This window comes from Microcebus murinus, chromosome 14 (genome assembly GCF_040939455.1).
Source record: "Microcebus murinus isolate Inina chromosome 14, M.murinus_Inina_mat1.0, whole genome shotgun sequence".
NCBI lineage: Eukaryota > Metazoa > Chordata > Mammalia > Primates > Cheirogaleidae > Microcebus > Microcebus murinus.
The window spans coordinates 80,459,608-80,572,316 of record NC_134117.1 but is presented as its reverse complement, the minus strand read 5'-3'; the positions used below and the strand labels follow the sequence as shown (position 1 = coordinate 80,572,316).

General features: G+C 62.7%; 29 pseudogenes; all 29 read right to left on the bottom strand.

Moving 5' to 3' along the window:
• Positions 1 to 1,692: 1,692 nt before the first annotated feature.
• LOC142875920 (uncharacterized) lies at positions 1,693 to 1,811 on the bottom strand (annotated as a pseudogene).
• Positions 1,812 to 5,544: 3,733 nt separating this feature from the next.
• Positions 5,545 to 5,663, bottom strand: LOC142876212 (uncharacterized; annotated as a pseudogene).
• Positions 5,664 to 9,423: 3,760 nt separating this feature from the next.
• Positions 9,424 to 9,542, bottom strand: LOC142875918 (uncharacterized; annotated as a pseudogene).
• A 3,739-nt stretch (positions 9,543 to 13,281) lies between these two features.
• Positions 13,282 to 13,400, bottom strand: LOC142875917 (uncharacterized; annotated as a pseudogene).
• A 3,761-nt stretch (positions 13,401 to 17,161) lies between these two features.
• On the bottom strand, positions 17,162 to 17,280 carry LOC142875916 (uncharacterized; annotated as a pseudogene).
• A 3,767-nt stretch (positions 17,281 to 21,047) lies between these two features.
• On the bottom strand, positions 21,048 to 21,166 carry LOC142875915 (uncharacterized; annotated as a pseudogene).
• Positions 21,167 to 24,933: 3,767 nt separating this feature from the next.
• LOC142876283 (uncharacterized) lies at positions 24,934 to 25,052 on the bottom strand (annotated as a pseudogene).
• A 3,757-nt stretch (positions 25,053 to 28,809) lies between these two features.
• Positions 28,810 to 28,928, bottom strand: LOC142875914 (uncharacterized; annotated as a pseudogene).
• A 3,766-nt stretch (positions 28,929 to 32,694) lies between these two features.
• LOC142876282 (uncharacterized) lies at positions 32,695 to 32,813 on the bottom strand (annotated as a pseudogene).
• Positions 32,814 to 36,571: 3,758 nt separating this feature from the next.
• On the bottom strand, positions 36,572 to 36,690 carry LOC142875912 (uncharacterized; annotated as a pseudogene).
• Positions 36,691 to 40,462: 3,772 nt separating this feature from the next.
• Positions 40,463 to 40,581, bottom strand: LOC142876281 (uncharacterized; annotated as a pseudogene).
• Positions 40,582 to 44,333: 3,752 nt separating this feature from the next.
• LOC142875911 (uncharacterized) lies at positions 44,334 to 44,452 on the bottom strand (annotated as a pseudogene).
• Positions 44,453 to 48,212: 3,760 nt separating this feature from the next.
• LOC142875910 (uncharacterized) lies at positions 48,213 to 48,331 on the bottom strand (annotated as a pseudogene).
• Positions 48,332 to 52,091: 3,760 nt separating this feature from the next.
• LOC142875909 (uncharacterized) lies at positions 52,092 to 52,210 on the bottom strand (annotated as a pseudogene).
• Positions 52,211 to 55,971: 3,761 nt separating this feature from the next.
• LOC142875908 (uncharacterized) lies at positions 55,972 to 56,090 on the bottom strand (annotated as a pseudogene).
• A 3,759-nt stretch (positions 56,091 to 59,849) lies between these two features.
• Positions 59,850 to 59,968, bottom strand: LOC142875907 (uncharacterized; annotated as a pseudogene).
• A 3,759-nt stretch (positions 59,969 to 63,727) lies between these two features.
• Positions 63,728 to 63,846, bottom strand: LOC142875906 (uncharacterized; annotated as a pseudogene).
• Positions 63,847 to 67,605: 3,759 nt separating this feature from the next.
• Positions 67,606 to 67,724, bottom strand: LOC142875905 (uncharacterized; annotated as a pseudogene).
• A 3,759-nt stretch (positions 67,725 to 71,483) lies between these two features.
• Positions 71,484 to 71,602, bottom strand: LOC142875904 (uncharacterized; annotated as a pseudogene).
• A 3,764-nt stretch (positions 71,603 to 75,366) lies between these two features.
• On the bottom strand, positions 75,367 to 75,485 carry LOC142875903 (uncharacterized; annotated as a pseudogene).
• Positions 75,486 to 79,221: 3,736 nt separating this feature from the next.
• Positions 79,222 to 79,340, bottom strand: LOC142875901 (uncharacterized; annotated as a pseudogene).
• A 3,762-nt stretch (positions 79,341 to 83,102) lies between these two features.
• Positions 83,103 to 83,221, bottom strand: LOC142875900 (uncharacterized; annotated as a pseudogene).
• A 3,764-nt stretch (positions 83,222 to 86,985) lies between these two features.
• Positions 86,986 to 87,104, bottom strand: LOC142875899 (uncharacterized; annotated as a pseudogene).
• A 3,737-nt stretch (positions 87,105 to 90,841) lies between these two features.
• LOC142875898 (uncharacterized) lies at positions 90,842 to 90,960 on the bottom strand (annotated as a pseudogene).
• Positions 90,961 to 94,724: 3,764 nt separating this feature from the next.
• LOC142875897 (uncharacterized) lies at positions 94,725 to 94,843 on the bottom strand (annotated as a pseudogene).
• A 3,764-nt stretch (positions 94,844 to 98,607) lies between these two features.
• LOC142875895 (uncharacterized) lies at positions 98,608 to 98,726 on the bottom strand (annotated as a pseudogene).
• Positions 98,727 to 102,458: 3,732 nt separating this feature from the next.
• On the bottom strand, positions 102,459 to 102,577 carry LOC142875894 (uncharacterized; annotated as a pseudogene).
• Positions 102,578 to 106,341: 3,764 nt separating this feature from the next.
• On the bottom strand, positions 106,342 to 106,460 carry LOC142876280 (uncharacterized; annotated as a pseudogene).
• Positions 106,461 to 110,220: 3,760 nt separating this feature from the next.
• Positions 110,221 to 110,339, bottom strand: LOC142876279 (uncharacterized; annotated as a pseudogene).
• Positions 110,340 to 112,709: the final 2,370 nt, after the last annotated feature.

Below are 112,709 nucleotides of genomic sequence, written 5' to 3'. Positions count from 1 at the left end.
ACTCTTGCTACCCAAAGTGCAAAGGGCATCAGTTGCTCCTCCAAACCCCCCCGCCCAGCAGACCACGTTGTCCAGCCAGCCCCCGGGCCTCCCTGGGGTGCCCAGCACAAAAGTGCAGACACCCACCGGACCCTCAGTCTCAGTTTTCGGAGGTTTTTGCCACTCTAAGGACCCGCAGGCCAGCTGGGCCTTCGGGCAGGACAGAGAGCCCCGGGATCCCATCAGGAGGCGGTCCCCACCTCCGCGGCTCTCCCCTTGCGGGGGGGCGGCAGCCGGCAGCCGCAGGGCCTCAGGGAAGACACCAGGCTGGGCCCCCCACACGCGACTTAGGGACCGCTGCTGGAGACTGCTGCGGCCACCCTGCTGCCGGGTTTCTGGAGGGCTTCCTGGAAGCAGCGTCCACACCAAGCCCTTGGAAGGCCCAGGCGACGGAGGAGCCAGTCAGGCAGGGGCCGAGGACGGTGAGAGGCCCGGCGGGAAGGAGCATGTCAGGCAGGGGCAGAGGACGGTGACAGGCCGGGCGGGAAGGAGCCGGTCAGGCGGGGGCCCAGGACAGTGACGGGCCTGGCCGGGGAGGAGTGCGTCAGGCAGGGGCAGAGGAGACGGGCTGGGTAAGGGTTAGGGTTACAGTTAGGGCACAATTCACAATCGCAAAGATGTGGAAGCGACCCGAGTGCCCATCCATCCAGGAGTGCATTAATAAAATGTGGCGCGTGGACACCACGGAGTGCCATTCGGCTGTGAGGAGCAGCGGTGAGAGGGCGCCTCTCGTGTTCTCCTGGCCAGAGCTGGAACCCGTTCCAGTAGGCCAGGTATCCCAAGAATGGACACACGAGCACCACGTGAGCGCGCTCACCGGCAAATTGGTACGAACGGATGGACACCTAAGTGGACGGAGAGGAATCACCTTCATCGGGTGGGTGTCGGGCGGGTGGGGGGAGGGGATGGGCATACACATCCATTGGGAATGGGGTGGGTGCGCACCGACTGGGGGATGGGCGCACGTGAAGCTCTGACCCGAGGGGGGAGGCTTGGAGAGGGCAACGTACCCGACCTTAACATTGGTACCCCCACGATACGCTGGAGCAACATGAGAGGTATATGAATAAGAACACAGCGGGGAGGGGGGCACGGGCAACACATGTCACCTGAATACTTGGACTCCCATCATCTGCTTGAAAAGAGAGAGAAAAGAAAATGCAATAATAGAGGTAAGGGACACTTTTTAAAAATAATGAATCCGAAGAGAAAAGTAAAAGGAAGCCTGTGGAGCAGGTCTGGGTGTGACTCCGGATCCCCCAACATCAGGTGCCACCACCAAAGATTCCTACATGTAGCCCATAGAACCCCAAAAGCAACGGGACGAGTTCTGGTCACACACTCCCTCAAAATGACATCCTGGCCTTCTTCTGGAACTCCCTCCCCTCTCAGACTCTCAAGGTTTCCTCCAGCGTGTCGGTTCCCACAGAGCAGACCTTTGGTCTGAGACCTGACAGTCCAGATGCCACGCGTGCTGCCGCGTGGCGGCGGTGTCGCGGCTCGGGACAAGAGGAGGCCCCACGGTGCGGGCTGGGGCGCCAGGCACCGCGGCGGGCGCTGAGGGTGGGGGTCACCCCCACCCCGGGCCGCCGCCGCGCTCCCAGAAAGGGGACAGAACAAGAGGCCAAAAAAAAACAAAAACAAAAAAGAAGCAGCCTGTGGCACCCGGTATTCCCAGGCGGTCTCCCATCCAAGTACTAACGAGGCCCGACCCTGCTTAGCTTCCGAGACCAGACGAGATCGGGCGCGTTCAGGGTGGTGTGGCCGTGGACGGCGGAGGGCGCCCCTGCCCCGCTCAAGAAGCCGAGCCTCTCTGCGCTAACCCCGCCGCCTCCTCCCGCCCCACGCACGCCCCGCGCCGGGCCGGGCCTGTTGAGTTCGCCGCCGGGTCCAGCGGGCTCCGAGGGACGGGGGTGATGGGCGGGGCGGGGCGGGGGGCTGTCTCTCTACACACACACACACACACACACACTCACACTCACTCACACTCACACAAGATGCGCCTCCACGGCTGGACTCGTCAAGGTGGAGCCCTTCCAGCCCCCCTCGTCTCCTCCCCCGGCCTCGGCCTCCTTCACCTACCCGCTGCCCACCCCCAGCGCGTCGCCACCGCTGACTGCGCACGCGCGCGCGGGGCGCTCGCCCTTTGACCCCAGCCAGGGGCCGCCCTCCCCCACAACCCCTTTCAGCTGCGCCCCCCCTCGCCCTGTTGTTGGGCGGCCGCCTATTCCCCCGGGCCAGGGCTGGGGCACAGCGCAAGGGGGAGGGGAGCCAGTGTATGGGGCGTCTCTCTCTGGGGATGTGTCCCATGGGTGGGGTGGGGTGGCGTGGTTTGTGGGGCGCTGAAGAAATCAGTCCCCTCCATCTCCTACCTCTGGAAAACGCCCAAGCCCGTGGAGAACTGCCGGCACCGCTTCGTGGGGGCCGGGACCCTCCTCTGTGTCCTCCTGTGGCCCGGTCCAAGGGGCCTGGGCCTGGCCGGGGCTGCATTGGACCCCGACCACCCTGGCGTGTGGACTCGCTAAAAGTCGGCGATTAGATATTGGATTCCAGCTTCCTTGAGGTCATTTCACTAATGAGTGCACCGGGAAGGGTTTCCTAATCCATCTGTGAGGGTGGCAACTGAAAGAGAATTTTTTTTTTTTTTTTTATGAGACACAGTCTCGCTTTGTTGCCTAGGCTAGAGTGAGTGCAGTGGCGTTAGCCTAGCTCACAGCAACCTCAAACTCCTGGGCTCAAGCAATCCTTCTGCCTCAGCCTCCCAAGTAGCTGGGACTACAGGCATGCGCCACCATGCCTGGCTCATTTTCCTATATATATTAGTTGGCCAATTAATTTCTTTCTATTTACAGTAGAGACCGGGTCTGGCTCTTGCTCAGGCTGGTTTCGAACTCCTGACCTCGAGCAATCCGCCCGCCTCGGCCTCCCAGAGAGCTAGGATTACAGGCTTGAGCCACCGCGCCCGGCCTGAAAGAGAATTTGAAAGCTGACAGAATAGGCGAGGAAAGGCATAGGAGATTTCCACACCCAGTAAGGAAGCCTTTCCCGAAATGGAAGAAAGAAAGGAGCAAACAGAGACACCGGTAGCCCGCCCGGATGAGAGTCTGCCCCTGAGAGAAAGCACCCTGACCAGGCTCACCCGTGGGTGGGTGGCGAGCTAGCGGCATTCAGAAGAGCGAGGCCCGCAGTCTGTGCAGAAGACACCTGCACTCGGGTGTGTGTGGCGGCACGATTCCCAAGCAGCGCCAGATGTTAAACCAAGGAGAAGCCAGGGAGTTCCCAACGCCCCAGGTGTCCTCAGCCCACGACTGGCTGCTGTGGGAATGCGAAGCCCGGCTCCTTGTCTCAGAGCGGGGTTCCCAGGAGGATCAGGCTGAAGCTGGGACTTGGCCTCAAAGTGTCCCCTCGCATGGCCACCCCCTTCCCCTTCCTGCTCCTCTACTCCTGGTGCCCCTCCATCCAGGGGCCAGACCTTAAAGAGTCACCGCAAGAGAATCCTGGTCCCAAGGGAGCCTTCTGGGGGACCGGTGCTGAGAGAGGTTGTGGGCATGGCCCGCTGGGGCTCTGCCCGACCCAGGGCTGAGAGATGCAACCTCCCAGCTCTGGGTCCCTGCAGGAAGTGTTGGCAAACACAGGGCCGGTCCTCCAAAGGCCCAGGTGCAGGGAGCCCAGGCCAAGCAGCCTGTGGAAGAAGCCACTTGCCGTGCCACCCCGGGAACACGACTGCAGGCCCCGGCCCTTCCCACCTCCTCCTCCTCCTCCTCCCACCCGCACCCCCCCCCCGACATGGCACAGGGCTCGGAGACACCTCAGACTCTTGCTACCCAAAGTGCAAAGGGCATCAGTTGCTCCTCCAAACCCCCCCGCCCAGCAGACCACGTTGTCCAGCCAGCCCCCGGGCCTCCCTGGGGTGCCCAGCACAAAAGTGCAGACACCCACCGGACCCTCAGTCTCAGTTTTCGGAGGTTTTTGCCACTCTAAGGACCCGCAGGCCAGCTGGGCCTTCGGGCAGGACAGAGAGCCCCGGGATCCCATCAGGAGGCGGTCCCCACCTCCGCGGCTCTCCCCTTGCGGGGGGGCGGCAGCCGGCAGCCGCAGGGCCTCAGGGAAGACACCAGGTTGGGCCCCCCACACGCGACTTAGGGACCGCTGCTGGAGACTGCTGCAGCCACCCTGCTGCCGGGTTTCTGGAGGGCTTCCTGGAAGCAGCGTCCACACCAAGCCCTTGGAAGGCCCAGGCGACGGAGGAGCCAGTCAGGCAGGGGCCGAGGACGGTGAGAGGCCCGGCGGGAAGGAGCATGTCAGGCAGGGGCAGAGGACGGTGACAGGCCGGGCGGGAAGGAGCCGGTCAGGCGGGGGCCCAGGACAGTGACGGGCCTGGCCGGGGAGGAGTGCGTCAGGCAGGGGCAGAGGAGACGGGCTGGGTAAGGGTTAGGGTTACAGTTAGGGCACAATTCACAATCGCAAAGATGTGGAAGCGACCCGAGTGCCCATCCATCCAGGAGTGCATTAATAAAATGTGGCGCGTGGACACCACGGAGTGCCATTCGGCTGTGAGGAGCAGCGGTGAGAGGGCGCCTCTCGTGTTCTCCTGGCCAGAGCTGGAACCCGTTCCAGTAGGCCAGGTATCCCAAGAATGGACACACGAGCACCACGTGAGCGCGCTCACCGGCAAATTGGTACGAACGGATGGACACCTAAGTGGACGGAGAGGAATCACCTTCATCGGGTGGGTGTCGGGCGGGTGGGGGGAGGGGATGGGCATACACATCCATTGGGAATGGGGTGGGTGCGCACCGACTGGGGGATGGGCGCACGTGAAGCTCTGACCCGAGGGGGGAGGCTTGGAGAGGGCAACGTACCCGACCTTAACATTGGTACCCCCACGATACGCTGGAGCAACATGAGAGGTATATGAATAAGAACACAGCGGGGAGGGGGGCACGGGCAACACATGTCACCTGAATACTTGGACTCCCATCATCTGCTTGAAAAGAGAGAGAAAAGAAAATGCAATAATAGAGGTAAGGGACACTTTTTAAAAATAATGAATCCGAAGAGAAAAGTAAAAGGAAGCCTGTGGAGCAGGTCTGGGTGTGACTCCGGATCCCCCAACATCAGGTGCCACCACCAAAGATTCCTACGTGTAGCCCATAGAACCCCAAAAGCAACGGGACGAGTTCTGGTCACACACTCCCTCAAAATGACATCCTGGCCTTCTTCTGGAACTCCCTCCCCTCTCAGACTCTCAAGGTTTCCTCCAGCGTGTCGGTTCCCACAGAGCAGACCTTTGGTCTGAGACCTGACAGTCCAGATGCCACGCGTGCTGCCGCGTGGCGGCGGTGTCGCGGCTCGGGACAAGAGGAGGCCCCACGGTGCGGGCTGGGGCGCCAGGCACCGCGGCGGGCGCTGAGGGTGGGGGTCACCCCCACCCCGGGCCGCCGCCGCGCTCCCAGAAAGGGGACAGAACAAGAGGCCAAAAAAAAACAAAAACAAAAAAGAAGCAGCCTGTGGCACCCGGTATTCCCAGGCGGTCTCCCATCCAAGTACTAACGAGGCCCGACCCTGCTTAGCTTCCGAGACCAGACGAGATCGGGCACGTTCAGGGTGGTGTGGCCGTGGACGGCGGAGGGCGCCCCTGCCCCGCTCAAGAAGCCGAGCCTCTCTGCGCTAACCCCGCCGCCTCCTCCCGCCCCACGCACGCCCCGCGCCGGGCCGGGCCTGTTGAGTTCGCCGCCGGGTCCAGCGGGCTCCGAGGGACGGGGGTGATGGGCGGGGCGGGGCGGGGGGCTGTCTCTCTACACACACACACACACACACACACTCACACTCACTCACACTCACACAAGATGCGCCTCCACGGCTGGACTCGTCAAGGTGGAGCCCTTCCAGCCCCCCTCGTCTCCTCCCCCGGCCTCGGCCTCCTTCACCTACCCGCTGCCCACCCCCAGCGCGTCGCCACCGCTGACTGCGCACGCGCGCGCGCGGGGCGCTCGCCCTTTGACCCCAGCCAGGGGCCGCCCTCCCCCACAACCCCTTTCAGCTGCGCCCCCCCTCGCCCTGTTGTTGGGCGGCCGCCTATTCCCCCGGGCCAGGGCTGGGGCACAGCGCAAGGGGGAGGGGAGCCAGTGTATGGGGCGTCTCTCTCTGGGGATGTGTCCCATGGGTGGGGTGGGGTGGCGTGGTTTGTGGGGCGCTGAAGAAATCAGTCCCCTCCATCTCCTACCTCTGGAAAACGCCCAAGCCCGTGGAGAACTGCCGGCACCGCTTCGTGGGGGCCGGGACCCTCCTCTGTGTCCTCCTGTGGCCCGGTCCAAGGGGCCTGGGCCTGGCCGGGGCTGCATTGGACCCCGACCACCCTGGCGTGTGGACTCGCTAAAAGTCGGCGATTAGATATTGGATTCCAGCTTCCTTGAGGTCATTTCACTAATGAGTGCACCGGGAAGGGTTTCCTAATCCATCTGTGAGGGTGGCAACTGAAAGAGAATTTTTTTTTTTTTTTTTATGAGACACAGTCTCGCTTTGTTGCCTAGGCTAGAGTGAGTGCAGTGGCGTTAGCCTAGCTCACAGCAACCTCAAACTCCTGGGCTCAAGCAATCCTTCTGCCTCAGCCTCCCAAGTAGCTGGGACTACAGGCATGCGCCACCATGCCTGGCTCATTTTCCTATATATATTAGTTGGCCAATTAATTTCTTTCTATTTACAGTAGAGACCGGGTCTGGCTCTTGCTCAGGCTGGTTTCGAACTCCTGACCTCGAGCAATCCGCCCGCCTCGGCCTCCCAGAGAGCTAGGATTACAGGCTTGAGCCACCGCGCCCGGCCTGAAAGAGAATTTGAAAGCTGACAGAATAGGCGAGGAAAGGCATAGGAGATTTCCACACCCAGTAAGGAAGCCTTTCCCGAAATGGAAGAAAGAAAGGAGCAAACAGAGACACCGGTAGCCCGCCCGGATGAGAGTCTGCCCCTGAGAGAAAGCACCCTGACCAGGCTCACCCGTGGGTGGGTGGCGAGCTAGCGGCATTCAGAAGAGCGAGGCCCGCAGTCTGTGCAGAAGACACCTGCACTCGGGTGTGTGTGGCGGCACGATTCCCAAGCAGCGCCAGATGTTAAACCAAGGAGAAGCCAGGGAGTTCCCAACGCCCCAGGTGTCCTCAGCCCACGACTGGCTGCTGTGGGAATGCGAAGCCCGGCTCCTTGTCTCAGAGCGGGGTTCCCAGGAGGATCAGGCTGAAGCTGGGACTTGGCCTCAAAGTGTCCCCTCGCATGGCCACCCCCTTCCCCTTCCTGCTCCTCTACTCCTGGTGCCCCTCCATCCAGGGGCCAGACCTTAAAGAGTCACCGCAAGAGAATCCTGGTCCCAAGGGAGCCTTCTGGGGGACCGGTGCTGAGAGAGGTTGTGGGCATGGCCCGCTGGGGCTCTGCCCGACCCAGGGCTGAGAGATGCAACCTCCCAGCTCTGGGTCCCTGCAGGAAGTGTTGGCAAACACAGGGCCGGTCCTCCAAAGGCCCAGGTGCAGGGAGCCCAGGCCAAGCAGCCTGTGGAAGAAGCCACTTGCCGTGCCACCCCGGGAACACGACTGCAGGCCCCGGCCCTTCCCACCTCCTCCTCCTCCTCCTCCCACCCGCACCCCCCCCCGACATGGCACAGGGCTCGGAGACACCTCAGACTCTTGCTACCCAAAGTGCAAAGGGCATCAGTTGCTCCTCCAAACCCCCCCGCCCAGCAGACCACGTTGTCCAGCCAGCCCCCGGGCCTCCCTGGGGTGCCCAGCACAAAAGTGCAGACACCCACCGGACCCTCAGTCTCAGTTTTCGGAGGTTTTTGCCACTCTAAGGACCCGCAGGCCAGCTGGGCCTTCGGGCAGGACAGAGAGCCCCGGGATCCCATCAGGAGGCGGTCCCCACCTCCGCGGCTCTCCCCTTGCGGGGGGGCGGCAGCCGGCGGCCGCAGGGCCTCAGGGAAGACACCAGGCTGGGCCCCCCCGCGGCACAGCCGGGGCACGTCCCCCGCACGCGACTTAGGGACCGCTGCTGGAGACTGCTGCGGCCACCCTGCTGCCGGGTTTCTGGAGGGCTTCCTGGAAGCAGCGTCCACACCAAGCCCTTGGAAGGCCCAGGCGACGGAGGAGCCGGTCAGGCAGGGGCCGAGGACGGTGAGAGGCCCGGCGGGAAGGAGCATGTCAGGCAGGGGCAGAGGACGGTGACAGGCCGGGCGGGAAGGAGCCGGTCAGGCGGGGGCCCAGGACAGTGACGGGCCTGGCCGGGGAGGAGTGCGTCAGGCAGGGGCAGAGGAGACGGGCTGGGTAAGGGTTAGGGTTACAGTTAGGGCACAATTCACAATCGCAAAGATGTGGAAGCGACCCGAGTGCCCATCCATCCAGGAGTGCATTAATAAAATGTGGCGCGTGGACACCACGGAGTGCCATTCGGCTGTGAGGAGCAGCGGTGAGAGGGCGCCTCTCGTGTTCTCCTGGCCAGAGCTGGAACCCGTTCCAGTAGGCCAGGTATCCCAAGAACGGACACACGAGCACCACGTGAGCGCGCTCACCGGCAAATTGGTACGAACGGATGGACACCTAAGTGGACGGAGAGGAATCACCTTCATCGGGTGGGTGTCGGGCGGGTGGGGGGAGGGGATGGGCATACACATCCATTGGGAATGGGGTGGGTGCGCACCGACTGGGGGATGGGCGCACGTGAAGCTCTGACCCGAGGGGGGAGGCTTGGAGAGGGCAACGTACCCGACCTTAACATTGGTACCCCCACGATACGCTGGAGCAACATGAGAGGTATATGAATAAGAACACAGCGGGGAGGGGGGCACGGGCAACACATGTCACCTGAATACTTGGACTCCCATCATCTGCTTGAAAAGAGAGAGAAAAGAAAATGCAATAATAGAGGTAAGGGACACTTTTTAAAAATAATGAATCCGAAGAGAAAAGTAAAAGGAAGCCTGTGGAGCAGGTCTGGGTGTGACTCCGGATCCCCCAACATCAGGTGCCACCACCAAAGATTCCTACGTGTAGCCCATAGAACCCCAAAAGCAACGGGACGAGTTCTGGTCACACACTCCCTCAAAATGACATCCTGGCCTTCTTCTGGAACTCCCTCCCCTCTCAGACTCTCAAGGTTTCCTCCAGCGTGTCGGTTCCCACAGAGCAGACCTTTGGTCTGAGACCTGACAGTCCAGATGCCACGCGTGCTGCCGCGTGGCGGCGGTGTCGCGGCTCGGGACAAGAGGAGGCCCCACGGTGCGGGCTGGGGCGCCAGGCACCGCGGCGGGCGCTGAGGGTGGGGGTCACCCCCACCCCGGGCCGCCGCCGCGCTCCCAGAAAGGGGACAGAACAAGAGGCCAAAAAAAAACAAAAACAAAAAAGAAGCAGCCTGTGGCACCCGGTATTCCCAGGCGGTCTCCCATCCAAGTACTAACGAGGCCCGACCCTGCTTAGCTTCCGAGACCAGACGAGATCGGGCGCGTTCAGGGTGGTGTGGCCGTGGACGGCGGAGGGCGCCCCTGCCCCGCTCAAGAAGCCGAGCCTCTCTGCGCTAACCCCGCCGCCTCCTCCCGCCCCACGCACGCCCCGCGCCGGGCCGGGCCTGTTGAGTTCGCCGCCGGGTCCAGCGGGCTCCGAGGGACGGGGGTGATGGGCGGGGCGGGGCGGGGGGCTGTCTCTCTACACACACACACACACACACACACTCACACTCACTCACACTCACACAAGATGCGCCTCCACGGCTGGACTCGTCAAGGTGGAGCCCTTCCAGCCCCCCTCGTCTCCTCCCCCGGCCTCGGCCTCCTTCACCTACCCGCTGCCCACCCCCAGCGCGTCGCCACCGCTGACTGCGCACGCGCGCGCGCGCGCGGGGCGCTCGCCCTTTGACCCCAGCCAGGGGCCGCCCTCCCCCACAACCCCTTTCAGCTGCGCCCCCCCTCGCCCTGTTGTTGGGCGGCCGCCTATTCCCCCGGGCCAGGGCTGGGGCACAGCGCAAGGGGGAGGGGAGCCAGTGTATGGGGCGTCTCTCTCTGGGGATGTGTCCCATGGGTGGGGTGGGGTGGCGTGGTTTGTGGGGCGCTGAAGAAATCAGTCCCCTCCATCTCCTACCTCTGGAAAACGCCCAAGCCCGTGGAGAACTGCCGGCACCGCTTCGTGGGGGCCGGGACCCTCCTCTGTGTCCTCCTGTGGCCCGGTCCAAGGGGCCTGGGCCTGGCCGGGGCTGCATTGGACCCCGACCACCCTGGCGTGTGGACTCGCTAAAAGTCGGCGATTAGATATTGGATTCCAGCTTCCTTGAGGTCATTTCACTAATGAGTGCACCGGGAAGGGTTTCCTAATCCATCTGTGAGGGTGGCAACTGAAAGAGAATTTTTTTTTTTTTTTTTATGAGACACAGTCTCGCTTTGTTGCCTAGGCTAGAGTGAGTGCAGTGGCGTTAGCCTAGCTCACAGCAACCTCAAACTCCTGGGCTCAAGCAATCCTTCTGCCTCAGCCTCCCAAGTAGCTGGGACTACAGGCATGCGCCACCATGCCTGGCTCATTTTCCTATATATATTAGTTGGCCAATTAATTTCTTTCTATTTACAGTAGAGACCGGGTCTGGCTCTTGCTCAGGCTGGTTTCGAACTCCTGACCTCGAGCAATCCGCCCGCCTCGGCCTCCCAGAGAGCTAGGATTACAGGCTTGAGCCACCGCGCCCGGCCTGAAAGAGAATTTGAAAGCTGACAGAATAGGCGAGGAAAGGCATAGGAGATTTCCACACCCAGTAAGGAAGCCTTTCCCGAAATGGAAGAAAGAAAGGAGCAAACAGAGACACCGGTAGCCCGCCCGGATGAGAGTCTGCCCCTGAGAGAAAGCACCCTGACCAGGCTCACCCGTGGGTGGGTGGCGAGCTAGCGGCATTCAGAAGAGCGAGGCCCGCAGTCTGTGCAGAAGACACCTGCACTCGGGTGTGTGTGGCGGCACGATTCCCAAGCAGCTCCAGATGTTAAACCAAGGAGAAGCCAGGGAGTTCCCAACGCCCCAGGTGTCCTCAGCCCACGACTGGCTGCTGTGGGAATGCGAAGCCCGGCTCCTTGTCTCAGAGCGGGGTTCCCAGGAGGATCAGGCTGAAGCTGGGACTTGGCCTCAAAGTGTCCCCTCGCATGGCCACCCCCTTCCCCTTCCTGCTCCTCTACTCCTGGTGCCCCTCCATCCAGGGGCCAGACCTTAAAGAGTCACCGCAAGAGAATCCTGGTCCCAAGGGAGCCTTCTGGGGGACCGGTGCTGAGAGAGGTTGTGGGCATGGCCCGCTGGGGCTCTGCCCGACCCAGGGCTGAGAGATGCAACCTCCCAGCTCTGGGTCCCTGCAGGAAGTGTTGGCAAACACAGGGCCGGTCCTCCAAAGGCCCAGGTGCAGGGAGCCCAGGCCAAGCAGCCTGTGGAAGAAGCCACTTGCCGTGCCACCCCGGGAACACGACTGCAGGCCCCGGCCCTTCCCACCTCCTCCTCCTCCTCCTCCCACCCGCACCCCCCCCCCGACATGGCACAGGGCTCGGAGACACCTCAGACTCTTGCTACCCAAAGTGCAAAGGGCATCAGTTGCTCCTCCAAACCCCCCCGCCCAGCAGACCACGTTGTCCAGCCAGCCCCCGGGCCTCCCTGGGGTGCCCAGCACAAAAGTGCAGACACCCACCGGACCCTCAGTCTCAGTTTTCGGAGGTTTTTGCCACTCTAAGGACCCGCAGGCCAGCTGGGCCTTTGGGCAGGACAGAGAGCCCCGGGATCCCATCAGGAGGCGGTCCCCACCTCCGCGGCTCTCCCCTTGCGGGGGGGCGGCAGCCGGCAGCCGCAGGGCCTCAGGGAAGACACCAGGCTGGGCCCCCCACACGCGACTTAGGGACCGCTGCTGGAGACTGCTGCGGCCACCCTGCTGCCGGGTTTCTGGAGGGCTTCCTGGAAGCAGCGTCCACACCAAGCCCTTGGAAGGCCCAGGCGACGGAGGAGCCAGTCAGGCAGGGGCCGAGGACGGTGAGAGGCCCGGCGGGAAGGAGCATGTCAGGCAGGGGCAGAGGACGGTGACAGGCCGGGCGGGAAGGAGCCGGTCAGGCGGGGGCCCAGGACAGTGACGGGCCTGGCCGGGGAGGAGTGCGTCAGGCAGGGGCAGAGGAGACGGGCTGGGTAAGGGTTAGGGTTACAGTTAGGGCACAATTCACAATCGCAAAGATGTGGAAGCGACCCGAGTGCCCATCCATCCAGGAGTGCATTAATAAAATGTGGCGCGTGGACACCACGGAGTGCCATTCGGCTGTGAGGAGCAGCGGTGAGAGGGCGCCTCTCGTGTTCTCCTGGCCAGAGCTGGAACCCGTTCCAGTAGGCCAGGTATCCCAAGAACGGACACACGAGCACCACGTGAGCGCGCTCACCGGCAAATTGGTACGAACGGATGGACACCTAAGTGGACGGAGAGGAATCACCTTCATCGGGTGGGTGTCGGGCGGGTGGGGGGAGGGGATGGGCATACACATCCATTGGGAATGGGGTGGGTGCGCACCGACTGGGGGATGGGCGCACGTGAAGCTCTGACCCGAGGGGGGAGGCTTGGAGAGGGCAACGTACCCGACCTTAACATTGGTACCCCCACGATACGCTGGAGCAACATGAGAGGTATATGAATAAGAACACAGCGGGGAGGGGGGCACGGGCAACACATGTCACCTGAATACTTGGACTCCCATCATCTGCTTGAAAAGAGAGAGAAAAGAAAATGCAATAATAGAGGTAAGGGACACTTTTTAAAAATAATGAATCCGAAGAGAAAAGTAAAAGGAAGCCTGTGGAGCAGGTCTGGGTGTGACTCCGGATCCCCCAACATCAGGTGCCACCACCAAAGATTCCTACGTGTAGCCCATAGAACCCCAAAAGCAACGGGATGAGTTCTGGTCACACACTCCCTCAAAATGACATCCTGGCCTTCTTCTGGAACTCCCTCCCCTCTCAGACTCTCAAGGTTTCCTCCAGCGTGTCGGTTCCCACAGAGCAGACCTTTGGTCTGAGACCTGACAGTCCAGATGCCACGCGTGCTGCCGCGTGGCGGCGGTGTCGCGGCTCGGGACAAGAGGAGGCCCCACGGTGCGGGCTGGGGCGCCAGGCACCGCGGCGGGCGCTGAGGGTGGGGGTCACCCCCACCCCGGGCCGCCGCCGCGCTCCCAGAAAGGGGACAGAACAAGAGGCCAAAAAAAAACAAAAACAAAAAAGAAGCAGCCTGTGGCACCCGGTATTCCCAGGCGGTCTCCCATCCAAGTACTAACGAGGCCCGACCCTGCTTAGCTTCCGAGACCAGACGAGATCGGGCGCGTTCAGGGTGGTGTGGCCGTGGACGGCGGAGGGCGCCCCTGCCCCGCTCAAGAAGCCGAGCCTCTCTGCGCTAACCCCGCCGCCTCCTCCCGCCCCACGCACGCCCCGCGCCGGGCCGGGCCTGTTGAGTTCGCCGCCGGGTCCAGCGGGCTCCGAGGGACGGGGGTGATGGGCGGGGCGGGGCGGGGGGCTGTCTCTCTACACACACACACACACACACACACACTCACACTCACTCACACTCACACAAGATGCGCCTCCACGGCTGGACTCGTCAAGGTGGAGCCCTTCCAGCCCCCCTCGTCTCCTCCCCCGGCCTCGGCCTCCTTCACCTACCCGCTGCCCACCCCCAGCGCGTCGCCACCGCTGACTGCGCACGCGCGCGCGGGGCGCTCGCCCTTTGACCCCAGCCAGGGGCCGCCCTCCCCCACAACCCCTTTCAGCTGCGCCCCCCCTCGCCCTGTTGTTGGGCGGCCGCCTATTCCCCCGGGCCAGGGCTGGGGCACAGCGCAAGGGGGAGGGGAGCCAGTGTATGGGGCGTCTCTCTCTGGGGATGTGTCCCATGGGTGGGGTGGGGTGGCGTGGTTTGTGGGGCGCTGAAGAAATCAGTCCCCTCCATCTCCTACCTCTGGAAAACGCCCAAGCCCGTGGAGAACTGCCGGCACCGCTTCGTGGGGGCCGGGACCCTCCTCTGTGTCCTCCTGTGGCCCGGTCCAAGGGGCCTGGGCCTGGCCGGGGCTGCATTGGACCCCGACCACCCTGGCGTGTGGACTCGCTAAAAGTCGGCGATTAGATATTGGATTCCAGCTTCCTTGAGGTCATTTCACTAATGAGTGCACCGGGAAGGGTTTCCTAATCCATCTGTGAGGGTGGCAACTGAAAGAGAATTTTTTTTTTTTTTTTTATGAGACACAGTCTCGCTTTGTTGCCTAGGCTAGAGTGAGTGCAGTGGCGTTAGCCTAGCTCACAGCAACCTCAAACTCCTGGGCTCAAGCAATCCTTCTGCCTCAGCCTCCCAAGTAGCTGGGACTACAGGCATGCGCCACCATGCCTGGCTCATTTTCCTATATATATTAGTTGGCCAATTAATTTCTTTCTATTTACAGTAGAGACCGGGTCTGGCTCTTGCTCAGGCTGGTTTCGAACTCCTGACCTCGAGCAATCCGCCCGCCTCGGCCTCCCAGAGAGCTAGGATTACAGGCTTGAGCCACCGCGCCCGGCCTGAAAGAGAATTTGAAAGCTGACAGAATAGGCGAGGAAAGGCATAGGAGATTTCCACACCCAGTAAGGAAGCCTTTCCCGAAATGGAAGAAAGAAAGGAGCAAACAGAGACACCGGTAGCCCGCCCGGATGAGAGTCTGCCCCTGAGAGAAAGCACCCTGACCAGGCTCACCCGTGGGTGGGTGGCGAGCTAGCGGCATTCAGAAGAGCGAGGCCCGCAGTCTGTGCAGAAGACACCTGCACTCGGGTGTGTGTGGCGGCACGATTCCCAAGCAGCGCCAGATGTTAAACCAAGGAGAAGCCAGGGAGTTCCCAACGCCCCAGGTGTCCTCAGCCCACGACTGGCTGCTGTGGGAATGCGAAGCCCGGCTCCTTGTCTCAGAGCGGGGTTCCCAGGAGGATCAGGCTGAAGCTGGGACTTGGCCTCAAAGTGTCCCCTCGCATGGCCACCCCCTTCCCCTTCCTGCTCCTCTACTCCTGGTGCCCCTCCATCCAGGGGCCAGACCTTAAAGAGTCACCGCAAGAGAATCCTGGTCCCAAGGGAGCCTTCTGGGGGACCGGTGCTGAGAGAGGTTGTGGGCATGGCCCGCTGGGGCTCTGCCCGACCCAGGGCTGAGAGATGCAACCTCCCAGCTCTGGGTCCCTGCAGGAAGTGTTGGCAAACACAGGGCCGGTCCTCCAAAGGCCCAGGTGCAGGGAGCCCAGGCCAAGCAGCCTGTGGAAGAAGCCACTTGCCGTGCCACCCCGGGAACACGACTGCAGGCCCCGGCCCTTCCCACCTCCTCCTCCTCCTCCTCCCACCCGCACCCCCCCCCCGACATGGCACAGGGCTCGGAGACACCTCAGACTCTTGCTACCCAAAGTGCAAAGGGCATCAGTTGCTCCTCCAAACCCCCCCGCCCAGCAGACCACGTTGTCCAGCCAGCCCCCGGGCCTCCCTGGGGTGCCCAGCACAAAAGTGCAGACACCCACCGGACCCTCAGTCTCAGTTTTCGGAGGTTTTTGCCACTCTAAGGACCCGCAGGCCAGCTGGGCCTTCGGGCAGGACAGAGAGCCCCGGGATCCCATCAGGAGGCGGTCCCCACCTCCGCGGCTCTCCCCTTGCGGGGGGGCGGCAGCCGGCGGCCGCAGGGCCTCAGGGAAGACACCAGGCTGGGCCCCCCCGCGGCACAGCCGGGGCACGTCCCCCGCACGCGACTTAGGGACCGCTGCTGGAGACTGCTGCGGCCACCCTGCTGCCGGGTTTCTGGAGGGCTTCCTGGAAGCAGCGTCCACACCAAGCCCTTGGAAGGCCCAGGCGACGGAGGAGCCGGTCAGGCAGGGGCCGAGGACGGTGAGAGGCCCGGCGGGAAGGAGCATGTCAGGCAGGGGCAGAGGACGGTGACAGGCCGGGCGGGAAGGAGCCGGTCAGGCGGGGGCCCAGGACAGTGACGGGCCTGGCCGGGGAGGAGTGCGTCAGGCAGGGGCAGAGGAGACGGGCTGGGTAAGGGTTAGGGTTACAGTTAGGGCACAATTCACAATCGCAAAGATGTGGAAGCGACCCGAGTGCCCATCCATCCAGGAGTGCATTAATAAAATGTGGCGCGTGGACACCACGGAGTGCCATTCGGCTGTGAGGAGCAGCGGTGAGAGGGCGCCTCTCGTGTTCTCCTGGCCAGAGCTGGAACCCGTTCCAGTAGGCCAGGTATCCCAAGAACGGACACACGAGCACCACGTGAGCGCGCTCACCGGCAAATTGGTACGAACGGATGGACACCTAAGTGGACGGAGAGGAATCACCTTCATCGGGTGGGTGTCGGGCGGGTGGGGGGAGGGGATGGGCATACACATCCATTGGGAATGGGGTGGGTGCGCACCGACTGGGGGATGGGCGCACGTGAAGCTCTGACCCGAGGGGGGAGGCTTGGAGAGGGCAACGTACCCGACCTTAACATTGGTACCCCCACGATACGCTGGAGCAACATGAGAGGTATATGAATAAGAACACAGCGGGGAGGGGGGCACGGGCAACACATGTCACCTGAATACTTGGACTCCCATCATCTGCTTGAAAAGAGAGAGAAAAGAAAATGCAATAATAGAGGTAAGGGACACTTTTTAAAAATAATGAATCCGAAGAGAAAAGTAAAAGGAAGCCTGTGGAGCAGGTCTGGGTGTGACTCCGGATCCCCCAACATCAGGTGCCACCACCAAAGATTCCTACGTGTAGCCCATAGAACCCCAAAAGCAACGGGACGAGTTCTGGTCACACACTCCCTCAAAATGACATCCTGGCCTTCTTCTGGAACTCCCTCCCCTCTCAGACTCTCAAGGTTTCCTCCAGCGTGTCGGTTCCCACAGAGCAGACCTTTGGTCTGAGACCTGACAGTCCAGATGCCACGCGTGCTGCCGCGTGGCGGCGGTGTCGCGGCTCGGGACAAGAGGAGGCCCCACGGTGCGGGCTGGGGCGCCAGGCACCGCGGCGGGCGCTGAGGGTGGGGGTCACCCCCACCCCGGGCCGCCGCCGCGCTCCCAGAAAGGGGACAGAACAAGAGGCCAAAAAAAAACAAAAACAAAAAAGAAGCAGCCTGTGGCACCCGGTATTCCCAGGCGGTCTCCCATCCAAGTACTAACGAGGCCCGACCCTGCTTAGCTTCCGAGACCAGACGAGATCGGGCGCGTTCAGGGTGGTGTGGCCGTGGACGGCGGAGGGCGCCCCTGCCCCGCTCAAGAAGCCGAGCCTCTCTGCGCTAACCCCGCCGCCTCCTCCCGCCCCACGCACGCCCCGCGCCGGGCCGGGCCTGTTGAGTTCGCCGCCGGGTCCAGCGGGCTCCGAGGGACGGGGGTGATGGGCGGGGCGGGGCGGGGGGCTGTCTCTCTACACACACACACACACACACACACTCACACTCACTCACACTCACACAAGATGCGCCTCCACGGCTGGACTCGTCAAGGTGGAGCCCTTCCAGCCCCCCTCGTCTCCTCCCCCGGCCTCGGCCTCCTTCACCTACCCGCTGCCCACCCCCAGCGCGTCGCCACCGCTGACTGTGCACGCGCGCGCGCGCGCGCGCGGGGCGCTCGCCCTTTGACCCCAGCCAGGGGCCGCCCTCCCCCACAACCCCTTTCAGCTGCGCCCCCCCTCGCCCTGTTGTTGGGCGGCCGCCTATTCCCCCGGGCCAGGGCTGGGGCACAGCGCAAGGGGGAGGGGAGCCAGTGTATGGGGCGTCTCTCTCTGGGGATGTGTCCCATGGGTGGGGTGGGGTGGCGTGGTTTGTGGGGCGCTGAAGAAATCAGTCCCCTCCATCTCCTACCTCTGGAAAACGCCCAAGCCCGTGGAGAACTGCCGGCACCGCTTCGTGGGGGCCGGGACCCTCCTCTGTGTCCTCCTGTGGCCCGGTCCAAGGGGCCTGGGCCTGGCCGGGGCTGCATTGGACCCCGACCACCCTGGCATGTGGACTCGCTAAAAGTCGGCGATTAGATATTGGATTCCAGCTTCCTTGAGGTCATTTCACTAATGAGTGCACCGGGAAGGGTTTCCTAATCCATCTGTGAGGGTGGCAACTGAAAGAGAATTTTTTTTTTTTTTTTATGAGACACAGTCTCGCTTTGTTGCCTAGGCTAGAGTGAGTGCAGTGGCGTTAGCCTAGCTCACAGCAACCTCAAACTCCTGGGCTCAAGCAATCCTTCTGCCTCAGCCTCCCAAGTAGCTGGGACTACAGGCATGCGCCACCATGCCTGGCTCATTTTCCTATATATATTAGTTGGCCAATTAATTTCTTTCTATTTACAGTAGAGACCGGGTCTGGCTCTTGCTCAGGCTGGTTTCGAACTCCTGACCTCGAGCAATCCGCCCGCCTCGGCCTCCCAGAGAGCTAGGATTACAGGCTTGAGCCACCGCGCCCGGCCTGAAAGAGAATTTGAAAGCTGACAGAATAGGCGAGGAAAGGCATAGGAGATTTCCACACCCAGTAAGGAAGCCTTTCCCGAAATGGAAGAAAGAAAGGAGCAAACAGAGACACCGGTAGCCCGCCCGGATGAGAGTCTGCCCCTGAGAGAAAGCACCCTGACCAGGCTCACCCGTGGGTGGGTGGCGAGCTAGCGGCATTCAGAAGAGCGAGGCCCGCAGTCTGTGCAGAAGACACCTGCACTCGGGTGTGTGTGGCGGCACGATTCCCAAGCAGCTCCAGATGTTAAACCAAGGAGAAGCCAGGGAGTTCCCAACGCCCCAGGTGTCCTCAGCCCACGACTGGCTGCTGTGGGAATGCGAAGCCCGGCTCCTTGTCTCAGAGCGGGGTTCCCAGGAGGATCAGGCTGAAGCTGGGACTTGGCCTCAAAGTGTCCCCTCGCATGGCCACCCCCTTCCCCTTCCTGCTCCTCTACTCCTGGTGCCCCTCCATCCAGGGGCCAGACCTTAAAGAGTCACCGCAAGAGAATCCTGGTCCCAAGGGAGCCTTCTGGGGGACCGGTGCTGAGAGAGGTTGTGGGCATGGCCCGCTGGGGCTCTGCCCGACCCAGGGCTGAGAGATGCAACCTCCCAGCTCTGGGTCCCTGCAGGAAGTGTTGGCAAACACAGGGCCGGTCCTCCAAAGGCCCAGGTGCAGGGAGCCCAGGCCAAGCAGCCTGTGGAAGAAGCCACTTGCCGTGCCACCCCGGGAACACGACTGCAGGCCCCGGCCCTTCCCACCTCCTCCTCCTCCTCCTCCCACCCGCACCTCCCCCCGACATGGCACAGGGCTCGGAGACACCTCAGACTCTTGCTACCCAAAGTGCAAAGGGCATCAGTTGCTCCTCCAAACCCCCCGCCCAGCAGACCACGTTGTCCAGCCAGCCCCCGGGCCTCCCTGGGGTGCCCAGCACAAAAGTGCAGACACCCACCGGACCCTCAGTCTCAGTTTTCGGAGGTTTTTGCCACTCTAAGGACCCGCAGGCCAGCTGGGCCTTCGGGCAGGACAGAGAGCCCCGGGATCCCATCAGGAGGCGGTCCCCACCTCCGCGGCTCTCCCCTTGCGGGGGGGGCGGCAGCCGGCGGCCGCAGGGCCTCAGGGAAGACACCAGGCTGGGCCCCCCCGCGGCACAGCCGGGGCACGTCCCCCGCACGCGACTTAGGGACCGCTGCTGGAGACTGCTGCGGCCACCCTGCTGCCGGGTTTCTGGAGGGCTTCCTGGAAGCAGCGTCCACACCAAGCCCTTGGAAGGCCCAGGCGACGGAGGAGCCGGTCAGGCAGGGGCCGAGGACGGTGAGAGGCCCGGCGGGAAGGAGCATGTCAGGCAGGGGCAGAGGACGGTGACAGGCCGGGCGGGAAGGAGCCGGTCAGGCGGGGGCCCAGGACAGTGACGGGCCTGGCCGGGGAGGAGTGCGTCAGGCAGGGGCAGAGGAGACGGGCTGGGTAAGGGTTAGGGTTACAGTTAGGGCACAATTCACAATCGCAAAGATGTGGAAGCGACCCGAGTGCCCATCCATCCAGGAGTGCATTAATAAAATGTGGCGCGTGGACACCACGGAGTGCCATTCGGCTGTGAGGAGCAGCGGTGAGAGGGCGCCTCTCGTGTTCTCCTGGCCAGAGCTGGAACCCGTTCCAGTAGGCCAGGTATCCCAAGAACGGACACACGAGCACCACGTGAGCGCGCTCACCGGCAAATTGGTACGAACGGATGGACACCTAAGTGGACGGAGAGGAATCACCTTCATCGGGTGGGTGTCGGGCGGGTGGGGGGAGGGGATGGGCATACACATCCATTGGGAATGGGGTGGGTGCGCACCGACTGGGGGATGGGCGCACGTGAAGCTCTGACCCGAGGGGGGAGGCTTGGAGAGGGCAACGTACCCGACCTTAACATTGGTACCCCCACGATACGCTGGAGCAACATGAGAGGTATATGAATAAGAACACAGCGGGGAGGGGGGCACGGGCAACACATGTCACCTGAATACTTGGACTCCCATCATCTGCTTGAAAAGAGAGAGAAAAGAAAATGCAATAATAGAGGTAAGGGACACTTTTTAAAAATAATGAATCCGAAGAGAAAAGTAAAAGGAAGCCTGTGGAGCAGGTCTGGGTGTGACTCCGGATCCCCCAACATCAGGTGCCACCACCAAAGATTCCTACGTGTAGCCCATAGAACCCCAAAAGCAACGGGACGAGTTCTGGTCACACACTCCCTCAAAATGACATCCTGGCCTTCTTCTGGAACTCCCTCCCCTCTCAGACTCTCAAGGTTTCCTCCAGCGTGTCGGTTCCCACAGAGCAGACCTTTGGTCTGAGACCTGACAGTCCAGATGCCACGCGTGCTGCCGCGTGGCGGCGGTGTCGCGGCTCGGGACAAGAGGAGGCCCCACGGTGCGGGCTGGGGCGCCAGGCACCGCGGCGGGCGCTGAGGGTGGGGGTCACCCCCACCCCGGGCCGCCGCCGCGCTCCCAGAAAGGGGACAGAACAAGAGGCCAAAAAAAAACAAAAACAAAAAAGAAGCAGCCTGTGGCACCCGGTATTCCCAGGCGGTCTCCCATCCAAGTACTAACGAGGCCCGACCCTGCTTAGCTTCCGAGACCAGACGAGATCGGGCGCGTTCAGGGTGGTGTGGCCGTGGACGGCGGAGGGCGCCCCTGCCCCGCTCAAGAAGCCGAGCCTCTCTGCGCTAACCCCGCCGCCTCCTCCCGCCCCACGCACGCCCCGCGCCGGGCCGGGCCTGTTGAGTTCGCCGCCGGGTCCAGCGGGCTCCGAGGGACGGGGGTGATGGGCGGGGCGGGGCGGGGGGCTGTCTCTCTACACACACACACACACACACACACTCACACTCACTCACACTCACACAAGATGCGCCTCCACGGCTGGACTCGTCAAGGTGGAGCCCTTCCAGCCCCCCTCGTCTCCTCCCCCGGCCTCGGCCTCCTTCACCTACCCGCTGCCCACCCCCAGCGCGTCGCCACCGCTGACTGTGCACGCGCGCGCGCGCGCGCGCGGGGCGCTCGCCCTTTGACCCCAGCCAGGGGCCGCCCTCCCCCACAACCCCTTTCAGCTGCGCCCCCCCTCGCCCTGTTGTTGGGCGGCCGCCTATTCCCCCGGGCCAGGGCTGGGGCACAGCGCAAGGGGGAGGGGAGCCAGTGTATGGGGCGTCTCTCTCTGGGGATGTGTCCCATGGGTGGGGTGGGGTGGCGTGGTTTGTGGGGCGCTGAAGAAATCAGTCCCCTCCATCTCCTACCTCTGGAAAACGCCCAAGCCCGTGGAGAACTGCCGGCACCGCTTCGTGGGGGCCGGGACCCTCCTCTGTGTCCTCCTGTGGCCCGGTCCAAGGGGCCTGGGCCTGGCCGGGGCTGCATTGGACCCCGACCACCCTGGCATGTGGACTCGCTAAAAGTCGGCGATTAGATATTGGATTCCAGCTTCCTTGAGGTCATTTCACTAATGAGTGCACCGGGAAGGGTTTCCTAATCCATCTGTGAGGGTGGCAACTGAAAGAGAATTTTTTTTTTTTTTTTATGAGACACAGTCTCGCTTTGTTGCCTAGGCTAGAGTGAGTGCAGTGGCGTTAGCCTAGCTCACAGCAACCTCAAACTCCTGGGCTCAAGCAATCCTTCTGCCTCAGCCTCCCAAGTAGCTGGGACTACAGGCATGCGCCACCATGCCTGGCTCATTTTCCTATATATATTAGTTGGCCAATTAATTTCTTTCTATTTACAGTAGAGACCGGGTCTGGCTCTTGCTCAGGCTGGTTTCGAACTCCTGACCTCGAGCAATCCGCCCGCCTCGGCCTCCCAGAGAGCTAGGATTACAGGCTTGAGCCACCGCGCCCGGCCTGAAAGAGAATTTGAAAGCTGACAGAATAGGCGAGGAAAGGCATAGGAGATTTCCACACCCAGTAAGGAAGCCTTTCCCGAAATGGAAGAAAGAAAGGAGCAAACAGAGACACCGGTAGCCCGCCCGGATGAGAGTCTGCCCCTGAGAGAAAGCACCCTGACCAGGCTCACCCGTGGGTGGGTGGCGAGCTAGCGGCATTCAGAAGAGCGAGGCCCGCAGTCTGTGCAGAAGACACCTGCACTCGGGTGTGTGTGGCGGCACGATTCCCAAGCAGCTCCAGATGTTAAACCAAGGAGAAGCCAGGGAGTTCCCAACGCCCCAGGTGTCCTCAGCCCACGACTGGCTGCTGTGGGAATGCGAAGCCCGGCTCCTTGTCTCAGAGCGGGGTTCCCAGGAGGATCAGGCTGAAGCTGGGACTTGGCCTCAAAGTGTCCCCTCGCATGGCCACCCCCTTCCCCTTCCTGCTCCTCTACTCCTGGTGCCCCTCCATCCAGGGGCCAGACCTTAAAGAGTCACCGCAAGAGAATCCTGGTCCCAAGGGAGCCTTCTGGGGGACCGGTGCTGAGAGAGGTTGTGGGCATGGCCCGCTGGGGCTCTGCCCGACCCAGGGCTGAGAGATGCAACCTCCCAGCTCTGGGTCCCTGCAGGAAGTGTTGGCAAACACAGGGCCGGTCCTCCAAAGGCCCAGGTGCAGGGAGCCCAGGCCAAGCAGCCTGTGGAAGAAGCCACTTGCCGTGCCACCCCGGGAACACGACTGCAGGCCCCGGCCCTTCCCACCTCCTCCTCCTCCTCCTCCCACCCGCACCTCCCCCCGACATGGCACAGGGCTCGGAGACACCTCAGACTCTTGCTACCCAAAGTGCAAAGGGCATCAGTTGCTCCTCCAAACCCCCCGCCCAGCAGACCACGTTGTCCAGCCAGCCCCCGGGCCTCCCTGGGGTGCCCAGCACAAAAGTGCAGACACCCACCGGACCCTCAGTCTCAGTTTTCGGAGGTTTTTGCCACTCTAAGGACCCGCAGGCCAGCTGGGCCTTCGGGCAGGACAGAGAGCCCCGGGATCCCATCAGGAGGCGGTCCCCACCTCCGCGGCTCTCCCCTTGCGGGGGGGGCGGCAGCCGGCGGCCGCAGGGCCTCAGGGAAGACACCAGGCTGGGCCCCCCCGCGGCACAGCCGGGGCACGTCCCCCGCACGCGACTTAGGGACCGCTGCTGGAGACTGCTGCGGCCACCCTGCTGCCGGGTTTCTGGAGGGCTTCCTGGAAGCAGCGTCCACACCAAGCCCTTGGAAGGCCCAGGCGACGGAGGAGCCGGTCAGGCAGGGGCCGAGGACGGTGAGAGGCCCGGCGGGAAGGAGCATGTCAGGCAGGGGCAGAGGACGGTGACAGGCCGGGCGGGAAGGAGCCGGTCAGGCGGGGGCCCAGGACAGTGACGGGCCTGGCCGGGGAGGAGTGCGTCAGGCAGGGGCAGAGGAGACGGGCTGGGTAAGGGTTAGGGTTACAGTTAGGGCACAATTCACAATCGCAAAGATGTGGAAGCGACCCGAGTGCCCATCCATCCAGGAGTGCATTAATAAAATGTGGCGCGTGGACACCACGGAGTGCCATTCGGCTGTGAGGAGCAGCGGTGAGAGGGCGCCTCTCGTGTTCTCCTGGCCAGAGCTGGAACCCGTTCCAGTAGGCCAGGTATCCCAAGAACGGACACACGAGCACCACGTGAGCGCGCTCACCGGCAAATTGGTACGAACGGATGGACACCTAAGTGGACGGAGAGGAATCACCTTCATCGGGTGGGTGTCGGGCGGGTGGGGGGAGGGGATGGGCATACACATCCATTGGGAATGGGGTGGGTGCGCACCGACTGGGGGATGGGCGCACGTGAAGCTCTGACCCGAGGGGGGAGGCTTGGAGAGGGCAACGTACCCGACCTTAACATTGGTACCCCCACGATACGCTGGAGCAACATGAGAGGTATATGAATAAGAACACAGCGGGGAGGGGGGCACGGGCAACACATGTCACCTGAATACTTGGACTCCCATCATCTGCTTGAAAAGAGAGAGAAAAGAAAATGCAATAATAGAGGTAAGGGACACTTTTTAAAAATAATGAATCCGAAGAGAAAAGTAAAAGGAAGCCTGTGGAGCAGGTCTGGGTGTGACTCCGGATCCCCCAACATCAGGTGCCACCACCAAAGATTCCTACGTGTAGCCCATAGAACCCCAAAAGCAACGGGACGAGTTCTGGTCACACACTCCCTCAAAATGACATCCTGGCCTTCTTCTGGAACTCCCTCCCCTCTCAGACTCTCAAGGTTTCCTCCAGCGTGTCGGTTCCCACAGAGCAGACCTTTGGTCTGAGACCTGACAGTCCAGATGCCACGCGTGCTGCCGCGTGGCGGCGGTGTCGCGGCTCGGGACAAGAGGAGGCCCCACGGTGCGGGCTGGGGCGCCAGGCACCGCGGCGGGCGCTGAGGGTGGGGGTCACCCCCACCCCGGGCCGCCGCCGCGCTCCCAGAAAGGGGACAGAACAAGAGGCCAAAAAAAAACAAAAACAAAAAAGAAGCAGCCTGTGGCACCCGGTATTCCCAGGCGGTCTCCCATCCACGTACTAACGAGGCCCGACCCTGCTTAGCTTCCGAGACCAGACGAGATCGGGCGCGTTCAGGGTGGTGTGGCCGTGGACGGCGGAGGGCGCCCCTGCCCCGCTCAAGAAGCCGAGCCTCTCTGCGCTAACCCCGCCGCCTCCTCCCGCCCCACGCACGCCCCGCGCCGGGCCGGGCCTGTTGAGTTCGCCGCCGGGTCCAGCGGGCTCCGAGGGACGGGGGTGATGGGCGGGGCGGGGCGGGGGGCTGTCTCTCTACACACACACACACACACACACACTCACACTCACTCACACTCACACAAGATGCGCCTCCACGGCTGGACTCGTCAAGGTGGAGCCCTTCCAGCCCCCCTCGTCTCCTCCCCCGGCCTCGGCCTCCTTCACCTACCCGCTGCCCACCCCCAGCGCGTCGCCACCGCTGACTGCGCACGCGCGCGCGGGGCGCTCGCCCTTTGACCCCAGCCAGGGGCCGCCCTCCCCCACAACCCCTTTCAGCTGCGCCCCCCCTCGCCCTGTTGTTGGGCGGCCGCCTATTCCCCCGGGCCAGGGCTGGGGCACAGCGCAAGGGGGAGGGGAGCCAGTGTATGGGGCGTCTCTCTCTGGGGATGTGTCCCATGGGTGGGGTGGGGTGGCGTGGTTTGTGGGGCGCTGAAGAAATCAGTCCCCTCCATCTCCTACCTCTGGAAAACGCCCAAGCCCGTGGAGAACTGCCGGCACCGCTTCGTGGGGGCCGGGACCCTCCTCTGTGTCCTCCTGTGGCCCGGTCCAAGGGGCCTGGGCCTGGCCGGGGCTGCATTGGACCCCGACCACCCTGGCGTGTGGACTCGCTAAAAGTCGGCGATTAGATATTGGATTCCAGCTTCCTTGAGGTCATTTCACTAATGAGTGCACCGGGAAGGGTTTCCTAATCCATCTGTGAGGGTGGCAACTGAAAGAGAATTTTTTTTTTTTTTTATGAGACACAGTCTCGCTTTGTTGCCTAGGCTAGAGTGAGTGCAGTGGCGTTAGCCTAGCTCACAGCAACCTCAAACTCCTGGGCTCAAGCAATCCTTCTGCCTCAGCCTCCCAAGTAGCTGGGACTACAGGCATGCGCCACCATGCCTGGCTCATTTTCCTATATATATTAGTTGGCCAATTAATTTCTTTCTATTTACAGTAGAGACCGGGTCTGGCTCTTGCTCAGGCTGGTTTCGAACTCCTGACCTCGAGCAATCCGCCCGCCTCGGCCTCCCAGAGAGCTAGGATTACAGGCTTGAGCCACCGCGCCCGGCCTGAAAGAGAATTTGAAAGCTGACAGAATAGGCGAGGAAAGGCATAGGAGATTTCCACACCCAGTAAGGAAGCCTTTCCCGAAATGGAAGAAAGAAAGGAGCAAACAGAGACACCGGTAGCCCGCCCGGATGAGAGTCTGCCCCTGAGAGAAAGCACCCTGACCAGGCTCACCCGTGGGTGGGTGGCGAGCTAGCGGCATTCAGAAGAGCGAGGCCCGCAGTCTGTGCAGAAGACACCTGCACTCGGGTGTGTGTGGCGGCACGATTCCCAAGCAGCGCCAGATGTTAAACCAAGGAGAAGCCAGGGAGTTCCCAACGCCCCAGGTGTCCTCAGCCCACGACTGGCTGCTGTGGGAATGCGAAGCCCGGCTCCTTGTCTCAGAGCGGGGTTCCCAGGAGGATCAGGCTGAAGCTGGGACTTGGCCTCAAAGTGTCCCCTCGCATGGCCACCCCCTTCCCCTTCCTGCTCCTCTACTCCTGGTGCCCCTCCATCCAGGGGCCAGACCTTAAAGAGTCACCGCAAGAGAATCCTGGTCCCAAGGGAGCCTTCTGGGGGACCGGTGCTGAGAGAGGTTGTGGGCATGGCCCGCTGGGGCTCTGCCCGACCCAGGGCTGAGAGATGCAACCTCCCAGCTCTGGGTCCCTGCAGGAAGTGTTGGCAAACACAGGGCCGGTCCTCCAAAGGCCCAGGTGCAGGGAGCCCAGGCCAAGCAGCCTGTGGAAGAAGCCACTTGCCGTGCCACCCCGGGAACACGACTGCAGGCCCCGGCCCTTCCCACCTCCTCCTCCTCCTCCTCCCACCCGCACCCCCCCCCCGACATGGCACAGGGCTCGGAGACACCTCAGACTCTTGCTACCCAAAGTGCAAAGGGCATCAGTTGCTCCTCCAAACCCCCCCGCCCAGCAGACCACGTTGTCCAGCCAGCCCCCGGGCCTCCCTGGGGTGCCCAGCACAAAAGTGCAGACACCCACCGGACCCTCAGTCTCAGTTTTCGGAGGTTTTTGCCACTCTAAGGACCCGCAGGCCAGCTGGGCCTTCGGGCAGGACAGAGAGCCCCGGGATCCCATCAGGAGGCGGTCCCCACCTCCGCGGCTCTCCCCTTGCGGGGGGGCGGCAGCCGGCGGCCGCAGGGCCTCAGGGAAGACACCAGGCTGGGCCCCCCCGCGGCACAGCCGGGGCACGTCCCCCGCACGCGACTTAGGGACCGCTGCTGGAGACTGCTGCGGCCACCCTGCTGCCGGGTTTCTGGAGGGCTTCCTGGAAGCAGCGTCCACACCAAGCCCTTGGAAGGCCCAGGCGACGGAGGAGCCGGTCAGGCAGGGGCCGAGGACGGTGAGAGGCCCGGCGGGAAGGAGCATGTCAGGCAGGGGCAGAGGACGGTGACAGGCCGGGCGGGAAGGAGCCGGTCAGGCGGGGGCCCAGGACAGTGACGGGCCTGGCCGGGGAGGAGTGCGTCAGGCAGGGGCAGAGGAGACGGGCTGGGTAAGGGTTAGGGTTACAGTTAGGGCACAATTCACAATCGCAAAGATGTGGAAGCGACCCGAGTGCCCATCCATCCAGGAGTGCATTAATAAAATGTGGCGCGTGGACACCACGGAGTGCCATTCGGCTGTGAGGAGCAGCGGTGAGAGGGCGCCTCTCGTGTTCTCCTGGCCAGAGCTGGAACCCGTTCCAGTAGGCCAGGTATCCCAAGAACGGACACACGAGCACCACGTGAGCGCGCTCACCGGCAAATTGGTACGAACGGATGGACACCTAAGTGGACGGAGAGGAATCACCTTCATCGGGTGGGTGTCGGGCGGGTGGGGGGAGGGGATGGGCATACACATCCATTGGGAATGGGGTGGGTGCGCACCGACTGGGGGATGGGCGCACGTGAAGCTCTGACCCGAGGGGGGAGGCTTGGAGAGGGCAACGTACCCGACCTTAACATTGGTACCCCCACGATACGCTGGAGCAACATGAGAGGTATATGAATAAGAACACAGCGGGGAGGGGGGCACGGGCAACACATGTCACCTGAATACTTGGACTCCCATCATCTGCTTGAAAAGAGAGAGAAAAGAAAATGCAATAATAGAGGTAAGGGACACTTTTTAAAAATAATGAATCCGAAGAGAAAAGTAAAAGGAAGCCTGTGGAGCAGGTCTGGGTGTGACTCCGGATCCCCCAACATCAGGTGCCACCACCAAAGATTCCTACGTGTAGCCCATAGAACCCCAAAAGCAACGGGACGAGTTCTGGTCACACACTCCCTCAAAATGACATCCTGGCCTTCTTCTGGAACTCCCTCCCCTCTCAGACTCTCAAGGTTTCCTCCAGCGTGTCGGTTCCCACAGAGCAGACCTTTGGTCTGAGACCTGACAGTCCAGATGCCACGCGTGCTGCCGCGTGGCGGCGGTGTCGCGGCTCGGGACAAGAGGAGGCCCCACGGTGCGGGCTGGGGCGCCAGGCACCGCGGCGGGCGCTGAGGGTGGGGGTCACCCCCACCCCGGGCCGCCGCCGCGCTCCCAGAAAGGGGACAGAACAAGAGGCCAAAAAAAAACAAAAACAAAAAAGAAGCAGCCTGTGGCACCCGGTATTCCCAGGCGGTCTCCCATCCAAGTACTAACGAGGCCCGACCCTGCTTAGCTTCCGAGACCAGACGAGATCGGGCGCGTTCAGGGTGGTGTGGCCGTGGACGGCGGAGGGCGCCCCTGCCCCGCTCAAGAAGCCGAGCCTCTCTGCGCTAACCCCGCCGCCTCCTCCCGCCCCACGCACGCCCCGCGCCGGGCCGGGCCTGTTGAGTTCGCCGCCGGGTCCAGCGGGCTCCGAGGGACGGGGGTGATGGGCGGGGCGGGGCGGGGGGCTGTCTCTCTACACACACACACACACACACACACTCACACTCACTCACACTCACACAAGATGCGCCTCCACGGCTGGACTCGTCAAGGTGGAGCCCTTCCAGCCCCCCTCGTCTCCTCCCCCGGCCTCGGCCTCCTTCACCTACCCGCTGCCCACCCCCAGCGCGTCGCCACCGCTGACGGTGCACGCGCGCGCGCGCGCGCGCGGGGCGCTCGCCCTTTGACCCCAGCCAGGGGCCGCCCTCCCCCACAACCCCTTTCAGCTGCGCCCCCCCTCGCCCTGTTGTTGGGCGGCCGCCTATTCCCCCGGGCCAGGGCTGGGGCACAGCGCAAGGGGGAGGGGAGCCAGTGTATGGGGCGTCTCTCTCTGGGGATGTGTCCCATGGGTGGGGTGGGGTGGCGTGGTTTGTGGGGCGCTGAAGAAATCAGTCCCCTCCATCTCCTACCTCTGGAAAACGCCCAAGCCCGTGGAGAACTGCCGGCACCGCTTCGTGGGGGCCGGGACCCTCCTCTGTGTCCTCCTGTGGCCCGGTCCAAGGGGCCTGGGCCTGGCCGGGGCTGCATTGGACCCCGACCACCCTGGCGTGTGGACTCGCTAAAAGTCGGCGATTAGATATTGGATTCCAGCTTCCTTGAGGTCATTTCACTAATGAGTGCACCGGGAAGGGTTTCCTAATCCATCTGTGAGGGTGGCAACTGAAAGAGAATTTTTTTTTTTTTTTTATGAGACACAGTCTCGCTTTGTTGCCTAGGCTAGAGTGAGTGCAGTGGCGTTAGCCTAGCTCACAGCAACCTCAAACTCCTGGGCTCAAGCAATCCTTCTGCCTCAGCCTCCCAAGTAGCTGGGACTACAGGCATGCGCCACCATGCCTGGCTCATTTTCCTATATATATTAGTTGGCCAATTAATTTCTTTCTATTTACAGTAGAGACCGGGTCTGGCTCTTGCTCAGGCTGGTTTCGAACTCCTGACCTCGAGCAATCCGCCCGCCTCGGCCTCCCAGAGAGCTAGGATTACAGGCTTGAGCCACCGCGCCCGGCCTGAAAGAGAATTTGAAAGCTGACAGAATAGGCGAGGAAAGGCATAGGAGATTTCCACACCCAGTAAGGAAGCCTTTCCCGAAATGGAAGAAAGAAAGGAGCAAACAGAGACACCGGTAGCCCGCCCGGATGAGAGTCTGCCCCTGAGAGAAAGCACCCTGACCAGGCTCACCCGTGGGTGGGTGGCGAGCTAGCGGCATTCAGAAGAGCGAGGCCCGCAGTCTGTGCAGAAGACACCTGCACTCGGGTGTGTGTGGCGGCACGATTCCCAAGCAGCTCCAGATGTTAAACCAAGGAGAAGCCAGGGAGTTCCCAACGCCCCAGGTGTCCTCAGCCCACGACTGGCTGCTGTGGGAATGCGAAGCCCGGCTCCTTGTCTCAGAGCGGGGTTCCCAGGAGGATCAGGCTGAAGCTGGGACTTGGCCTCAAAGTGTCCCCTCGCATGGCCACCCCCTTCCCCTTCCTGCTCCTCTACTCCTGGTGCCCCTCCATCCAGGGGCCAGACCTTAAAGAGTCACCGCAAGAGAATCCTGGTCCCAAGGGAGCCTTCTGGGGGACCGGTGCTGAGAGAGGTTGTGGGCATGGCCCGCTGGGGCTCTGCCCGACCCAGGGCTGAGAGATGCAACCTCCCAGCTCTGGGTCCCTGCAGGAAGTGTTGGCAAACACAGGGCCGGTCCTCCAAAGGCCCAGGTGCAGGGAGCCCAGGCCAAGCAGCCTGTGGAAGAAGCCACTTGCCGTGCCACCCCGGGAACACGACTGCAGGCCCCGGCCCTTCCCACCTCCTCCTCCTCCTCCTCCCACCCGCACCTCCCCCCGACATGGCACAGGGCTCGGAGACACCTCAGACTCTTGCTACCCAAAGTGCAAAGGGCATCAGTTGCTCCTCCAAACCCCCCGCCCAGCAGACCACGTTGTCCAGCCAGCCCCCGGGCCTCCCTGGGGTGCCCAGCACAAAAGTGCAGACACCCACCGGACCCTCAGTCTCAGTTTTCGGAGGTTTTTGCCACTCTAAGGACCCGCAGGCCAGCTGGGCCTTCGGGCAGGACAGAGAGCCCCGGGATCCCATCAGGAGGCGGTCCCCACCTCCGCGGCTCTCCCCTTGCGGGGGGGCGGCAGCCGGCGGCCGCAGGGCCTCAGGGAAGACACCAGGCTGGGCCCCCCCGCGGCACAGCCGGGGCACGTCCCCCGCACGCGACTTAGGGACCGCTGCTGGAGACTGCTGCGGCCACCCTGCTGCCGGGTTTCTGGAGGGCTTCCTGGAAGCAGCGTCCACACCAAGCCCTTGGAAGGCCCAGGCGACGGAGGAGCCGGTCAGGCAGGGGCCGAGGACGGTGAGAGGCCCGGCGGGAAGGAGCATGTCAGGCAGGGGCAGAGGACGGTGACAGGCCGGGCGGGAAGGAGCCGGTCAGGCGGGGGCCCAGGACAGTGACGGGCCTGGCCGGGGAGGAGTGCGTCAGGCAGGGGCAGAGGAGACGGGCTGGGTAAGGGTTAGGGTTACAGTTAGGGCACAATTCACAATCGCAAAGATGTGGAAGCGACCCGAGTGCCCATCCATCCAGGAGTGCATTAATAAAATGTGGCGCGTGGACACCACGGAGTGCCATTCGGCTGTGAGGAGCAGCGGTGAGAGGGCGCCTCTCGTGTTCTCCTGGCCAGAGCTGGAACCCGTTCCAGTAGGCCAGGTATCCCAAGAACGGACACACGAGCACCACGTGAGCGCGCTCACCGGCAAATTGGTACGAACGGATGGACACCTAAGTGGACGGAGAGGAATCACCTTCATCGGGTGGGTGTCGGGCGGGTGGGGGGAGGGGATGGGCATACACATCCATTGGGAATGGGGTGGGTGCGCACCGACTGGGGGATGGGCGCACGTGAAGCTCTGACCCGAGGGGGGAGGCTTGGAGAGGGCAACGTACCCGACCTTAACATTGGTACCCCCACGATACGCTGGAGCAACATGAGAGGTATATGAATAAGAACACAGCGGGGAGGGGGGCACGGGCAACACATGTCACCTGAATACTTGGACTCCCATCATCTGCTTGAAAAGAGAGAGAAAAGAAAATGCAATAATAGAGGTAAGGGACACTTTTTAAAAATAATGAATCCGAAGAGAAAAGTAAAAGGAAGCCTGTGGAGCAGGTCTGGGTGTGACTCCGGATCCCCCAACATCAGGTGCCACCACCAAAGATTCCTACGTGTAGCCCATAGAACCCCAAAAGCAACGGGACGAGTTCTGGTCACACACTCCCTCAAAATGACATCCTGGCCTTCTTCTGGAACTCCCTCCCCTCTCAGACTCTCAAGGTTTCCTCCAGCGTGTCGGTTCCCACAGAGCAGACCTTTGGTCTGAGACCTGACAGTCCAGATGCCACGCGTGCTGCCGCGTGGCGGCGGTGTCGCGGCTCGGGACAAGAGGAGGCCCCACGGTGCGGGCTGGGGCGCCAGGCACCGCGGCGGGCGCTGAGGGTGGGGGTCACCCCCACCCCGGGCCGCCGCCGCGCTCCCAGAAAGGGGACAGAACAAGAGGCCAAAAAAAAACAAAAACAAAAAAGAAGCAGCCTGTGGCACCCGGTATTCCCAGGCGGTCTCCCATCCACGTACTAACGAGGCCCGACCCTGCTTAGCTTCCGAGACCAGACGAGATCGGGCGCGTTCAGGGTGGTGTGGCCGTGGACGGCGGAGGGCGCCCCTGCCCCGCTCAAGAAGCCGAGCCTCTCTGCGCTAACCCCGCCGCCTCCTCCCGCCCCACGCACGCCCCGCGCCGGGCCGGGCCTGTTGAGTTCGCCGCCGGGTCCAGCGGGCTCCGAGGGACGGGGGTGATGGGCGGGGCGGGGCGGGGGGCTGTCTCTCTACACACACACACACACACACACACTCACACTCACTCACACTCACACAAGATGCGCCTCCACGGCTGGACTCGTCAAGGTGGAGCCCTTCCAGCCCCCCTCGTCTCCTCCCCCGGCCTCGGCCTCCTTCACCTACCCGCTGCCCACCCCCAGCGCGTCGCCACCGCTGACTGCGCACGCGCGCGCGGGGCGCTCGCCCTTTGACCCCAGCCAGGGGCCGCCCTCCCCCACAACCCCTTTCAGCTGCGCCCCCCCTCGCCCTGTTGTTGGGCGGCCGCCTATTCCCCCGGGCCAGGGCTGGGGCACAGCGCAAGGGGGAGGGGAGCCAGTGTATGGGGCGTCTCTCTCTGGGGATGTGTCCCATGGGTGGGGTGGGGTGGCGTGGTTTGTGGGGCGCTGAAGAAATCAGTCCCCTCCATCTCCTACCTCTGGAAAACGCCCAAGCCCGTGGAGAACTGCCGGCACCGCTTCGTGGGGGCCGGGACCCTCCTCTGTGTCCTCCTGTGGCCCGGTCCAAGGGGCCTGGGCCTGGCCGGGGCTGCATTGGACCCCGACCACCCTGGCGTGTGGACTCGCTAAAAGTCGGCGATTAGATATTGGATTCCAGCTTCCTTGAGGTCATTTCACTAATGAGTGCACCGGGAAGGGTTTCCTAATCCATCTGTGAGGGTGGCAACTGAAAGAGAATTTTTTTTTTTTTTTATGAGACACAGTCTCGCTTTGTTGCCTAGGCTAGAGTGAGTGCAGTGGCGTTAGCCTAGCTCACAGCAACCTCAAACTCCTGGGCTCAAGCAATCCTTCTGCCTCAGCCTCCCAAGTAGCTGGGACTACAGGCATGCGCCACCATGCCTGGCTCATTTTCCTATATATATTAGTTGGCCAATTAATTTCTTTCTATTTACAGTAGAGACCGGGTCTGGCTCTTGCTCAGGCTGGTTTCGAACTCCTGACCTCGAGCAATCCGCCCGCCTCGGCCTCCCAGAGAGCTAGGATTACAGGCTTGAGCCACCGCGCCCGGCCTGAAAGAGAATTTGAAAGCTGACAGAATAGGCGAGGAAAGGCATAGGAGATTTCCACACCCAGTAAGGAAGCCTTTCCCGAAATGGAAGAAAGAAAGGAGCAAACAGAGACACCGGTAGCCCGCCCGGATGAGAGTCTGCCCCTGAGAGAAAGCACCCTGACCAGGCTCACCCGTGGGTGGGTGGCGAGCTAGCGGCATTCAGAAGAGCGAGGCCCGCAGTCTGTGCAGAAGACACCTGCACTCGGGTGTGTGTGGCGGCACGATTCCCAAGCAGCGCCAGATGTTAAACCAAGGAGAAGCCAGGGAGTTCCCAACGCCCCAGGTGTCCTCAGCCCACGACTGGCTGCTGTGGGAATGCGAAGCCCGGCTCCTTGTCTCAGAGCGGGGTTCCCAGGAGGATCAGGCTGAAGCTGGGACTTGGCCTCAAAGTGTCCCCTCGCATGGCCACCCCCTTCCCCTTCCTGCTCCTCTACTCCTGGTGCCCCTCCATCCAGGGGCCAGACCTTAAAGAGTCACCGCAAGAGAATCCTGGTCCCAAGGGAGCCTTCTGGGGGACCGGTGCTGAGAGAGGTTGTGGGCATGGCCCGCTGGGGCTCTGCCCGACCCAGGGCTGAGAGATGCAACCTCCCAGCTCTGGGTCCCTGCAGGAAGTGTTGGCAAACACAGGGCCGGTCCTCCAAAGGCCCAGGTGCAGGGAGCCCAGGCCAAGCAGCCTGTGGAAGAAGCCACTTGCCGTGCCACCCCGGGAACACGACTGCAGGCCCCGGCCCTTCCCACCTCCTCCTCCTCCTCCTCCCACCCGCACCCCCCCCCCCGACATGGCACAGGGCTCGGAGACACCTCAGACTCTTGCTACCCAAAGTGCAAAGGGCATCAGTTGCTCCTCCAAACCCCCCCGCCCAGCAGACCACGTTGTCCAGCCAGCCCCCGGGCCTCCCTGGGGTGCCCAGCACAAAAGTGCAGACACCCACCGGACCCTCAGTCTCAGTTTTCGGAGGTTTTTGCCACTCTAAGGACCCGCAGGCCAGCTGGGCCTTCGGGCAGGACAGAGAGCCCCGGGATCCCATCAGGAGGCGGTCCCCACCTCCGCGGCTCTCCCCTTGCGGGGGGGCGGCAGCCGGCGGCCGCAGGGCCTCAGGGAAGACACCAGGCTGGGCCCCCCCGCGGCACAGCCGGGGCACGTCCCCCGCACGCGACTTAGGGACCGCTGCTGGAGACTGCTGCGGCCACCCTGCTGCCGGGTTTCTGGAGGGCTTCCTGGAAGCAGCGTCCACACCAAGCCCTTGGAAGGCCCAGGCGACGGAGGAGCCGGTCAGGCAGGGGCCGAGGACGGTGAGAGGCCCGGCGGGAAGGAGCATGTCAGGCAGGGGCAGAGGACGGTGACAGGCCGGGCGGGAAGGAGCCGGTCAGGCGGGGGCCCAGGACAGTGACGGGCCTGGCCGGGGAGGAGTGCGTCAGGCAGGGGCAGAGGAGACGGGCTGGGTAAGGGTTAGGGTTACAGTTAGGGCACAATTCACAATCGCAAAGATGTGGAAGCGACCCGAGTGCCCATCCATCCAGGAGTGCATTAATAAAATGTGGCGCGTGGACACCACGGAGTGCCATTCGGCTGTGAGGAGCAGCGGTGAGAGGGCGCCTCTCGTGTTCTCCTGGCCAGAGCTGGAACCCGTTCCAGTAGGCCAGGTATCCCAAGAACGGACACACGAGCACCACGTGAGCGCGCTCACCGGCAAATTGGTACGAACGGATGGACACCTAAGTGGACGGAGAGGAATCACCTTCATCGGGTGGGTGTCGGGCGGGTGGGGGGAGGGGATGGGCATACACATCCATTGGGAATGGGGTGGGTGCGCACCGACTGGGGGATGGGCGCACGTGAAGCTCTGACCCGAGGGGGGAGGCTTGGAGAGGGCAACGTACCCGACCTTAACATTGGTACCCCCACGATACGCTGGAGCAACATGAGAGGTATATGAATAAGAACACAGCGGGGAGGGGGGCACGGGCAACACATGTCACCTGAATACTTGGACTCCCATCATCTGCTTGAAAAGAGAGAGAAAAGAAAATGCAATAATAGAGGTAAGGGACACTTTTTAAAAATAATGAATCCGAAGAGAAAAGTAAAAGGAAGCCTGTGGAGCAGGTCTGGGTGTGACTCCGGATCCCCCAACATCAGGTGCCACCACCAAAGATTCCTACGTGTAGCCCATAGAACCCCAAAAGCAACGGGACGAGTTCTGGTCACACACTCCCTCAAAATGACATCCTGGCCTTCTTCTGGAACTCCCTCCCCTCTCAGACTCTCAAGGTTTCCTCCAGCGTGTCGGTTCCCACAGAGCAGACCTTTGGTCTGAGACCTGACAGTCCAGATGCCACGCGTGCTGCCGCGTGGCGGCGGTGTCGCGGCTCGGGACAAGAGGAGGCCCCACGGTGCGGGCTGGGGCGCCAGGCACCGCGGCGGGCGCTGAGGGTGGGGGTCACCCCCACCCCGGGCCGCCGCCGCGCTCCCAGAAAGGGGACAGAACAAGAGGCCAAAAAAAAACAAAAACAAAAAAGAAGCAGCCTGTGGCACCCGGTATTCCCAGGCGGTCTCCCATCCAAGTACTAACGAGGCCCGACCCTGCTTAGCTTCCGAGACCAGACGAGATCGGGCGCGTTCAGGGTGGTGTGGCCGTGGACGGCGGAGGGCGCCCCTGCCCCGCTCAAGAAGCCGAGCCTCTCTGCGCTAACCCCGCCGCCTCCTCCCGCCCCACGCACGCCCCGCGCCGGGCCGGGCCTGTTGAGTTCGCCGCCGGGTCCAGCGGGCTCCGAGGGACGGGGGTGATGGGCGGGGCGGGGCGGGGGGCTGTCTCTCTACACACACACACACACACACACACTCACACTCACTCACACTCACACAAGATGCGCCTCCACGGCTGGACTCGTCAAGGTGGAGCCCTTCCAGCCCCCCTCGTCTCCTCCCCCGGCCTCGGCCTCCTTCACCTACCCGCTGCCCACCCCCAGCGCGTCGCCACCGCTGACGGTGCACGCGCGCGCGCGCGCGCGCGCGCGCGGGGCGCTCGCCCTTTGACCCCAGCCAGGGGCCGCCCTCCCCCACAACCCCTTTCAGCTGCGCCCCCCCTCGCCCTGTTGTTGGGCGGCCGCCTATTCCCCCGGGCCAGGGCTGGGGCACAGCGCAAGGGGGAGGGGAGCCAGTGTATGGGGCGTCTCTCTCTGGGGATGTGTCCCATGGGTGGGGTGGGGTGGCGTGGTTTGTGGGGCGCTGAAGAAATCAGTCCCCTCCATCTCCTACCTCTGGAAAACGCCCAAGCCCGTGGAGAACTGCCGGCACCGCTTCGTGGGGGCCGGGACCCTCCTCTGTGTCCTCCTGTGGCCCGGTCCAAGGGGCCTGGGCCTGGCCGGGGCTGCATTGGACCCCGACCACCCTGGCGTGTGGACTCGCTAAAAGTCGGCGATTAGATATTGGATTCCAGCTTCCTTGAGGTCATTTCACTAATGAGTGCACCGGGAAGGGTTTCCTAATCCATCTGTGAGGGTGGCAACTGAAAGAGAATTTTTTTTTTTTTTTTATGAGACACAGTCTCGCTTTGTTGCCTAGGCTAGAGTGAGTGCAGTGGCGTTAGCCTAGCTCACAGCAACCTCAAACTCCTGGGCTCAAGCAATCCTTCTGCCTCAGCCTCCCAAGTAGCTGGGACTACAGGCATGCGCCACCATGCCTGGCTCATTTTCCTATATATATTAGTTGGCCAATTAATTTCTTTCTATTTACAGTAGAGACCGGGTCTGGCTCTTGCTCAGGCTGGTTTCGAACTCCTGACCTCGAGCAATCCGCCCGCCTCGGCCTCCCAGAGAGCTAGGATTACAGGCTTGAGCCACCGCGCCCGGCCTGAAAGAGAATTTGAAAGCTGACAGAATAGGCGAGGAAAGGCATAGGAGATTTCCACACCCAGTAAGGAAGCCTTTCCCGAAATGGAAGAAAGAAAGGAGCAAACAGAGACACCGGTAGCCCGCCCGGATGAGAGTCTGCCCCTGAGAGAAAGCACCCTGACCAGGCTCACCCGTGGGTGGGTGGCGAGCTAGCGGCATTCAGAAGAGCGAGGCCCGCAGTCTGTGCAGAAGACACCTGCACTCGGGTGTGTGTGGCGGCACGATTCCCAAGCAGCTCCAGATGTTAAACCAAGGAGAAGCCAGGGAGTTCCCAACGCCCCAGGTGTCCTCAGCCCACGACTGGCTGCTGTGGGAATGCGAAGCCCGGCTCCTTGTCTCAGAGCGGGGTTCCCAGGAGGATCAGGCTGAAGCTGGGACTTGGCCTCAAAGTGTCCCCTCGCATGGCCACCCCCTTCCCCTTCCTGCTCCTCTACTCCTGGTGCCCCTCCATCCAGGGGCCAGACCTTAAAGAGTCACCGCAAGAGAATCCTGGTCCCAAGGGAGCCTTCTGGGGGACCGGTGCTGAGAGAGGTTGTGGGCATGGCCCGCTGGGGCTCTGCCCGACCCAGGGCTGAGAGATGCAACCTCCCAGCTCTGGGTCCCTGCAGGAAGTGTTGGCAAACACAGGGCCGGTCCTCCAAAGGCCCAGGTGCAGGGAGCCCAGGCCAAGCAGCCTGTGGAAGAAGCCACTTGCCGTGCCACCCCGGGAACACGACTGCAGGCCCCGGCCCTTCCCACCTCCTCCTCCTCCTCCTCCCACCCGCACCTCCCCCCGACATGGCACAGGGCTCGGAGACACCTCAGACTCTTGCTACCCAAAGTGCAAAGGGCATCAGTTGCTCCTCCAAACCCCCCGCCCAGCAGACCACGTTGTCCAGCCAGCCCCCGGGCCTCCCTGGGGTGCCCAGCACAAAAGTGCAGACACCCACCGGACCCTCAGTCTCAGTTTTCGGAGGTTTTTGCCACTCTAAGGACCCGCAGGCCAGCTGGGCCTTCGGGCAGGACAGAGAGCCCCGGGATCCCATCAGGAGGCGGTCCCCACCTCCGCGGCTCTCCCCTTGCGGGGGGGCGGCAGCCGGCGGCCGCAGGGCCTCAGGGAAGACACCAGGCTGGGCCCCCCCGCGGCACAGCCGGGGCACGTCCCCCGCACGCGACTTAGGGACCGCTGCTGGAGACTGCTGCGGCCACCCTGCTGCCGGGTTTCTGGAGGGCTTCCTGGAAGCAGCGTCCACACCAAGCCCTTGGAAGGCCCAGGCGACGGAGGAGCCGGTCAGGCAGGGGCCGAGGACGGTGAGAGGCCCGGCGGGAAGGAGCATGTCAGGCAGGGGCAGAGGACGGTGACAGGCCGGGCGGGAAGGAGCCGGTCAGGCGGGGGCCCAGGACAGTGACGGGCCTGGCCGGGGAGGAGTGCGTCAGGCAGGGGCAGAGGAGACGGGCTGGGTAAGGGTTAGGGTTACAGTTAGGGCACAATTCACAATCGCAAAGATGTGGAAGCGACCCGAGTGCCCATCCATCCAGGAGTGCATTAATAAAATGTGGCGCGTGGACACCACGGAGTGCCATTCGGCTGTGAGGAGCAGCGGTGAGAGGGCGCCTCTCGTGTTCTCCTGGCCAGAGCTGGAACCCGTTCCAGTAGGCCAGGTATCCCAAGAACGGACACACGAGCACCACGTGAGCGCGCTCACCGGCAAATTGGTACGAACGGATGGACACCTAAGTGGACGGAGAGGAATCACCTTCATCGGGTGGGTGTCGGGCGGGTGGGGGGAGGGGATGGGCATACACATCCATTGGGAATGGGGTGGGTGCGCACCGACTGGGGGATGGGCGCACGTGAAGCTCTGACCCGAGGGGGGAGGCTTGGAGAGGGCAACGTACCCGACCTTAACATTGGTACCCCCACGATACGCTGGAGCAACATGAGAGGTATATGAATAAGAACACAGCGGGGAGGGGGGCACGGGCAACACATGTCACCTGAATACTTGGACTCCCATCATCTGCTTGAAAAGAGAGAGAAAAGAAAATGCAATAATAGAGGTAAGGGACACTTTTTAAAAATAATGAATCCGAAGAGAAAAGTAAAAGGAAGCCTGTGGAGCAGGTCTGGGTGTGACTCCGGATCCCCCAACATCAGGTGCCACCACCAAAGATTCCTACGTGTAGCCCATAGAACCCCAAAAGCAACGGGACGAGTTCTGGTCACACACTCCCTCAAAATGACATCCTGGCCTTCTTCTGGAACTCCCTCCCCTCTCAGACTCTCAAGGTTTCCTCCAGCGTGTCGGTTCCCACAGAGCAGACCTTTGGTCTGAGACCTGACAGTCCAGATGCCACGCGTGCTGCCGCGTGGCGGCGGTGTCGCGGCTCGGGACAAGAGGAGGCCCCACGGTGCGGGCTGGGGCGCCAGGCACCGCGGCGGGCGCTGAGGGTGGGGGTCACCCCCACCCCGGGCCGCCGCCGCGCTCCCAGAAAGGGGACAGAACAAGAGGCCAAAAAAAAACAAAAACAAAAAAGAAGCAGCCTGTGGCACCCGGTATTCCCAGGCGGTCTCCCATCCACGTACTAACGAGGCCCGACCCTGCTTAGCTTCCGAGACCAGACGAGATCGGGCGCGTTCAGGGTGGTGTGGCCGTGGACGGCGGAGGGCGCCCCTGCCCCGCTCAAGAAGCCGAGCCTCTCTGCGCTAACCCCGCCGCCTCCTCCCGCCCCACGCACGCCCCGCGCCGGGCCGGGCCTGTTGAGTTCGCCGCCGGGTCCAGCGGGCTCCGAGGGACGGGGGTGATGGGCGGGGCGGGGCGGGGGGCTGTCTCTCTACACACACACACACACACTCACACTCACTCACACTCACACAAGATGCGCCTCCACGGCTGGACTCGTCAAGGTGGAGCCCTTCCAGCCCCCCTCGTCTCCTCCCCCGGCCTCGGCCTCCTTCACCTACCCGCTGCCCACCCCCAGCGCGTCGCCACCGCTGACTGCGCACGCGCGCGCGGGGCGCTCGCCCTTTGACCCCAGCCAGGGGCCGCCCTCCCCCACAACCCCTTTCAGCTGCGCCCCCCCTCGCCCTGTTGTTGGGCGGCCGCCTATTCCCCCGGGCCAGGGCTGGGGCACAGCGCAAGGGGGAGGGGAGCCAGTGTATGGGGCGTCTCTCTCTGGGGATGTGTCCCATGGGTGGGGTGGGGTGGCGTGGTTTGTGGGGCGCTGAAGAAATCAGTCCCCTCCATCTCCTACCTCTGGAAAACGCCCAAGCCCGTGGAGAACTGCCGGCACCGCTTCGTGGGGGCCGGGACCCTCCTCTGTGTCCTCCTGTGGCCCGGTCCAAGGGGCCTGGGCCTGGCCGGGGCTGCATTGGACCCCGACCACCCTGGCGTGTGGACTCGCTAAAAGTCGGCGATTAGATATTGGATTCCAGCTTCCTTGAGGTCATTTCACTAATGAGTGCACCGGGAAGGGTTTCCTAATCCATCTGTGAGGGTGGCAACTGAAAGAGAATTTTTTTTTTTTTTTATGAGACACAGTCTCGCTTTGTTGCCTAGGCTAGAGTGAGTGCAGTGGCGTTAGCCTAGCTCACAGCAACCTCAAACTCCTGGGCTCAAGCAATCCTTCTGCCTCAGCCTCCCAAGTAGCTGGGACTACAGGCATGCGCCACCATGCCTGGCTCATTTTCCTATATATATTAGTTGGCCAATTAATTTCTTTCTATTTACAGTAGAGACCGGGTCTGGCTCTTGCTCAGGCTGGTTTCGAACTCCTGACCTCGAGCAATCCGCCCGCCTCGGCCTCCCAGAGAGCTAGGATTACAGGCTTGAGCCACCGCGCCCGGCCTGAAAGAGAATTTGAAAGCTGACAGAATAGGCGAGGAAAGGCATAGGAGATTTCCACACCCAGTAAGGAAGCCTTTCCCGAAATGGAAGAAAGAAAGGAGCAAACAGAGACACCGGTAGCCCGCCCGGATGAGAGTCTGCCCCTGAGAGAAAGCACCCTGACCAGGCTCACCCGTGGGTGGGTGGCGAGCTAGCGGCATTCAGAAGAGCGAGGCCCGCAGTCTGTGCAGAAGACACCTGCACTCGGGTGTGTGTGGCGGCACGATTCCCAAGCAGCTCCAGATGTTAAACCAAGGAGAAGCCAGGGAGTTCCCAACGCCCCAGGTGTCCTCAGCCCACGACTGGCTGCTGTGGGAATGCGAAGCCCGGCTCCTTGTCTCAGAGCGGGGTTCCCAGGAGGATCAGGCTGAAGCTGGGACTTGGCCTCAAAGTGTCCCCTCGCATGGCCACCCCCTTCCCCTTCCTGCTCCTCTACTCCTGGTGCCCCTCCATCCAGGGGCCAGACCTTAAAGAGTCACCGCAAGAGAATCCTGGTCCCAAGGGAGCCTTCTGGGGGACCGGTGCTGAGAGAGGTTGTGGGCATGGCCCGCTGGGGCTCTGCCCGACCCAGGGCTGAGAGATGCAACCTCCCAGCTCTGGGTCCCTGCAGGAAGTGTTGGCAAACACAGGGCCGGTCCTCCAAAGGCCCAGGTGCAGGGAGCCCAGGCCAAGCAGCCTGTGGAAGAAGCCACTTGCCGTGCCACCCCGGGAACACGACTGCAGGCCCCGGCCCTTCCCACCTCCTCCTCCTCCTCCTCCCACCCGCACCCCCCCCCCCGACATGGCACAGGGCTCGGAGACACCTCAGACTCTTGCTACCCAAAGTGCAAAGGGCATCAGTTGCTCCTCCAAACCCCCCCGCCCAGCAGACCACGTTGTCCAGCCAGCCCCCGGGCCTCCCTGGGGTGCCCAGCACAAAAGTGCAGACACCCACCGGACCCTCAGTCTCAGTTTTCGGAGGTTTTTGCCACTCTAAGGACCCGCAGGCCAGCTGGGCCTTCGGGCAGGACAGAGAGCCCCGGGATCCCATCAGGAGGCGGTCCCCACCTCCGCGGCTCTCCCCTTGCGGGGGGGCGGCAGCCGGCGGCCGCAGGGCCTCAGGGAAGACACCAGGCTGGGCCCCCCCGCGGCACAGCCGGGGCACGTCCCCCGCACGCGACTTAGGGACCGCTGCTGGAGACTGCTGCGGCCACCCTGCTGCCGGGTTTCTGGAGGGCTTCCTGGAAGCAGCGTCCACACCAAGCCCTTGGAAGGCCCAGGCGACGGAGGAGCCGGTCAGGCAGGGGCCGAGGACGGTGAGAGGCCCGGCGGGAAGGAGCATGTCAGGCAGGGGCAGAGGACGGTGACAGGCCGGGCGGGAAGGAGCCGGTCAGGCGGGGGCCCAGGACAGTGACGGGCCTGGCCGGGGAGGAGTGCGTCAGGCAGGGGCAGAGGAGACGGGCTGGGTAAGGGTTAGGGTTACAGTTAGGGCACAATTCACAATCGCAAAGATGTGGAAGCGACCCGAGTGCCCATCCATCCAGGAGTGCATTAATAAAATGTGGCGCGTGGACACCACGGAGTGCCATTCGGCTGTGAGGAGCAGCGGTGAGAGGGCGCCTCTCGTGTTCTCCTGGCCAGAGCTGGAACCCGTTCCAGTAGGCCAGGTATCCCAAGAACGGACACACGAGCACCACGTGAGCGCGCTCACCGGCAAATTGGTACGAACGGATGGACACCTAAGTGGACGGAGAGGAATCACCTTCATCGGGTGGGTGTCGGGCGGGTGGGGGGAGGGGATGGGCATACACATCCATTGGGAATGGGGTGGGTGCGCACCGACTGGGGGATGGGCGCACGTGAAGCTCTGACCCGAGGGGGGAGGCTTGGAGAGGGCAACGTACCCGACCTTAACATTGGTACCCCCACGATACGCTGGAGCAACATGAGAGGTATATGAATAAGAACACAGCGGGGAGGGGGGCACGGGCAACACATGTCACCTGAATACTTGGACTCCCATCATCTGCTTGAAAAGAGAGAGAAAAGAAAATGCAATAATAGAGGTAAGGGACACTTTTTAAAAATAATGAATCCGAAGAGAAAAGTAAAAGGAAGCCTGTGGAGCAGGTCTGGGTGTGACTCCGGATCCCCCAACATCAGGTGCCACCACCAAAGATTCCTACGTGTAGCCCATAGAACCCCAAAAGCAACGGGACGAGTTCTGGTCACACACTCCCTCAAAATGACATCCTGGCCTTCTTCTGGAACTCCCTCCCCTCTCAGACTCTCAAGGTTTCCTCCAGCGTGTCGGTTCCCACAGAGCAGACCTTTGGTCTGAGACCTGACAGTCCAGATGCCACGCGTGCTGCCGCGTGGCGGCGGTGTCGCGGCTCGGGACAAGAGGAGGCCCCACGGTGCGGGCTGGGGCGCCAGGCACCGCGGCGGGCGCTGAGGGTGGGGGTCACCCCCACCCCGGGCCGCCGCCGCGCTCCCAGAAAGGGGACAGAACAAGAGGCCAAAAAAAAACAAAAACAAAAAAGAAGCAGCCTGTGGCACCCGGTATTCCCAGGCGGTCTCCCATCCAAGTACTAACGAGGCCCGACCCTGCTTAGCTTCCGAGACCAGACGAGATCGGGCGCGTTCAGGGTGGTGTGGCCGTGGACGGCGGAGGGCGCCCCTGCCCCGCTCAAGAAGCCGAGCCTCTCTGCGCTAACCCCGCCGCCTCCTCCCGCCCCACGCACGCCCCGCGCCGGGCCGGGCCTGTTGAGTTCGCCGCCGGGTCCAGCGGGCTCCGAGGGACGGGGGTGATGGGCGGGGCGGGGCGGGGGGCTGTCTCTCTACACACACACACACACACACACACTCACACTCACTCACACTCACACAAGATGCGCCTCCACGGCTGGACTCGTCAAGGTGGAGCCCTTCCAGCCCCCCTCGTCTCCTCCCCCGGCCTCGGCCTCCTTCACCTACCCGCTGCCCACCCCCAGCGCGTCGCCACCGCTGACTGCGCACGCGCGCGCGGGGCGCTCGCCCTTTGACCCCAGCCAGGGGCCGCCCTCCCCCACAACCCCTTTCAGCTGCGCCCCCCCTCGCCCTGTTGTTGGGCGGCCGCCTATTCCCCCGGGCCAGGGCTGGGGCACAGCGCAAGGGGGAGGGGAGCCAGTGTATGGGGCGTCTCTCTCTGGGGATGTGTCCCATGGGTGGGGTGGGGTGGCGTGGTTTGTGGGGCGCTGAAGAAATCAGTCCCCTCCATCTCCTACCTCTGGAAAACGCCCAAGCCCGTGGAGAACTGCCGGCACCGCTTCGTGGGGGCCGGGACCCTCCTCTGTGTCCTCCTGTGGCCCGGTCCAAGGGGCCTGGGCCTGGCCGGGGCTGCATTGGACCCCGACCACCCTGGCGTGTGGACTCGCTAAAAGTCGGCGATTAGATATTGGATTCCAGCTTCCTTGAGGTCATTTCACTAATGAGTGCACCGGGAAGGGTTTCCTAATCCATCTGTGAGGGTGGCAACTGAAAGAGAATTTTTTTTTTTTTTTTTATGAGACACAGTCTCGCTTTGTTGCCTAGGCTAGAGTGAGTGCAGTGGCGTTAGCCTAGCTCACAGCAACCTCAAACTCCTGGGCTCAAGCAATCCTTCTGCCTCAGCCTCCCAAGTAGCTGGGACTACAGGCATGCGCCACCATGCCTGGCTCATTTTCCTATATATATTAGTTGGCCAATTAATTTCTTTCTATTTACAGTAGAGACCGGGTCTGGCTCTTGCTCAGGCTGGTTTCGAACTCCTGACCTCGAGCAATCCGCCCGCCTCGGCCTCCCAGAGAGCTAGGATTACAGGCTTGAGCCACCGCGCCCGGCCTGAAAGAGAATTTGAAAGCTGACAGAATAGGCGAGGAAAGGCATAGGAGATTTCCACACCCAGTAAGGAAGCCTTTCCCGAAATGGAAGAAAGAAAGGAGCAAACAGAGACACCGGTAGCCCGCCCGGATGAGAGTCTGCCCCTGAGAGAAAGCACCCTGACCAGGCTCACCCGTGGGTGGGTGGCGAGCTAGCGGCATTCAGAAGAGCGAGGCCCGCAGTCTGTGCAGAAGACACCTGCACTCGGGTGTGTGTGGCGGCACGATTCCCAAGCAGCGCCAGATGTTAAACCAAGGAGAAGCCAGGGAGTTCCCAACGCCCCAGGTGTCCTCAGCCCACGACTGGCTGCTGTGGGAATGCGAAGCCCGGCTCCTTGTCTCAGAGCGGGGTTCCCAGGAGGATCAGGCTGAAGCTGGGACTTGGCCTCAAAGTGTCCCCTCGCATGGCCACCCCCTTCCCCTTCCTGCTCCTCTACTCCTGGTGCCCCTCCATCCAGGGACCAGACCTTAAAGAGTCACCGCAAGAGAATCCTGGTCCCAAGGGAGCCTTCTGGGGGACCGGTGCTGAGAGAGGTTGTGGGCATGGCCCGCTGGGGCTCTGCCCGACCCAGGGCTGAGAGATGCAACCTCCCAGCTCTGGGTCCCTGCAGGAAGTGTTGGCAAACACAGGGCCGGTCCTCCAAAGGCCCAGGTGCAGGGAGCCCAGGCCAAGCAGCCTGTGGAAGAAGCCACTTGCCGTGCCACCCCGGGAACACGACTGCAGGCCCCGGCCCTTCCCACCTCCTCCTCCTCCTCCTCCCACCCGCACCCCCCCCCCCGACATGGCACAGGGCTCGGAGACACCTCAGACTCTTGCTACCCAAAGTGCAAAGGGCATCAGTTGCTCCTCCAAACCCCCCCGCCCAGCAGACCACGTTGTCCAGCCAGCCCCCGGGCCTCCCTGGGGTGCCCAGCACAAAAGTGCAGACACCCACCGGACCCTCAGTCTCAGTTTTCGGAGGTTTTTGCCACTCTAAGGACCCGCAGGCCAGCTGGGCCTTCGGGCAGGACAGAGAGCCCCGGGATCCCATCAGGAGGCGGTCCCCACCTCCGCGGCTCTCCCCTTGCGGGGGGGCGGCAGCCGGCGGCCGCAGGGCCTCAGGGAAGACACCAGGCTGGGCCCCCCCGCGGCACAGCCGGGGCACGTCCCCCGCACGCGACTTAGGGACCGCTGCTGGAGACTGCTGCGGCCACCCTGCTGCCGGGTTTCTGGAGGGCTTCCTGGAAGCAGCGTCCACACCAAGCCCTTGGAAGGCCCAGGCGACGGAGGAGCCGGTCAGGCAGGGGCCGAGGACGGTGAGAGGCCCGGCGGGAAGGAGCATGTCAGGCAGGGGCAGAGGACGGTGACAGGCCGGGCGGGAAGGAGCCGGTCAGGCGGGGGCCCAGGACAGTGACGGGCCTGGCCGGGGAGGAGTGCGTCAGGCAGGGGCAGAGGAGACGGGCTGGGTAAGGGTTAGGGTTACAGTTAGGGCACAATTCACAATCGCAAAGATGTGGAAGCGACCCGAGTGCCCATCCATCCAGGAGTGCATTAATAAAATGTGGCGCGTGGACACCACGGAGTGCCATTCGGCTGTGAGGAGCAGCGGTGAGAGGGCGCCTCTCGTGTTCTCCTGGCCAGAGCTGGAACCCGTTCCAGTAGGCCAGGTATCCCAAGAACGGACACACGAGCACCACGTGAGCGCGCTCACCGGCAAATTGGTACGAACGGATGGACACCTAAGTGGACGGAGAGGAATCACCTTCATCGGGTGGGTGTCGGGCGGGTGGGGGGAGGGGATGGGCATACACATCCATTGGGAATGGGGTGGGTGCGCACCGACTGGGGGATGGGCGCACGTGAAGCTCTGACCCGAGGGGGGAGGCTTGGAGAGGGCAACGTACCCGACCTTAACATTGGTACCCCCACGATACGCTGGAGCAACATGAGAGGTATATGAATAAGAACACAGCGGGGAGGGGGGCACGGGCAACACATGTCACCTGAATACTTGGACTCCCATCATCTGCTTGAAAAGAGAGAGAAAAGAAAATGCAATAATAGAGGTAAGGGACACTTTTTAAAAATAATGAATCCGAAGAGAAAAGTAAAAGGAAGCCTGTGGAGCAGGTCTGGGTGTGACTCCGGATCCCCCAACATCAGGTGCCACCACCAAAGATTCCTACGTGTAGCCCATAGAACCCCAAAAGCAACGGGACGAGTTCTGGTCACACACTCCCTCAAAATGACATCCTGGCCTTCTTCTGGAACTCCCTCCCCTCTCAGACTCTCAAGGTTTCCTCCAGCGTGTCGGTTCCCACAGAGCAGACCTTTGGTCTGAGACCTGACAGTCCAGATGCCACGCGTGCTGCCGCGTGGCGGCGGTGTCGCGGCTCGGGACAAGAGGAGGCCCCACGGTGCGGGCTGGGGCGCCAGGCACCGCGGCGGGCGCTGAGGGTGGGGGTCACCCCCACCCCGGGCCGCCGCCGCGCTCCCAGAAAGGGGACAGAACAAGAGGCCAAAAAAAAACAAAAACAAAAAAGAAGCAGCCTGTGGCACCCGGTATTCCCAGGCGGTCTCCCATCCAAGTACTAACGAGGCCCGACCCTGCTTAGCTTCCGAGACCAGACGAGATCGGGCGCGTTCAGGGTGGTGTGGCCGTGGACGGCGGAGGGCGCCCCTGCCCCGCTCAAGAAGCCGAGCCTCTCTGCGCTAACCCCGCCGCCTCCTCCCGCCCCACGCACGCCCCGCGCCGGGCCGGGCCTGTTGAGTTCGCCGCCGGGTCCAGCGGGCTCCGAGGGACGGGGGTGATGGGCGGGGCGGGGCGGGGGGCTGTCTCTCTACACACACACACACACACACACACTCACACTCACTCACACTCACACAAGATGCGCCTCCACGGCTGGACTCGTCAAGGTGGAGCCCTTCCAGCCCCCCTCGTCTCCTCCCCCGGCCTCGGCCTCCTTCACCTACCCGCTGCCCACCCCCAGCGCGTCGCCACCGCTGACTGCGCACGCGCGCGCGGGGCGCTCGCCCTTTGACCCCAGCCAGGGGCCGCCCTCCCCCACAACCCCTTTCAGCTGCGCCCCCCCTCGCCCTGTTGTTGGGCGGCCGCCTATTCCCCCGGGCCAGGGCTGGGGCACAGCGCAAGGGGGAGGGGAGCCAGTGTATGGGGCGTCTCTCTCTGGGGATGTGTCCCATGGGTGGGGTGGGGTGGCGTGGTTTGTGGGGCGCTGAAGAAATCAGTCCCCTCCATCTCCTACCTCTGGAAAACGCCCAAGCCCGTGGAGAACTGCCGGCACCGCTTCGTGGGGGCCGGGACCCTCCTCTGTGTCCTCCTGTGGCCCGGTCCAAGGGGCCTGGGCCTGGCCGGGGCTGCATTGGACCCCGACCACCCTGGCGTGTGGACTCGCTAAAAGTCGGCGATTAGATATTGGATTCCAGCTTCCTTGAGGTCATTTCACTAATGAGTGCACCGGGAAGGGTTTCCTAATCCATCTGTGAGGGTGGCAACTGAAAGAGAATTTTTTTTTTTTTTTTTATGAGACACAGTCTCGCTTTGTTGCCTAGGCTAGAGTGAGTGCAGTGGCGTTAGCCTAGCTCACAGCAACCTCAAACTCCTGGGCTCAAGCAATCCTTCTGCCTCAGCCTCCCAAGTAGCTGGGACTACAGGCATGCGCCACCATGCCTGGCTCATTTTCCTATATATATTAGTTGGCCAATTAATTTCTTTCTATTTACAGTAGAGACCGGGTCTGGCTCTTGCTCAGGCTGGTTTCGAACTCCTGACCTCGAGCAATCCGCCCGCCTCGGCCTCCCAGAGAGCTAGGATTACAGGCTTGAGCCACCGCGCCCGGCCTGAAAGAGAATTTGAAAGCTGACAGAATAGGCGAGGAAAGGCATAGGAGATTTCCACACCCAGTAAGGAAGCCTTTCCCGAAATGGAAGAAAGAAAGGAGCAAACAGAGACACCGGTAGCCCGCCCGGATGAGAGTCTGCCCCTGAGAGAAAGCACCCTGACCAGGCTCACCCGTGGGTGGGTGGCGAGCTAGCGGCATTCAGAAGAGCGAGGCCCGCAGTCTGTGCAGAAGACACCTGCACTCGGGTGTGTGTGGCGGCACGATTCCCAAGCAGCGCCAGATGTTAAACCAAGGAGAAGCCAGGGAGTTCCCAACGCCCCAGGTGTCCTCAGCCCACGACTGGCTGCTGTGGGAATGCGAAGCCCGGCTCCTTGTCTCAGAGCGGGGTTCCCAGGAGGATCAGGCTGAAGCTGGGACTTGGCCTCAAAGTGTCCCCTCGCATGGCCACCCCCTTCCCCTTCCTGCTCCTCTACTCCTGGTGCCCCTCCATCCAGGGGCCAGACCTTAAAGAGTCACCGCAAGAGAATCCTGGTCCCAAGGGAGCCTTCTGGGGGACCGGTGCTGAGAGAGGTTGTGGGCATGGCCCGCTGGGGCTCTGCCCGACCCAGGGCTGAGAGATGCAACCTCCCAGCTCTGGGTCCCTGCAGGAAGTGTTGGCAAACACAGGGCCGGTCCTCCAAAGGCCCAGGTGCAGGGAGCCCAGGCCAAGCAGCCTGTGGAAGAAGCCACTTGCCGTGCCACCCCGGGAACACGACTGCAGGCCCCGGCCCTTCCCACCTCCTCCTCCTCCTCCTCCCACCCGCACCCCCCCCCCCGACATGGCACAGGGCTCGGAGACACCTCAGACTCTTGCTACCCAAAGTGCAAAGGGCATCAGTTGCTCCTCCAAACCCCCCCGCCCAGCAGACCACGTTGTCCAGCCAGCCCCCGGGCCTCCCTGGGGTGCCCAGCACAAAAGTGCAGACACCCACCGGACCCTCAGTCTCAGTTTTCGGAGGTTTTTGCCACTCTAAGGACCCGCAGGCCAGCTGGGCCTTCGGGCAGGACAGAGAGCCCCGGGATCCCATCAGGAGGCGGTCCCCACCTCCGCGGCTCTCCCCTTGCGGGGGGGCGGCAGCCGGCGGCCGCAGGGCCTCAGGGAAGACACCAGGCTGGGCCCCCCCGCGGCACAGCCGGGGCACGTCCCCCGCACGCGACTTAGGGACCGCTGCTGGAGACTGCTGCGGCCACCCTGCTGCCGGGTTTCTGGAGGGCTTCCTGGAAGCAGCGTCCACACCAAGCCCTTGGAAGGCCCAGGCGACGGAGGAGCCGGTCAGGCAGGGGCCGAGGACGGTGAGAGGCCCGGCGGGAAGGAGCATGTCAGGCAGGGGCAGAGGACGGTGACAGGCCGGGCGGGAAGGAGCCGGTCAGGCGGGGGCCCAGGACAGTGACGGGCCTGGCCGGGGAGGAGTGCGTCAGGCAGGGGCAGAGGAGACGGGCTGGGTAAGGGTTAGGGTTACAGTTAGGGCACAATTCACAATCGCAAAGATGTGGAAGCGACCCGAGTGCCCATCCATCCAGGAGTGCATTAATAAAATGTGGCGCGTGGACACCACGGAGTGCCATTCGGCTGTGAGGAGCAGCGGTGAGAGGGCGCCTCTCGTGTTCTCCTGGCCAGAGCTGGAACCCGTTCCAGTAGGCCAGGTATCCCAAGAACGGACACACGAGCACCACGTGAGCGCGCTCACCGGCAAATTGGTACGAACGGATGGACACCTAAGTGGACGGAGAGGAATCACCTTCATCGGGTGGGTGTCGGGCGGGTGGGGGGAGGGGATGGGCATACACATCCATTGGGAATGGGGTGGGTGCGCACCGACTGGGGGATGGGCGCACGTGAAGCTCTGACCCGAGGGGGGAGGCTTGGAGAGGGCAACGTACCCGACCTTAACATTGGTACCCCCACGATACGCTGGAGCAACATGAGAGGTATATGAATAAGAACACAGCGGGGAGGGGGGCACGGGCAACACATGTCACCTGAATACTTGGACTCCCATCATCTGCTTGAAAAGAGAGAGAAAAGAAAATGCAATAATAGAGGTAAGGGACACTTTTTAAAAATAATGAATCCGAAGAGAAAAGTAAAAGGAAGCCTGTGGAGCAGGTCTGGGTGTGACTCCGGATCCCCCAACATCAGGTGCCACCACCAAAGATTCCTACGTGTAGCCCATAGAACCCCAAAAGCAACGGGATGAGTTCTGGTCACACACTCCCTCAAAATGACATCCTGGCCTTCTTCTGGAACTCCCTCCCCTCTCAGACTCTCAAGGTTTCCTCCAGCGTGTCGGTTCCCACAGAGCAGACCTTTGGTCTGAGACCTGACAGTCCAGATGCCACGCGTGCTGCCGCGTGGCGGCGGTGTCGCGGCTCGGGACAAGAGGAGGCCCCACGGTGCGGGCTGGGGCGCCAGGCACCGCGGCGGGCGCTGAGGGTGGGGGTCACCCCCACCCCGGGCCGCCGCCGCGCTCCCAGAAAGGGGACAGAACAAGAGGCCAAAAAAAAACAAAAACAAAAAAGAAGCAGCCTGTGGCACCCGGTATTCCCAGGCGGTCTCCCATCCAAGTACTAACGAGGCCCGACCCTGCTTAGCTTCCGAGACCAGACGAGATCGGGCGCGTTCAGGGTGGTGTGGCCGTGGACGGCGGAGGGCGCCCCTGCCCCGCTCAAGAAGCCGAGCCTCTCTGCGCTAACCCCGCCGCCTCCTCCCGCCCCACGCACGCCCCGCGCCGGGCCGGGCCTGTTGAGTTCGCCGCCGGGTCCAGCGGGCTCCGAGGGACGGGGGTGATGGGCGGGGCGGGGCGGGGGGCTGTCTCTCTACACACACACACACACACACACACACTCACACTCACTCACACTCACACAAGATGCGCCTCCACGGCTGGACTCGTCAAGGTGGAGCCCTTCCAGCCCCCCTCGTCTCCTCCCCCGGCCTCGGCCTCCTTCACCTACCCGCTGCCCACCCCCAGCGCGTCGCCACCGCTGACTGCGCACGCGCGCGCGGGGCGCTCGCCCTTTGACCCCAGCCAGGGGCCGCCCTCCCCCACAACCCCTTTCAGCTGCGCCCCCCCTCGCCCTGTTGTTGGGCGGCCGCCTATTCCCCCGGGCCAGGGCTGGGGCACAGCGCAAGGGGGAGGGGAGCCAGTGTATGGGGCGTCTCTCTCTGGGGATGTGTCCCATGGGTGGGGTGGGGTGGCGTGGTTTGTGGGGCGCTGAAGAAATCAGTCCCCTCCATCTCCTACCTCTGGAAAACGCCCAAGCCCGTGGAGAACTGCCGGCACCGCTTCGTGGGGGCCGGGACCCTCCTCTGTGTCCTCCTGTGGCCCGGTCCAAGGGGCCTGGGCCTGGCCGGGGCTGCATTGGACCCCGACCACCCTGGCGTGTGGACTCGCTAAAAGTCGGCGATTAGATATTGGATTCCAGCTTCCTTGAGGTCATTTCACTAATGAGTGCACCGGGAAGGGTTTCCTAATCCATCTGTGAGGGTGGCAACTGAAAGAGAATTTTTTTTTTTTTTTTTATGAGACACAGTCTCGCTTTGTTGCCTAGGCTAGAGTGAGTGCAGTGGCGTTAGCCTAGCTCACAGCAACCTCAAACTCCTGGGCTCAAGCAATCCTTCTGCCTCAGCCTCCCAAGTAGCTGGGACTACAGGCATGCGCCACCATGCCTGGCTCATTTTCCTATATATATTAGTTGGCCAATTAATTTCTTTCTATTTACAGTAGAGACCGGGTCTGGCTCTTGCTCAGGCTGGTTTCGAACTCCTGACCTCGAGCAATCCGCCCGCCTCGGCCTCCCAGAGAGCTAGGATTACAGGCTTGAGCCACCGCGCCCGGCCTGAAAGAGAATTTGAAAGCTGACAGAATAGGCGAGGAAAGGCATAGGAGATTTCCACACCCAGTAAGGAAGCCTTTCCCGAAATGGAAGAAAGAAAGGAGCAAACAGAGACACCGGTAGCCCGCCCGGATGAGAGTCTGCCCCTGAGAGAAAGCACCCTGACCAGGCTCACCCGTGGGTGGGTGGCGAGCTAGCGGCATTCAGAAGAGCGAGGCCCGCAGTCTGTGCAGAAGACACCTGCACTCGGGTGTGTGTGGCGGCACGATTCCCAAGCAGCGCCAGATGTTAAACCAAGGAGAAGCCAGGGAGTTCCCAACGCCCCAGGTGTCCTCAGCCCACGACTGGCTGCTGTGGGAATGCGAAGCCCGGCTCCTTGTCTCAGAGCGGGGTTCCCAGGAGGATCAGGCTGAAGCTGGGACTTGGCCTCAAAGTGTCCCCTCGCATGGCCACCCCCTTCCCCTTCCTGCTCCTCTACTCCTGGTGCCCCTCCATCCAGGGGCCAGACCTTAAAGAGTCACCGCAAGAGAATCCTGGTCCCAAGGGAGCCTTCTGGGGGACCGGTGCTGAGAGAGGTTGTGGGCATGGCCCGCTGGGGCTCTGCCCGACCCAGGGCTGAGAGATGCAACCTCCCAGCTCTGGGTCCCTGCAGGAAGTGTTGGCAAACACAGGGCCGGTCCTCCAAAGGCCCAGGTGCAGGGAGCCCAGGCCAAGCAGCCTGTGGAAGAAGCCACTTGCCGTGCCACCCCGGGAACACGACTGCAGGCCCCGGCCCTTCCCACCTCCTCCTCCTCCTCCTCCCACCCGCACCCCCCCCCCGACATGGCACAGGGCTCGGAGACACCTCAGACTCTTGCTACCCAAAGTGCAAAGGGCATCAGTTGCTCCTCCAAACCCCCCCGCCCAGCAGACCACGTTGTCCAGCCAGCCCCCGGGCCTCCCTGGGGTGCCCAGCACAAAAGTGCAGACACCCACCGGACCCTCAGTCTCAGTTTTCGGAGGTTTTTGCCACTCTAAGGACCCGCAGGCCAGCTGGGCCTTCGGGCAGGACAGAGAGCCCCGGGATCCCATCAGGAGGCGGTCCCCACCTCCGCGGCTCTCCCCTTGCGGGGGGGCGGCAGCCGGCGGCCGCAGGGCCTCAGGGAAGACACCAGGCTGGGCCCCCCCGCGGCACAGCCGGGGCACGTCCCCCGCACGCGACTTAGGGACCGCTGCTGGAGACTGCTGCGGCCACCCTGCTGCCGGGTTTCTGGAGGGCTTCCTGGAAGCAGCGTCCACACCAAGCCCTTGGAAGGCCCAGGCGACGGAGGAGCCGGTCAGGCAGGGGCCGAGGACGGTGAGAGGCCCGGCGGGAAGGAGCATGTCAGGCAGGGGCAGAGGACGGTGACAGGCCGGGCGGGAAGGAGCCGGTCAGGCGGGGGCCCAGGACAGTGACGGGCCTGGCCGGGGAGGAGTGCGTCAGGCAGGGGCAGAGGAGACGGGCTGGGTAAGGGTTAGGGTTACAGTTAGGGCACAATTCACAATCGCAAAGATGTGGAAGCGACCCGAGTGCCCATCCATCCAGGAGTGCATTAATAAAATGTGGCGCGTGGACACCACGGAGTGCCATTCGGCTGTGAGGAGCAGCGGTGAGAGGGCGCCTCTCGTGTTCTCCTGGCCAGAGCTGGAACCCGTTCCAGTAGGCCAGGTATCCCAAGAACGGACACACGAGCACCACGTGAGCGCGCTCACCGGCAAATTGGTACGAACGGATGGACACCTAAGTGGACGGAGAGGAATCACCTTCATCGGGTGGGTGTCGGGCGGGTGGGGGGAGGGGATGGGCATACACATCCATTGGGAATGGGGTGGGTGCGCACCGACTGGGGGATGGGCGCACGTGAAGCTCTGACCCGAGGGGGGAGGCTTGGAGAGGGCAACGTACCCGACCTTAACATTGGTACCCCCACGATACGCTGGAGCAACATGAGAGGTATATGAATAAGAACACAGCGGGGAGGGGGGCACGGGCAACACATGTCACCTGAATACTTGGACTCCCATCATCTGCTTGAAAAGAGAGAGAAAAGAAAATGCAATAATAGAGGTAAGGGACACTTTTTAAAAATAATGAATCCGAAGAGAAAAGTAAAAGGAAGCCTGTGGAGCAGGTCTGGGTGTGACTCCGGATCCCCCAACATCAGGTGCCACCACCAAAGATTCCTACGTGTAGCCCATAGAACCCCAAAAGCAACGGGACGAGTTCTGGTCACACACTCCCTCAAAATGACATCCTGGCCTTCTTCTGGAACTCCCTCCCCTCTCAGACTCTCAAGGTTTCCTCCAGCGTGTCGGTTCCCACAGAGCAGACCTTTGGTCTGAGACCTGACAGTCCAGATGCCACGCGTGCTGCCGCGTGGCGGCGGTGTCGCGGCTCGGGACAAGAGGAGGCCCCACGGTGCGGGCTGGGGCGCCAGGCACCGCGGCGGGCGCTGAGGGTGGGGGTCACCCCCACCCCGGGCCGCCGCCGCGCTCCCAGAAAGGGGACAGAACAAGAGGCCAAAAAAAAACAAAAACAAAAAAGAAGCAGCCTGTGGCACCCGGTATTCCCAGGCGGTCTCCCATCCAAGTACTAACGAGGCCCGACCCTGCTTAGCTTCCGAGACCAGACGAGATCGGGCGCGTTCAGGGTGGTGTGGCCGTGGACGGCGGAGGGCGCCCCTGCCCCGCTCAAGAAGCCGAGCCTCTCTGCGCTAACCCCGCCGCCTCCTCCCGCCCCACGCACGCCCCGCGCCGGGCCGGGCCTGTTGAGTTCGCCGCCGGGTCCAGCGGGCTCCGAGGGACGGGGGTGATGGGCGGGGCGGGGCGGGGGGCTGTCTCTCTACACACACACACACACACACACACACTCACACTCACTCACACTCACACAAGATGCGCCTCCACGGCTGGACTCGTCAAGGTGGAGCCCTTCCAGCCCCCCTCGTCTCCTCCCCCGGCCTCGGCCTCCTTCACCTACCCGCTGCCCACCCCCAGCGCGTCGCCACCGCTGACTGCGCACGCGCGCGCGGGGCGCTCGCCCTTTGACCCCAGCCAGGGGCCGCCCTCCCCCACAACCCCTTTCAGCTGCGCCCCCCCTCGCCCTGTTGTTGGGCGGCCGCCTATTCCCCCGGGCCAGGGCTGGGGCACAGCGCAAGGGGGAGGGGAGCCAGTGTATGGGGCGTCTCTCTCTGGGGATGTGTCCCATGGGTGGGGTGGGGTGGCGTGGTTTGTGGGGCGCTGAAGAAATCAGTCCCCTCCATCTCCTACCTCTGGAAAACGCCCAAGCCCGTGGAGAACTGCCGGCACCGCTTCGTGGGGGCCGGGACCCTCCTCTGTGTCCTCCTGTGGCCCGGTCCAAGGGGCCTGGGCCTGGCCGGGGCTGCATTGGACCCCGACCACCCTGGCGTGTGGACTCGCTAAAAGTCGGCGATTAGATATTGGATTCCAGCTTCCTTGAGGTCATTTCACTAATGAGTGCACCGGGAAGGGTTTCCTAATCCATCTGTGAGGGTGGCAACTGAAAGAGAATTTTTTTTTTTTTTTATGAGACACAGTCTCGCTTTGTTGCCTAGGCTAGAGTGAGTGCAGTGGCGTTAGCCTAGCTCACAGCAACCTCAAACTCCTGGGCTCAAGCAATCCTTCTGCCTCAGCCTCCCAAGTAGCTGGGACTACAGGCATGCGCCACCATGCCTGGCTCATTTTCCTATATATATTAGTTGGCCAATTAATTTCTTTCTATTTACAGTAGAGACCGGGTCTGGCTCTTGCTCAGGCTGGTTTCGAACTCCTGACCTCGAGCAATCCGCCCGCCTCGGCCTCCCAGAGAGCTAGGATTACAGGCTTGAGCCACCGCGCCCGGCCTGAAAGAGAATTTGAAAGCTGACAGAATAGGCGAGGAAAGGCATAGGAGATTTCCACACCCAGTAAGGAAGCCTTTCCCGAAATGGAAGAAAGAAAGGAGCAAACAGAGACACCGGTAGCCCGCCCGGATGAGAGTCTGCCCCTGAGAGAAAGCACCCTGACCAGGCTCACCCGTGGGTGGGTGGCGAGCTAGCGGCATTCAGAAGAGCGAGGCCCGCAGTCTGTGCAGAAGACACCTGCACTCGGGTGTGTGTGGCGGCACGATTCCCAAGCAGCGCCAGATGTTAAACCAAGGAGAAGCCAGGGAGTTCCCAACGCCCCAGGTGTCCTCAGCCCACGACTGGCTGCTGTGGGAATGCGAAGCCCGGCTCCTTGTCTCAGAGCGGGGTTCCCAGGAGGATCAGGCTGAAGCTGGGACTTGGCCTCAAAGTGTCCCCTCGCATGGCCACCCCCTTCCCCTTCCTGCTCCTCTACTCCTGGTGCCCCTCCATCCAGGGGCCAGACCTTAAAGAGTCACCGCAAGAGAATCCTGGTCCCAAGGGAGCCTTCTGGGGGACCGGTGCTGAGAGAGGTTGTGGGCATGGCCCGCTGGGGCTCTGCCCGACCCAGGGCTGAGAGATGCAACCTCCCAGCTCTGGGTCCCTGCAGGAAGTGTTGGCAAACACAGGGCCGGTCCTCCAAAGGCCCAGGTGCAGGGAGCCCAGGCCAAGCAGCCTGTGGAAGAAGCCACTTGCCGTGCCACCCCGGGAACACGACTGCAGGCCCCGGCCCTTCCCACCTCCTCCTCCTCCTCCTCCCACCCGCACCCCCCCCCCGACATGGCACAGGGCTCGGAGACACCTCAGACTCTTGCTACCCAAAGTGCAAAGGGCATCAGTTGCTCCTCCAAACCCCCCCGCCCAGCAGACCACGTTGTCCAGCCAGCCCCCGGGCCTCCCTGGGGTGCCCAGCACAAAAGTGCAGACACCCACCGGACCCTCAGTCTCAGTTTTCGGAGGTTTTTGCCACTCTAAGGACCCGCAGGCCAGCTGGGCCTTCGGGCAGGACAGAGAGCCCCGGGATCCCATCAGGAGGCGGTCCCCACCTCCGCGGCTCTCCCCTTGCGGGGGGGCGGCAGCCGGCGGCCGCAGGGCCTCAGGGAAGACACCAGGCTGGGCCCCCCCGCGGCACAGCCGGGGCACGTCCCCCGCACGCGACTTAGGGACCGCTGCTGGAGACTGCTGCGGCCACCCTGCTGCCGGGTTTCTGGAGGGCTTCCTGGAAGCAGCGTCCACACCAAGCCCTTGGAAGGCCCAGGCGACGGAGGAGCCGGTCAGGCAGGGGCCGAGGACGGTGAGAGGCCCGGCGGGAAGGAGCATGTCAGGCAGGGGCAGAGGACGGTGACAGGCCGGGCGGGAAGGAGCCGGTCAGGCGGGGGCCCAGGACAGTGACGGGCCTGGCCGGGGAGGAGTGCGTCAGGCAGGGGCAGAGGAGACGGGCTGGGTAAGGGTTAGGGTTACAGTTAGGGCACAATTCACAATCGCAAAGATGTGGAAGCGACCCGAGTGCCCATCCATCCAGGAGTGCATTAATAAAATGTGGCGCGTGGACACCACGGAGTGCCATTCGGCTGTGAGGAGCAGCGGTGAGAGGGCGCCTCTCGTGTTCTCCTGGCCAGAGCTGGAACCCGTTCCAGTAGGCCAGGTATCCCAAGAACGGACACACGAGCACCACGTGAGCGCGCTCACCGGCAAATTGGTACGAACGGATGGACACCTAAGTGGACGGAGAGGAATCACCTTCATCGGGTGGGTGTCGGGCGGGTGGGGGGAGGGGATGGGCATACACATCCATTGGGAATGGGGTGGGTGCGCACCGACTGGGGGATGGGCGCACGTGAAGCTCTGACCCGAGGGGGGAGGCTTGGAGAGGGCAACGTACCCGACCTTAACATTGGTACCCCCACGATACGCTGGAGCAACATGAGAGGTATATGAATAAGAACACAGCGGGGAGGGGGGCACGGGCAACACATGTCACCTGAATACTTGGACTCCCATCATCTGCTTGAAAAGAGAGAGAAAAGAAAATGCAATAATAGAGGTAAGGGACACTTTTTAAAAATAATGAATCCGAAGAGAAAAGTAAAAGGAAGCCTGTGGAGCAGGTCTGGGTGTGACTCCGGATCCCCCAACATCAGGTGCCACCACCAAAGATTCCTACGTGTAGCCCATAGAACCCCAAAAGCAACGGGACGAGTTCTGGTCACACACTCCCTCAAAATGACATCCTGGCCTTCTTCTGGAACTCCCTCCCCTCTCAGACTCTCAAGGTTTCCTCCAGCGTGTCGGTTCCCACAGAGCAGACCTTTGGTCTGAGACCTGACAGTCCAGATGCCACGCGTGCTGCCGCGTGGCGGCGGTGTCGCGGCTCGGGACAAGAGGAGGCCCCACGGTGCGGGCTGGGGCGCCAGGCACCGCGGCGGGCGCTGAGGGTGGGGGTCACCCCCACCCCGGGCCGCCGCCGCGCTCCCAGAAAGGGGACAGAACAAGAGGCCAAAAAAAAACAAAAACAAAAAAGAAGCAGCCTGTGGCACCCGGTATTCCCAGGCGGTCTCCCATCCAAGTACTAACGAGGCCCGACCCTGCTTAGCTTCCGAGACCAGACGAGATCGGGCGCGTTCAGGGTGGTGTGGCCGTGGACGGCGGAGGGCGCCCCTGCCCCGCTCAAGAAGCCGAGCCTCTCTGCGCTAACCCCGCCGCCTCCTCCCGCCCCACGCACGCCCCGCGCCGGGCCGGGCCTGTTGAGTTCGCCGCCGGGTCCAGCGGGCTCCGAGGGACGGGGGTGATGGGCGGGGCGGGGCGGGGGGCTGTCTCTCTACACACACACACACACACACACACACTCACACTCACTCACACTCACACAAGATGCGCCTCCACGGCTGGACTCGTCAAGGTGGAGCCCTTCCAGCCCCCCTCGTCTCCTCCCCCGGCCTCGGCCTCCTTCACCTACCCGCTGCCCACCCCCAGCGCGTCGCCACCGCTGACTGCGCACGCGCGCGCGGGGCGCTCGCCCTTTGACCCCAGCCAGGGGCCGCCCTCCCCCACAACCCCTTTCAGCTGCGCCCCCCCTCGCCCTGTTGTTGGGCGGCCGCCTATTCCCCCGGGCCAGGGCTGGGGCACAGCGCAAGGGGGAGGGGAGCCAGTGTATGGGGCGTCTCTCTCTGGGGATGTGTCCCATGGGTGGGGTGGGGTGGCGTGGTTTGTGGGGCGCTGAAGAAATCAGTCCCCTCCATCTCCTACCTCTGGAAAACGCCCAAGCCCGTGGAGAACTGCCGGCACCGCTTCGTGGGGGCCGGGACCCTCCTCTGTGTCCTCCTGTGGCCCGGTCCAAGGGGCCTGGGCCTGGCCGGGGCTGCATTGGACCCCGACCACCCTGGCGTGTGGACTCGCTAAAAGTCGGCGATTAGATATTGGATTCCAGCTTCCTTGAGGTCATTTCACTAATGAGTGCACCGGGAAGGGTTTCCTAATCCATCTGTGAGGGTGGCAACTGAAAGAGAATTTTTTTTTTTTTTTATGAGACACAGTCTCGCTTTGTTGCCTAGGCTAGAGTGAGTGCAGTGGCGTTAGCCTAGCTCACAGCAACCTCAAACTCCTGGGCTCAAGCAATCCTTCTGCCTCAGCCTCCCAAGTAGCTGGGACTACAGGCATGCGCCACCATGCCTGGCTCATTTTCCTATATATATTAGTTGGCCAATTAATTTCTTTCTATTTACAGTAGAGACCGGGTCTGGCTCTTGCTCAGGCTGGTTTCGAACTCCTGACCTCGAGCAATCCGCCCGCCTCGGCCTCCCAGAGAGCTAGGATTACAGGCTTGAGCCACCGCGCCCGGCCTGAAAGAGAATTTGAAAGCTGACAGAATAGGCGAGGAAAGGCATAGGAGATTTCCACACCCAGTAAGGAAGCCTTTCCCGAAATGGAAGAAAGAAAGGAGCAAACAGAGACACCGGTAGCCCGCCCGGATGAGAGTCTGCCCCTGAGAGAAAGCACCCTGACCAGGCTCACCCGTGGGTGGGTGGCGAGCTAGCGGCATTCAGAAGAGCGAGGCCCGCAGTCTGTGCAGAAGACACCTGCACTCGGGTGTGTGTGGCGGCACGATTCCCAAGCAGCGCCAGATGTTAAACCAAGGAGAAGCCAGGGAGTTCCCAACGCCCCAGGTGTCCTCAGCCCACGACTGGCTGCTGTGGGAATGCGAAGCCCGGCTCCTTGTCTCAGAGCGGGGTTCCCAGGAGGATCAGGCTGAAGCTGGGACTTGGCCTCAAAGTGTCCCCTCGCATGGCCACCCCCTTCCCCTTCCTGCTCCTCTACTCCTGGTGCCCCTCCATCCAGGGGCCAGACCTTAAAGAGTCACCGCAAGAGAATCCTGGTCCCAAGGGAGCCTTCTGGGGGACCGGTGCTGAGAGAGGTTGTGGGCATGGCCCGCTGGGGCTCTGCCCGACCCAGGGCTGAGAGATGCAACCTCCCAGCTCTGGGTCCCTGCAGGAAGTGTTGGCAAACACAGGGCCGGTCCTCCAAAGGCCCAGGTGCAGGGAGCCCAGGCCAAGCAGCCTGTGGAAGAAGCCACTTGCCGTGCCACCCCGGGAACACGACTGCAGGCCCCGGCCCTTCCCACCTCCTCCTCCTCCTCCTCCCACCCGCACCCCCCCCCCGACATGGCACAGGGCTCGGAGACACCTCAGACTCTTGCTACCCAAAGTGCAAAGGGCATCAGTTGCTCCTCCAAACCCCCCCGCCCAGCAGACCACGTTGTCCAGCCAGCCCCCGGGCCTCCCTGGGGTGCCCAGCACAAAAGTGCAGACACCCACCGGACCCTCAGTCTCAGTTTTCGGAGGTTTTTGCCACTCTAAGGACCCGCAGGCCAGCTGGGCCTTCGGGCAGGACAGAGAGCCCCGGGATCCCATCAGGAGGCGGTCCCCACCTCCGCGGCTCTCCCCTTGCGGGGGGGCGGCAGCCGGCGGCCGCAGGGCCTCAGGGAAGACACCAGGCTGGGCCCCCCCGCGGCACAGCCGGGGCACGTCCCCCGCACGCGACTTAGGGACCGCTGCTGGAGACTGCTGCGGCCACCCTGCTGCCGGGTTTCTGGAGGGCTTCCTGGAAGCAGCGTCCACACCAAGCCCTTGGAAGGCCCAGGCGACGGAGGAGCCGGTCAGGCAGGGGCCGAGGACGGTGAGAGGCCCGGCGGGAAGGAGCATGTCAGGCAGGGGCAGAGGACGGTGACAGGCCGGGCGGGAAGGAGCCGGTCAGGCGGGGGCCCAGGACAGTGACGGGCCTGGCCGGGGAGGAGTGCGTCAGGCAGGGGCAGAGGAGACGGGCTGGGTAAGGGTTAGGGTTACAGTTAGGGCACAATTCACAATCGCAAAGATGTGGAAGCGACCCGAGTGCCCATCCATCCAGGAGTGCATTAATAAAATGTGGCGCGTGGACACCACGGAGTGCCATTCGGCTGTGAGGAGCAGCGGTGAGAGGGCGCCTCTCGTGTTCTCCTGGCCAGAGCTGGAACCCGTTCCAGTAGGCCAGGTATCCCAAGAACGGACACACGAGCACCACGTGAGCGCGCTCACCGGCAAATTGGTACGAACGGATGGACACCTAAGTGGACGGAGAGGAATCACCTTCATCGGGTGGGTGTCGGGCGGGTGGGGGGAGGGGATGGGCATACACATCCATTGGGAATGGGGTGGGTGCGCACCGACTGGGGGATGGGCGCACGTGAAGCTCTGACCCGAGGGGGGAGGCTTGGAGAGGGCAACGTACCCGACCTTAACATTGGTACCCCCACGATACGCTGGAGCAACATGAGAGGTATATGAATAAGAACACAGCGGGGAGGGGGGCACGGGCAACACATGTCACCTGAATACTTGGACTCCCATCATCTGCTTGAAAAGAGAGAGAAAAGAAAATGCAATAATAGAGGTAAGGGACACTTTTTAAAAATAATGAATCCGAAGAGAAAAGTAAAAGGAAGCCTGTGGAGCAGGTCTGGGTGTGACTCCGGATCCCCCAACATCAGGTGCCACCACCAAAGATTCCTACGTGTAGCCCATAGAACCCCAAAAGCAACGGGACGAGTTCTGGTCACACACTCCCTCAAAATGACATCCTGGCCTTCTTCTGGAACTCCCTCCCCTCTCAGACTCTCAAGGTTTCCTCCAGCGTGTCGGTTCCCACAGAGCAGACCTTTGGTCTGAGACCTGACAGTCCAGATGCCACGCGTGCTGCCGCGTGGCGGCGGTGTCGCGGCTCGGGACAAGAGGAGGCCCCACGGTGCGGGCTGGGGCGCCAGGCACCGCGGCGGGCGCTGAGGGTGGGGGTCACCCCCACCCCGGGCCGCCGCCGCGCTCCCAGAAAGGGGACAGAACAAGAGGCCAAAAAAAAACAAAAACAAAAAAGAAGCAGCCTGTGGCACCCGGTATTCCCAGGCGGTCTCCCATCCAAGTACTAACGAGGCCCGACCCTGCTTAGCTTCCGAGACCAGACGAGATCGGGCGCGTTCAGGGTGGTGTGGCCGTGGACGGCGGAGGGCGCCCCTGCCCCGCTCAAGAAGCCGAGCCTCTCTGCGCTAACCCCGCCGCCTCCTCCCGCCCCACGCACGCCCCGCGCCGGGCCGGGCCTGTTGAGTTCGCCGCCGGGTCCAGCGGGCTCCGAGGGACGGGGGTGATGGGCGGGGCGGGGCGGGGGGCTGTCTCTCTACACACACACACACACACACACACACTCACACTCACTCACACTCACACAAGATGCGCCTCCACGGCTGGACTCGTCAAGGTGGAGCCCTTCCAGCCCCCCTCGTCTCCTCCCCCGGCCTCGGCCTCCTTCACCTACCCGCTGCCCACCCCCAGCGCGTCGCCACCGCTGACTGCGCACGCGCGCGCGGGGCGCTCGCCCTTTGACCCCAGCCAGGGGCCGCCCTCCCCCACAACCCCTTTCAGCTGCGCCCCCCCTCGCCCTGTTGTTGGGCGGCCGCCTATTCCCCCGGGCCAGGGCTGGGGCACAGCGCAAGGGGGAGGGGAGCCAGTGTATGGGGCGTCTCTCTCTGGGGATGTGTCCCATGGGTGGGGTGGGGTGGCGTGGTTTGTGGGGCGCTGAAGAAATCAGTCCCCTCCATCTCCTACCTCTGGAAAACGCCCAAGCCCGTGGAGAACTGCCGGCACCGCTTCGTGGGGGCCGGGACCCTCCTCTGTGTCCTCCTGTGGCCCGGTCCAAGGGGCCTGGGCCTGGCCGGGGCTGCATTGGACCCCGACCACCCTGGCGTGTGGACTCGCTAAAAGTCGGCGATTAGATATTGGATTCCAGCTTCCTTGAGGTCATTTCACTAATGAGTGCACCGGGAAGGGTTTCCTAATCCATCTGTGAGGGTGGCAACTGAAAGAGAATTTTTTTTTTTTTTTATGAGACACAGTCTCGCTTTGTTGCCTAGGCTAGAGTGAGTGCAGTGGCGTTAGCCTAGCTCACAGCAACCTCAAACTCCTGGGCTCAAGCAATCCTTCTGCCTCAGCCTCCCAAGTAGCTGGGACTACAGGCATGCGCCACCATGCCTGGCTCATTTTCCTATATATATTAGTTGGCCAATTAATTTCTTTCTATTTACAGTAGAGACCGGGTCTGGCTCTTGCTCAGGCTGGTTTCGAACTCCTGACCTCGAGCAATCCGCCCGCCTCGGCCTCCCAGAGAGCTAGGATTACAGGCTTGAGCCACCGCGCCCGGCCTGAAAGAGAATTTGAAAGCTGACAGAATAGGCGAGGAAAGGCATAGGAGATTTCCACACCCAGTAAGGAAGCCTTTCCCGAAATGGAAGAAAGAAAGGAGCAAACAGAGACACCGGTAGCCCGCCCGGATGAGAGTCTGCCCCTGAGAGAAAGCACCCTGACCAGGCTCACCCGTGGGTGGGTGGCGAGCTAGCGGCATTCAGAAGAGCGAGGCCCGCAGTCTGTGCAGAAGACACCTGCACTCGGGTGTGTGTGGCGGCACGATTCCCAAGCAGCGCCAGATGTTAAACCAAGGAGAAGCCAGGGAGTTCCCAACGCCCCAGGTGTCCTCAGCCCACGACTGGCTGCTGTGGGAATGCGAAGCCCGGCTCCTTGTCTCAGAGCGGGGTTCCCAGGAGGATCAGGCTGAAGCTGGGACTTGGCCTCAAAGTGTCCCCTCGCATGGCCACCCCCTTCCCCTTCCTGCTCCTCTACTCCTGGTGCCCCTCCATCCAGGGGCCAGACCTTAAAGAGTCACCGCAAGAGAATCCTGGTCCCAAGGGAGCCTTCTGGGGGACCGGTGCTGAGAGAGGTTGTGGGCATGGCCCGCTGGGGCTCTGCCCGACCCAGGGCTGAGAGATGCAACCTCCCAGCTCTGGGTCCCTGCAGGAAGTGTTGGCAAACACAGGGCCGGTCCTCCAAAGGCCCAGGTGCAGGGAGCCCAGGCCAAGCAGCCTGTGGAAGAAGCCACTTGCCGTGCCACCCCGGGAACACGACTGCAGGCCCCGGCCCTTCCCACCTCCTCCTCCTCCTCCTCCCACCCGCACCCCCCCCCCGACATGGCACAGGGCTCGGAGACACCTCAGACTCTTGCTACCCAAAGTGCAAAGGGCATCAGTTGCTCCTCCAAACCCCCCCGCCCAGCAGACCACGTTGTCCAGCCAGCCCCCGGGCCTCCCTGGGGTGCCCAGCACAAAAGTGCAGACACCCACCGGACCCTCAGTCTCAGTTTTCGGAGGTTTTTGCCACTCTAAGGACCCGCAGGCCAGCTGGGCCTTCGGGCAGGACAGAGAGCCCCGGGATCCCATCAGGAGGCGGTCCCCACCTCCGCGGCTCTCCCCTTGCGGGGGGGCGGCAGCCGGCGGCCGCAGGGCCTCAGGGAAGACACCAGGCTGGGCCCCCCCGCGGCACAGCCGGGGCACGTCCCCCGCACGCGACTTAGGGACCGCTGCTGGAGACTGCTGCGGCCACCCTGCTGCCGGGTTTCTGGAGGGCTTCCTGGAAGCAGCGTCCACACCAAGCCCTTGGAAGGCCCAGGCGACGGAGGAGCCGGTCAGGCAGGGGCCGAGGACGGTGAGAGGCCCGGCGGGAAGGAGCATGTCAGGCAGGGGCAGAGGACGGTGACAGGCCGGGCGGGAAGGAGCCGGTCAGGCGGGGGCCCAGGACAGTGACGGGCCTGGCCGGGGAGGAGTGCGTCAGGCAGGGGCAGAGGAGACGGGCTGGGTAAGGGTTAGGGTTACAGTTAGGGCACAATTCACAATCGCAAAGATGTGGAAGCGACCCGAGTGCCCATCCATCCAGGAGTGCATTAATAAAATGTGGCGCGTGGACACCACGGAGTGCCATTCGGCTGTGAGGAGCAGCGGTGAGAGGGCGCCTCTCGTGTTCTCCTGGCCAGAGCTGGAACCCGTTCCAGTAGGCCAGGTATCCCAAGAACGGACACACGAGCACCACGTGAGCGCGCTCACCGGCAAATTGGTACGAACGGATGGACACCTAAGTGGACGGAGAGGAATCACCTTCATCGGGTGGGTGTCGGGCGGGTGGGGGGAGGGGATGGGCATACACATCCATTGGGAATGGGGTGGGTGCGCACCGACTGGGGGATGGGCGCACGTGAAGCTCTGACCCGAGGGGGGAGGCTTGGAGAGGGCAACGTACCCGACCTTAACATTGGTACCCCCACGATACGCTGGAGCAACATGAGAGGTATATGAATAAGAACACAGCGGGGAGGGGGGCACGGGCAACACATGTCACCTGAATACTTGGACTCCCATCATCTGCTTGAAAAGAGAGAGAAAAGAAAATGCAATAATAGAGGTAAGGGACACTTTTTAAAAATAATGAATCCGAAGAGAAAAGTAAAAGGAAGCCTGTGGAGCAGGTCTGGGTGTGACTCCGGATCCCCCAACATCAGGTGCCACCACCAAAGATTCCTACGTGTAGCCCATAGAACCCCAAAAGCAACGGGACGAGTTCTGGTCACACACTCCCTCAAAATGACATCCTGGCCTTCTTCTGGAACTCCCTCCCCTCTCAGACTCTCAAGGTTTCCTCCAGCGTGTCGGTTCCCACAGAGCAGACCTTTGGTCTGAGACCTGACAGTCCAGATGCCACGCGTGCTGCCGCGTGGCGGCGGTGTCGCGGCTCGGGACAAGAGGAGGCCCCACGGTGCGGGCTGGGGCGCCAGGCACCGCGGCGGGCGCTGAGGGTGGGGGTCACCCCCACCCCGGGCCGCCGCCGCGCTCCCAGAAAGGGGACAGAACAAGAGGCCAAAAAAAAACAAAAACAAAAAAGAAGCAGCCTGTGGCACCCGGTATTCCCAGGCGGTCTCCCATCCAAGTACTAACGAGGCCCGACCCTGCTTAGCTTCCGAGACCAGACGAGATCGGGCGCGTTCAGGGTGGTGTGGCCGTGGACGGCGGAGGGCGCCCCTGCCCCGCTCAAGAAGCCGAGCCTCTCTGCGCTAACCCCGCCGCCTCCTCCCGCCCCACGCACGCCCCGCGCCGGGCCGGGCCTGTTGAGTTCGCCGCCGGGTCCAGCGGGCTCCGAGGGACGGGGGTGATGGGCGGGGCGGGGCGGGGGGCTGTCTCTCTACACACACACACACACACACACACTCACACTCACTCACACTCACACAAGATGCGCCTCCACGGCTGGACTCGTCAAGGTGGAGCCCTTCCAGCCCCCCTCGTCTCCTCCCCCGGCCTCGGCCTCCTTCACCTACCCGCTGCCCACCCCCAGCGCGTCGCCACCGCTGACTGCGCACGCGCGCGCGGGGCGCTCGCCCTTTGACCCCAGCCAGGGGCCGCCCTCCCCCACAACCCCTTTCAGCTGCGCCCCCCCTCGCCCTGTTGTTGGGCGGCCGCCTATTCCCCCGGGCCAGGGCTGGGGCACAGCGCAAGGGGGAGGGGAGCCAGTGTATGGGGCGTCTCTCTCTGGGGATGTGTCCCATGGGTGGGGTGGGGTGGCGTGGTTTGTGGGGCGCTGAAGAAATCAGTCCCCTCCATCTCCTACCTCTGGAAAACGCCCAAGCCCGTGGAGAACTGCCGGCACCGCTTCGTGGGGGCCGGGACCCTCCTCTGTGTCCTCCTGTGGCCCGGTCCAAGGGGCCTGGGCCTGGCCGGGGCTGCATTGGACCCCGACCACCCTGGCGTGTGGACTCGCTAAAAGTCGGCGATTAGATATTGGATTCCAGCTTCCTTGAGGTCATTTCACTAATGAGTGCACCGGGAAGGGTTTCCTAATCCATCTGTGAGGGTGGCAACTGAAAGAGAATTTTTTTTTTTTTTTTTATGAGACACAGTCTCGCTTTGTTGCCTAGGCTAGAGTGAGTGCAGTGGCGTTAGCCTAGCTCACAGCAACCTCAAACTCCTGGGCTCAAGCAATCCTTCTGCCTCAGCCTCCCAAGTAGCTGGGACTACAGGCATGCGCCACCATGCCTGGCTCATTTTCCTATATATATTAGTTGGCCAATTAATTTCTTTCTATTTACAGTAGAGACCGGGTCTGGCTCTTGCTCAGGCTGGTTTCGAACTCCTGACCTCGAGCAATCCGCCCGCCTCGGCCTCCCAGAGAGCTAGGATTACAGGCTTGAGCCACCGCGCCCGGCCTGAAAGAGAATTTGAAAGCTGACAGAATAGGCGAGGAAAGGCATAGGAGATTTCCACACCCAGTAAGGAAGCCTTTCCCGAAATGGAAGAAAGAAAGGAGCAAACAGAGACACCGGTAGCCCGCCCGGATGAGAGTCTGCCCCTGAGAGAAAGCACCCTGACCAGGCTCACCCGTGGGTGGGTGGCGAGCTAGCGGCATTCAGAAGAGCGAGGCCCGCAGTCTGTGCAGAAGACACCTGCACTCGGGTGTGTGTGGCGGCACGATTCCCAAGCAGCGCCAGATGTTAAACCAAGGAGAAGCCAGGGAGTTCCCAACGCCCCAGGTGTCCTCAGCCCACGACTGGCTGCTGTGGGAATGCGAAGCCCGGCTCCTTGTCTCAGAGCGGGGTTCCCAGGAGGATCAGGCTGAAGCTGGGACTTGGCCTCAAAGTGTCCCCTCGCATGGCCACCCCCTTCCCCTTCCTGCTCCTCTACTCCTGGTGCCCCTCCATCCAGGGGCCAGACCTTAAAGAGTCACCGCAAGAGAATCCTGGTCCCAAGGGAGCCTTCTGGGGGACCGGTGCTGAGAGAGGTTGTGGGCATGGCCCGCTGGGGCTCTGCCCGACCCAGGGCTGAGAGATGCAACCTCCCAGCTCTGGGTCCCTGCAGGAAGTGTTGGCAAACACAGGGCCGGTCCTCCAAAGGCCCAGGTGCAGGGAGCCCAGGCCAAGCAGCCTGTGGAAGAAGCCACTTGCCGTGCCACCCCGGGAACACGACTGCAGGCCCCGGCCCTTCCCACCTCCTCCTCCTCCTCCTCCCACCCGCACCCCCCCCCCGACATGGCACAGGGCTCGGAGACACCTCAGACTCTTGCTACCCAAAGTGCAAAGGGCATCAGTTGCTCCTCCAAACCCCCCCGCCCAGCAGACCACGTTGTCCAGCCAGCCCCCGGGCCTCCCTGGGGTGCCCAGCACAAAAGTGCAGACACCCACCGGACCCTCAGTCTCAGTTTTCGGAGGTTTTTGCCACTCTAAGGACCCGCAGGCCAGCTGGGCCTTCGGGCAGGACAGAGAGCCCCGGGATCCCATCAGGAGGCGGTCCCCACCTCCGCGGCTCTCCCCTTGCGGGGGGGCGGCAGCCGGCGGCCGCAGGGCCTCAGGGAAGACACCAGGCTGGGCCCCCCCGCGGCACAGCCGGGGCACGTCCCCCGCACGCGACTTAGGGACCGCTGCTGGAGACTGCTGCGGCCACCCTGCTGCCGGGTTTCTGGAGGGCTTCCTGGAAGCAGCGTCCACACCAAGCCCTTGGAAGGCCCAGGCGACGGAGGAGCCGGTCAGGCAGGGGCCGAGGACGGTGAGAGGCCCGGCGGGAAGGAGCATGTCAGGCAGGGGCAGAGGACGGTGACAGGCCGGGCGGGAAGGAGCCGGTCAGGCGGGGGCCCAGGACAGTGACGGGCCTGGCCGGGGAGGAGTGCGTCAGGCAGGGGCAGAGGAGACGGGCTGGGTAAGGGTTAGGGTTACAGTTAGGGCACAATTCACAATCGCAAAGATGTGGAAGCGACCCGAGTGCCCATCCATCCAGGAGTGCATTAATAAAATGTGGCGCGTGGACACCACGGAGTGCCATTCGGCTGTGAGGAGCAGCGGTGAGAGGGCGCCTCTCGTGTTCTCCTGGCCAGAGCTGGAACCCGTTCCAGTAGGCCAGGTATCCCAAGAACGGACACACGAGCACCACGTGAGCGCGCTCACCGGCAAATTGGTACGAACGGATGGACACCTAAGTGGACGGAGAGGAATCACCTTCATCGGGTGGGTGTCGGGCGGGTGGGGGGAGGGGATGGGCATACACATCCATTGGGAATGGGGTGGGTGCGCACCGACTGGGGGATGGGCGCACGTGAAGCTCTGACCCGAGGGGGGAGGCTTGGAGAGGGCAACGTACCCGACCTTAACATTGGTACCCCCACGATACGCTGGAGCAACATGAGAGGTATATGAATAAGAACACAGCGGGGAGGGGGGCACGGGCAACACATGTCACCTGAATACTTGGACTCCCATCATCTGCTTGAAAAGAGAGAGAAAAGAAAATGCAATAATAGAGGTAAGGGACACTTTTTAAAAATAATGAATCCGAAGAGAAAAGTAAAAGGAAGCCTGTGGAGCAGGTCTGGGTGTGACTCCGGATCCCCCAACATCAGGTGCCACCACCAAAGATTCCTACGTGTAGCCCATAGAACCCCAAAAGCAACGGGACGAGTTCTGGTCACACACTCCCTCAAAATGACATCCTGGCCTTCTTCTGGAACTCCCTCCCCTCTCAGACTCTCAAGGTTTCCTCCAGCGTGTCGGTTCCCACAGAGCAGACCTTTGGTCTGAGACCTGACAGTCCAGATGCCACGCGTGCTGCCGCGTGGCGGCGGTGTCGCGGCTCGGGACAAGAGGAGGCCCCACGGTGCGGGCTGGGGCGCCAGGCACCGCGGCGGGCGCTGAGGGTGGGGGTCACCCCCACCCCGGGCCGCCGCCGCGCTCCCAGAAAGGGGACAGAACAAGAGGCCAAAAAAAAACAAAAACAAAAAAGAAGCAGCCTGTGGCACCCGGTATTCCCAGGCGGTCTCCCATCCAAGTACTAACGAGGCCCGACCCTGCTTAGCTTCCGAGACCAGACGAGATCGGGCGCGTTCAGGGTGGTGTGGCCGTGGACGGCGGAGGGCGCCCCTGCCCCGCTCAAGAAGCCGAGCCTCTCTGCGCTAACCCCGCCGCCTCCTCCCGCCCCACGCACGCCCCGCGCCGGGCCGGGCCTGTTGAGTTCGCCGCCGGGTCCAGCGGGCTCCGAGGGACGGGGGTGATGGGCGGGGCGGGGCGGGGGGCTGTCTCTCTACACACACACACACACACACACACACTCACACTCACTCACACTCACACAAGATGCGCCTCCACGGCTGGACTCGTCAAGGTGGAGCCCTTCCAGCCCCCCTCGTCTCCTCCCCCGGCCTCGGCCTCCTTCACCTACCCGCTGCCCACCCCCAGCGCGTCGCCACCGCTGACTGCGCACGCGCGCGCGGGGCGCTCGCCCTTTGACCCCAGCCAGGGGCCGCCCTCCCCCACAACCCCTTTCAGCTGCGCCCCCCCTCGCCCTGTTGTTGGGCGGCCGCCTATTCCCCCGGGCCAGGGCTGGGGCACAGCGCAAGGGGGAGGGGAGCCAGTGTATGGGGCGTCTCTCTCTGGGGATGTGTCCCATGGGTGGGGTGGGGTGGCGTGGTTTGTGGGGCGCTGAAGAAATCAGTCCCCTCCATCTCCTACCTCTGGAAAACGCCCAAGCCCGTGGAGAACTGCCGGCACCGCTTCGTGGGGGCCGGGACCCTCCTCTGTGTCCTCCTGTGGCCCGGTCCAAGGGGCCTGGGCCTGGCCGGGGCTGCATTGGACCCCGACCACCCTGGCGTGTGGACTCGCTAAAAGTCGGCGATTAGATATTGGATTCCAGCTTCCTTGAGGTCATTTCACTAATGAGTGCACCGGGAAGGGTTTCCTAATCCATCTGTGAGGGTGGCAACTGAAAGAGAATTTTTTTTTTTTTTTTTATGAGACACAGTCTCGCTTTGTTGCCTAGGCTAGAGTGAGTGCAGTGGCGTTAGCCTAGCTCACAGCAACCTCAAACTCCTGGGCTCAAGCAATCCTTCTGCCTCAGCCTCCCAAGTAGCTGGGACTACAGGCATGCGCCACCATGCCTGGCTCATTTTCCTATATATATTAGTTGGCCAATTAATTTCTTTCTATTTACAGTAGAGACCGGGTCTGGCTCTTGCTCAGGCTGGTTTCGAACTCCTGACCTCGAGCAATCCGCCCGCCTCGGCCTCCCAGAGAGCTAGGATTACAGGCTTGAGCCACCGCGCCCGGCCTGAAAGAGAATTTGAAAGCTGACAGAATAGGCGAGGAAAGGCATAGGAGATTTCCACACCCAGTAAGGAAGCCTTTCCCGAAATGGAAGAAAGAAAGGAGCAAACAGAGACACCGGTAGCCCGCCCGGATGAGAGTCTGCCCCTGAGAGAAAGCACCCTGACCAGGCTCACCCGTGGGTGGGTGGCGAGCTAGCGGCATTCAGAAGAGCGAGGCCCGCAGTCTGTGCAGAAGACACCTGCACTCGGGTGTGTGTGGCGGCACGATTCCCAAGCAGCGCCAGATGTTAAACCAAGGAGAAGCCAGGGAGTTCCCAACGCCCCAGGTGTCCTCAGCCCACGACTGGCTGCTGTGGGAATGCGAAGCCCGGCTCCTTGTCTCAGAGCGGGGTTCCCAGGAGGATCAGGCTGAAGCTGGGACTTGGCCTCAAAGTGTCCCCTCGCATGGCCACCCCCTTCCCCTTCCTGCTCCTCTACTCCTGGTGCCCCTCCATCCAGGGGCCAGACCTTAAAGAGTCACCGCAAGAGAATCCTGGTCCCAAGGGAGCCTTCTGGGGGACCGGTGCTGAGAGAGGTTGTGGGCATGGCCCGCTGGGGCTCTGCCCGACCCAGGGCTGAGAGATGCAACCTCCCAGCTCTGGGTCCCTGCAGGAAGTGTTGGCAAACACAGGGCCGGTCCTCCAAAGGCCCAGGTGCAGGGAGCCCAGGCCAAGCAGCCTGTGGAAGAAGCCACTTGCCGTGCCACCCCGGGAACACGACTGCAGGCCCCGGCCCTTCCCACCTCCTCCTCCTCCTCCTCCCACCCGCACCCCCCCGCACCCGACATGGCACAGGGCTCGGAGACACCTCAGACTCTTGCTACCCAAAGTGCAAAGGGCATCAGTTGCTCCTCCAAACCCCCCCGCCCAGCAGACCACGTTGTCCAGCCAGCCCCCGGGCCTCCCTGGGGTGCCCAGCACAAAAGTGCAGACACCCACCGGACCCTCAGTCTCAGTTTTCGGAGGTTTTTGCCACTCTAAGGACCCGCAGGCCAGCTGGGCCTTCGGGCAGGACAGAGAGCCCCGGGATCCCATCAGGAGGCGGTCCCCACCTCCGCGGCTCTCCCCTTGCGGGGGGGCGGCAGCCGGCGGCCGCAGGGCCTCAGGGAAGACACCAGGCTGGGCCCCCCCGCGGCACAGCCGGGGCACGTCCCCCGCACGCGACTTAGGGACCGCTGCTGGAGACTGCTGCGGCCACCCTGCTGCCGGGTTTCTGGAGGGCTTCCTGGAAGCAGCGTCCACACCAAGCCCTTGGAAGGCCCAGGCGACGGAGGAGCCGGTCAGGCAGGGGCCGAGGACGGTGAGAGGCCCGGCGGGAAGGAGCATGTCAGGCAGGGGCAGAGGACGGTGACAGGCCGGGCGGGAAGGAGCCGGTCAGGCGGGGGCCCAGGACAGTGACGGGCCTGGCCGGGGAGGAGTGCGTCAGGCAGGGGCAGAGGAGACGGGCTGGGTAAGGGTTAGGGTTACAGTTAGGGCACAATTCACAATCGCAAAGATGTGGAAGCGACCCGAGTGCCCATCCATCCAGGAGTGCATTAATAAAATGTGGCGCGTGGACACCACGGAGTGCCATTCGGCTGTGAGGAGCAGCGGTGAGAGGGCGCCTCTCGTGTTCTCCTGGCCAGAGCTGGAACCCGTTCCAGTAGGCCAGGTATCCCAAGAATGGACACACGAGCACCACGTGAGCGCGCTCACCGGCAAATTGGTACGAACGGATGGACACCTAAGTGGACGGAGAGGAATCACCTTCATCGGGTGGGTGTCGGGCGGGTGGGGGGAGGGGATGGGCATACACATCCATTGGGAATGGGGTGGGTGCGCACCGACTGGGGGATGGGCGCACGTGAAGCTCTGACCCGAGGGGGGAGGCTTGGAGAGGGCAACGTACCCGACCTTAACATTGGTACCCCCACGATACGCTGGAGCAACATGAGAGGTATATGAATAAGAACACAGCGGGGAGGGGGGCACGGGCAACACATGTCACCTGAATACTTGGACTCCCATCATCTGCTTGAAAAGAGAGAGAAAAGAAAATGCAATAATAGAGGTAAGGGACACTTTTTAAAAATAATGAATCCGAAGAGAAAAGTAAAAGGAAGCCTGTGGAGCAGGTCTGGGTGTGACTCCGGATCCCCCAACATCAGGTGCCACCACCAAAGATTCCTACGTGTAGCCCATAGAACCCCAAAAGCAACGGGACGAGTTCTGGTCACACACTCCCTCAAAATGACATCCTGGCCTTCTTCTGGAACTCCCTCCCCTCTCAGACTCTCAAGGTTTCCTCCAGCGTGTCGGTTCCCACAGAGCAGACCTTTGGTCTGAGACCTGACAGTCCAGATGCCACGCGTGCTGCCGCGTGGCGGCGGTGTCGCGGCTCGGGACAAGAGGAGGCCCCACGGTGCGGGCTGGGGCGCCAGGCACCGCGGCGGGCGCTGAGGGTGGGGGTCACCCCCACCCCGGGCCGCCGCCGCGCTCCCAGAAAGGGGACAGAACAAGAGGCCAAAAAAAAACAAAAACAAAAAAGAAGCAGCCTGTGGCACCCGGTATTCCCAGGCGGTCTCCCATCCAAGTACTAACGAGGCCCGACCCTGCTTAGCTTCCGAGACCAGACGAGATCGGGCGCGTTCAGGGTGGTGTGGCCGTGGACGGCGGAGGGCGCCCCTGCCCCGCTCAAGAAGCCGAGCCTCTCTGCGCTAACCCCGCCGCCTCCTCCCGCCCCACGCACGCCCCGCGCCGGGCCGGGCCTGTTGAGTTCGCCGCCGGGTCCAGCGGGCTCCGAGGGACGGGGGTGATGGGCGGGGCGGGGCGGGGGGCTGTCTCTCTACACACACACACACACACACACACACTCACACTCACTCACACTCACACAAGATGCGCCTCCACGGCTGGACTCGTCAAGGTGGAGCCCTTCCAGCCCCCCTCGTCTCCTCCCCCGGCCTCGGCCTCCTTCACCTACCCGCTGCCCACCCCCAGCGCGTCGCCACCGCTGACTGCGCACGCGCGCGCGGGGCGCTCGCCCTTTGACCCCAGCCAGGGGCCGCCCTCCCCCACAACCCCTTTCAGCTGCGCCCCCCCTCGCCCTGTTGTTGGGCGGCCGCCTATTCCCCCGGGCCAGGGCTGGGGCACAGCGCAAGGGGGAGGGGAGCCAGTGTATGGGGCGTCTCTCTCTGGGGATGTGTCCCATGGGTGGGGTGGGGTGGCGTGGTTTGTGGGGCGCTGAAGAAATCAGTCCCCTCCATCTCCTACCTCTGGAAAACGCCCAAGCCCGTGGAGAACTGCCGGCACCGCTTCGTGGGGGCCGGGACCCTCCTCTGTGTCCTCCTGTGGCCCGGTCCAAGGGGCCTGGGCCTGGCCGGGGCTGCATTGGACCCCGACCACCCTGGCGTGTGGACTCGCTAAAAGTCGGCGATTAGATATTGGATTCCAGCTTCCTTGAGGTCATTTCACTAATGAGTGCACCGGGAAGGGTTTCCTAATCCATCTGTGAGGGTGGCAACTGAAAGAGAATTTTTTTTTTTTTTTTTATGAGACACAGTCTCGCTTTGTTGCCTAGGCTAGAGTGAGTGCAGTGGCGTTAGCCTAGCTCACAGCAACCTCAAACTCCTGGGCTCAAGCAATCCTTCTGCCTCAGCCTCCCAAGTAGCTGGGACTACAGGCATGCGCCACCATGCCTGGCTCATTTTCCTATATATATTAGTTGGCCAATTAATTTCTTTCTATTTACAGTAGAGACCGGGTCTGGCTCTTGCTCAGGCTGGTTTCGAACTCCTGACCTCGAGCAATCCGCCCGCCTCGGCCTCCCAGAGAGCTAGGATTACAGGCTTGAGCCACCGCGCCCGGCCTGAAAGAGAATTTGAAAGCTGACAGAATAGGCGAGGAAAGGCATAGGAGATTTCCACACCCAGTAAGGAAGCCTTTCCCGAAATGGAAGAAAGAAAGGAGCAAACAGAGACACCGGTAGCCCGCCCGGATGAGAGTCTGCCCCTGAGAGAAAGCACCCTGACCAGGCTCACCCGTGGGTGGGTGGCGAGCTAGCGGCATTCAGAAGAGCGAGGCCCGCAGTCTGTGCAGAAGACACCTGCACTCGGGTGTGTGTGGCGGCACGATTCCCAAGCAGCTCCAGATGTTAAACCAAGGAGAAGCCAGGGAGTTCCCAACGCCCCAGGTGTCCTCAGCCCACGACTGGCTGCTGTGGGAATGCGAAGCCCGGCTCCTTGTCTCAGAGCGGGGTTCCCAGGAGGATCAGGCTGAAGCTGGGACTTGGCCTCAAAGTGTCCCCTCGCATGGCCACCCCCTTCCCCTTCCTGCTCCTCTACTCCTGGTGCCCCTCCATCCAGGGGCCAGACCTTAAAGAGTCACCGCAAGAGAATCCTGGTCCCAAGGGAGCCTTCTGGGGGACCGGTGCTGAGAGAGGTTGTGGGCATGGCCCGCTGGGGCTCTGCCCGACCCAGGGCTGAGAGATGCAACCTCCCAGCTCTGGGTCCCTGCAGGAAGTGTTGGCAAACACAGGGCCGGTCCTCCAAAGGCCCAGGTGCAGGGAGCCTAGGCCAAGCAGCCTGTGGAAGAAGCCACTTGCCGTGCCACCCCGGGAACACGACTGCAGGCCCCGGCCCTTCCCACCTCCCCCTCCTCCTCCTCCCACCCGCACCCCCCCCCCCGACATGGCACAGGGCTCGGAGACACCTCAGACTCTTGCTACCCAAAGTGCAAAGGGCATCAGTTGCTCCTCCAAACCCCCCCGCCCAGCAGACCACGTTGTCCAGCCAGCCCCCGGGCCTCCCTGGGGTGCCCAGCACAAAAGTGCAGACACCCACCGGACCCTCAGTCTCAGTTTTCGGAGGTTTTTGCCACTCTAAGGACCCGCAGGCCAGCTGGGCCTTCGGGCAGGACAGAGAGCCCCGGGATCCCATCAGGAGGCGGTCCCCACCTCCGCGGCTCTCCCCTTGCGGGGGGGCGGCAGCCGGCAGCCGCAGGGCCTCAGGGAAGACACCAGGCTGGGCCCCCCACACGCGACTTAGGGACCGCTGCTGGAGACTGCTGCGGCCACCCTGCTGCCGGGTTTCTGGAGGGCTTCCTGGAAGCAGCGTCCACACCAAGCCCTTGGAAGGCCCAGGCGACGGAGGAGCCAGTCAGGCAGGGGCCGAGGACGGTGAGAGGCCCGGCGGGAAGGAGCATGTCAGGCAGGGGCAGAGGACGGTGACAGGCCGGGCGGGAAGGAGCCGGTCAGGCGGGGGCCCAGGACAGTGACGGGCCTGGCCGGGGAGGAGTGCGTCAGGCAGGGGCAGAGGAGACGGGCTGGGTAAGGGTTAGGGTTACAGTTAGGGCACAATTCACAATCGCAAAGATGTGGAAGCGACCCGAGTGCCCATCCATCCAGGAGTGCATTAATAAAATGTGGCGCGTGGACACCACGGAGTGCCATTCGGCTGTGAGGAGCAGCGGTGAGAGGGCGCCTCTCGTGTTCTCCTGGCCAGAGCTGGAACCCGTTCCAGTAGGCCAGGTATCCCAAGAATGGACACACGAGCACCACGTGAGCGCGCTCACCGGCAAATTGGTACGAACGAATGGACACCTAAGTGGACGGAGAGGAATCACCTTCATCGGGTGGGTGTCGGGCGGGTGGGGGGAGGGGATGGGCATACACATCCATTGGGAATGGGGTGGGTGCGCACCGACTGGGGGATGGGCGCACGTGAAGCTCTGACCCGAGGGGGGAGGCTTGGAGAGGGCAACGTACCCGACCTTAACATTGGTACCCCCACGATACGCTGGAGCAACATGAGAGGTATATGAATAAGAACACAGCGGGGAGGGGGGCACGGGCAACACATGTCACCTGAATACTTGGACTCCCATCATCTGCTTGAAAAGAGAGAGAAAAGAAAATGCAATAATAGAGGTAAGGGACACTTTTTAAAAATAATGAATCCGAAGAGAAAAGTAAAAGGAAGCCTGTGGAGCAGGTCTGGGTGTGACTCCGGATCCCCCAACATCAGGTGCCACCACCAAAGATTCCTACGTGTAGCCCATAGAACCCCAAAAGCAACGGGACGAGTTCTGGTCACACACTCCCTCAAAATGACATCCTGGCCTTCTTCTGGAACTCCCTCCCCTCTCAGACTCTCAAGGTTTCCTCCAGCGTGTCGGTTCCCACAGAGCAGACCTTTGGTCTGAGACCTGACAGTCCAGATGCCACGCGTGCTGCCGCGTGGCGGCGGTGTCGCGGCTCGGGACAAGAGGAGGCCCCACGGTGCGGGCTGGGGCGCCAGGCACCGCGGCGGGCGCTGAGGGTGGGGGTCACCCCCACCCCGGGCCGCCGCCGCGCTCCCAGAAAGGGGACAGAACAAGAGGCCAAAAAAAAACAAAAACAAAAAAGAAGCAGCCTGTGGCACCCGGTATTCCCAGGCGGTCTCCCATCCAAGTACTAACGAGGCCCGACCCTGCTTAGCTTCCGAGACCAGACGAGATCGGGCGCGTTCAGGGTGGTGTGGCCGTGGACGGCGGAGGGCGCCCCTGCCCCGCTCAAGAAGCCGAGCCTCTCTGCGCTAACCCCGCCGCCTCCTCCCGCCCCACGCACGCCCCGCGCCGGGCCGGGCCTGTTGAGTTCGCCGCCGGGTCCAGCGGGCTCCGAGGGACGGGGGTGATGGGCGGGGCGGGGCGGGGGGCTGTCTCTCTACACACACACACACACACACACACTCACACTCACTCACACTCACACAAGATGCGCCTCCACGGCTGGACTCGTCAAGGTGGAGCCCTTCCAGCCCCCCTCGTCTCCTCCCCCGGCCTCGGCCTCCTTCACCTACCCGCTGCCCACCCCCAGCGCGTCGCCACCGCTGACTGCGCACGCGCGCGCGGGGCGCTCGCCCTTTGACCCCAGCCAGGGGCCGCCCTCCCCCACAACCCCTTTCAGCTGCGCCCCCCCTCGCCCTGTTGTTGGGCGGCCGCCTATTCCCCCGGGCCAGGGCTGGGGCACAGCGCAAGGGGGAGGGGAGCCAGTGTATGGGGCGTCTCTCTCTGGGGATGTGTCCCATGGGTGGGGTGGGGTGGCGTGGTTTGTGGGGCGCTGAAGAAATCAGTCCCCTCCATCTCCTACCTCTGGAAAACGCCCAAGCCCGTGGAGAACTGCCGGCACCGCTTCGTGGGGGCCGGGACCCTCCTCTGTGTCCTCCTGTGGCCCGGTCCAAGGGGCCTGGGCCTGGCCGGGGCTGCATTGGACCCCGACCACCCTGGCGTGTGGACTCGCTAAAAGTCGGCGATTAGATATTGGATTCCAGCTTCCTTGAGGTCATTTCACTAATGAGTGCACCGGGAAGGGTTTCCTAATCCATCTGTGAGGGTGGCAACTGAAAGAGAATTTTTTTTTTTTTTTTTATGAGACACAGTCTCGCTTTGTTGCCTAGGCTAGAGTGAGTGCAGTGGCGTTAGCCTAGCTCACAGCAACCTCAAACTCCTGGGCTCAAGCAATCCTTCTGCCTCAGCCTCCCAAGTAGCTGGGACTACAGGCATGCGCCACCATGCCTGGCTCATTTTCCTATATATATTAGTTGGCCAATTAATTTCTTTCTATTTACAGTAGAGACCGGGTCTGGCTCTTGCTCAGGCTGGTTTCGAACTCCTGACCTCGAGCAATCCGCCCGCCTCGGCCTCCCAGAGAGCTAGGATTACAGGCTTGAGCCACCGCGCCCGGCCTGAAAGAGAATTTGAAAGCTGACAGAATAGGCGAGGAAAGGCATAGGAGATTTCCACACCCAGTAAGGAAGCCTTTCCCGAAATGGAAGAAAGAAAGGAGCAAACAGAGACACCGGTAGCCCGCCCGGATGAGAGTCTGCCCCTGAGAGAAAGCACCCTGACCAGGCTCACCCGTGGGTGGGTGGCGAGCTAGCGGCATTCAGAAGAGCGAGGCCCGCAGTCTGTGCAGAAGACACCTGCACTCGGGTGTGTGTGGCGGCACGATTCCCAAGCAGCTCCAGATGTTAAACCAAGGAGAAGCCAGGGAGTTCCCAACGCCCCAGGTGTCCTCAGCCCACGACTGGCTGCTGTGGGAATGCGAAGCCCGGCTCCTTGTCTCAGAGCGGGGTTCCCAGGAGGATCAGGCTGAAGCTGGGACTTGGCCTCAAAGTGTCCCCTCGCATGGCCACCCCCTTCCCCTTCCTGCTCCTCTACTCCTGGTGCCCCTCCATCCAGGGGCCAGACCTTAAAGAGTCACCGCAAGAGAATCCTGGTCCCAAGGGAGCCTTCTGGGGGACCGGTGCTGAGAGAGGTTGTGGGCATGGCCCGCTGGGGCTCTGCCCGACCCAGGGCTGAGAGATGCAACCTCCCAGCTCTGGGTCCCTGCAGGAAGTGTTGGCAAACACAGGGCCGGTCCTCCAAAGGCCCAGGTGCAGGGAGCCCAGGCCAAGCAGCCTGTGGAAGAAGCCACTTGCCGTGCCACCCCGGGAACACGACTGCAGGCCCCGGCCCTTCCCACCTCCTCCTCCTCCTCCTCCCACCCGCACCCCCCCGCACCCGACATGGCACAGGGCTCGGAGACACCTCAGACTCTTGCTACCCAAAGTGCAAAGGGCATCAGTTGCTCCTCCAAACCCCCCCGCCCAGCAGACCACGTTGTCCAGCCAGCCCCCGGGCCTCCCTGGGGTGCCCAGCACAAAAGTGCAGACACCCACCGGACCCTCAGTCTCAGTTTTCGGAGGTTTTTGCCACTCTAAGGACCCGCAGGCCAGCTGGGCCTTCGGGCAGGACAGAGAGCCCCGGGATCCCATCAGGAGGCGGTCCCCACCTCCGCGGCTCTCCCCTTGCGGGGGGGCGGCAGCCGGCGGCCGCAGGGCCTCAGGGAAGACACCAGGCTGGGCCCCCCCGCGGCACAGCCGGGGCACGTCCCCCGCACGCGACTTAGGGACCGCTGCTGGAGACTGCTGCGGCCACCCTGCTGCCGGGTTTCTGGAGGGCTTCCTGGAAGCAGCGTCCACACCAAGCCCTTGGAAGGCCCAGGCGACGGAGGAGCCGGTCAGGCAGGGGCCGAGGACGGTGAGAGGCCCGGCGGGAAGGAGCATGTCAGGCAGGGGCAGAGGACGGTGACAGGCCGGGCGGGAAGGAGCCGGTCAGGCGGGGGCCCAGGACAGTGACGGGCCTGGCCGGGGAGGAGTGCGTCAGGCAGGGGCAGAGGAGACGGGCTGGGTAAGGGTTAGGGTTACAGTTAGGGCACAATTCACAATCGCAAAGATGTGGAAGCGACCCGAGTGCCCATCCATCCAGGAGTGCATTAATAAAATGTGGCGCGTGGACACCACGGAGTGCCATTCGGCTGTGAGGAGCAGCGGTGAGAGGGCGCCTCTCGTGTTCTCCTGGCCAGAGCTGGAACCCGTTCCAGTAGGCCAGGTATCCCAAGAATGGACACACGAGCACCACGTGAGCGCGCTCACCGGCAAATTGGTACGAACGGATGGACACCTAAGTGGACGGAGAGGAATCACCTTCATCGGGTGGGTGTCGGGCGGGTGGGGGGAGGGGATGGGCATACACATCCATTGGGAATGGGGTGGGTGCGCACCGACTGGGGGATGGGCGCACGTGAAGCTCTGACCCGAGGGGGGAGGCTTGGAGAGGGCAACGTACCCGACCTTAACATTGGTACCCCCACGATACGCTGGAGCAACATGAGAGGTATATGAATAAGAACACAGCGGGGAGGGGGGCACGGGCAACACATGTCACCTGAATACTTGGACTCCCATCATCTGCTTGAAAAGAGAGAGAAAAGAAAATGCAATAATAGAGGTAAGGGACACTTTTTAAAAATAATGAATCCGAAGAGAAAAGTAAAAGGAAGCCTGTGGAGCAGGTCTGGGTGTGACTCCGGATCCCCCAACATCAGGTGCCACCACCAAAGATTCCTACGTGTAGCCCATAGAACCCCAAAAGCAACGGGACGAGTTCTGGTCACACACTCCCTCAAAATGACATCCTGGCCTTCTTCTGGAACTCCCTCCCCTCTCAGACTCTCAAGGTTTCCTCCAGCGTGTCGGTTCCCACAGAGCAGACCTTTGGTCTGAGACCTGACAGTCCAGATGCCACGCGTGCTGCCGCGTGGCGGCGGTGTCGCGGCTCGGGACAAGAGGAGGCCCCACGGTGCGGGCTGGGGCGCCAGGCACCGCGGCGGGCGCTGAGGGTGGGGGTCACCCCCACCCCGGGCCGCCGCCGCGCTCCCAGAAAGGGGACAGAACAAGAGGCCAAAAAAAAACAAAAACAAAAAAGAAGCAGCCTGTGGCACCCGGTATTCCCAGGCGGTCTCCCATCCAAGTACTAACGAGGCCCGACCCTGCTTAGCTTCCGAGACCAGACGAGATCGGGCGCGTTCAGGGTGGTGTGGCCGTGGACGGCGGAGGGCGCCCCTGCCCCGCTCAAGAAGCCGAGCCTCTCTGCGCTAACCCCGCCGCCTCCTCCCGCCCCACGCACGCCCCGCGCCGGGCCGGGCCTGTTGAGTTCGCCGCCGGGTCCAGCGGGCTCCGAGGGACGGGGGTGATGGGCGGGGCGGGGCGGGGGGCTGTCTCTCTACACACACACACACACACACACACACTCACACTCACTCACACTCACACAAGATGCGCCTCCACGGCTGGACTCGTCAAGGTGGAGCCCTTCCAGCCCCCCTCGTCTCCTCCCCCGGCCTCGGCCTCCTTCACCTACCCGCTGCCCACCCCCAGCGCGTCGCCACCGCTGACTGCGCACGCGCGCGCGGGGCGCTCGCCCTTTGACCCCAGCCAGGGGCCGCCCTCCCCCACAACCCCTTTCAGCTGCGCCCCCCCTCGCCCTGTTGTTGGGCGGCCGCCTATTCCCCCGGGCCAGGGCTGGGGCACAGCGCAAGGGGGAGGGGAGCCAGTGTATGGGGCGTCTCTCTCTGGGGATGTGTCCCATGGGTGGGGTGGGGTGGCGTGGTTTGTGGGGCGCTGAAGAAATCAGTCCCCTCCATCTCCTACCTCTGGAAAACGCCCAAGCCCGTGGAGAACTGCCGGCACCGCTTCGTGGGGGCCGGGACCCTCCTCTGTGTCCTCCTGTGGCCCGGTCCAAGGGGCCTGGGCCTGGCCGGGGCTGCATTGGACCCCGACCACCCTGGCGTGTGGACTCGCTAAAAGTCGGCGATTAGATATTGGATTCCAGCTTCCTTGAGGTCATTTCACTAATGAGTGCACCGGGAAGGGTTTCCTAATCCATCTGTGAGGGTGGCAACTGAAAGAGAATTTTTTTTTTTTTTTTTATGAGACACAGTCTCGCTTTGTTGCCTAGGCTAGAGTGAGTGCAGTGGCGTTAGCCTAGCTCACAGCAACCTCAAACTCCTGGGCTCAAGCAATCCTTCTGCCTCAGCCTCCCAAGTAGCTGGGACTACAGGCATGCGCCACCATGCCTGGCTCATTTTCCTATATATATTAGTTGGCCAATTAATTTCTTTCTATTTACAGTAGAGACCGGGTCTGGCTCTTGCTCAGGCTGGTTTCGAACTCCTGACCTCGAGCAATCCGCCCGCCTCGGCCTCCCAGAGAGCTAGGATTACAGGCTTGAGCCACCGCGCCCGGCCTGAAAGAGAATTTGAAAGCTGACAGAATAGGCGAGGAAAGGCATAGGAGATTTCCACACCCAGTAAGGAAGCCTTTCCCGAAATGGAAGAAAGAAAGGAGCAAACAGAGACACCGGTAGCCCGCCCGGATGAGAGTCTGCCCCTGAGAGAAAGCACCCTGACCAGGCTCACCCGTGGGTGGGTGGCGAGCTAGCGGCATTCAGAAGAGCGAGGCCCGCAGTCTGTGCAGAAGACACCTGCACTCGGGTGTGTGTGGCGGCACGATTCCCAAGCAGCTCCAGATGTTAAACCAAGGAGAAGCCAGGGAGTTCCCAACGCCCCAGGTGTCCTCAGCCCACGACTGGCTGCTGTGGGAATGCGAAGCCCGGCTCCTTGTCTCAGAGCGGGGTTCCCAGGAGGATCAGGCTGAAGCTGGGACTTGGCCTCAAAGTGTCCCCTCGCATGGCCACCCCCTTCCCCTTCCTGCTCCTCTACTCCTGGTGCCCCTCCATCCAGGGGCCAGACCTTAAAGAGTCACCGCAAGAGAATCCTGGTCCCAAGGGAGCCTTCTGGGGGACCGGTGCTGAGAGAGGTTGTGGGCATGGCCCGCTGGGGCTCTGCCCGACCCAGGGCTGAGAGATGCAACCTCCCAGCTCTGGGTCCCTGCAGGAAGTGTTGGCAAACACAGGGCCGGTCCTCCAAAGGCCCAGGTGCAGGGAGCCCAGGCCAAGCAGCCTGTGGAAGAAGCCACTTGCCGTGCCACCCCGGGAACACGACTGCAGGCCCCGGCCCTTCCCACCTCCTCCTCCTCCTCCTCCCACCCGCACCCCCCCGCACCCGACATGGCACAGGGCTCGGAGACACCTCAGACTCTTGCTACCCAAAGTGCAAAGGGCATCAGTTGCTCCTCCAAACCCCCCCGCCCAGCAGACCACGTTGTCCAGCCAGCCCCCGGGCCTCCCTGGGGTGCCCAGCACAAAAGTGCAGACACCCACCGGACCCTCAGTCTCAGTTTTCGGAGGTTTTTGCCACTCTAAGGACCCGCAGGCCAGCTGGGCCTTCGGGCAGGACAGAGAGCCCCGGGATCCCATCAGGAGGCGGTCCCCACCTCCGCGGCTCTCCCCTTGCGGGGGGGCGGCAGCCGGCGGCCGCAGGGCCTCAGGGAAGACACCAGGCTGGGCCCCCCCGCGGCACAGCCGGGGCACGTCCCCCGCACGCGACTTAGGGACCGCTGCTGGAGACTGCTGCGGCCACCCTGCTGCCGGGTTTCTGGAGGGCTTCCTGGAAGCAGCGTCCACACCAAGCCCTTGGAAGGCCCAGGCGACGGAGGAGCCGGTCAGGCAGGGGCCGAGGACGGTGAGAGGCCCGGCGGGAAGGAGCATGTCAGGCAGGGGCAGAGGACGGTGACAGGCCGGGCGGGAAGGAGCCGGTCAGGCGGGGGCCCAGGACAGTGACGGGCCTGGCCGGGGAGGAGTGCGTCAGGCAGGGGCAGAGGAGACGGGCTGGGTAAGGGTTAGGGTTACAGTTAGGGCACAATTCACAATCGCAAAGATGTGGAAGCGACCCGAGTGCCCATCCATCCAGGAGTGCATTAATAAAATGTGGCGCGTGGACACCACGGAGTGCCATTCGGCTGTGAGGAGCAGCGGTGAGAGGGCGCCTCTCGTGTTCTCCTGGCCAGAGCTGGAACCCGTTCCAGTAGGCCAGGTATCCCAAGAATGGACACACGAGCACCACGTGAGCGCGCTCACCGGCAAATTGGTACGAACGGATGGACACCTAAGTGGACGGAGAGGAATCACCTTCATCGGGTGGGTGTCGGGCGGGTGGGGGGAGGGGATGGGCATACACATCCATTGGGAATGGGGTGGGTGCGCACCGACTGGGGGATGGGCGCACGTGAAGCTCTGACCCGAGGGGGGAGGCTTGGAGAGGGCAACGTACCCGACCTTAACATTGGTACCCCCACGATACGCTGGAGCAACATGAGAGGTATATGAATAAGAACACAGCGGGGAGGGGGGCACGGGCAACACATGTCACCTGAATACTTGGACTCCCATCATCTGCTTGAAAAGAGAGAGAAAAGAAAATGCAATAATAGAGGTAAGGGACACTTTTTAAAAATAATGAATCCGAAGAGAAAAGTAAAAGGAAGCCTGTGGAGCAGGTCTGGGTGTGACTCCGGATCCCCCAACATCAGGTGCCACCACCAAAGATTCCTACGTGTAGCCCATAGAACCCCAAAAGCAACGGGACGAGTTCTGGTCACACACTCCCTCAAAATGACATCCTGGCCTTCTTCTGGAACTCCCTCCCCTCTCAGACTCTCAAGGTTTCCTCCAGCGTGTCGGTTCCCACAGAGCAGACCTTTGGTCTGAGACCTGACAGTCCAGATGCCACGCGTGCTGCCGCGTGGCGGCGGTGTCGCGGCTCGGGACAAGAGGAGGCCCCACGGTGCGGGCTGGGGCGCCAGGCACCGCGGCGGGCGCTGAGGGTGGGGGTCACCCCCACCCCGGGCCGCCGCCGCGCTCCCAGAAAGGGGACAGAACAAGAGGCCAAAAAAAAACAAAAACAAAAAAGAAGCAGCCTGTGGCACCCGGTATTCCCAGGCGGTCTCCCATCCAAGTACTAACGAGGCCCGACCCTGCTTAGCTTCCGAGACCAGACGAGATCGGGCGCGTTCAGGGTGGTGTGGCCGTGGACGGCGGAGGGCGCCCCTGCCCCGCTCAAGAAGCCGAGCCTCTCTGCGCTAACCCCGCCGCCTCCTCCCGCCCCACGCACGCCCCGCGCCGGGCCGGGCCTGTTGAGTTCGCCGCCGGGTCCAGCGGGCTCCGAGGGACGGGGGTGATGGGCGGGGCGGGGCGGGGGGCTGTCTCTCTACACACACACACACACACACACACACTCACACTCACTCACACTCACACAAGATGCGCCTCCACGGCTGGACTCGTCAAGGTGGAGCCCTTCCAGCCCCCCTCGTCTCCTCCCCCGGCCTCGGCCTCCTTCACCTACCCGCTGCCCACCCCCAGCGCGTCGCCACCGCTGACTGCGCACGCGCGCGCGGGGCGCTCGCCCTTTGACCCCAGCCAGGGGCCGCCCTCCCCCACAACCCCTTTCAGCTGCGCCCCCCCTCGCCCTGTTGTTGGGCGGCCGCCTATTCCCCCGGGCCAGGGCTGGGGCACAGCGCAAGGGGGAGGGGAGCCAGTGTATGGGGCGTCTCTCTCTGGGGATGTGTCCCATGGGTGGGGTGGGGTGGCGTGGTTTGTGGGGCGCTGAAGAAATCAGTCCCCTCCATCTCCTACCTCTGGAAAACGCCCAAGCCCGTGGAGAACTGCCGGCACCGCTTCGTGGGGGCCGGGACCCTCCTCTGTGTCCTCCTGTGGCCCGGTCCAAGGGGCCTGGGCCTGGCCGGGGCTGCATTGGACCCCGACCACCCTGGCGTGTGGACTCGCTAAAAGTCGGCGATTAGATATTGGATTCCAGCTTCCTTGAGGTCATTTCACTAATGAGTGCACCGGGAAGGGTTTCCTAATCCATCTGTGAGGGTGGCAACTGAAAGAGAATTTTTTTTTTTTTTTTATGAGACACAGTCTCGCTTTGTTGCCTAGGCTAGAGTGAGTGCAGTGGCGTTAGCCTAGCTCACAGCAACCTCAAACTCCTGGGCTCAAGCAATCCTTCTGCCTCAGCCTCCCAAGTAGCTGGGACTACAGGCATGCGCCACCATGCCTGGCTCATTTTCCTATATATATTAGTTGGCCAATTAATTTCTTTCTATTTACAGTAGAGACCGGGTCTGGCTCTTGCTCAGGCTGGTTTCGAACTCCTGACCTCGAGCAATCCGCCCGCCTCGGCCTCCCAGAGAGCTAGGATTACAGGCTTGAGCCACCGCGCCCGGCCTGAAAGAGAATTTGAAAGCTGACAGAATAGGCGAGGAAAGGCATAGGAGATTTCCACACCCAGTAAGGAAGCCTTTCCCGAAATGGAAGAAAGAAAGGAGCAAACAGAGACACCGGTAGCCCGCCCGGATGAGAGTCTGCCCCTGAGAGAAAGCACCCTGACCAGGCTCACCCGTGGGTGGGTGGCGAGCTAGCGGCATTCAGAAGAGCGAGGCCCGCAGTCTGTGCAGAAGACACCTGCACTCGGGTGTGTGTGGCGGCACGATTCCCAAGCAGCTCCAGATGTTAAACCAAGGAGAAGCCAGGGAGTTCCCAACGCCCCAGGTGTCCTCAGCCCACGACTGGCTGCTGTGGGAATGCGAAGCCCGGCTCCTTGTCTCAGAGCGGGGTTCCCAGGAGGATCAGGCTGAAGCTGGGACTTGGCCTCAAAGTGTCCCCTCGCATGGCCACCCCCTTCCCCTTCCTGCTCCTCTACTCCTGGTGCCCCTCCATCCAGGGGCCAGACCTTAAAGAGTCACCGCAAGAGAATCCTGGTCCCAAGGGAGCCTTCTGGGGGACCGGTGCTGAGAGAGGTTGTGGGCATGGCCCGCTGGGGCTCTGCCCGACCCAGGGCTGAGAGATGCAACCTCCCAGCTCTGGGTCCCTGCAGGAAGTGTTGGCAAACACAGGGCCGGTCCTCCAAAGGCCCAGGTGCAGGGAGCCCAGGCCAAGCAGCCTGTGGAAGAAGCCACTTGCCGTGCCACCCCGGGAACACGACTGCAGGCCCCGGCCCTTCCCACCTCCTCCTCCTCCTCCTCCCACCCGCACCCCCCCGCACCCGACATGGCACAGGGCTCGGAGACACCTCAGACTCTTGCTACCCAAAGTGCAAAGGGCATCAGTTGCTCCTCCAAACCCCCCCGCCCAGCAGACCACGTTGTCCAGCCAGCCCCCGGGCCTCCCTGGGGTGCCCAGCACAAAAGTGCAGACACCCACCGGACCCTCAGTCTCAGTTTTCGGAGGTTTTTGCCACTCTAAGGACCCGCAGGCCAGCTGGGCCTTCGGGCAGGACAGAGAGCCCCGGGATCCCATCAGGAGGCGGTCCCCACCTCCGCGGCTCTCCCCTTGCGGGGGGGCGGCAGCCGGCAGCCGCAGGGCCTCAGGGAAGACACCAGGCTGGGCCCCCCACACGCGACTTAGGGACCGCTGCTGGAGACTGCTGCGGCCACCCTGCTGCCGGGTTTCTGGAGGGCTTCCTGGAAGCAGCGTCCACACCAAGCCCTTGGAAGGCCCAGGCGACGGAGGAGCCGGTCAGGCAGGGGCCGAGGACGGTGAGAGGCCCGGCGGGAAGGAGCATGTCAGGCAGGGGCAGAGGACGGTGACAGGCCGGGCGGGAAGGAGCCGGTCAGGCGGGGGCCCAGGACAGTGACGGGCCTGGCCGGGGAGGAGTGCGTCAGGCAGGGGCAGAGGAGACGGGCTGGGTAAGGGTTAGGGTTACAGTTAGGGCACAATTCACAATCGCAAAGATGTGGAAGCGACCCGAGTGCCCATCCATCCAGGAGTGCATTAATAAAATGTGGCGCGTGGACACCACGGAGTGCCATTCGGCTGTGAGGAGCAGCGGTGAGAGGGCGCCTCTCGTGTTCTCCTGGCCAGAGCTGGAACCCGTTCCAGTAGGCCAGGTATCCCAAGAATGGACACACGAGCACCACGTGAGCGCGCTCACCGGCAAATTGGTACGAACGGATGGACACCTAAGTGGACGGAGAGGAATCACCTTCATCGGGTGGGTGTCGGGCGGGTGGGGGGAGGGGATGGGCATACACATCCATTGGGAATGGGGTGGGTGCGCACCGACTGGGGGATGGGCGCACGTGAAGCTCTGACCCGAGGGGGGAGGCTTGGAGAGGGCAACGTACCCGACCTTAACATTGGTACCCCCACGATACGCTGGAGCAACATGAGAGGTATATGAATAAGAACACAGCGGGGAGGGGGGCACGGGCAACACATGTCACCTGAATACTTGGACTCCCATCATCTGCTTGAAAAGAGAGAGAAAAGAAAATGCAATAATAGAGGTAAGGGACACTTTTTAAAAATAATGAATCCGAAGAGAAAAGTAAAAGGAAGCCTGTGGAGCAGGTCTGGGTGTGACTCCGGATCCCCCAACATCAGGTGCCACCACCAAAGATTCCTACGTGTAGCCCATAGAACCCCAAAAGCAACGGGACGAGTTCTGGTCACACACTCCCTCAAAATGACATCCTGGCCTTCTTCTGGAACTCCCTCCCCTCTCAGACTCTCAAGGTTTCCTCCAGCGTGTCGGTTCCCACAGAGCAGACCTTTGGTCTGAGACCTGACAGTCCAGATGCCACGCGTGCTGCCGCGTGGCGGCGGTGTCGCGGCTCGGGACAAGAGGAGGCCCCACGGTGCGGGCTGGGGCGCCAGGCACCGCGGCGGGCGCTGAGGGTGGGGGTCACCCCCACCCCGGGCCGCCGCCGCGCTCCCAGAAAGGGGACAGAACAAGAGGCCAAAAAAAAACAAAAACAAAAAAGAAGCAGCCTGTGGCACCCGGTATTCCCAGGCGGTCTCCCATCCAAGTACTAACGAGGCCCGACCCTGCTTAGCTTCCGAGACCAGACGAGATCGGGCGCGTTCAGGGTGGTGTGGCCGTGGACGGCGGAGGGCGCCCCTGCCCCGCTCAAGAAGCCGAGCCTCTCTGCGCTAACCCCGCCGCCTCCTCCCGCCCCACGCACGCCCCGCGCCGGGCCGGGCCTGTTGAGTTCGCCGCCGGGTCCAGCGGGCTCCGAGGGACGGGGGTGATGGGCGGGGCGGGGCGGGGGGCTGTCTCTCTACACACACACACACACACACACACACTCACACTCACTCACACTCACACAAGATGCGCCTCCACGGCTGGACTCGTCAAGGTGGAGCCCTTCCAGCCCCCCTCGTCTCCTCCCCCGGCCTCGGCCTCCTTCACCTACCCGCTGCCCACCCCCAGCGCGTCGCCACCGCTGACTGCGCACGCGCGCGCGGGGCGCTCGCCCTTTGACCCCAGCCAGGGGCCGCCCTCCCCCACAACCCCTTTCAGCTGCGCCCCCCCTCGCCCTGTTGTTGGGCGGCCGCCTATTCCCCCGGGCCAGGGCTGGGGCACAGCGCAAGGGGGAGGGGAGCCAGTGTATGGGGCGTCTCTCTCTGGGGATGTGTCCCATGGGTGGGGTGGGGTGGCGTGGTTTGTGGGGCGCTGAAGAAATCAGTCCCCTCCATCTCCTACCTCTGGAAAACGCCCAAGCCCGTGGAGAACTGCCGGCACCGCTTCGTGGGGGCCGGGACCCTCCTCTGTGTCCTCCTGTGGCCCGGTCCAAGGGGCCTGGGCCTGGCCGGGGCTGCATTGGACCCCGACCACCCTGGCGTGTGGACTCGCTAAAAGTCGGCGATTAGATATTGGATTCCAGCTTCCTTGAGGTCATTTCACTAATGAGTGCACCGGGAAGGGTTTCCTAATCCATCTGTGAGGGTGGCAACTGAAAGAGAATTTTTTTTTTTTTTTTTATGAGACACAGTCTCGCTTTGTTGCCTAGGCTAGAGTGAGTGCAGTGGCGTTAGCCTAGCTCACAGCAACCTCAAACTCCTGGGCTCAAGCAATCCTTCTGCCTCAGCCTCCCAAGTAGCTGGGACTACAGGCATGCGCCACCATGCCTGGCTCATTTTCCTATATATATTAGTTGGCCAATTAATTTCTTTCTATTTACAGTAGAGACCGGGTCTGGCTCTTGCTCAGGCTGGTTTCGAACTCCTGACCTCGAGCAATCCGCCCGCCTCGGCCTCCCAGAGAGCTAGGATTACAGGCTTGAGCCACCGCGCCCGGCCTGAAAGAGAATTTGAAAGCTGACAGAATAGGCGAGGAAAGGCATAGGAGATTTCCACACCCAGTAAGGAAGCCTTTCCCGAAATGGAAGAAAGAAAGGAGCAAACAGAGACACCGGTAGCCCGCCCGGATGAGAGTCTGCCCCTGAGAGAAAGCACCCTGACCAGGCTCACCCGTGGGTGGGTGGCGAGCTAGCGGCATTCAGAAGAGCGAGGCCCGCAGTCTGTGCAGAAGACACCTGCACTCGGGTGTGTGTGGCGGCACGATTCCCAAGCAGCTCCAGATGTTAAACCAAGGAGAAGCCAGGGAGTTCCCAACGCCCCAGGTGTCCTCAGCCCACGACTGGCTGCTGTGGGAATGCGAAGCCCGGCTCCTTGTCTCAGAGCGGGGTTCCCAGGAGGATCAGGCTGAAGCTGGGACTTGGCCTCAAAGTGTCCCCTCGCATGGCCACCCCCTTCCCCTTCCTGCTCCTCTACTCCTGGTGCCCCTCCATCCAGGGGCCAGACCTTAAAGAGTCACCGCAAGAGAATCCTGGTCCCAAGGGAGCCTTCTGGGGGACCGGTGCTGAGAGAGGTTGTGGGCATGGCCCGCTGGGGCTCTGCCCGACCCAGGGCTGAGAGATGCAACCTCCCAGCTCTGGGTCCCTGCAGGAAGTGTTGGCAAACACAGGGCCGGTCCTCCAAAGGCCCAGGTGCAGGGAGCCCAGGCCAAGCAGCCTGTGGAAGAAGCCACTTGCCGTGCCACCCCGGGAACACGACTGCAGGCCCCGGCCCTTCCCACCTCCTCCTCCTCCTCCTCCCACCCGCACCCCCCCGCACCCGACATGGCACAGGGCTCGGAGACACCTCAGACTCTTGCTACCCAAAGTGCAAAGGGCATCAGTTGCTCCTCCAAACCCCCCCGCCCAGCAGACCACGTTGTCCAGCCAGCCCCCGGGCCTCCCTGGGGTGCCCAGCACAAAAGTGCAGACACCCACCGGACCCTCAGTCTCAGTTTTCGGAGGTTTTTGCCACTCTAAGGACCCGCAGGCCAGCTGGGCCTTCGGGCAGGACAGAGAGCCCCGGGATCCCATCAGGAGGCGGTCCCCACCTCCGCGGCTCTCCCCTTGCGGGGGGGCGGCAGCCGGCGGCCGCAGGGCCTCAGGGAAGACACCAGGCTGGGCCCCCCCGCGGCACAGCCGGGGCACGTCCCCCGCACGCGACTTAGGGACCGCTGCTGGAGACTGCTGCGGCCACCCTGCTGCCGGGTTTCTGGAGGGCTTCCTGGAAGCAGCGTCCACACCAAGCCCTTGGAAGGCCCAGGCGACGGAGGAGCCGGTCAGGCAGGGGCCGAGGACGGTGAGAGGCCCGGCGGGAAGGAGCATGTCAGGCAGGGGCAGAGGACGGTGACAGGCCGGGCGGGAAGGAGCCGGTCAGGCGGGGGCCCAGGACAGTGACGGGCCTGGCCGGGGAGGAGTGCGTCAGGCAGGGGCAGAGGAGACGGGCTGGGTAAGGGTTAGGGTTACAGTTAGGGCACAATTCACAATCGCAAAGATGTGGAAGCGACCCGAGTGCCCATCCATCCAGGAGTGCATTAATAAAATGTGGCGCGTGGACACCACGGAGTGCCATTCGGCTGTGAGGAGCAGCGGTGAGAGGGCGCCTCTCGTGTTCTCCTGGCCAGAGCTGGAACCCGTTCCAGTAGGCCAGGTATCCCAAGAATGGACACACGAGCACCACGTGAGCGCGCTCACCGGCAAATTGGTACGAACGGATGGACACCTAAGTGGACGGAGAGGAATCACCTTCATCGGGTGGGTGTCGGGCGGGTGGGGGGAGGGGATGGGCATACACATCCATTGGGAATGGGGTGGGTGCGCACCGACTGGGGGATGGGCGCACGTGAAGCTCTGACCCGAGGGGGGAGGCTTGGAGAGGGCAACGTACCCGACCTTAACATTGGTACCCCCACGATACGCTGGAGCAACATGAGAGGTATATGAATAAGAACACAGCGGGGAGGGGGGCACGGGCAACACATGTCACCTGAATACTTGGACTCCCATCATCTGCTTGAAAAGAGAGAGAAAAGAAAATGCAATAATAGAGGTAAGGGACACTTTTTAAAAATAATGAATCCGAAGAGAAAAGTAAAAGGAAGCCTGTGGAGCAGGTCTGGGTGTGACTCCGGATCCCCCAACATCAGGTGCCACCACCAAAGATTCCTACGTGTAGCCCATAGAACCCCAAAAGCAACGGGACGAGTTCTGGTCACACACTCCCTCAAAATGACATCCTGGCCTTCTTCTGGAACTCCCTCCCCTCTCAGACTCTCAAGGTTTCCTCCAGCGTGTCGGTTCCCACAGAGCAGACCTTTGGTCTGAGACCTGACAGTCCAGATGCCACGCGTGCTGCCGCGTGGCGGCGGTGTCGCGGCTCGGGACAAGAGGAGGCCCCACGGTGCGGGCTGGGGCGCCAGGCACCGCGGCGGGCGCTGAGGGTGGGGGTCACCCCCACCCCGGGCCGCCGCCGCGCTCCCAGAAAGGGGACAGAACAAGAGGCCAAAAAAAAACAAAAACAAAAAAGAAGCAGCCTGTGGCACCCGGTATTCCCAGGCGGTCTCCCATCCAAGTACTAACGAGGCCCGACCCTGCTTAGCTTCCGAGACCAGACGAGATCGGGCGCGTTCAGGGTGGTGTGGCCGTGGACGGCGGAGGGCGCCCCTGCCCCGCTCAAGAAGCCGAGCCTCTCTGCGCTAACCCCGCCGCCTCCTCCCGCCCCACGCACGCCCCGCGCCGGGCCGGGCCTGTTGAGTTCGCCGCCGGGTCCAGCGGGCTCCGAGGGACGGGGGTGATGGGCGGGGCGGGGCGGGGGGCTGTCTCTCTACACACACACACACACACACACACACTCACACTCACTCACACTCACACAAGATGCGCCTCCACGGCTGGACTCGTCAAGGTGGAGCCCTTCCAGCCCCCCTCGTCTCCTCCCCCGGCCTCGGCCTCCTTCACCTACCCGCTGCCCACCCCCAGCGCGTCGCCACCGCTGACTGCGCACGCGCGCGCGGGGCGCTCGCCCTTTGACCCCAGCCAGGGGCCGCCCTCCCCCACAACCCCTTTCAGCTGCGCCCCCCCTCGCCCTGTTGTTGGGCGGCCGCCTATTCCCCCGGGCCAGGGCTGGGGCACAGCGCAAGGGGGAGGGGAGCCAGTGTATGGGGCGTCTCTCTCTGGGGATGTGTCCCATGGGTGGGGTGGGGTGGCGTGGTTTGTGGGGCGCTGAAGAAATCAGTCCCCTCCATCTCCTACCTCTGGAAAACGCCCAAGCCCGTGGAGAACTGCCGGCACCGCTTCGTGGGGGCCGGGACCCTCCTCTGTGTCCTCCTGTGGCCCGGTCCAAGGGGCCTGGGCCTGGCCGGGGCTGCATTGGACCCCGACCACCCTGGCGTGTGGACTCGCTAAAAGTCGGCGATTAGATATTGGATTCCAGCTTCCTTGAGGTCATTTCACTAATGAGTGCACCGGGAAGGGTTTCCTAATCCATCTGTGAGGGTGGCAACTGAAAGAGAATTTTTTTTTTTTTTTTTATGAGACACAGTCTCGCTTTGTTGCCTAGGCTAGAGTGAGTGCAGTGGCGTTAGCCTAGCTCACAGCAACCTCAAACTCCTGGGCTCAAGCAATCCTTCTGCCTCAGCCTCCCAAGTAGCTGGGACTACAGGCATGCGCCACCATGCCTGGCTCATTTTCCTATATATATTAGTTGGCCAATTAATTTCTTTCTATTTACAGTAGAGACCGGGTCTGGCTCTTGCTCAGGCTGGTTTCGAACTCCTGACCTCGAGCAATCCGCCCGCCTCGGCCTCCCAGAGAGCTAGGATTACAGGCTTGAGCCACCGCGCCCGGCCTGAAAGAGAATTTGAAAGCTGACAGAATAGGCGAGGAAAGGCATAGGAGATTTCCACACCCAGTAAGGAAGCCTTTCCCGAAATGGAAGAAAGAAAGGAGCAAACAGAGACACCGGTAGCCCGCCCGGATGAGAGTCTGCCCCTGAGAGAAAGCACCCTGACCAGGCTCACCCGTGGGTGGGTGGCGAGCTAGCGGCATTCAGAAGAGCGAGGCCCGCAGTCTGTGCAGAAGACACCTGCACTCGGGTGTGTGTGGCGGCACGATTCCCAAGCAGCTCCAGATGTTAAACCAAGGAGAAGCCAGGGAGTTCCCAACGCCCCAGGTGTCCTCAGCCCACGACTGGCTGCTGTGGGAATGCGAAGCCCGGCTCCTTGTCTCAGAGCGGGGTTCCCAGGAGGATCAGGCTGAAGCTGGGACTTGGCCTCAAAGTGTCCCCTCGCATGGCCACCCCCTTCCCCTTCCTGCTCCTCTACTCCTGGTGCCCCTCCATCCAGGGGCCAGACCTTAAAGAGTCACCGCAAGAGAATCCTGGTCCCAAGGGAGCCTTCTGGGGGACCGGTGCTGAGAGAGGTTGTGGGCATGGCCCGCTGGGGCTCTGCCCGACCCAGGGCTGAGAGATGCAACCTCCCAGCTCTGGGTCCCTGCAGGAAGTGTTGGCAAACACAGGGCCGGTCCTCCAAAGGCCCAGGTGCAGGGAGCCCAGGCCAAGCAGCCTGTGGAAGAAGCCACTTGCCGTGCCACCCCGGGAACACGACTGCAGGCCCCGGCCCTTCCCACCTCCTCCTCCTCCTCCTCCCACCCGCACCCCCCCGCACCCGACATGGCACAGGGCTCGGAGACACCTCAGACTCTTGCTACCCAAAGTGCAAAGGGCATCAGTTGCTCCTCCAAACCCCCCCGCCCAGCAGACCACGTTGTCCAGCCAGCCCCCGGGCCTCCCTGGGGTGCCCAGCACAAAAGTGCAGACACCCACCGGACCCTCAGTCTCAGTTTTCGGAGGTTTTTGCCACTCTAAGGACCCGCAGGCCAGCTGGGCCTTCGGGCAGGACAGAGAGCCCCGGGATCCCATCAGGAGGCGGTCCCCACCTCCGCGGCTCTCCCCTTGCGGGGGGGCGGCAGCCGGCGGCCGCAGGGCCTCAGGGAAGACACCAGGCTGGGCCCCCCCGCGGCACAGCCGGGGCACGTCCCCCGCACGCGACTTAGGGACCGCTGCTGGAGACTGCTGCGGCCACCCTGCTGCCGGGTTTCTGGAGGGCTTCCTGGAAGCAGCGTCCACACCAAGCCCTTGGAAGGCCCAGGCGACGGAGGAGCCGGTCAGGCAGGGGCCGAGGACGGTGAGAGGCCCGGCGGGAAGGAGCATGTCAGGCAGGGGCAGAGGACGGTGACAGGCCGGGCGGGAAGGAGCCGGTCAGGCGGGGGCCCAGGACAGTGACGGGCCTGGCCGGGGAGGAGTGCGTCAGGCAGGGGCAGAGGAGACGGGCTGGGTAAGGGTTAGGGTTACAGTTAGGGCACAATTCACAATCGCAAAGATGTGGAAGCGACCCGAGTGCCCATCCATCCAGGAGTGCATTAATAAAATGTGGCGCGTGGACACCACGGAGTGCCATTCGGCTGTGAGGAGCAGCGGTGAGAGGGCGCCTCTCGTGTTCTCCTGGCCAGAGCTGGAACCCGTTCCAGTAGGCCAGGTATCCCAAGAATGGACACACGAGCACCACGTGAGCGCGCTCACCGGCAAATTGGTACGAACGGATGGACACCTAAGTGGACGGAGAGGAATCACCTTCATCGGGTGGGTGTCGGGCGGGTGGGGGGAGGGGATGGGCATACACATCCATTGGGAATGGGGTGGGTGCGCACCGACTGGGGGATGGGCGCACGTGAAGCTCTGACCCGAGGGGGGAGGCTTGGAGAGGGCAACGTACCCGACCTTAACATTGGTACCCCCACGATACGCTGGAGCAACATGAGAGGTATATGAATAAGAACACAGCGGGGAGGGGGGCACGGGCAACACATGTCACCTGAATACTTGGACTCCCATCATCTGCTTGAAAAGAGAGAGAAAAGAAAATGCAATAATAGAGGTAAGGGACACTTTTTAAAAATAATGAATCCGAAGAGAAAAGTAAAAGGAAGCCTGTGGAGCAGGTCTGGGTGTGACTCCGGATCCCCCAACATCAGGTGCCACCACCAAAGATTCCTACGTGTAGCCCATAGAACCCCAAAAGCAACGGGACGAGTTCTGGTCACACACTCCCTCAAAATGACATCCTGGCCTTCTTCTGGAACTCCCTCCCCTCTCAGACTCTCAAGGTTTCCTCCAGCGTGTCGGTTCCCACAGAGCAGACCTTTGGTCTGAGACCTGACAGTCCAGATGCCACGCGTGCTGCCGCGTGGCGGCGGTGTCGCGGCTCGGGACAAGAGGAGGCCCCACGGTGCGGGCTGGGGCGCCAGGCACCGCGGCGGGCGCTGAGGGTGGGGGTCACCCCCACCCCGGGCCGCCGCCGCGCTCCCAGAAAGGGGACAGAACAAGAGGCCAAAAAAAAACAAAAACAAAAAAGAAGCAGCCTGTGGCACCCGGTATTCCCAGGCGGTCTCCCATCCAAGTACTAACGAGGCCCGACCCTGCTTAGCTTCCGAGACCAGACGAGATCGGGCGCGTTCAGGGTGGTGTGGCCGTGGACGGCGGAGGGCGCCCCTGCCCCGCTCAAGAAGCCGAGCCTCTCTGCGCTAACCCCGCCGCCTCCTCCCGCCCCACGCACGCCCCGCGCCGGGCCGGGCCTGTTGAGTTCGCCGCCGGGTCCAGCGGGCTCCGAGGGACGGGGGTGATGGGCGGGGCGGGGCGGGGGGCTGTCTCTCTACACACACACACACACACACACACACTCACACTCACTCACACTCACACAAGATGCGCCTCCACGGCTGGACTCGTCAAGGTGGAGCCCTTCCAGCCCCCCTCGTCTCCTCCCCCGGCCTCGGCCTCCTTCACCTACCCGCTGCCCACCCCCAGCGCGTCGCCACCGCTGACTGCGCACGCGCGCGCGGGGCGCTCGCCCTTTGACCCCAGCCAGGGGCCGCCCTCCCCCACAACCCCTTTCAGCTGCGCCCCCCCTCGCCCTGTTGTTGGGCGGCCGCCTATTCCCCCGGGCCAGGGCTGGGGCACAGCGCAAGGGGGAGGGGAGCCAGTGTATGGGGCGTCTCTCTCTGGGGATGTGTCCCATGGGTGGGGTGGGGTGGCGTGGTTTGTGGGGCGCTGAAGAAATCAGTCCCCTCCATCTCCTACCTCTGGAAAACGCCCAAGCCCGTGGAGAACTGCCGGCACCGCTTCGTGGGGGCCGGGACCCTCCTCTGTGTCCTCCTGTGGCCCGGTCCAAGGGGCCTGGGCCTGGCCGGGGCTGCATTGGACCCCGACCACCCTGGCGTGTGGACTCGCTAAAAGTCGGCGATTAGATATTGGATTCCAGCTTCCTTGAGGTCATTTCACTAATGAGTGCACCGGGAAGGGTTTCCTAATCCATCTGTGAGGGTGGCAACTGAAAGAGAATTTTTTTTTTTTTTTATGAGACACAGTCTCGCTTTGTTGCCTAGGCTAGAGTGAGTGCAGTGGCGTTAGCCTAGCTCACAGCAACCTCAAACTCCTGGGCTCAAGCAATCCTTCTGCCTCAGCCTCCCAAGTAGCTGGGACTACAGGCATGCGCCACCATGCCTGGCTCATTTTCCTATATATATTAGTTGGCCAATTAATTTCTTTCTATTTACAGTAGAGACCGGGTCTGGCTCTTGCTCAGGCTGGTTTCGAACTCCTGACCTCGAGCAATCCGCCCGCCTCGGCCTCCCAGAGAGCTAGGATTACAGGCTTGAGCCACCGCGCCCGGCCTGAAAGAGAATTTGAAAGCTGACAGAATAGGCGAGGAAAGGCATAGGAGATTTCCACACCCAGTAAGGAAGCCTTTCCCGAAATGGAAGAAAGAAAGGAGCAAACAGAGACACCGGTAGCCCGCCCGGATGAGAGTCTGCCCCTGAGAGAAAGCACCCTGACCAGGCTCACCCGTGGGTGGGTGGCGAGCTAGCGGCATTCAGAAGAGCGAGGCCCGCAGTCTGTGCAGAAGACACCTGCACTCGGGTGTGTGTGGCGGCACGATTCCCAAGCAGCTCCAGATGTTAAACCAAGGAGAAGCCAGGGAGTTCCCAACGCCCCAGGTGTCCTCAGCCCACGACTGGCTGCTGTGGGAATGCGAAGCCCGGCTCCTTGTCTCAGAGCGGGGTTCCCAGGAGGATCAGGCTGAAGCTGGGACTTGGCCTCAAAGTGTCCCCTCGCATGGCCACCCCCTTCCCCTTCCTGCTCCTCTACTCCTGGTGCCCCTCCATCCAGGGGCCAGACCTTAAAGAGTCACCGCAAGAGAATCCTGGTCCCAAGGGAGCCTTCTGGGGGACCGGTGCTGAGAGAGGTTGTGGGCATGGCCCGCTGGGGCTCTGCCCGACCCAGGGCTGAGAGATGCAACCTCCCAGCTCTGGGTCCCTGCAGGAAGTGTTGGCAAACACAGGGCCGGTCCTCCAAAGGCCCAGGTGCAGGGAGCCCAGGCCAAGCAGCCTGTGGAAGAAGCCACTTGCCGTGCCACCCCGGGAACACGACTGCAGGCCCCGGCCCTTCCCACCTCCTCCTCCTCCTCCTCCCACCCGCACCCCCCCCCGACATGGCACAGGGCTCGGAGACACCTCAGACTCTTGCTACCCAAAGTGCAAAGGGCATCAGTTGCTCCTCCAAACCCCCCCGCCCAGCAGACCACGTTGTCCAGCCAGCCCCCGGGCCTCCCTGGGGTGCCCAGCACAAAAGTGCAGACACCCACCGGACCCTCAGTCTCAGTTTTCGGAGGTTTTTGCCACTCTAAGGACCCGCAGGCCAGCTGGGCCTTCGGGCAGGACAGAGAGCCCCGGGATCCCATCAGGAGGCGGTCCCCACCTCCGCGGCTCTCCCCTTGCGGGGGGGCGGCAGCCGGCAGCCGCAGGGCCTCAGGGAAGACACCAGGCTGGGCCCCCCACACGCGACTTAGGGACCGCTGCTGGAGACTGCTGCGGCCACCCTGCTGCCGGGTTTCTGGAGGGCTTCCTGGAAGCAGCGTCCACACCAAGCCCTTGGAAGGCCCAGGCGACGGAGGAGCCAGTCAGGCAGGGGCCGAGGACGGTGAGAGGCCCGGCGGGAAGGAGCATGTCAGGCAGGGGCAGAGGACGGTGACAGGCCGGGCGGGAAGGAGCCGGTCAGGCGGGGGCCCAGGACAGTGACGGGCCTGGCCGGGGAGGAGTGCGTCAGGCAGGGGCAGAGGAGACGGGCTGGGTAAGGGTTAGGGTTACAGTTAGGGCACAATTCACAATCGCAAAGATGTGGAAGCGACCCGAGTGCCCATCCATCCAGGAGTGCATTAATAAAATGTGGCGCGTGGACACCACGGAGTGCCATTCGGCTGTGAGGAGCAGCGGTGAGAGGGCGCCTCTCGTGTTCTCCTGGCCAGAGCTGGAACCCGTTCCAGTAGGCCAGGTATCCCAAGAATGGACACACGAGCACCACGTGAGCGCGCTCACCGGCAAATTGGTACGAACGGATGGACACCTAAGTGGACGGAGAGGAATCACCTTCATCGGGTGGGTGTCGGGCGGGTGGGGGGAGGGGATGGGCATACACATCCATTGGGAATGGGGTGGGTGCGCACCGACTGGGGGATGGGCGCACGTGAAGCTCTGACCCGAGGGGGGAGGCTTGGAGAGGGCAACGTACCCGACCTTAACATTGGTACCCCCACGATACGCTGGAGCAACATGAGAGGTATATGAATAAGAACACAGCGGGGAGGGGGGCACGGGCAACACATGTCACCTGAATACTTGGACTCCCATCATCTGCTTGAAAAGAGAGAGAAAAGAAAATGCAATAATAGAGGTAAGGGACACTTTTTAAAAATAATGAATCCGAAGAGAAAAGTAAAAGGAAGCCTGTGGAGCAGGTCTGGGTGTGACTCCGGATCCCCCAACATCAGGTGCCACCACCAAAGATTCCTACGTGTAGCCCATAGAACCCCAAAAGCAACGGGACGAGTTCTGGTCACACACTCCCTCAAAATGACATCCTGGCCTTCTTCTGGAACTCCCTCCCCTCTCAGACTCTCAAGGTTTCCTCCAGCGTGTCGGTTCCCACAGAGCAGACCTTTGGTCTGAGACCTGACAGTCCAGATGCCACGCGTGCTGCCGCGTGGCGGCGGTGTCGCGGCTCGGGACAAGAGGAGGCCCCACGGTGCGGGCTGGGGCGCCAGGCACCGCGGCGGGCGCTGAGGGTGGGGGTCACCCCCACCCCGGGCCGCCGCCGCGCTCCCAGAAAGGGGACAGAACAAGAGGCCAAAAAAAAACAAAAACAAAAAAGAAGCAGCCTGTGGCACCCGGTATTCCCAGGCGGTCTCCCATCCAAGTACTAACGAGGCCCGACCCTGCTTAGCTTCCGAGACCAGACGAGATCGGGCGCGTTCAGGGTGGTGTGGCCGTGGACGGCGGAGGGCGCCCCTGCCCCGCTCAAGAAGCCGAGCCTCTCTGCGCTAACCCCGCCGCCTCCTCCCGCCCCACGCACGCCCCGCGCCGGGCCGGGCCTGTTGAGTTCGCCGCCGGGTCCAGCGGGCTCCGAGGGACGGGGGTGATGGGCGGGGCGGGGCGGGGGGCTGTCTCTCTACACACACACACACACACACACACTCACACTCACTCACACTCACACAAGATGCGCCTCCACGGCTGGACTCGTCAAGGTGGAGCCCTTCCAGCCCCCCTCGTCTCCTCCCCCGGCCTCGGCCTCCTTCACCTACCCGCTGCCCACCCCCAGCGCGTCGCCACCGCTGACTGCGCACGCGCGCGCGCGGGGCGCTCGCCCTTTGACCCCAGCCAGGGGCCGCCCTCCCCCACAACCCCTTTCAGCTGCGCCCCCCCTCGCCCTGTTGTTGGGCGGCCGCCTATTCCCCCGGGCCAGGGCTGGGGCACAGCGCAAGGGGGAGGGGAGCCAGTGTATGGGGCGTCTCTCTCTGGGGATGTGTCCCATGGGTGGGGTGGGGTGGCGTGGTTTGTGGGGCGCTGAAGAAATCAGTCCCCTCCATCTCCTACCTCTGGAAAACGCCCAAGCCCGTGGAGAACTGCCGGCACCGCTTCGTGGGGGCCGGGACCCTCCTCTGTGTCCTCCTGTGGCCCGGTCCAAGGGGCCTGGGCCTGGCCGGGGCTGCATTGGACCCCGACCACCCTGGCGTGTGGACTCGCTAAAAGTCGGCGATTAGATATTGGATTCCAGCTTCCTTGAGGTCATTTCACTAATGAGTGCACCGGGAAGGGTTTCCTAATCCATCTGTGAGGGTGGCAACTGAAAGAGAATTTTTTTTTTTTTTTTTATGAGACACAGTCTCGCTTTGTTGCCTAGGCTAGAGTGAGTGCAGTGGCGTTAGCCTAGCTCACAGCAACCTCAAACTCCTGGGCTCAAGCAATCCTTCTGCCTCAGCCTCCCAAGTAGCTGGGACTACAGGCATGCGCCACCATGCCTGGCTCATTTTCCTATATATATTAGTTGGCCAATTAATTTCTTTCTATTTACAGTAGAGACCGGGTCTGGCTCTTGCTCAGGCTGGTTTCGAACTCCTGACCTCGAGCAATCCGCCCGCCTCGGCCTCCCAGAGAGCTAGGATTACAGGCTTGAGCCACCGCGCCCGGCCTGAAAGAGAATTTGAAAGCTGACAGAATAGGCGAGGAAAGGCATAGGAGATTTCCACACCCAGTAAGGAAGCCTTTCCCGAAATGGAAGAAAGAAAGGAGCAAACAGAGACACCGGTAGCCCGCCCGGATGAGAGTCTGCCCCTGAGAGAAAGCACCCTGACCAGGCTCACCCGTGGGTGGGTGGCGAGCTAGCGGCATTCAGAAGAGCGAGGCCCGCAGTCTGTGCAGAAGACACCTGCACTCGGGTGTGTGTGGCGGCACGATTCCCAAGCAGCTCCAGATGTTAAACCAAGGAGAAGCCAGGGAGTTCCCAACGCCCCAGGTGTCCTCAGCCCACGACTGGCTGCTGTGGGAATGCGAAGCCCGGCTCCTTGTCTCAGAGCGGGGTTCCCAGGAGGATCAGGCTGAAGCTGGGACTTGGCCTCAAAGTGTCCCCTCGCATGGCCACCCCCTTCCCCTTCCTGCTCCTCTACTCCTGGTGCCCCTCCATCCAGGGGCCAGACCTTAAAGAGTCACCGCAAGAGAATCCTGGTCCCAAGGGAGCCTTCTGGGGGACCGGTGCTGAGAGAGGTTGTGGGCATGGCCCGCTGGGGCTCTGCCCGACCCAGGGCTGAGAGATGCAACCTCCCAGCTCTGGGTCCCTGCAGGAAGTGTTGGCAAACACAGGGCCGGTCCTCCAAAGGCCCAGGTGCAGGGAGCCCAGGCCAAGCAGCCTGTGGAAGAAGCCACTTGCCGTGCCACCCCGGGAACACGACTGCAGGCCCCGGCCCTTCCCACCTCCTCCTCCTCCTCCTCCCACCCGCACCCCCCCGCACCCGACATGGCACAGGGCTCGGAGACACCTCAGACTCTTGCTACCCAAAGTGCAAAGGGCATCAGTTGCTCCTCCAAACCCCCCCGCCCAGCAGACCACGTTGTCCAGCCAGCCCCCGGGCCTCCCTGGGGTGCCCAGCACAAAAGTGCAGACACCCACCGGACCCTCAGTCTCAGTTTTCGGAGGTTTTTGCCACTCTAAGGACCCGCAGGCCAGCTGGGCCTTCGGGCAGGACAGAGAGCCCCGGGATCCCATCAGGAGGCGGTCCCCACCTCCGCGGCTCTCCCCTTGCGGGGGGGCGGCAGCCGGCGGCCGCAGGGCCTCAGGGAAGACACCAGGCTGGGCCCCCCCGCGGCACAGCCGGGGCACGTCCCCCGCACGCGACTTAGGGACCGCTGCTGGAGACTGCTGCGGCCACCCTGCTGCCGGGTTTCTGGAGGGCTTCCTGGAAGCAGCGTCCACACCAAGCCCTTGGAAGGCCCAGGCGACGGAGGAGCCGGTCAGGCAGGGGCCGAGGACGGTGAGAGGCCCGGCGGGAAGGAGCATGTCAGGCAGGGGCAGAGGACGGTGACAGGCCGGGCGGGAAGGAGCCGGTCAGGCGGGGGCCCAGGACAGTGACGGGCCTGGCCGGGGAGGAGTGCGTCAGGCAGGGGCAGAGGAGACGGGCTGGGTAAGGGTTAGGGTTACAGTTAGGGCACAATTCACAATCGCAAAGATGTGGAAGCGACCCGAGTGCCCATCCATCCAGGAGTGCATTAATAAAATGTGGCGCGTGGACACCACGGAGTGCCATTCGGCTGTGAGGAGCAGCGGTGAGAGGGCGCCTCTCGTGTTCTCCTGGCCAGAGCTGGAACCCGTTCCAGTAGGCCAGGTATCCCAAGAATGGACACACGAGCACCACGTGAGCGCGCTCACCGGCAAATTGGTACGAACGGATGGACACCTAAGTGGACGGAGAGGAATCACCTTCATCGGGTGGGTGTCGGGCGGGTGGGGGGAGGGGATGGGCATACACATCCATTGGGAATGGGGTGGGTGCGCACCGACTGGGGGATGGGCGCACGTGAAGCTCTGACCCGAGGGGGGAGGCTTGGAGAGGGCAACGTACCCGACCTTAACATTGGTACCCCCACGATACGCTGGAGCAACATGAGAGGTATATGAATAAGAACACAGCGGGGAGGGGGGCACGGGCAACACATGTCACCTGAATACTTGGACTCCCATCATCTGCTTGAAAAGAGAGAGAAAAGAAAATGCAATAATAGAGGTAAGGGACACTTTTTAAAAATAATGAATCCGAAGAGAAAAGTAAAAGGAAGCCTGTGGAGCAGGTCTGGGTGTGACTCCGGATCCCCCAACATCAGGTGCCACCACCAAAGATTCCTACGTGTAGCCCATAGAACCCCAAAAGCAACGGGACGAGTTCTGGTCACACACTCCCTCAAAATGACATCCTGGCCTTCTTCTGGAACTCCCTCCCCTCTCAGACTCTCAAGGTTTCCTCCAGCGTGTCGGTTCCCACAGAGCAGACCTTTGGTCTGAGACCTGACAGTCCAGATGCCACGCGTGCTGCCGCGTGGCGGCGGTGTCGCGGCTCGGGACAAGAGGAGGCCCCACGGTGCGGGCTGGGGCGCCAGGCACCGCGGCGGGCGCTGAGGGTGGGGGTCACCCCCACCCCGGGCCGCCGCCGCGCTCCCAGAAAGGGGACAGAACAAGAGGCCAAAAAAAAACAAAAACAAAAAAGAAGCAGCCTGTGGCACCCGGTATTCCCAGGCGGTCTCCCATCCACGTACTAACGAGGCCCGACCCTGCTTAGCTTCCGAGACCAGACGAGATCGGGCGCGTTCAGGGTGGTGTGGCCGTGGACGGCGGAGGGCGCCCCTGCCCCGCTCAAGAAGCCGAGCCTCTCTGCGCTAACCCCGCCGCCTCCTCCCGCCCCACGCACGCCCCGCGCCGGGCCGGGCCTGTTGAGTTCGCCGCCGGGTCCAGCGGGCTCCGAGGGACGGGGGTGATGGTCGGGGCGGGGCGGGGGGCTGTCTCTCTACACACACACACACACACACACACTCACACTCACTCACACTCACACAAGATGCGCCTCCACGGCTGGACTCGTCAAGGTGGAGCCCTTCCAGCCCCCCTCGTCTCCTCCCCCGGCCTCGGCCTCCTTCACCTACCCGCTGCCCACCCCCAGCGCGTCGCCACCGCTGACTGCGCACGCGCGCGCGGGGCGCTCGCCCTTTGACCCCAGCCAGGGGCCGCCCTCCCCCACAACCCCTTTCAGCTGCGCCCCCCCTCGCCCTGTTGTTGGGCGGCCGCCTATTCCCCCGGGCCAGGGCTGGGGCACAGCGCAAGGGGGAGGGGAGCCAGTGTATGGGGCGTCTCTCTCTGGGGATGTGTCCCATGGGTGGGGTGGGGTGGCGTGGTTTGTGGGGCGCTGAAGAAATCAGTCCCCTCCATCTCCTACCTCTGGAAAACGCCCAAGCCCGTGGAGAACTGCCGGCACCGCTTCGTGGGGGCCGGGACCCTCCTCTGTGTCCTCCTGTGGCCCGGTCCAAGGGGCCTGGGCCTGGCCGGGGCTGCATTGGACCCCGACCACCCTGGCGTGTGGACTCGCTAAAAGTCGGCGATTAGATATTGGATTCCAGCTTCCTTGAGGTCATTTCACTAATGAGTGCACCGGGAAGGGTTTCCTAATCCATCTGTGAGGGTGGCAACTGAAAGAGAATTTTTTTTTTTTTTTATGAGACACAGTCTCGCTTTGTTGCCTAGGCTAGAGTGAGTGCAGTGGCGTTAGCCTAGCTCACAGCAACCTCAAACTCCTGGGCTCAAGCAATCCTTCTGCCTCAGCCTCCCAAGTAGCTGGGACTACAGGCATGCGCCACCATGCCTGGCTCATTTTCCTATATATATTAGTTGGCCAATTAATTTCTTTCTATTTACAGTAGAGACCGGGTCTGGCTCTTGCTCAGGCTGGTTTCGAACTCCTGACCTCGAGCAATCCGCCCGCCTCGGCCTCCCAGAGAGCTAGGATTACAGGCTTGAGCCACCGCGCCCGGCCTGAAAGAGAATTTGAAAGCTGACAGAATAGGCGAGGAAAGGCATAGGAGATTTCCACACCCAGTAAGGAAGCCTTTCCCGAAATGGAAGAAAGAAAGGAGCAAACAGAGACACCGGTAGCCCGCCCGGATGAGAGTCTGCCCCTGAGAGAAAGCACCCTGACCAGGCTCACCCGTGGGTGGGTGGCGAGCTAGCGGCATTCAGAAGAGCGAGGCCCGCAGTCTGTGCAGAAGACACCTGCACTCGGGTGTGTGTGGCGGCACGATTCCCAAGCAGCGCCAGATGTTAAACCAAGGAGAAGCCAGGGAGTTCCCAACGCCCCAGGTGTCCTCAGCCCACGACTGGCTGCTGTGGGAATGCGAAGCCCGGCTCCTTGTCTCAGAGCGGGGTTCCCAGGAGGATCAGGCTGAAGCTGGGACTTGGCCTCAAAGTGTCCCCTCGCATGGCCACCCCCTTCCCCTTCCTGCTCCTCTACTCCTGGTGCCCCTCCATCCAGGGGCCAGACCTTAAAGAGTCACCGCAAGAGAATCCTGGTCCCAAGGGAGCCTTCTGGGGGACCGGTGCTGAGAGAGGTTGTGGGCATGGCCCGCTGGGGCTCTGCCCGACCCAGGGCTGAGAGATGCAACCTCCCAGCTCTGGGTCCCTGCAGGAAGTGTTGGCAAACACAGGGCCGGTCCTCCAAAGGCCCAGGTGCAGGGAGCCCAGGCCAAGCAGCCTGTGGAAGAAGCCACTTGCCGTGCCACCCCGGGAACACGACTGCAGGCCCCGGCCCTTCCCACCTCCTCCTCCTCCTCCTCCCACCCGCACCCCCCCGCACCCGACATGGCACAGGGCTCGGAGACACCTCAGACTCTTGCTACCCAAAGTGCAAAGGGCATCAGTTGCTCCTCCAAACCCCCCCGCCCAGCAGACCACGTTGTCCAGCCAGCCCCCGGGCCTCCCTGGGGTGCCCAGCACAAAAGTGCAGACACCCACCGGACCCTCAGTCTCAGTTTTCGGAGGTTTTTGCCACTCTAAGGACCCGCAGGCCAGCTGGGCCTTCGGGCAGGACAGAGAGCCCCGGGATCCCATCAGGAGGCGGTCCCCACCTCCGCGGCTCTCCCCTTGCGGGGGGGCGGCAGCCGGCGGCCGCAGGGCCTCAGGGAAGACACCAGGCTGGGCCCCCCCGCGGCACAGCCGGGGCACGTCCCCCGCACGCGACTTAGGGACCGCTGCTGGAGACTGCTGCGGCCACCCTGCTGCCGGGTTTCTGGAGGGCTTCCTGGAAGCAGCGTCCACACCAAGCCCTTGGAAGGCCCAGGCGACGGAGGAGCCGGTCAGGCAGGGGCCGAGGACGGTGAGAGGCCCGGCGGGAAGGAGCATGTCAGGCAGGGGCAGAGGACGGTGACAGGCCGGGCGGGAAGGAGCCGGTCAGGCGGGGGCCCAGGACAGTGACGGGCCTGGCCGGGGAGGAGTGCGTCAGGCAGGGGCAGAGGAGACGGGCTGGGTAAGGGTTAGGGTTACAGTTAGGGCACAATTCACAATCGCAAAGATGTGGAAGCGACCCGAGTGCCCATCCATCCAGGAGTGCATTAATAAAATGTGGCGCGTGGACACCACGGAGTGCCATTCGGCTGTGAGGAGCAGCGGTGAGAGGGCGCCTCTCGTGTTCTCCTGGCCAGAGCTGGAACCCGTTCCAGTAGGCCAGGTATCCCAAGAATGGACACACGAGCACCACGTGAGCGCGCTCACCGGCAAATTGGTACGAACGGATGGACACCTAAGTGGACGGAGAGGAATCACCTTCATCGGGTGGGTGTCGGGCGGGTGGGGGGAGGGGATGGGCATACACATCCATTGGGAATGGGGTGGGTGCGCACCGACTGGGGGATGGGCGCACGTGAAGCTCTGACCCGAGGGGGGAGGCTTGGAGAGGGCAACGTACCCGACCTTAACATTGGTACCCCCACGATACGCTGGAGCAACATGAGAGGTATATGAATAAGAACACAGCGGGGAGGGGGGCACGGGCAACACATGTCACCTGAATACTTGGACTCCCATCATCTGCTTGAAAAGAGAGAGAAAAGAAAATGCAATAATAGAGGTAAGGGACACTTTTTAAAAATAATGAATCCGAAGAGAAAAGTAAAAGGAAGCCTGTGGAGCAGGTCTGGGTGTGACTCCGGATCCCCCAACATCAGGTGCCACCACCAAAGATTCCTACGTGTAGCCCATAGAACCCCAAAAGCAACGGGACGAGTTCTGGTCACACACTCCCTCAAAATGACATCCTGGCCTTCTTCTGGAACTCCCTCCCCTCTCAGACTCTCAAGGTTTCCTCCAGCGTGTCGGTTCCCACAGAGCAGACCTTTGGTCTGAGACCTGACAGTCCAGATGCCACGCGTGCTGCCGCGTGGCGGCGGTGTCGCGGCTCGGGACAAGAGGAGGCCCCACGGTGCGGGCTGGGGCGCCAGGCACCGCGGCGGGCGCTGAGGGTGGGGGTCACCCCCACCCCGGGCCGCCGCCGCGCTCCCAGAAAGGGGACAGAACAAGAGGCCAAAAAAAAACAAAAACAAAAAAGAAGCAGCCTGTGGCACCCGGTATTCCCAGGCGGTCTCCCATCCACGTACTAACGAGGCCCGACCCTGCTTAGCTTCCGAGACCAGACGAGATCGGGCGCGTTCAGGGTGGTGTGGCCGTGGACGGCGGAGGGCGCCCCTGCCCCGCTCAAGAAGCCGAGCCTCTCTGCGCTAACCCCGCCGCCTCCTCCCGCCCCACGCACGCCCCGCGCCGGGCCGGGCCTGTTGAGTTCGCCGCCGGGTCCAGCGGGCTCCGAGGGACGGGGGTGATGGTCGGGGCGGGGCGGGGGGCTGTCTCTCTACACACACACACACACACACACACTCACACTCACTCACACTCACACAAGATGCGCCTCCACGGCTGGACTCGTCAAGGTGGAGCCCTTCCAGCCCCCCTCGTCTCCTCCCCCGGCCTCGGCCTCCTTCACCTACCCGCTGCCCACCCCCAGCGCGTCGCCACCGCTGACTGCGCACGCGCGCGCGGGGCGCTCGCCCTTTGACCCCAGCCAGGGGCCGCCCTCCCCCACAACCCCTTTCAGCTGCGCCCCCCCTCGCCCTGTTGTTGGGCGGCCGCCTATTCCCCCGGGCCAGGGCTGGGGCACAGCGCAAGGGGGAGGGGAGCCAGTGTATGGGGCGTCTCTCTCTGGGGATGTGTCCCATGGGTGGGGTGGGGTGGCGTGGTTTGTGGGGCGCTGAAGAAATCAGTCCCCTCCATCTCCTACCTCTGGAAAACGCCCAAGCCCGTGGAGAACTGCCGGCACCGCTTCGTGGGGGCCGGGACCCTCCTCTGTGTCCTCCTGTGGCCCGGTCCAAGGGGCCTGGGCCTGGCCGGGGCTGCATTGGACCCCGACCACCCTGGCGTGTGGACTCGCTAAAAGTCGGCGATTAGATATTGGATTCCAGCTTCCTTGAGGTCATTTCACTAATGAGTGCACCGGGAAGGGTTTCCTAATCCATCTGTGAGGGTGGCAACTGAAAGAGAATTTTTTTTTTTTTTTATGAGACACAGTCTCGCTTTGTTGCCTAGGCTAGAGTGAGTGCAGTGGCGTTAGCCTAGCTCACAGCAACCTCAAACTCCTGGGCTCAAGCAATCCTTCTGCCTCAGCCTCCCAAGTAGCTGGGACTACAGGCATGCGCCACCATGCCTGGCTCATTTTCCTATATATATTAGTTGGCCAATTAATTTCTTTCTATTTACAGTAGAGACCGGGTCTGGCTCTTGCTCAGGCTGGTTTCGAACTCCTGACCTCGAGCAATCCGCCCGCCTCGGCCTCCCAGAGAGCTAGGATTACAGGCTTGAGCCACCGCGCCCGGCCTGAAAGAGAATTTGAAAGCTGACAGAATAGGCGAGGAAAGGCATAGGAGATTTCCACACCCAGTAAGGAAGCCTTTCCCGAAATGGAAGAAAGAAAGGAGCAAACAGAGACACCGGTAGCCCGCCCGGATGAGAGTCTGCCCCTGAGAGAAAGCACCCTGACCAGGCTCACCCGTGGGTGGGTGGCGAGCTAGCGGCATTCAGAAGAGCGAGGCCCGCAGTCTGTGCAGAAGACACCTGCACTCGGGTGTGTGTGGCGGCACGATTCCCAAGCAGCGCCAGATGTTAAACCAAGGAGAAGCCAGGGAGTTCCCAACGCCCCAGGTGTCCTCAGCCCACGACTGGCTGCTGTGGGAATGCGAAGCCCGGCTCCTTGTCTCAGAGCGGGGTTCCCAGGAGGATCAGGCTGAAGCTGGGACTTGGCCTCAAAGTGTCCCCTCGCATGGCCACCCCCTTCCCCTTCCTGCTCCTCTACTCCTGGTGCCCCTCCATCCAGGGGCCAGACCTTAAAGAGTCACCGCAAGAGAATCCTGGTCCCAAGGGAGCCTTCTGGGGGACCGGTGCTGAGAGAGGTTGTGGGCATGGCCCGCTGGGGCTCTGCCCGACCCAGGGCTGAGAGATGCAACCTCCCAGCTCTGGGTCCCTGCAGGAAGTGTTGGCAAACACAGGGCCGGTCCTCCAAAGGCCCAGGTGCAGGGAGCCCAGGCCAAGCAGCCTGTGGAAGAAGCCACTTGCCGTGCCACCCCGGGAACACGACTGCAGGCCCCGGCCCTTCCCACCTCCTCCTCCTCCTCCTCCCACCCGCACCCCCCCCCCGACATGGCACAGGGCTCGGAGACACCTCAGACTCTTGCTACCCAAAGTGCAAAGGGCATCAGTTGCTCCTCCAAACCCCCCCGCCCAGCAGACCACGTTGTCCAGCCAGCCCCCGGGCCTCCCTGGGGTGCCCAGCACAAAAGTGCAGACACCCACCGGACCCTCAGTCTCAGTTTTCGGAGGTTTTTGCCACTCTAAGGACCCGCAGGCCAGCTGGGCCTTCGGGCAGGACAGAGAGCCCCGGGATCCCATCAGGAGGCGGTCCCCACCTCCGCGGCTCTCCCCTTGCGGGGGGGCGGCAGCCGGCGGCCGCAGGGCCTCAGGGAAGACACCAGGCTGGGCCCCCCCGCGGCACAGCCGG